Source organism: Oncorhynchus nerka, linkage group LG3, assembly GCF_034236695.1.
Source record: "Oncorhynchus nerka isolate Pitt River linkage group LG3, Oner_Uvic_2.0, whole genome shotgun sequence".
NCBI classification, from domain to species: Eukaryota; Metazoa; Chordata; class Actinopteri; order Salmoniformes; family Salmonidae; genus Oncorhynchus; species Oncorhynchus nerka.
In genome coordinates this window covers 15,637,106-15,759,001 of record NC_088398.1, presented here as the reverse complement: position 1 = coordinate 15,759,001, position 121,896 = coordinate 15,637,106, and the positions used below count along the sequence as shown (strand labels likewise).

General features: G+C 47.1%; 3 protein-coding genes across 8 annotated transcripts; 1 reads left to right on the top strand and 2 right to left on the bottom strand.

The window, feature by feature from the left end:
* Positions 1-22,818: 22,818 nt before the first annotated feature.
* On the bottom strand, positions 22,819-30,876 carry LOC115123883 (guanine nucleotide-binding protein-like 1). 3 transcript variants are annotated; one of them, XM_065008802.1, is made up of 13 exons: positions 30,804-30,876; positions 30,408-30,465; positions 29,332-29,485; positions 28,712-28,848; positions 28,281-28,432; positions 27,919-27,990; positions 27,440-27,632; positions 27,189-27,293; positions 26,676-26,858; positions 26,297-26,475; positions 25,696-25,897; positions 25,346-25,486; positions 22,819-24,936 (listed from the first exon to the last, which is right to left on the bottom strand). In XM_065008802.1, the coding sequence occupies exons 1-13, from the start codon at positions 30,843-30,845 to the stop codon at positions 24,665-24,667; spliced, it is 1,890 nt and encodes a 629-aa protein (XP_064864874.1). In that variant the 5' UTR covers positions 30,846-30,876; the 3' UTR covers positions 22,819-24,664. The 3 variants fall into 3 exon arrangements, with proteins under 3 accessions (XP_064864874.1, XP_064864877.1, XP_064864878.1); XM_065008806.1 differs by having other exon boundaries at positions 24,765-24,931; XM_065008805.1 differs by lacking the exon at positions 30,804-30,876 and having other exon boundaries at positions 30,408-30,735.
* A 211-nt stretch (positions 30,877-31,087) lies between these two features.
* LOC135559500 (zinc finger protein 384-like) lies at positions 31,088-37,427 on the bottom strand. 4 transcript variants are annotated; one of them, XM_065008807.1, is made up of 11 exons: positions 36,981-37,423; positions 36,176-36,240; positions 35,850-36,048; positions 35,628-35,741; positions 35,362-35,528; positions 35,076-35,170; positions 34,019-34,243; positions 33,371-33,538; positions 32,828-32,906; positions 32,538-32,696; positions 31,088-32,374 (listed from the first exon to the last, which is right to left on the bottom strand). In XM_065008807.1, exons 2-11 carry the CDS (start codon positions 36,233-36,235, stop codon positions 31,991-31,993), a joined length of 1,650 nt encoding a protein of 549 aa, XP_064864879.1. In that variant the 5' UTR covers positions 36,236-36,240; positions 36,981-37,423; the 3' UTR covers positions 31,088-31,990. The 4 variants fall into 4 exon arrangements, with proteins under 4 accessions (XP_064864879.1, XP_064864882.1, XP_064864885.1 ...); XM_065008816.1 differs by having other exon boundaries at positions 32,257-32,374; positions 32,828-32,962; positions 36,981-37,427; XM_065008810.1 differs by lacking the exon at positions 36,176-36,240.
* Positions 37,428-37,516: 89 nt separating this feature from the next.
* On the top strand, positions 37,517-48,993 carry dcaf13 (ddb1 and cul4 associated factor 13). Its single transcript, XM_065008819.1, has 11 exons — positions 37,517-37,682; positions 37,811-38,010; positions 38,203-38,310; positions 38,800-38,889; positions 39,145-39,300; positions 40,126-40,203; positions 41,280-41,362; positions 41,668-41,832; positions 42,003-42,138; positions 47,334-47,497; positions 48,233-48,993. Exons 1-11 carry the CDS (start codon positions 37,613-37,615, stop codon positions 48,318-48,320), a joined length of 1,338 nt encoding a protein of 445 aa, XP_064864891.1. The 5' UTR covers positions 37,517-37,612; the 3' UTR covers positions 48,321-48,993.
* The last annotated feature ends 72,903 nt before the right edge of the window (positions 48,994-121,896 follow it).

The window sequence follows — 121,896 nt, the reverse complement described above, 5'->3', positions numbered from 1 at the left end:
ACCTGATCAGCTCGGGTATTCGAACCAGCAACCTTTTGGTTACTGACCCAATGCTCTAACCGCTAGGCTACCTGCGGCCCTAGATGGGAGAGAAGTGCAGTCACGAAAATCCAGGGAGGAGTACTTCCACTGAATCTGAATTAAGAACCCGTCAAATCTCTTTAAGTCTCAAGCTATAAACATAGTCTTGGTGAGAAAATTTTAGCACTGAAAAAATAATTGTGTTTTAACGGAATTTAGCCCTAGGCATAGGAATAACAGTGCCTATCTAACTTATGATGTACTGTTTTCCATATGAGACCTATACTATAACAAGTATGTGATACAGCTCGAGTAGCATTGACATCCTAATGACATACTAGCGATAGAGTGAATATCAATCTGTGATGCAAGACTGACTCTAGCTATACTGGACCTCTGAGGGTTTGTTACAGTTCTAGTGTGACACAAGGCCTCAGACTAATTCCCTGAATTCAATTTACACTGTCTCACTACCACCTGTCTGAGGGAGAGAAAGAAAGGGGGATGAGGGGGAGGAGAGAAAGGAGACGTATGTGACAGCACCGTGCTACTCTCACAATGGGGAGAGAGAAAACGGACTGCTGCCTGGTCCACCACGGTGGCGAGAGAGTTGGAGAGAAAAGGGGGAGAGGAGAAAGAAAGGGGGATGAGGGGGAGGAGAGAAAGGAGACGTATGTGACAGCACCGTGCTACTCTCACAATGGGGACAGAGAAAACGGACTGCTGCCTGATCCACCACGGTGGCGAGAGAGTTGGAGAGAAAAGGGGGAGAGGAGAAAGAAAGGGGGATGAGGGGGAGGAGAGAAAGGAGACGTATGTGACAGCACCGTGCTACTCTCACAATGGGGACAGAGAAAACGGACTGCTGCCTGGTCCACCACGGTGGCGAGAGAGTTGGAGAGAAAAGGGGGAGAAGAGAAGAGAAAGGGGGAGGAGGGGGAGGAGAGAAAGGAGAGACGTATGTAACAGCACCGTGCTACTCTCACAATGGGGACAGAGAAAACGGACTGCTGCCTGGTCCACCACGGTGGCGAGAGAGTTGGAGAGAAAAGGGGGAGAAGAGAAGAGAAAGGGGGGAGAGGAGAAGAGAAAGGGGGAGAAGAAACAAGAAATGGGTAGAGGAGGAGAAAGCAGTAGAGAGGAGTAGAGGAGCAGAGAGAGAGAAAGAGAGAGAGAGGGCCTTTCATATTTAGAAGCCTGACTCAGAAATATAGAGTAAGCATTAGACAGCGTTAGACAAAGACGGGACCTTGGCAGCAGGAGGGTGAGAATGATTCACCCAGTGACTTAGCATTGAAATGGAAAGGAGGACAGGAGGGAAAAGGAGGGAGGAATAGTTTGGAGACAGAGAGAAAAGAGAGAGAGCAGGTCAAACCGGAATGTGTTGTGCGAGGCTCAGCATTTAGAACCGCAGTGAGAAAAACAGACTCTCTCTACTTCACTAACCTCTTCTTCTTCAAAACAAATACATGGTCATGCAGGGGAAGGCTGAAGACACCCTCAGAGCTGTTTAATGTCAGTCTGGACCATTCAAACACACGCACATACACACACACAGACACATACGCACGTACACACACACACACACCAAACAAAATCTCAACTCTAACGTGGAGTCTGGTTCTAGATGAAACTCACGCTGACACACACACGAACACACGGCAGTATCCTGGTCCTAATGCCTGGAAGGGGAAGGCTGATGTCATAGTCAGAACCTCAACATGGATGGTGTTACTCAGAACACTGAGGTGATAAAGAGACATAGGCTCAGTCCCAAATGGCACTGTATTCCCGTTATAGTGCACTACATTTAACCAGGACCTAGGAGAGCTCTGGTCAAAAGTAGTGCACTATATATAGGGAATAGGGTGCCATTTGGGATGTTGCTTGTTAAAATAAGCAATTCTTTGATGTTTAGCATGGCATCGTGCGTTTTCTTTCCTGGAACTTTTCTAAAGTTTTCTAGAGTCATCCGGAAGCCCCGAGTAATGATTGGTGGGGTACTGTACCACATGAGTCGACGGGTGTGTTAGCAACACTGGGAGAGAGAGAGAGAGAGAGAGAGAGATATGAAAGAAAAAGAGCTCATTATTTGGGACTGAAGTCGACTGAAGTTTGTAAGTTTCCTTACTTACCGTAGGCAAATATGATAGCAGTCATATAGAATGTGTCCAGTGAGTCTGACTCTGACTCATAAAACAACTAATGTAAAGAATTTATTTAGTTTGTAAACATACTTTTGGAAGACATGTTCCTATTACCAACCATACAGTACTAGATACATACATACAGTACTAGATATATACATAAATACAGTACATACAGTACAGTACATACATACAGTACTAGATACATACATACAGTACTAGATATATACATACATACAGTACAAGATATATACATTAAATACATACAGTACTAGATACATACATACATACATACATACAGTACTAGATATATACATACATACAGTACATACATACAGTACAAGATACATACATTAAATACATACAGTACTAGATACATACATACAGTACATACATACAGTACTAAATATATACATACATACAGTACTAGACACATACATACAGTACTAGATGCATACATACTTTACATACATACAGTACTAGATATATACATACAGTACTAGATACATATATACAGTACATACATACAGTACTAGATACATACATACAGTACTAGATACATACATACAGTACATACATACAGTACAAGATATATACATTAAATACATACAGTACTAGATACATACATACAGTACATACATACAGTACTAGATATATACATACAGTACATACATACAGTACTAGATACATACATACAGTACATACATACAGTACTAAATATATACATACATACAGTACTAGACACATACATACAGTACTAGATGCATACATACTTTACATACAGTACTAGATACATACACACATACAGTACATACATACAGTACTACATACATACATACAGTACATACATACAGTACATACATACAGTACTAGATACATACATACATTAAATACATACAGTACTAGATACATACATACATACATACATACAGTACTAGATACACACATACATACATACATACATACATACATACAGAAATAGATACATACATACAGTACATACATACAGTACTAGATACATACATACATACATACATACATACATACATACATACATACATACATACATACATACGTACATACGTACAGTACATACATACATACAGTACTAGATACATACATACAGTACATACATACATAGAGTACATACAGTACTAGATACATACATACAGTGCATACATACAGTACTAGATACATACATACAGTACATACATACAGTACTACATACATACATACAGTACATACATGCATACATACAGTACATACATACAGTACTAGATACATACATACAGTACATACATACAGTACTAGATACATACATACATACATTAAATACATACAGTACTAGATACACACATACAGTACATACATACAGTACTAGATACATACATTCAGTACGAGATACATACATACAGTACATACATACAGTACTAGATACATACATACAGTGTATACATACAGTACTAGATACATACAGTACTAGATACATACATACAGTACATACATACAGTAATAGATACATACATACAGTACATACATACAGTATTATATACATACATACAGTACATACATACAGTACTAGATACATACATACAGCAATAGATACATACATACAGTACATACATACAGTACATACATACAGTACTAGATACATACATACAGTACATACATACAGTACTAGATACATACATACAGTACATACATACATTACTAGATACATACATACAGTACTAAGGCATTCTATTGTGTTTTAAACAACAACAGTGAGTCAGTGCTCAGGCACGACACATTCGTAGGAATAAAATCATTACAATATAATGATCTGAAATGCCTTTTGGGTTGTTTGGGGTACACACTTCACTATTCAAATGCTCCCTGACTGTATCACTGAAATGAACAACCCTGAAGATGAGTGCTCATTATACAGCCTGCAGACAGAGGAATCCCAGTCAGCTCTTATGTTGGCATGATATGCTGAGGGTATGTTAGATCCCCAGATAAGATACACTGACAGATTCACTCATTCAAACAGTCCAGCCACAGCCAATAGACACAAACTGTTTACCCAGCCCCATACCAACACTATCTATCAGGGTTGGGAGGATGGTAACCTCACAGATGAGTGGAGGCAGAGATGGGGGGGTTGATGTTAATGATAAAGAGATGGGAGGATGAGGGAAAGGAATAGAAGGATAAATGATCTAGTGCTGCTTCAGCCGGAGGGGGACAGAGAGAGAGAGAGAGAGAGAGAGAGGTGGAAGATGAAGTGAAAGAAGAGATGTTCAGAGAGATTTGGAGAGAGACAGATTGCCAGAACGATCCATTACTGCATCAAAGGTATGTTGGATGGGGCAGAGGGAGAGACGGATGGAGATGGAGAGGAGAGAGGAGGAGATCAAATGGGTCTCAGAAATGGTTTGAAACAAACCGACACGCAGAACCCAAAACGACTTCACATCCCGCTTTTAAGTGTCGCCGCCCATTATGCAATTTAGAATTTCTCTCTCTCTTCTTCCTCTCTCTCTTCCTCGCCGCCCATTATGCAATTTAGAATTTCTCTCTCTCTTCTTCCTCTCTCTCTTCCTCTCTCTTTGACAGCTATTCAAATGCTTGCAAGAGAAAAGTATGAGAAAGAAATTGGATTGAAAAGTCTAGCAAGCTGTCTAGACCAAGGGGAAATTGGTTTTGGGACAAGAGATAAACCATTTAGCCAATGCTTTCTTTTTGGAGGTGTAAAAAGGCTACTTTGTCTGAGCGTGTAGATGGAACCTGCTCGTCCTTGGTAATTGAATTATTCCTGAACATGAGGTCTGTCAGCCTGTTGGGAGCCAATTAGTACAACAACAAAGAATTGTGATATAGACAACTGCTTCCATACAAGCTATTCCATCCATAAAAGGATGATATTACTATGCTTTAATCTAAGATTACAGATTATAAAACTAAATCCTGTACACTGTGTATGCTAGCAAAGTTTCAGCTCTTTATTATTTCAATAGCCAATGTTTAGTTCAACAGACCTCAATGATAGATGGAATCAATGGCTATTGAAATACAGTAGATTGCAATACAGGTGAGGTTTTGCAAGCAGGAAGTATGTGGTTAATTTGTTATTTTGATTCACGTTTTATATTCCTATGAACCAGTAAAATAGATTTTTTTTTACATGTTAGCGCATCACTTTTGAAGATCGAAGTCATTTAACAAACGTTACAGTATCTCTCCTAACACTACATCTAATAAATGTATCTCATAAACACAATGTCCTGAAAAAGAGGACAATGGTGTCATCAGCAGCGAGGTCAATGATTAACCTGTGTGACTGTATACTGGCGGAGACTAAACCTGAATGCTTCACAATCACCTAAACCCAGTTACATTTATTACGTTTTAACTGATAATGTGGTATGTAGTATGCATGTCTTGGTGTAATTACATGCATCTACAGTGCATTCAGAAAGTATTCACACCCCTTGACTTTTTCCACATTTTGTTATGTTACAAGGAGTGATTAAAATGTATACATTTTTTGTCAATGATCTACACAAAATACTCTGCAATTTCAAGGTGAAAAAAGAATATAACAACTAAAAAAATACAGGAAAAATAAAACACTAATATTACTTGATTAGATAAGTATTCAACCCCCTGACTCAATACATGTTAGAATCACCTTTGGCAGTGATTACAGCTGCGAGTATTTCTGGGTAAGTCTCTAAGAGCCTTGCACGCCTGGATTGTACAATATTTGTGCTTCCAACAGATACCTCTTACTGATAGACTGAACAGACAACTTGCATAGAGCACTTACAAAGAAAATTATTCTGACTCTGTAAATGCATATTTTCCTGTACAAAACTCCAAAGAATGCACAATAATCCAATTAGTATGCAGCGGTATACTCACATTGTTGAAGTGTGATCTAAATACTGTAGGCTATAATATGTCAATCTCTTCTTGTCTCTTCTCTAAAGCTGATAGAACCAGACTATGAAATGACAACCATCCTCTTGGGACGACATAAGGTTTGGCATCCAAATGCCCATTAGACACGGACAGAACAAATATATGATCCCTTCAGGGTCTATCTAGCAACACAATGCTCCTCCTCTCTGTCCTCACTCTTCATCGGTATTACCAGCACAGCAGAGGGGAGAGCGAGCGAGTAGGGGACAGAGAGGAGGCATAGAGAGAGAGAGAGAGAGAGAGAGAGAGAGAGAGAGAGAGAGAGAGAGAGAGAGAGAGAGAGAGAAAGCCATCACCTACAGAGAGATGAACCTGGAGAAGAGTCCCCTAAGCAAGCTGGTCCTGTGGCTCTGTTCACAAACACAAACAGTCTATTAATGTTCTGTATTATGTAATGTTTCATGTTTTGTGTGGACCACAGGAAGAGTAGCTGCTGCTTTTGCAACAGCCAATGGGGATCCTAATTAAATACCCAAAAATACCAAATACCCCACAGAGCCCCAGGACAGAAACACAATTAGACACAACTAAAACATGATAAAACAAAAAAGATAATTACTTGACACATTGGAAAGAATTAACTAAAAAAAATAGAGCAAACTAGAATGCTAATTGACCCATTAACAGAGAGCACACCGTGGCAGAATACCTGACCACTGTGACTGACCCAAAATTAAGGAAATCTTTGACTATGTACAGACTAAGTGAGCATAGCCTTGCAATTGAGAAAGGTTGCCGTAGGCAGACATGGCTCTCAAGAGAAGACAGGCTATGTGCTCACTGCCTACAAAATGAGGTGGAAACTGTGTTGCACTTCCTAACCTCCTGCCAAATGCATGACCATATTAGAGACACATATTTCCTTCAGATTACACAGATCCACAAAGAATGATTTATTTTTTAAAACTTTGATAAACTCCCATATCTATTGGGTGAAATACCACAAAGTGCCATCACAACAGCAAGATTTGTGACCTGTTGCCACAAGAAAAGGGCAACCAGTGAAGAACAAACACCATTGCAAATACAACCCATTTTTATGTTTATTTATTTCCCCTTTTTTACTTTACCTATTTGCACATTGTTACAACACTGTATATTGACATAATGACATTTGTAATGACTTTATTCTTTGGAACTTGTGAGTGTAATATTTACTGTTTATTAATTTCACTTGCTTTGGCAATGTAAACATATTTTTCCCATGCCAATAAAGCCCCTTGAATTGAATTGAGAGAAAGAGAGAGAAAGAGAGAATGGGGGAAAGAGAGTAGGGGTAGAAAGGGTTTTATTGTCTCTTTATCTATTAACAAAACCAGAGGCACCTAAACCAACCCGAGCCAGGCAGCATTTCCCCCCACCCCAACAACACCATCCTCCTGACAGAGCAGCAGGACCAGCCCCCTGGCCAGGACAACCAATAAAGACATATCTACAGGGAAGAGAAACCAGACCCCTGCTCTCTCTGCACAATTACCCCTAACCCTATTGTTTACTTTGTGTCCAAAAAACACACACACAAACTTGGTTCTATGAGAAATCATATTCTCTCTCACTGTAATTCATCCCATGTCTCTGTCAGAGGATAATCGATCCATTCATTCTCCATGATGGATTCATTAACACTATGGGTGATGATGCTTGGGACATAATGGACATGTTTCTCCTTCTTCCTTCTCTTGTCTTCCACATGTGTTTCTTCTAAAAACCCTTCAGTCCTTGGTGGTGTCCGATTGTGTTCCATAGGTTGAGACTGGATTCTCTAAAAACATGTTTATTTTCTCTGGCAGTACTTTAGGCTAGTTTGGGGGCTTGTTCCAGTGACTGATTGCTTCCCAGAGGAGAACTCCCCATTCACTACACTGGTGTATCCCACAGGAACGAAATTCAAGCGGCTCTGCCTTGTTTGGGGTCACCTGCTTGCCACGCGAGGTCACAAGGTTAATAACCGCACCATGTTCCATCAAGGTGTGAAATGGCCACCTGGACGCTATGAGGTCATCATGGTAAACGTTCAACTTTTTATTGACCCCATCCTTCTCACGTTAAGGACCCTTTGCCTTTTTACAGTTGCAGTACTCTGCATCCGTAGAATGTATTGTGTTTAACACCGACTGGGTTTGAGGAGCACCATATCAATAGAATCGGCCCATTACCTCTCGAGTTTTACAGACTCTGGGTAATTCAAAGCGAACAATGTTGCTGAAGGGTTATTTATTATGGAATGTGGCAGGGGGAATGACTTGAAACAACTCAAGCCCATTTGCAATTTAGGGGGGGGTCAATTGTGGGCAGTAAATCGGATAAGCACCTAAGAGATCTAATGGAATGCAAAGCCTAAATAAGAAAATACATGAAAAAGCTACATTTGCGCATAGGCTTTGGCCTAATGCAGGCCAGCTAATTCATATACGTAGCCTACTAAGAACAATAAACGATTGAACAACTGACCGTGTGTTTTTTAGGTAATACACTGTTTATACACTGGTATTACAGTGGTCAGCCTATCAAATAATAGAATAGCGTGAAGAGCAGTTAGGCCTATGTGGTTATCAGTTCTGTTGTCACTTAGAGAGGTACAATGTACTGTAACTACGCGATATAAGACCTAATGTTATACATTAGGATATTTTGTATACTGCAGGGAAAAATGTAGCCTAATTACAATAGTCCTAACTAGCTACTTTGTACATCTGATGTACTACATCACCAATGAAGATGTGAATAATGCAATGTAATAACTAAGTAGTTAACGTTAGTTCGTTGACTCTTGGAAAATAGAATTGATCTAATCACCAGGCCAGACAAACAAGCAATGTGGGTGCAACGTTACACCTCACTATGCGCTTCCCGAGTTCTGTGGCCCCAGTCCAAACCAGCCTTCCCCGCCTGACACCGAGACTGTTTGACGCCAATCGACACAGTGGGGCAGACAGACAAAACTGACATAAACCCACAAACACCCATTCACAGACAAACTGACATAAATACCTCATGTAACCGTGAAGATAGTCTACCCACAGCAGCTCCTTAACTGGCATGAGCGATTTAGCAATTTGCGTTTATTGACCGTGCGTACTCTTTATCAATGCATGAACGTGGTGTAGTTTTTACCACTTACCTAAAAGTCACGGAGAAATGTGACACCACTCGCAACTTCTAAATGTTTTGAATATTCCGTATGCAATGTGTAGGACGGTGACTGTCCAAAAATATTCCACCACGGGAATAATCCAACGCTGCCTGCAGTTGTTGCGCGGCGCGTTCGACCTTTCTTCGACTGTGAAAACAACAAAGCACTCCAAAGTAGGCAACACGTTACGTCCAGAAACGTAGAAAATGTAAAGTTGTCTAGCTCACATTTGTCAAGATTAAAGTTTTGAACTGACAAGAGAACGGGAAGAGAAAACCGTTAATATCTCCGTCGCTCTCTATTCGTCTACTTCACCGAGGAAACCTAGTTTCAGCTGCGCACACAGAGCCCTGCTCAAACCTCAGCTCACCGCCAGGCCAGCGCCAGGGGCTCATTTACATAACTGCACTGGCTGTGTCCAATCACAACAGCTAGCCAGGTGCTTGTTGAATATTCTACCAGCAAACAGCCAATCAGTAGTCGCCCTGGGTGGGACCCATGGCCCGACAACAGCACTGTAAATGTGAGTAAGCCCCTGGGTATAGAGATATTTTTTATTTGTTACAGAAATTGAGAGATTTGGGGAATATGAAATATAATATAGGGGAAGGAAACAGAGGTATTTTACCTTGTTAACCCCTTGCTTGTACGCCTGTCTGGATAACTGTACCCTGGTTTTCAGCATCAACATCCTTACTTTATGTGAGATATCAAAAGCAACACTTATTCTTTTCCCAAATGACACCCAGTTCCCCATACAGTGCACTCATTTTGACTATGGGCCCTGGTCAAAGTAGTGCACTATAGGGAAAAGGGTGCCATTTGGGATGCAAACTTTCATCTGTTTTCACTTCTTTCATCCACTCATCATAGCTGTTGCCAATAGCCTACATCTATCTAGGGTTCTTTCTTTGGATTTACCCCAAAAGTAAACATTATTATAGAGTTTGCCACTTTAACTGTATAATATTACACCCCTGGGCTATAATTAGTGTGATTGAAGGTTTTGCACTAAACCATAAGAGTTGTGAAAATGGGGCTTGGAGAAGAGAACAAAGCGCACACAGAAAATACTGAATCTAAAGAAGTGAAATAAAAGTGTTGTTCAGTATAAACGTGAAAGAGTAGAGTGTGTAAACTGAATGAAACAAGCAAACACAAACAGTATCACACTACGCAAACTCTAATGAAAATAATTGGTTATTTTAAAATCAAGCCAATGAGAGTCAGACAGTGTAGTAGCCTAGGAGTTGGGTATGCTGAAGGAAAATTAGTAGAAGGAAAATGAGTAGAAGGCAAGAAGAGCGAGACAGAGAGGAAGAGTATTAGGCAGTACTTGCCCGTCTCTCACGGTATGGTGCGACCATGGTCTCTCTCTCCCTCTCTCCCTCTCTCTCTCTCTCTCCCTCTCTCCCTCTCTCTCCCTCTCTCCCTCTCTCTATCTCTCTCTCATTCAGTCTACCCCCCTTTTCTCTCTCTCCTGTCTATCTCTCTTTGTCCATTTGAATAGCAGAGCTGCCGTTTCCTTTGGTCTGCTTGCCTTGCCCTGCATATCATTAACATTCTATCACCAGCTTCCAATTCATGCTAAACCCAAGCCTGAGTCCAAAAAGCCTACTCTTTTGTTTGACTGGAAACCCTAGACCAAAATCCGATTCTCTCTTTAAACCTCTTAATGGTTATATTTTAAGCTTCTCCTCCTCAAAGTCCAAGTGTTTCATATAAGCCACTTTGTAACTGCTGAACTTATGAACAGAGTTTTCCACCATGTTCTTTGAATCTATTTAGTCACTTCACTAACTTGATTTCTACATGTTGTCTGAATGTTTGACAGTCATCAGATATTAAATACGGTCCTTTCCTCGAGCGTATTCATACAAAAAGTTCACCATGGGGATAATAAAGTAAAAAAATATAAAAAATAATATTCTCCCATTTCTATCAGAAGCTCTTTTTCATCCTTACTGAGAAATACTTCAGCTGCTATCCTTTGTGTAGGCCATTACCTCTCCCTCTCGCTTTCACTCTCTTTCTGGGTTCTTCCCCTGACTGGCAAGGCTTTGTTGGTTGCCCGAGCAACTGCAAATACCCCTCCAAATGTTATGACCTTTTTTACCATGATTCTTCTGGCCTTCTTTCCCTCTGTCTCTCTTTACTTCCTCCCTACTTTCTGACATTATTTCTCTCATTTTTTGTCCATTTGCTGTTGTTTAAAACCTACAAATGCTGCCTCTTAACCAGCCATTTTGGTGTGGTGTCACTCTCCACCCCTCTTCTTCTCTCTCCTCACTTTCTCCCCCCTCTCTCGCTACTTTGAGTGAAACCTAGTGAAGCATAAAAAGCAGGTCTGATCCTGTGAGGAATTCACTAAAGGAGGGAGGGAGGGAGGGAGGGAGGGAGGGAGGGAGGGAGAGAGAGAGAGAGAGAGAGAGAGAGCATGAAAGACAGAAAGAAAGAAAGAAATAGGGAGAGAGAGAGAAAGGGAGAAGAAAAGTTGAAGTTGTAGAATGGATGAGGAGTCAGTTAGAAGGAGAGGAAAACAGGTAAGAAGATTGAGTAGAGAAAGAAGTGCAGAGAGACAGAGACAGAGACAGAGAGAGCATAGAAAAAGGGTTTTAAAGGGGAGATTTTCTCTACGCTTTAAAAAAATGTTTAACCTTTATTTTACCAGGCAAGTCAGTTAAGAACAAATTCTTATTCTCAATGACGGCCTAGGAACATCGGGTTAACTGCATGTACAGGGGCAGAACGACAGATTTGTACCTTGTCAGCTCAGGGATTTGAACTTACAACCATCCGGTTACTAGTCCAACGCTCTAACCACTAGGCTACCCTGCCGCCCCTAATGTGCCTAACTCTTTGTTAGTTGAAAGATAGCCTGTAATTTAACCTTTCATCCCAAGTTTCTTTAAGTATTCAGTCTAGTTCTTCTGTGTTGACAGTGATGCATCACCTGTTATTCGACTCATTCCAAATTTATGTCATCAATTTATCGCCTCTTTGACTTCAGCTGAAAAATGTTAATTAAAAATGAAAGTGGCTCTCTCAAAGGAATTCAAGAGGCAAGACACACACACACATCCTCCGAACCAGCCCCTGTTCTGATATGACAGCTGTGGACTGGTGCAGGATTCTGACAACACAGATCAGTTCCAGAATGCCGAGCATTCTACCCTCTAAAATATTGTAATCTAGGTGTCTCTCTTTCTCAATGTCTCTCAGAATCCCTAGAATTTCTTAAAATCTCAATGGCTGTTGAAAGCACAGACTGTACAGTGACACTACCCCCCCCCCCTTCTCTCTCTCTCTCTCTCTCTCTCTCTCCCTCCCTCCCTCCATCCCCCCTTCCCTCTCTTTCTCCTTTCATGGGCTTTCCACTCTCAGTTCTTCAATGTCACCTTTGGAATGGACGGAGAACACTTAGCACTTATTTCAATATGTAGCGTGTTTAATGACTGTGTGTTTGTGTGTGTGTCTGTGTGTGTGTGCATACATGTGTGTGGGTATACATTATGCACATGTGTCTGTTTAGTGTGAGTTGTCTGTGTTTGTCAGTATCAATATCCTAGGCCTCGGGGTGGGTTGTTTAAGATTGGTCCCTGGAGAGGCTGTGGGAGTTGTGGAGGTGTCAGGGGTCATTGGGTCAATGTCTGCCCCAGGGGAAGGTTCCTGAGTGGGGGTCAGGGTGTGAGGCACAGCCACTGAGGACCTCTCCTCTGGATGTTCAGTGTAAAAAATCTGCGGTGGTCAGCTCCTCTCACTCTCCTCACAGTTCTTTCTGTGACCTGGCACATTCCCCTACCCAAGTGAGTTTTACATTCATTCATTCATTCATTCAGTGTGTGTGTGTGTGTGTGTGTGTGTGCGTGTGTGTGTGTGTGTGTGTGTCTCAGTGTCTCAGTGTGTGTTGGGTTTGTTATACAAGCTTTGTTATACAAGCAAACAAATGAGCCAGAAAACTCAGTGGCTTTAGAAGATAGAGTATTCAGGGTAGACATTTAGAGTCCTAGTGGTTAAAATGGTGATTGATAGCTCGTGTCCTGTAATAAAATACCATTTTAGCAGCATACTGTTTAACTGCGAGCAAATCAATGTTTCTGTCTCCGAAGAGGTGCGACAGCCATTATGTGAAATACTCTACTCAATAATGGATACATGGATTGATCAGCGTGTATTTTACAACTATCTCAGTTATTTCATCTGTGTTTGTAGTCATTGAAAGTGATCCCACTCAAAGGTTTGTGCTGTGGAGGCCAGAGAGTTGTGTGGTGGGTTGTTACACTGTTGTGTGCTAGAGGGTGGACGTGATGTTTGTTGGTGGGGCATAGTGGTGGTGGGATCAGAGGAGAGTGTTCCAGATGACCCCTCACACAGTCATGAGGTCTCTGGGCACCCTCTCAGCTGTACCCTGCCATGGCCTGCACTTGTGTCTCCTCTTCCACCTGGGGACTGGGTTGGGGTGGTGGATGGGGGGGAAGACTTATTTTTGGTGTCAGGTTCCTTTACTCCTCTCAGAAATCCCCCGCTATCCTTCATCCACCACACACACCGACTAGTAGTACACACAAACACACACGACACATACACACCCTGCAGCAGAGGGGGACTGCTGCAGTCGCTATGGCATTTGGGCGGGCGGCTCTCCCACAACTGTCGCCCCCTGTTCAAACGGTCACTCCAACTCCTCTAGGGTTACGCTTAGTTTTTTCTTCCCCCCCTCTAATCTCTCCCTCCCTCCCCTCTCCACTCCTGTCCTGCTCAGCCTGTGAATGAAAATGTTCCCCCTTTCTTCTCCTCTCTCTCAAGTGTCTAACTATAGTGCTTAGGGACTTCCTCTTATAGCCCCCATTGGATGTGCCCTAATTCACTTTGTCTAGTCACGGAACCATTGTCTTGTCCAATTACACCTTCTTTCATTCACTCTGTCAGTCGGGGCATACCATCTTACTACCACTCCTCTCTCCAACACTAACACTAGCTCAGGGAAATCTCTCAACCACATACAGTGCCTTCGGAAAGTATTCAGACCCCTTGACCTTTTCCACATTTTGTTACGTTACAGCCTTATTCTGAATTTGATTTTTTTTAAACATCCACAGCAATCTACACACAATACCCCATAATGGCAAAAGCGAAAACCGTTTTTTAGACATTTTTGCAGATGTATTAAAAATAAAAAACAGAAATATCTTATTTACATAAGTATTCAGACCCTTGCTAAGAGTCTCAAAATTGAGCTCAGGTGCATCCTGTTTCCATTGATAATCCTTGAAATGTTTCTACAACTTGATTGGAGTTCACCTGTGGTAAATTCAATTGATTGGACATTATTTGGAAAGGCACACATCTGTCTATATAAGGTCCCACAGTTGACAGTGCATGTCAGAGCAAAAAAACAATCCATGAGATCGAAGGAATTGTCCGTAGAGCTTTAAAACAGGATTGTGTCGAGGCACAGATCTGGGGAAGGGTACCTCAACAGCATTGAAGGTCCCCAAGAATACAGTGGCCTCCATCATTCTCAAATGGAAGAAGTTTGGAACCACCAAGACTTCTCCTTCCAACCGGACAATGACCCTAATCTCACAGCCAAGACACCGCAGGAGTGGCTTTGGGACAAGTCTCTGAATGTCCTTGAGTGGCCCAGCCAGAGCCCGGAATTCAACATTTACATTTACATTTAAGTAATTTAGCAGACGCTCTTATCAACACAATCAAACATCTCTGGAGAGACCTGAAAATAGCTGTGCAGCGACGCTCCTCATCCAACCTGACAGAGCTTGACAGGATCTGCGTAGACCAATGGGAGAAACTGTCACGTCTGCTCCCGCTCTTTCCCCCCTCTGGCGCTTGAGGGCGCCAGGATGCCCTGCATCACTCCTAACATCCATTACGCACACCTGCCTCCCTCGTCATGCGCATCAGCGATATTGGACTCACCTGGACTCACTCATCATCTGTTTATTACCTCCCCTATATTTGTCAGTTCCCCGCTCTGTTTTTGTCTTTGTTTTCTTGTATGCTGACGCTGTTCCTGTCTCGTTCCATGTCCGTTCCTTATTAAATGTTTGACTCCCCATACCTGCTTCGTCTCTCCAACCTCAATTCATGTGACAGAAACTCCCCAAATACAGGGGTGCCAAGCTTGTAGTGTCATACCCAAGAAGACTCCAGGATGTAATCGCTGCCAAAAGTGCATCAACAAAGTACTGAGTAATGGGTCTGAATATTTATGTAAATGTAATATTTAAGGTTTTTATTTTTTATAAATTAGCAACATTTTCAAAAAAACTGTTTTTGCTTTGTCATTAAGGGGTAGTGTGTGTAGTTTGAGGGGGAAATAACAATTTAATCCATTTAGAATAAGGCTGTAAAGTAACAAAATGTGGAAAAAGTTAAGGGGTGTGAATACTTTCAGAATGGACTGTAGTCTCTCAAACACAGACACATACAGTCTTGTCTCTCTGTGTGCAAACATGGTTAGACTCAACAATCTAGAAGCACATATTTATGAATGAATCAGCTGTGTAGTGCTAGGGCAAAAACCTAAACATGCGCACTCTTGCCTGCGGGTTCTACTATCACCATGGTTACTGGAGTCCTCCAATCCCCTACCATCTGTCTCTGCTCCTCTCATTTCTAAACTATCACTCTCCTTTTTAAAGTTACACCCTGACTGTTGCTGGCTAGCTCTATAGTCTCTCCCAGTGAGAGGGAATGTTATGGCGGAGGGATTGGAGGGATGGAGGTGGAGGGTAGACAGGGTGGGTGGGGGAGGTCCAAAGGGGTGCGAAGGAGTGCCATTGCAATGCAGTGAGAGGCAGCACTAAAAATACCTATTGACACATGGGCTCCAACTCACAAACAGGGGCACAGACAAACACACACGCCGCCTGCGGTCGATGACTGAAGGGGACCCATTCAAGCATGGACACACACTCAGAGACACATACAGTATACAGAACCTCAGACTGAAAACACACACAAATAACAGGATTACACACACAAATAACAGGAGGCTTCATGCAGCCAGACAAACATGACTATGTATGATTAGTTCAGCATCATCTACATCTCAGCCACTTTAATGACAATGAGTTTGTATTCCTAGAGTGATGCTCCTCACCCAAGCTAAAAGCCCTCTGTCAAACAGTGCCAACAGTTTTCACACGCAAGCGCAGGTCCTTAAGGCAAACAGCTCAGCTGATATATTGTGAAAAAATATGAAGGGAAAGTGCTATTTCTGTGTAACTTCATAAAACAGGACAGTTGGGACATGTATGGACTAGTTTACCTAATGTTGTCATAATGATACTAGATCAGTCCGCCAACTGTTGATAGTCTGATATATAGTAATGTAGTCCCAGCAGTGTAGTAAATAGTTGCTACTTCATCATGACTTGTTTTTTCCTCACATAGGAACTGGGGCTGGGTGTGTTTACCTGGTTAAGAGACCCTCCAGGACAATAGAGACTGAATGTTACTGAGCAGCCCAGTTTGTGACACGATATGCTTTCTCTCTCACAGAAGCTGTATGTCAATAGTAGAGCATAGTAACAGGCTTCATTGCCATGGCCTCTCCTTCATCAAAGAACTGGACACTCCCAGTAGACCACCACCATTTTGCTTCCCCTTACTTTGTGTTTTCAGATTAGTAAAAGCGAAGGAGAGAAGATGAGTAGAGGACACCCATGAGATTCAGCATTACATTATAGCACAGTCTAGTCTAGGCTTTCTTTCCTCGTCTCCTCCCCTTCATCTCAAGTCCTCTTCGTTATTTTCTGGGAGTGCTCTGTCCCTTAGCAAACCACATCCAGAGACCATAAGACATGTTTTGCACCAGCCTGGTGGGTATGATCGATTGCTATTTTTACTCACAGATCGAGCTTTTGCAGAATGTTTCAGGGGACAAACAAACACAAGACAGGAATACCATCATTAAGATGACAATGAGGATAAATAATATCATGATGCACAGCGAGAGACCGACCTGAGCACCAGGTCAACCAGAACAGCAGTGACGATGGGCCCAACCCAGTAGACCCAATGGAAAGGTGGCTTCCTAGTCATCTCCCCGGGTGCTCTGTTTGGGCCTAGTGTGTTGCTCTAGTGAAACAAGCCTAAGACAGGGAGATCAGGACACCCAATCTGCCGGCTGAGGCTGCCCTGACCCCCACAACGACGCACCACTCGGAAGTAGGCTAGAGACAACTGCCTGGTAGTAAATCATATACGGTCTGTCTGTCTTTGTCTGTGTGTGTGTGTGTGTGAGAGAGAGAGAGAGAGAGAGAGAGAGAGAGAGAGAGAGAGAGAGAGAGAGAGAGAGAGAGAGAGAGAGAGAGAGAGAGAGAGAGAGAGAGAGAGAGAGAGAGAGAGAGAGAGAGAGAGAGAGAGAGAGAGAGAGAGAGAGAGAGAGAGAGAGAGAGAGAGAGAGAGAGAGAGAGAGAGAGAGAGAGAGAGAGAGAGAGAGAGAGAGAGAGAGAGAGAGAGAGAGAGAGAGAGAGAGAGAGAGAGAGAGAGAGAGAGAGAGAGAGAGAGAGAGAGAGAGTGTCTGTGAGTAAATACAGCATTACAGTCTGTGAACAAGTAGAGAGTGAGTGGTTGAGTGTGCGCTTCTGTGTGTGTACAATTGTATGTGTATGTGTGTGAGAGGGAGAGAGAGCGAGATACTCAATAGTCCATGACACACCTATGTATAGGTGATAAAAACCAGCCATGTGTGTGATATCATGTAGCACATACTGCACATACATACTATTAACACCACCAATGAAAACCCTGTGCACAATAGGCCAGCAGAACCTGACCAGTAACAACTCCAGACATCAATGGTGTTGCAAGGCTTGAAAGCTCTCTAGTGACCATACAGGTGTACATGCCAGCTGGGTATTTTGGTCCCACAGTTGGTGTTGTAGAAATCTTGTTCACAAGATGCTTACTTCCAATGCTAGCCTGGGGAACAAGTAAGTGCTGTAGTAATACGGTTAACTTTGAGTGTTGGGTTTGGGCTTATGGGGTCCTCTATATTCTGTTTCCCCAGTAAGTAGCCAGAATAAGGGCCCATTATAACACCTGTACTCTCAGCTTCACACGTGTGTGTGTGTCCACTCAGGGGACAGTGTCTACCAGGCTTAACACCATTTCTGTGGTTTGTTAATTTTCCGCCTCTCATTCGAAACCTATTCATTACCATCTGGTCTCACACACATTAGGCATTAGGCTAGTTGAGGGGGCACATGGAGAGGGAGTTTGTGCCAGGGTAGGAAGTGTGAATGTGTATGTCGATGTCTGTAATTGTCAGTGTGTGTGTGTCAGGATAGGAAGGGGAAGGGGGTTAAGGCACTGATTACATCATGCGAAAAGAGTTCCACAGTGAGCCTCCCTGAAAAGCTGAACTGTAACTCAAACCACATGGGCATTACTGGCGCGACCAACACATACTGCTGGCAGTAAATTCTTTTGACACACCAGAATTTAATTAACAGTTTTTATATTTATGGTGTCATGCAATAGTAAATCTCAAGGCTGCTTTTCTATGTGACGGTATAATTGCTACCATACAGGTTGATCCCTGGAAATCAGGCGGTGAATAGTTTGGGAAACCATTCCAGATCATCTGTGGTATTAACCCACTGGAGGGAAGGAAATGAACAGTGATGAAATAGATAACTAATGCACTCAGATACACACACTGTATAGTGCACTACTATATAGGGAATAGGGTACCATTTGGAGAGAGACGGTATGGGCGTCTATGATGAGAGTGTGGAGGATGATTCAGAAGATGACTGTCTGCTTCAACATGAGAGCCTACATAGGGTCCCACAGCTGGTGGCCGGATTTGGCCCGGGGGTGGCTTATTTGCCCCCCCAAGTTTTCTCAGAATTATTTTTGTTTTATTTTTTTATCGTTGAACCTAAAGGATTGTAAAAACACCAGGAAATCAGCTCCAAGTGATTTACATGTTTGGAAGTCTGTTTCCCAGTATTCCCATGCAAAATAGAGAGATACTGTACATGTGTGATCGTATACAACTGTAAGCAAGGTTTGAAATGATGTTTTAGTGAAATATATGTTTGGGCTTCTTAGGGTCAATTTGTCGTCTACAAATGATTTGTAATTATTTGAAAATCATCCTGCGGCTGAATTAAATTGGTAATCCTTGCAATAACGTTGAGTAATGACAATTTCTAATCTATTTCCTCTGAGATTAATATAAATATACATCCTAAAGACGATCTGACCATTGACAATTTGGACAATTAGAGAGTGCATGAGTCAGGACGTGTTACCACACATTCTATACCGAATCCCGATGGTGTAATATCATGGTACAATAATACACTATGTAAAGTATGTGGACTATGAAAACACACACACACACACACACACACACAAAGGCAGTTTCAAGGACAGCTTTTTTCCATCTACGTAACATTGCAAAAATCAGAAACTTTCTGTCCAAAAATGCAGAAAAATTAATTCATGCTTTTGTCACTTCTAGGTTAGACTACTGCAATGCTCTACTTTCCGGCTACCCGGATAAAGCACTAAATAAACTTCAGTTAGTGCTAAATACGGCTGCTAGAATCCTGACTAGAACCAAAAAATGTGATCATATTACTCCAGTGGTAGCCTCCCTACACTGGCTTCCTGTTAAGGCAAGGGCTGATTTCAAGGTTTTACTGCTAACCTACAAAGCATTACATGGGCTTGCTCCTACCTATCGCTCTGATTTGGTCCTGCCGTACATACCTACACGTACGCTACGGTCACAAGACGCAGGCCTCCTATTTTCTAAGCAAACAGCTGGAGGCAGGGCTTTCTCCTATAGAGCTCCATTTTTATGGAATGGTCTGCCTACCCATGTGAGAGACGCAAACTCGGTCTCAACCTTTAAGTCTTTACTGAAGACTCATCTCTTCAGTGGGTCATATGATTGAGTGTAGTCTGGCCCAGGAGTGTGAAGGTGAACGGAAAGGCTCTGGAGCAACGAACCGCCCTTGCTGTCTCTGCCTGGCCGGTTCCCCTCTTTCCACTGGGTTTCTCTGCCTCTAACCCTATTACAGGGGCTGAGTCACTGGCTTACTATGGCTCTTTCATACCGTCCCTAGGAGGGGTGCGTCACTTGAGTGGGTTGAGTCACTGATGTGATCCTGTCTGGGTTGATGCCCCCCCTTGGGTTGTGCCGTGGCGGAGATCTTTGTGGGCTATACTTGGCCTTGTCTCAGGATGGTTGAAGATATCCCTCTAGTGGTGTGGGGGCTGTGCTTTGGCAAAGTGGGTGGGGTTATATCCTGCCTGTTTGGCCTTGTCCGGGGGTGTCATCGGATGGGGCCACAGTGTCTCCTGACCCCTCCTGTCTCAGCCTCCAGTATTTATGCTGCAGTAGTTTGTGTGTCGGGGGGCTAGGGTCAGTTTGTTATATCTGGAGTACTTCTCCTGTCCTATCCGGTGTCCTTTGTGAATTTAAGTATGCTCTCTCTAATTCTCTATTTCTCTCTCTCTCGGAGGACCCTGAGCCCTAGGACCATGCCTCAGGACTACCTGACATGATGACTCCTTGCTGTCCCCAGTTCACCTGGCCGTGCTGCTGCTCCAGTTTCAACTGTTCTGCCTGTGATTATTATTATTTGACCATGCTGGTCATTTATGAACATTTGAACATCTTGGCCATGTTCTGTTATAATCTCCACCCGGCACAGCCAGAAGAGGACTGGCAACCCCACATAGCCTGGTTCCTCTCTAGGTTTCTTCCTAGGTTTTGGCCTTTCTAGGGAGTTTTTCCTAGCCACCGTGCTTCTACACCTGCATTGCTTGCTGTTTGGGGTTTTAGGCTGGGTTTCTGTACAGCACTTTGAGATATCAGCTGATGTACGAAGGGCTATATAAATAAATTTGATTTGATATGAAAAGTATGTGGACCCTTGCTTGTCGAACATCTTATTCCAATATAATGGGCATTAAAATGGAGTTAGTCTCCCCTTTGCTGCCACAGCAGCCTCCACTCTTCTGGGAAGGCTTTCCACTAGATGTGGGAACATTGCTGCGGGGACATGCTTCCATTCAGTCACAAGAGCATTAGTGAAGTTGGGCACTGATGTTGGGCGAATAGGCCTGGCTCGCAGTCGGCGTTCCAATTCATCCCAAAAGTGTTCAATGGAGTTGAGGTCAGGGCTCTGTGCAGGCCAGTCAAGTTCTTCCACGCCGATCTCGGCAAACCATTTCTGTATGGACCTCGCTTTGTGCACAGGTGCATTGTCATGCTGAAACAGGAAAGGGCCTTCCCCAAATTGTTGCCACAAAGTTGGAAGCATAGAATCGTCTACAATGTCATTGTAAGCTGTAGCTTTAAGATTTTCCATTAAAATCAACCCCAGACCATTATTCATCCTCCACCAAACTTTAGTTGGCACTATGCATTGGGGCAGGTAGCATTCTCCTGGCATCTGCCAAATCCAGATTTGTCCGTCAAACTGCCAGATGGTGAACCGGGATTACTCACTCCAGAGAACATGTTTCCACTGCTCCAGAGTCCAATGGGAGCAAGCTTTACACCACTCCAGCCGACGCATGATAATCTTAGGCTTGTGTGCAGCTGCTTGCCATGGAAACCTATTTCATGAAGCTTCCGACCACCAGTTATTGTGCTAATGTTGCTCCCAGAGGCAGTTTGGAACTCGGTAGTGAGTGTTGCCACCGAGGACAGACCATTTTTACCCAATACACGCTTCAGCACTCTGCGGTCCTGTTCTGTGAGCTTGTGTGGCCTATCACTTCGCTGCTGAGCCGTTGTTGCTCCTAGATGTTTCCACTTCATAATAACAGCACATACAGTTGACCGGGGCAGTTCTAGCAGGGCAGACATTTGACAAACTGACTTGTTGAAAAGGTAGTATCCTAGTGTACTTATTTTATGTGCCAGTATCTTAAATGGGCAATCTGAGATTCAAACAACAAAGCATCCCACCACTTTTTTGATTAACAGTTGAGGGATGGGGTAAAACAGCTGAAATAATCTCATTAGGCATTTATACATTATATTCATCAAGAATCAATGACTATTAATAATTTACCTAAATGTCCAAAAATTCGAGCCCAGGCTCTGTCGTAACCGGCCGCGACCGGGAGGTCCGTGGGGCGACGCACAATTGGCATAGCGTCGTCCGGGTTAGGGAGGGTTTGGCCTTGTCTCATCGCGCACCAGCGACTCCTGTGGCGGGCCGGGCGCAGTGCACGCTAACCAAGGTTGCCAGGTGCACAGTGTTTCCTCCGACACATTGGTGCGTCTGGCTTCCGGGTTGGATGCGCGCTGTGTTAAGAAGCAGTGCGGCTTGGTTGGGTTGTGTATCAGAGGACGCATGACTTTCAACCTTTGTCTCTCCCGAGCCCGTACGGGAGTTGTAGCGATGAAACAAGATAGTAGCTTCTAACAATTGGATACCACAAAAATTGGGAGAAAAGGGGGGTAAAAATTCAAAACATAAAAAGTAAAAAAATGTATATACACCAATCCCAGATTGCTAAAGTAAATCCTATATGAAGAAAGAGCATATGGATTATCTTTATTGCAGAGAGCAGTCCAGTTCATTGTTATTGTCATACCAGGAATGAAATAAAAGAATGCAGCAAATACACAATCCAAACACTCACGTACAAGTCTGTTTAAATCATTCAAACAAAGAGCATTAACACATCTATCTCTATATCGGAAACCAGAGTGGTGTGTATTAGGGACAGGAGTTTTTCCTGGTCACGTGGGTAGGAAAAACTCTGCTGGGTCCCTAGTTGTTGCTTAGACACACTACGGCCCAGAGTTTTTCCTGAACAGTCACATTAGGAAAAACTAATGGCCCTAGTGTGTATATTTCTAAGTGTGCCATTGGTATAGACCATAACAGTGCATGTTGTTACACGGTAACACAGCACTGTGCTGTAGTGTTCCCTCAGAGTGACATGTAATACAGTAGAACAGGAACAATGAGGAACAACAGTAGGCAACAGCACACTAGAATCCAGCCCTGACAAATTGTAACATTAGAACAGAGCCATAGAGATGGAAGTTTAACCAACATTAATGTCGTTCCATTCTTCCAGTATTTAGACTCTCGTCCTAAATTCTTGCTACTCAGCTGGTTTGCATAGCTGGCATAATTTAGGATCATTAACAGGACCGTTACTGTATTGTTCAATATTGGCTGCTATGGAACCATGTGATACTATCTCAGAACATCAGAGTGCTTTTTGGTGGGCAAACTCTCTCTCAAGTGAGTCAGTCACTCAGCGTTGCATGATACAGTGCTGCACGTGAGTGGCTCTCTGTAACAGCAAATTCTGACAGTTTTCTTCTGTAGTAGTTCAAACACTACATGTATAGTCCACAACAACAGGTCTTTAAACTCAATCAGATGTTTTCAAGCCTGGTCCTTGGGACCCACAAGGTGCGTAGGCTTTTGTTTCAGTCCAATACTGAGTCTCCTGCACCAGGATTGAAGAACCCTGCCACTAGTAGACTCTAAAATATAACACTGAATTGGGTAGAACCATATAAAATGGGGTCAACAATGATTATTACCACTGAAAGCAGCATGGAATGCTGAATTCCACACATCACCACCCTACCGAAGTACTATCATACCGTGGTATACAGTGAAATCAACCAGGATTAGACAGTGATGTCATAAATCTGCACTGGCAGCCAAATAGTAGTCCCATGTAGATGACGTCATCATCACTGTCTAATCCCCATTTAGACTGTGTGACTGTCAACATCAGGTGGAATCCATAACCTTGTCACAGTTCAAGCCATTCCATTTCTAGGGTTTAATGAGCTTATCTGAACTTTGGCATCTCAGCTGTGAGGCCACTTATCAATAAACAGATAGAAAACCAATCAATGATTAATACACCACAATACCCCTACCAGCTTTAAGGGAAATAATAATAGTAAAATCCTACATGCAGGAAAATAATAAAAACCAAACCAAATGTAATCCTACAATAGTTTAGACAGGCAGGCCAATTCTGATCTTTCCTTCACCAATTGGCCTTTTAACCAATCAGCTGTGATAAAGATAGGATGTGATTAGGCAAAAGAACAATTAGTAGAAAAAAGATCATAATTGGGCTGCCTGTCTAAATGCAGTCTAAGTACAGCTGCATGGGTGAACAAGCAGAGCAGAGGCACAGCATGGAGAAATGAACATGTTTTATACAATATCAGAGTGCTTTTAGTAACCTCTGGGAGAGGGAGGGGTTGGGGAGAGAGAGTAGAGGAAAGAAGAGTTGAGTCAGAATGTTAAAGGAATGCAAGTCAAGGAAAGGAAAATGGAATGAAGGTGCAGTGAGTGTAGAGGGAGAGATCAAGCACTTTGTTTTTTAATTCATTCTTTCTCCCTCACTCGCACTCGTTTTCCCGGAGGACATCGAACATATTGACTGTGAGGCTGGTTGGCCCCTTCCTCTCCTTCACTACCGGGTGTCCAAACCCTTCATCTTCATCATCATCACCATCACCATCATCATCAGCATCCCTATCCCTCTCCTCCTCCGGCTCAGAGCTGGACTCTCCCTCCTCCTCCTCCTCATCCCTCTCTCCTGCCCCCTCCTCTTCCCTCCGTCCCTGTAGAGCGATGATCTCTGCCAGGTCTGGGTGGGACTCCCACTGCTCTGTGTAGCGCAAATCCATTAGTTGAATAATTAATCAATCAATCAAAAACACTTTTCTTCATGTTTTTTTTGTACAAAGCCAGATGAACATGAACATAGATCCCCTGCTGGGATTTGACCTTCCCCTGCATGTCTGTCTGCCCTTTTAAATATGAGTCTCTGGTTGTCTGTACAGTAGTGATATAGTGATATGCCTGATGCCTCACTGTTTGCCATGGCCTCTCTGATCATTGTATGACCTGTATACTGACCTCTCTGATCGTTGTATGACCTGTATACTGACCTCTCTGATCATTGTATGACCTGTATACTGACCTCTCTGATCGTTGTATGACATGTATACTGACCTCTCTGATCGTTGTATGACCTGTATACTGACCTCTGATCGTTGTCTGACCTGTGTACTGACCTCTCTGATTGTTGTATGCTGGTGGTCTGAGGCACAGACACAGCCTGCCGTCGACGGCCAGCCGCAGCAGACTGTTAGCCGCCCGATACACGTCGTTACGAGCTGCCTTCGCTGTCTTATAACCCCTCCTCTCTGCCCAGGCTGTGAGACAGACAGAGAAGAGGGAAGAGAGAGAACAAGAAAGAGGCGTAGGGAGAGAAAACAAAAATCGATAAATTGTTATTGTATTATAATTTCAACTGTTCCTGAGAATTTTCCAAATGTCTCCCTGACATCCAGACAAGAGGGCGTGTTTCAACAGTTTAGAACCGGACCAGAGGTTCTAGAACCAGACTGGAGGTGGTCCTTACCCTCACACACGTCCCAGGCTGTCCAGCTGTGCTCGGGTCCCTGCTCCCTCTCCTTCTCCCCCCCCTTGGGTGCATGCTGTGGGCCCTCCACGCTGGGGTGCCGGAGCTTGAGCACCGACAGGAAGGGGGTCCGCTCACACAGATAACCCACAGAACTGTAGGGCTCCTGCAGCTGAGACACTGGGTAGATACCAGCTAGGATCTAGGGAGCAAGGGGCAGATAAGAGGAGGGAGAGAGGGGGAAATGGAGGAAGAGGCGTAGATACAAAAGAATGGAGGAAATGTGTTTAGAAAGAGTAAAGCATGATGAGAAAGAGAAGTAGGAAAAAAAAGTAGATAAAATGTTTGAAAAGGGTTGACGGGTAATGATTGCTTTTATACACAAAGCTCTCCTCAGTAGTTGAGACTTAAACGTGGTACGGATTGGTACAGTGGTACAGCCTTCAAATGGTCAGAGGGAATATCATTTATTCTCCAAGACATTTCCTTCACAGGCTGTCACCAAAAAGTGATTTGACCTGGGATTCTAAGGGAATGGGAGGACATAGTACCCACACAAACATACACACTTACACCCTACCCACTCCCTCCTCTCAGTTACCTGTAGTTGTTTGTTGACTAGTGAAGGGAAGACCAGTCCAGGGCAGTCGCACAGTTTGACAGTGGGTGTGAGGTAGTAGGTCTGGAAGTATTTGGTGTGGCCGGGGGTTCGAGACACACTCACCACCTTCCTACCTACCAGACTGTTCAATACTGATGACTTCCCCACATTAGGGAAGCCTAGGGAGGGAGGGAGAGAGGGACATTATACATATATTCATATTCCCTTTGTAGTAGACATTTCAGAATGCCAGAGGGGGCTGGTGGGGGAACAAAGCTTTGAGGTACACAAGCATAACTTCATTTATCAAGTTACTAATCAGTGACAACAGATTAATGATTGGGAGGTAGGAAAGCAAGCTTCCAACATGGCTGCTCACCTATACAGCCCAGCGTGAGTACGCCATCTTTATACAGCTCCTGGGAGGGGCTGCTCATCTCCATGGCAACATCACTCTGGTGCTCCACTAGCACAGAGTCCGCCCCCTCCTCTGACTGCTCTCCCTCTGGTCCCATAGCAACCGCATCTCTCTGGATCTTCTTCTCCCAGCTGGACAAGTCCACTACAAGGGGGTGGGGGGTAACAATGGTGAACACTCCCTACAGCCACTCATTCTGCACACTTCTGGAAAAAAGTGGATAATCAGGAAGCAGCCTTACTTGTCTTCAGCCTATTTTAAGACTACTTCCATTCAGTGTTGGTTCTTCTATGATATACCCTTACAACCCTGCACCCACAGATCTTTGTACGAAGACATCAATCCTTCATTCAACAGTAATTAGCTATGCTATGGAAAGTACCTGGCCAAAGCATTAAGTAATTACAGACTTGCATGGTTAGCAATACATGTGTGAAATAGGCACTAAGCCACCCAGGTGGGTGTCCCTTTCACCTTTTCCTGCTGTGATTTCCTGACACGCCTTCAGGATGTGGGTGGGGCCTCCAGCATGTCCCCACCCACATGTACCCTTTTTTCTCATCCTCTTCTTCTGAAGCACTAGAGTCACAGAGACAGATACAGACAGTGAAAAGGTTAATCTGGTGATCAAGTACACAGTTCAACATCACCAATCAGCTCTCATTATTCTCCCTCGTCTTGTGTGGCACTTTCGCTCCAGTACAACCACCCTCACTCCCACCCACCTGTGCTGTATGGCTGGCCGGGGTGTGATGTGAAACAGACACAGTGGAGGTGGGGGAACTGTGTCTGGAGGTAGTGTGTCCAGGCCAGCACCAGGGGAGGGGGACACAGGTCAGCTTTGTTCAGCACCACCACCACCTGCTTCTGCAGCTCCCCAGTGATGTAGTGGTACAGCGCTGGGGGAAACTGCAGCACCTGCATGGGAGGGACACACCAGGAACACATTCATTAAGACATGCATGCTCGGTCTGGCAAACGACTTATAGACTGGTACTGACCATGTATAACTTACTCTGTCTGTGGCTCCACCTGGTGGATACTCTATGTATGCAATTCACCATATGGTTCAACGCATAATGACACCATAATAGTGACTATTAATGACATTATCATGGTGACAGTAGTAAGTTGATATTGATACTATGGTACATGACTAGCAGCAGATAATGACAGTAGGAGGAGTTTAAAAGAGATGGTCCACCGGGTGCCTGATGTCCACGATGAGCAGGATCACATCGGACATCTCCAACACTCTCCACAACTGTCTCCATGTCTGAGAGAAAGAGGGGGAGTATAAAGTGTTAAGTTATATGAAGAGTATATAGGTTTTACCTACCCTAGGTTTTGCTCAGTGTCAGAGAAAGAGGTGGTTTTTAAATTATTCATTCAAGTTTATGGAATATTGTAGAATGAATAGCTCTTTATTTATCCATCAAAATGGACCTTTCTGCTGGCACAATACGTCCCCCCGTAACTAACCGGTCACTAACCTCAAGGCTACCACCTCCCTGAAGAGCATTTATAAAGGGTGTATAAAGGGTTCTGAATATATTGTTTCCTCACCTCCAGGTTGTGCTCAAAGTGGCTGAGGGATCCAGGTGGGTTTCTGGAGTGCAGGTCATTCAGATATTCCCGGTATGACTTCTCTTCTTTCCTCAGCAGCTCCTCACGATTCATCCCATAGTTCCACGGAGGTCGCCGCGGAAACTCAAGACCTGAGATTGGAGGTCAGTGGCACAGATACGTCAAGCATTGACACAAAGTGAAAAGACCATGTCAAAATTCCCACTAGAGTGGGTCTTTATTTAACAGCATTGAGAGGCTCAGGGTACAGGTCACATACCAAATCACACCCTATAGTGTACTACTTCGACCAGAGCACATATAGCTTAGGTCAAAATGAGTGTACTAAATAAGGAATAGGGTGCCATTTGAGACCTTTATTTAACAGCATTAAGAGGTTGTTGTGAGGCTCAGGGTCAAGGAGCGCTGACCTTTCTCTGTGGGGTAGATGTCGCTGATGTCAACCTCCAGGTCTTTGTCTAACATCTGGTCCAGAACCTTCTCTCTGGCAAGCTTCTTCCTCCTCTCCACCTCCTCTCTGCTCTCCTTCTCAAAGTGCAGACGGAACCTGAATGGACAGAGAGATGAGTATAGCTGTGTGTAGAAGGGGGAAATTGGGCAGGGCGAGTGTGTGAAGGACACAAAAGCATCTGTGTGCAGAGTCATGAATATCAGGTGTGTGTGACGTGGGTGTTTGTTCTGACAACAGCAGTTTTTGTAATTTACCATTGACCTCTGTCAAAGTTGTTTGCTCATGGTTCCGGATTCCTACAGTAACATGTTCTCATTTAATTATTTTGTCTCTTTCGGCCTCTTACTTTTAATATCTATAGACATAGCTCTAATTAATCTTTCCATTAACCCTTTTGTTCAAGCCCAGCAATAACACACCCGTCTTTGTGTTTGGTTTCATAGCAGGTGAAGTACAGTATTACATTAGTGCTGGTCCCGGGTGTTACGTGTGGCTTGCTCTGCGTCTACATCAGTAAGCCACGTGTGATCCCCTGGACCAGAGCTAAGTATTACCTATGCTAATGTATTGGTAACTCACCTATTGGGGTCGTATCTGCCCTCCCTGATGCCGGGCTGCTGGTTTATCCTCCTGACATCTGTGGTTTCACTATCTGAGGTGTCCGACTGTCTCTCCCTGTCCATCCCCCGCTCCACACTGGCATTACGGCTGCTGGGCCCTGAGCCTGGCTCACCTGAGGCGGAGAGGTCATCATAATCAGAGAGTTACATTGAACCCTTCCCAAATGGCACCATATTCCCTATATAGGGCACAACTTTTTGTTGTGCACTATATATAGGGGATAGGGCACTATTTGGGACACAAACACACAGAGGACAGAATGAAAACTAGCCTCTATGTCAGCACTTGGTACCAAACAAAGACCACATTCCACAACGTTCTACTTTAGAATCGAGGGCATATACTTTTACATATATGCTATCTACATTGCATAACACATAGCTATCTATACATTTAGTAATCGTCTCAATACTAACCTTATCTAATAAATCGACAGTGGATGTTTTCATAATAAATATATTTTCATTACTAGCTGTAGAGTGTAGGTATGTGATCTCCAACACCGTTTGTTATACCCTCAATTTGGGATAGCTTAGCTATCCTATTACTTAATTTGATAGCGAGTCTGCGCAGTAGAGCTTACACAAAGTGAAAACAATACCAGTGTAGTACAGTGATGCTGATTTCTGTGCATCAATACTTTCCCACTTCAGCCCCATCAATGACAATGACTGACGCCAGCAATACAATTGAGCGATAAGGTCACACACATTGCTAGCTCTGTAACGTCGTCACCTCCAAGGTACTAGCTAGCAAGCAAGCAATGTAGCTAACGTTTGCTAGAAAGACCCAAATACATAAGATATGCATGTTATGGCAAAAAAATAACGACGTCCCTATTATTTAATTGTAGCTAATTCGTACAAATATATCGGGCAACTTGACATAGCTGTCTGCTTTCAGGAACAACAGCACTAACTAGCCAAGTTACTCAACTCCCCGCGTAACGTTACAAGTTAGTAAAATGAAAAGCTATGCTAGCTAACGTTAGAAAGTGTGCGTGCCGAAAATGCTGTCATTGCAGCTCACGTTACCTCTCTTTCTTTCCCGTTTCACTTGCATCTGTTTCTTCTTCTGTTTGGTGCTGAATGGCTTTTTCCGAGGCATGTTTGAATGAAAAATTACAGTTTCGTAGTTTGTGTTAGCTAAGGCAGAAATACAGTAACGTCGTTATTTACTATCATGAAGTTTCTCGACTCCTACACTTTTCACCCACCCGACGCTATCCGGCACTGCAGAAAAAATGTTGACTAAGTTGAAAAACCATTCAATGGTAAAACATATACAGTTTATATTTACTTATTTTTTAAACAATCTAAATGTTATGCTTTTGAATCCTTGTCTGACAAGACATGGCAAGTTAATATTGATAGGAAAAAAACATTTAAAGAATGGTATAGTAAACCTCCGATTCAACTATTATTACTCACGCTAATGTTGTTCACGACACACGCGTTATTTGCGTGACACATCACACTACAGCAGATCAATGAATCAAGCGTTTACTTGACACAGGCAATCAACACTGCCAAGTCCTTACATGCATTAGGGCAAATTTACGTCTACAGCTGTCATATTCAAATGTGACATTCAAACTAAAGCTCTGTGGTTACAATACATTAAACAGCAGCATCTCACCCTTTCAAACATAGGCGATCTTCAAAGTGCATCTTTATCATTACTGCAAGTGCATAATGTGTTACATGAAGGCAAATTGTTGGATTTCAGTGAGGTTTTTATTGTTTGATAAGGGGAAAACACTTTTCATACGTATCAGTCTGTTTGTAAAGGCTCATACACTTTAGTATAACAGTAGTGGAAGTATAGTCAGAATATATTTGGATAACAATGATATTCTTAGGACACAAAATAAATATGACAAGAAATACATAGAACAAGTACCAGCTGATCACATTCACTTCCCAGTTCTTACAGGGTCAGGTGAGGTAAACAGGGCTCTATGATTGGCTTCTGGACTGAGGCCAAATATCAAAGTGTTATATAGTATAGATTATACATTTATTTTTAACACGCACATATACACTGGTATGTATATCAATATATACTTTTGCAGGCCTTTTTTTACAGAGCCTACTTCCCTTTTTTTTCAGTGAAAAAGATTTGAGCACATTTTACAAGGTAGATTACAGTAACCATGACAATGATGATGTAATCAATACCTGATAGTATCTGTGGGAAAGTAGAAAAATTTACCTTAACAATTCTGTTAGTTTCAGTTATACACTTCACGGACGTGACCACAATCAAAGTTGTGTTCGTATGGAGTAGAAGGATAAAAAAAAAAGAGAAAACATCTCTTCACTCATTGTTCTCTTTCAGTCATTTTTTGTCTCTCTTCCACACCATTGCAGTGAAGGACAGAGAAACACTCCTTTACAAACAGTATACACTAGCCATTCATTATAAAAGAGTACAAAAACACACAAACTCAACATTGGCTAAATGAAATAAAAGTGAGTAACCAGTATTCTTATTCCTCTTCCATTACCCACCTTTCAGGCACATCTTCCTATATCCCCTCTGTATTGCTTTTATCCAGTCTGTCCATAGGGCTCCTCCAGTTTCTCTCAGTCTCTACCACTCCTCCCTCCCACCCCTATGAGTTTAGGTGCTCCACCTGAATGGTGGAGGTAGCCACGGTGAGACAGAGGTCCTTGTGGGTCGCTAGGTCTGCCACACTGACTGATTTGAACTGGATGTCCCCTGCAGCAACTGTTTTATACTGGTGCAGGTCAAAAGGGCAGGATGCCGTCTCTGCCTGAGAGTAGCTACCCTGGTTTTGTCCTTGTCCATGATCTCCACCTTGTCCTCCGGCTCGGACTGCCCCACTATCAGTGCCCTCTCCTCGGCCTTGGCCATGAGAACCTCCCTGGTTCTGGGTATGGCTTTGGTTCTGCTGAGAGTGCTGTGCAGCAGCCACCGCCGCTGCAGTGAGCGGGTCTGAGTTGTGTTTCTGCATGTGTTTCACCAGGTACGTCTCCTGAGAATAGAATAAAGAGGGTTAAGAGCGAGAGTTGGCAAGTGTGCACCAACACACACTATGCACAGACATGCACTGTCTGAAGCCTGTGAAAATGTCTGTTGAAAGTTAAAGGTCTGCGACTACTACATGCTGGGTGCCTTAACAGTGGTGTTTCTCTTACAGAGGTGTATGTGCGGTTGCAGAGGCCACAGGAGTAGAGCTTGGCATGTTTGACCGTGTGAGTGGACAGATGGACTTCCAGACTGGCTGCGTCCGTGTAACCACGGTTACAGTTGGTGCACTTGAAGGGTTTGTCCTTGTTGTGCTGCCGTCTGTGAGACTGGAACAAAACAGGACCGTTCAGGACTCATCTTCAAATGGGTATTTGTAAGACTGTAACTACTAAGGGTTAGTATTACTAAGCTTTCACCACTGGGAATAAAAACCAAAGAAAAAAGGGACAGTAGTCACCTGTAGGTTGGAGAGTTGTGTGAAGGATTTCTCACAGCCCGTATGAACACACTTATAAGGCCTGTCTCCTGTGTGGATCCTACAGAAGCATGGGAGAAATGTAAACGGGCCCTCCATATTCTCCTTTCAGCTATCCTGTGATCCACACCATTACAGATGAGGGAGATGAAGAGAGGAAAACACTGTAGAGATGGAAACTATTGAGAGTCTCCCCCCCACCCACAGAGAAAAAGTCTATTGATAGTTCCCCCCCACAGAGAAAAAGTCTGAGAGTCTCCCCCCCCACCCACAGAGAAAAAGAGAGAAAAAGTCTATTGAGAGCCCCCCACCCACAGAGAAAAAGTTGAGAGCCCCCCCCCCACAGAGAAAAAGTCTATTGAGAGCCCCCCCCACAGAGAAAAAGTCTGAGAGTTCCCCCACAGAGAAAAAGAGAGAGTTCCCCCAGAGAAAAACAGAGAAAAAAATGTATATTGCAATGCCCCCATAGAAAAAATACTAATGAAAGGCAGAGAAAGGGGCAGATAACTAGTACATCGCCCTCACCTGTTGTGCTGCTGTAGATGACTGAGCTGTCTGAAGGACTTCTGACAGAAAGAGCAGGTGTACGGTTTCACCCCTGTGTGGATGCGGATGTGCTGGGCCAGATAGCTGGAGTTGGCAAATGACTTGGAGCAGTGGGGACACTTGTGAGGCTTGGACTCAGTGTGGTTTCTGGAAGAAAGAAGAGAAGATGGAGAGAGAGAGAGAGGAGGGGAGAACAGTGTTGCTTTTCTTTAAACCTTGATTGATAGGCAAATCACACTTAAACTCCCTCTATTACTCAGTGACTGACTTCTAAAAATTACATTTCTCTAAAACGTAACAGTATTCCACTCTGACTCAAATTATTTTCAAACTGATCATGTATACATGTATGTATGTGTGTGTGTGTGTGTGTACACGCAATAGAGAAGCAGCAGTGTAGAGGTAAGGATACCAGACAGACAGACAAGAGACAGAGGGACTCGAAGTAGAGACGACATACAATCGTGCGCACGCACACACACGGCGTGCGTCTTTCCTTTTCACAGACATCCACACACACCCACCCACCCACACAGTGCTAGCAGCCAATAGAGGGGAGGGGAGAGGGGCAGGCTAGGTAAAGCCTGTAGGGTAGAGCTGGTCAGGTGGAGCTGCTGTGAGCAGTACCGTGTGTGCTGCTGTAAGTGACTGAGCTGTCTAAAGGACTTCTGGCAGTAGGAGCAGGTGTAGGGCTTGGCCCCGCTGTGGATGCGGATGTGCTGGGCCAGGTAGCTGGAGTTGGCGAATGACTTGGAGCAGTGGGGACACTTGTGGGGCTTGGCCTCTGTGTGAGACTTGGAGTGGATCTGCATGTCTGACTTACTGAAGAAGGTCACAGCACACATCCGGCACCTACGGGACAGAGAGACAGACCAGGGAGGGAGGACGAGTGGGAGAATGGGAAGACATGAAGGAAATGAGGGCATGAGCAGGTGAGAAACAGAGAGATGAAAATACAAAAAGCAAGGACAAAGAGACATGGACATGAGAGATGGGCAAGGGGGAGGAAGAGAGTGGAAGAAGGGAGAAGCATGAGACAGCAAGTGGGGAAAACAAAGAGAGCAAAATAAAAAATACAATGGGATAGAAAGCAAAAAAAGGAGCAAATGAAACAAATGAGGGATATGAACAAAGCAGACGGAAGGGGGAAGAGAGAAAGAGGGTGAAATCAGTGTAAACAGCAGGAAAAAGAGCAGATTCTGCTGAAGCAAGAAATAGAAAGACAAACAGATTGCTTGAAAAGTAGGGAAACATTTATGAAGGAGAAAAAAAAAAAGGAGGACAGAAGTAGGCAAAGGAGTGTGTGTCCAATGTGTGCAGGGATGTGTGTGTGGGGCGGATGCATGAGGGAGGCAGAGAACGTGTGTCCATGCTGCAGAGTAAACACACAGTGTGTTCCAGAGAGCAGGTACATACACATAGTGAAATACTTAAGCAGGTGTGTGTGCTGCCACGGCATGCAGTGGAGTCGTTCTGTGGTTTGTGTGTGAGAGAGAAAGAGAAATGCCCGTGCCCAGCAGCACCTAGTGTTCATCCACAGCCTGTGTCTAACCTCTCTGTCCTGACTATCATCTACAACATACAGACATATGGGTGTGCAAGCATTCCACAGCTTCACATTCCTATGGGGATGCACAGCACAGCAGGTGTTTTTTGGCCCTTCTGTGATGCCATAGGTCCGTACCTGTAGGTCTTGTTGCAGTCTTTCCCGCCATGGTTCTCGTCTTCGTTGGCGAGGTCGTACGGGTCAGTTGTATAATGCTGCGAAGACATAACCACCTATCAAATGTCACACAAACATTAGAATCACGTCCATCATATTAAAAAGGCACACTGTTGTAAAAGACTACATTAGCTTTTTTTTTTTTTGCTTAGTCTGAAAATCAATAGCATGAGCTCAGTCTGGAATTGTTTTAGAGGGAATAGGTTTGATTTTGGTTACTATGGAGTTACTATGTTAACTGTCTCACCTGCCCCCCTGACGCCAAGTGAGCCAGAATCAACGCCTCATTTCCAGCAGAGAGGGTGTGGCCACCGGAAAGCACACCCCTCCCTAGTGTTGACTTCTTCTTCCTTCCTCGCTTCAAAGGTGTCGGCATGACGATCACCTGGGGGGTTCCACCTTCCTGTTTCTTCTCTAAGTGAAAAATGTGTGTCAGAGCTTGACAGTACGTGAGTGAAGTGTGTATTTTTCAGTGTTAGGATAAAGGAGGGTGGAGACAATCGTGTGTGTTACCTGGAGTGTGCAGTGTAGAGACGATCATGGTGGGATGTCCAGAGACAAAGGACTGAGAGGAGGAGGCAGGAGAGACCAGCTGTGTACCTTGAGGGGTAGTGATGACCAGACCCGCTGCAGAGAGGGGAACATTTAAATAAGATACAAAACAGACATTGATGGAAAGACAATGCAAAAGTGTGATAAATAGTACACTAACAATAACAATTGACACACACACACCTGCTGTCATGATACCAGTGGAAGCTACGGGCACCACAGTGATGTTCTGGGTGTGAGGGGGGTGTAGGTGACCCCCTTGGCCCTGCCCCCCTCCCTCCTGCTTGGGGACAGTGAGCATGGTTGTCTGGTAATGAGAGGAGGGGAACGAAGTGTTCTTCTCCTGGTCCTTCAGTTGCTTCAGGAACATGGCATTCTCAATCTGACAGAGAAAGTGAGAAATCCTTGTTACAAAATTCCAAACTACAAAAAAAGTATTTGCTACAATCCAAAGGTGTCACTTGCAATATACTTTAACATTTTAAACGGAAATGTCTCACTAAACATACCTGTCCTTGTACAGGCACAGGGGACCAGAAGTACTGAGAGTTAAAATGGGAATCCTCCATAATTTCTGCAATGGAAGAGTAACACCGCCATATCACCACTAGGCCAAACAGCTAATCACTCATCAATTGAAATAAAATTGGCTACATTGTTGTACGTCCGACTGGCACCTTTGGGCGACAATCTTAAATCATTTAAATGTCACTTCACATACATTAGCTAGCTAATGAAACAATAAATGGTAACTATGTTGGTACTTTATTTGGTTAGATAGCTGAAATATTTGGACACATATTACAATAATTATGCCCCCGGGTTACACAATGATATGACTTGTTAAAGGCTAGCTAGGTAATTTAGCTTCCTACTATAAATGTGCATTGTTGTGGTTGCATAGGAAGGAGGACCGTGCTAGCTCGCTATTACATGGGTTTTCCCCTTCAAAGTAATTAATTTGGTGATTGGTGGTGATACAATGTAGCTAAGCAATCATTCGAACACAAATACGATGTCTAGGTTGCTAACGTTACTTGTTAGCATTTTTCTGAGCTGCAAGTGCTAACTGTAAACGCTAGGCGTTCTAATAAAACCACGAGAGGAATGTTATCGGACTCTCGCGTCTTCGACGCATGTAAAAATAGAAAAGCAAAGCACCAAAAAAATCGACGATTAAAAAAAACTGAAGGTGAGAGAGAAAAAAACTATCTCGCACAGACTTCCGGCTGTCCAGACAGAGACTCGTCGGGTACAAGTCGCTCAAATTGAAAGAGAAGTACTATGATTATGAAGACAAATAACACAATTTACCCGCGCTGACAGCGCTTTCTCCCTTCCCGGAATTCCCGTAGCCCGGTACAGTTCAGAAACTATGTTCAAATCTTTCAGATTTTACAAATTCAACGAGTTTGTTTTCTCTCCTTTTTTTTCTATTTTTTTCTTCCTTATGGAGTCGCTTGTCTGCGCTGCACTTCCTTCGAAGAAGGTCGAGTTAAACTCTGTGAAGAAACAAAGCTCTCTGAGTGTGTGGTGATGTCATTTCCGTCGAATGAGGTCTAATTTTTGAAGCTTCAAATTGGTACTATCGCTTTGCTATTAAATATATAAAACGCAAATCAATGCAATTTCTCCTTCTGCGTATTTTACTGCAATGTAATAAACATAAAAAAGTTGTAATGTCCCTCAAGAAGTCTAATTTAGTAAGATCTCTGAAGCCCAAAGTACAGTGACAATCAGTCCACATGGTGTCACCAAAGATCTTTGGTAATGTTCTGTCTGGTCGCTGTAAGCGCAATCAACAAACACACTTCCGTTAAATAAGGGCGGATATTGCCCTCAACATCCGGTAGGTGAGGTCACACGTAAACACATGGCCGTACGAAACATTTTACCGTGTTACATTTTTGGTGGAAGAAGTATAGAGCTTTATACACATTCACGCAATGAAAGTTAAAGTCCTCTCCAGGAATCCGGACGACTACGTCCGTGAGACGAAGTTGGATATCCAGCGTGGTAAGTACAGATAGTTAGCCAGCTAGTGCATATTAGCTAACACACAGTTCAATCCATGGTATAGAGATATAGCTAGCTCAATCGGCACTGTCAAAAAAACTTCTTCTAACAGTGTATGTAACCTACAGTACCAAGAAATTACGACCCGTCCCTCCATCCGTTCGAGGTGCCAAGAGAATACACCCGTGCCCTGAATGCCACCAAGCTGGAGCGCGTGTTCGCCAAGCCGTTCCTGGCTTCTCTGGACGGCCACAGGGATGGGGTGAACTGCATGGCCAAGCACCCTAAGAGCCTCTCCACAATGCTGTCCGGCTCCTGCGATGGAGAGGTAGTTAACTAACTAACTGTACTTTGAGTTAGCAATGGCCTGGTTAAATATGAGTTGATTGCAAATCCAAGAATTATAGGCTACATGTCTAACTTTGGAATGGTCAAACATATATAATGATAAGTCTGTGCATTGAGATGATGCATCTAAATGACCTGTTTATACTGTAAGACTAACTGATTTGTTTCTCAGCTGAAGGTGTGGAATCTAACCAAACGTGAGTGTGTTCGTACACTCCAGGCCCATGAAGGCTTTGTCAGGGGGATGGTCGTCCGCTTCTGTGGCACCTCCTTCTTTACGGTACAGTATCTGTTCCACTATCCAAGGTTGTATTCACTAGGGCACACTAACTTAATGTTGTGCAATGGATAAGTTCACATAGAACCTCCCCATTCTGGCCCATTTGCTTCCGTTTCCTGTCTAGTGTATACTAACCAGACCAGGGGTATATTAATTACTTGGATTCCGTTGCAAAATGTTTGGTCTGTTGCAACGGAAACTGTTTACCGTTTACTCGAGGTACCAAACGGAAGTAAACAGGTCCCTCCCAGTTTCATTCTATCTAAATTGCTCTAATAGAAACTATTGTTTTTGTTGCAAAATGTTTTCCATGTGGAGTAAATGGGTTTCCATTGCAAAATGTTTTCCAACAGACTAAATGAATTCACCCCTGGGTTTATCTCACAGAATGGTTGCCCTCTGCTGAATTGCAGTCTTGTGACACAACTTCATTATGAATCAACCTCAAACTTCTGTGAAAGTAAACATGCTTGTGTTTCTGAATAACAGGTTGGTGATGACAAGACTATAAAACAGTGGAAGATGGAGACTCCTGACTACGGAGAGGAAGAGGAACCTCTCAATACTATTCTTGGAAAGGTATGGAGGAGGAGTTGTCTGTCATTATTCTGCTCAGTTAATATCCCTGAGAGTGTATCTCTGACCAAACCTATCTGACACTGTAACATGTGCATACCATTGAGTGGACCAATCATTAAAGATTGTGGCTTTAAGCCCATGATGATAAGAATGATGGGTTTGGAGATATTCCCTACAGTCAGGGTGATTATGATGGTTGTTGTAATGTATTCCCCCAAGTCTGTGATGATGATTGAGGATGTTTGTTCCTTCCAGTCTGTGTTCACTAGCATCGACCACCACCAGAAGGAGGGGGTGTTTGTGACGTGTGGCCAGCAGGTGGACATCTGGGATGAGCAACGCAGCAGCCCCATCCGCTCCTTCTCCTGGGGTGTGGACAGTTTCAGCTGTGTCCGCTTCAACCCTGTAGAGGTAATCAACTCTTTCCCTGTGTGGATTGTAGCAGAAAGTGTCTCAGAGTATGATTGCTGATCTAGGATCAGGTCATCCATGTCCATATAGTCTTGTTAATTATAATCTGAAAGGCAAAGCTGGTCCTAGATTAGCACTTCTGCTCTGAGACTCTTGGTGAATACGGACCCTGACATTGCTATAGCACAGACAGAAGGTGTAACCCAGACACGTCACAGAGGCTATAAAGCTGAAGTATCCGTTTAGAATGTTTTCTGACCACCAAAATGTATAGTAGTGAGAGGAAGTCCAGTCGTGGGTGGTGGGAGAGGATGGGACTAGGGGAAACTGGGCTGACATTCTGCAAATTCTCATTGTTGAAACAATACATTTTTTCTGTTCCCAAAACTAGAATCTGTTACGAACACAGTGTACTAATATTTATAGACATGACGCTTTGCCAAACTGGGGGAAAAAAATGCGTTGTTTAGAAGGAGTGCAAGGTCGAATTGAGTTTGTGCACACACACACCTCACAGAGGAGGCGTTCTCTAACGGAAATATGCAAATACATTCTACAACGCGCCAATAGGATCTTGCTAGCTCGTGCTTGGCTTTGCCTACCTCCTTGCTTGTTTTGCCCACTATGCTTTGTCTGTTCAAACTGTAAATGACACAGATGAACTGTCTTGTGTTAGTTATAGATATCTTTGGCTATAGCCTCCATACACCAGAATAATGGAGGCTATACCCATATCAGGACTATGTTGGTCAAAGGTTGTATAAAACACAGAATTGTATGACTTTTAGAAAAATGTTTTGTTGACCTTCCTGCTTTTCTCCTCAGACTGAACTTCTAGCAAGTTGTGCCTCTGACAGAAGTATTGTCCTGTATGACATGAGGGAAGCGACACCTCTTAAAAAGGTACATTTCTACGTTTACATCCCAAATGACACCCTATTTAGTACACTACCATTTGACGAGGGCTCGTAGTGTGCTGTTTGGGATGCTACCCATTAGAACTGCACAAGTAATCCAATTTTAATCTAAATTGACATGCGCAATATCCATATCGCAAGAGGCTGCAATATTTTGAAATGCCACTTAGCCATCTGTCTAACGCCTGTTTTTTAAAAACTTTTGATATATTATTCTAGTTGACAAGAGTTCGCCTTCTCTCCTCTTTTGGCCGCTTCCCAATCCCACACACAAAGCCCCGGCCCCTGTCACTCAAGCAGGCAGTTCCTCGTGCTCCAGATTCACTGCATGCATTGACCAAACAGCATGCAGTCAACAGATTTCTTTCTAACAAGAACGACACAGCTTTCCACTTTGCTTCTTAATATAAATTCACATTTTCTTTATTTTTCTATTCGTTTGTGTAACTTGCTCTCATCTATTTAAATCTAATTAGGGTTCCATTTAATTTATTTAACCAGGTAAGTTGACTGAACACATTCTCATTTACAGCAATGACCTGGGGAATAGTTACAGGGGAGAGGAAGGAGCCATTTAGGTAGCCAGATTAGGAATTCAGGACACCGGGGTTAACACCCCTACTCTTACGATATGTGCCATGGAATCTTTAGTGGCCACATGGAGTCGGGTCAGAGGCAAGGCATGGTAGGCTGCTGGCCATGGGAAACGCTGACCAACACTTTGGTTCTTACTCTGTCACAACCATCTCCTCCCTTTCCTCATTGTCATGCCAAACAAAACTGCATTCCAAGTAGCCACTGTATTCCAACCATAACATTTGAATGATCATTCTATTTCTATGATTCTAACAGGAAAACCAAGTGTTTTGATGTAAAATTGCAATCTCAATATTTGGTAGAAAAATTGCCATTAGATTTTTTTGCCCATATCGTCCATATCAGCCCTACTGCCCATGACTTTGCCCTTTACTAAACTCATTTCCCATTCCATACTGTCCTCTCATTACTGAATGTGTCTAGTGGTTAGTGTATTGAAGTATGAATGTGTGATTTCCTATATAGGTAATCATGAATATGAGGAGCAACACTTTGTGCTGGAATCCCATGGAAGCTTATAATTTCACCTGCTCTAATGAAGATTACAAGTGAGTGATGCAATTCAACATGTGTTGAGTTTACAACATGTTCCCTACATCACATAGGCCTCATTCATTCCCGGAGAGAAGTTTGTATTTCCAATGCTAATAATGATTTTGTTCATGCAATTGTTTGGGGAGTCATATAATTATTATTTCTAATGTACATTTACACTTATTTTACAATAACAGCATGTCTCACGAGTGTTTGTATTTACTGTCCTTGCACCACAAATTAGAGAAGCACGGTGGTGTGTGTTAACATCTGATCTTTGTGTTTATTAACCAACCGCATGCGTCTCCTCCCCCTTCAGTCTGTATACATATGATATGAGGTACCTGGACAAGCCTTTCACCGTCCACATGGACCATGTCTCAGCTGTGCTGGATGTAGACTACTCTCCAACTGGTAAGGAGTTTGTCTCGGCCAGCTTTGACAAGACCATCCGCATCTTCCCCAAAGACAGTGGCCACAGCAGGTTAGTGGTGCCAGTGGTTCAGACACTGGGTTCCAGCAGATTGCTGGCTACTCCAGGGTTGTTGTTCTGAATCCTACGTCTCCGTGTGTGTTTATCATCAGCTTTGATGTATTTATTTTTGTACAGCAACATTGTGTTCAGTGTGTGTGGTTGTGTGTGTGACCTCACAGGGAGGTGTACCACACCAAGCGCATGCAGCACGTCATCTCCATAAAGTGGTCGTCAGACAACAAGTACATCCTGAGTGCTTCAGATGAGATGAACATCAGACTGTGGAAGGCCAATGCTGCTGAGAAGTTGGGATTGGTGAGACACACAGTCCTCTTCCTCTCCTTTAGAAGTAGTGTACGCACGTCCTGTAACTTGCAGGTGTCGGGTATCAAAAGTCATGTCATGAAAGAAAGATGGATCCCAGATACATTTTTAGTTCTTACCAATAACTGATAGGCCCATATGCTAATATTCTGATGCATTTGTTGGAGCTCTGATTTTGGCCTTCCGTTTTGCGAGTTTGCTGGATTCCTCAACCTGCCATGGCCTGATGCCCACCGTGGTACGCTCTGCATGGTAAGAGAGAGAGAGGCCAGGGTGCCAACAGCAGTGGCACTGCCAAGGGCTCTGATGGATGCTGACTGACTTGGAACAGAATCACTTTCAATAAGTACAATGGATCAATAGGGACAGCAGAGCAGGGTTAGTGACAGACTGGAGCTATTTGGAACTCTTGATTACCAATAGACAAAGTCTGACCAGTCAGTCAGTGTGGGCAATGTGGCACTATAGAGTGGATTTAAAGGGATAGTTTACTAAAATGTATTTTTGGGGAAATAGTGACTTGAATTACTTAGAGGTGTTACAGCAGGCTAACGTTAGCATCGCCCAGCCCAAATATTGGATGTAATTTTTGCCCACTTTGGCATTACTGTTATGTTTTCCTCAACCTCTTAACTCTCTGTATGTTCAAGACATTATTTACACATTACCTGAAATATAAGGTTCTGTTTTGCGTATCTTAAACATTCTTTCACCATCTAGCCTTACTCCTTTCATCTGATGCCAAAACCAGCATTTAGCCTACAAGGATGAATTGCAAGGTAGATGAATGGACGTTTTTCGGTGCCATCTCCAATATCCATCCCCCTTCTACTTCACTCTTCCTTATTCCCTTAATGCAGCTTAACACTGGAGAATTGGGAACATATTGGCACTTGTTTTACTGTCAGTGTATAAGAGGTGATTTATTCTGTAGCTTTGCACTTAAACAGATCAGACGAGCCCAGCTGCTATCAGCAGTTTGAATAGGCCCAATCACTTAAAGAGAGCGGCCACTCTGGAAATAATGAAGCATTAACAATCAAGTTGGACTGGAAGGGTCTTTAATTAAAAAGAAATGCTGAATCAAGGCTGTCTGTCAGATCTCAGGAAGATTGGAAGTCTTCAGCCTGTTTGTTGCAACTGCAGTGTCTCTCTGGTTTTGGATTTTGATGCCATTCTATGAGATTACCTTTGACCTCACTGTGACTGTGTCATTCTTTTTTGTCCCGTGATCCTATTTTTCATGTTACTTGGAGTAACATTGACCTTTGACATATTGTAAATTCACCTTTTGAAATCACACCAATTATTGTATGCATCATACATTCTCATGACAGTCATGAGAAGTATTGCTATATATAGCCTATACATACAGCAAGCTCAAAGTATTGGGCAGTGACACATTCTTTGTTTTGGCTTTGTACGACAGCACTTTACACTCCATATCAGGGGAACCGTTTAGAGGTGACAGCACTTTTCACTCCATATCAGGTGAACCGTTTAGAGGTGACAGCACTTTTCACTCCATATCAGGTGAACCGTTTAGAAATGACAGCACTTTTCACTCCATATCAGGTGAACCGTTTAGAAATGACAGCACTTTTCACTCCATATCAGGTGAACCGTTTAGAAATGACAGCACTTTTCACTCCATATCAGGTGAACCGTTTAGAAATGACAGCACTTTTCACTCCATATCAGGTGAACCGTTTAGAAATGACAGCACTTTTCACTCCATATCAGGTGAACCGTTTAGAAATGACAGCACTTTTCACTCCATATCAGGTGAACCGTTTAGAAATGACAGCACTTTTCACTCCATATCAGGTGAACCGTTTAGAAATGACAGCACTTTTCACTCCATATCAGGTGAACCGTTTAGAAATGACAGCACTTTTCACTCCATATCAGGTGAACCGTTTAGAAATGACAGCACTTTTCACTCCATATCAGGTGAACCGTTTAGAAATGACAGCACTTTTCACTCCATATCAGGTGAACCGTTTAGAAATGACAGCACTTTTCACTCCATATCAGGTGAACCGTTTAGAAATGACAGCACTTTTCACTCCATATCAGGTGAACCGTTTAGAAATGACAGCACTTTTCACTCCATATCAGGTGAACATATCAGGTTTAGAAATGACAGCACTTTTCACTCCATATCAGGTGAACCGTTTAGAAATGACAGCACTTTTCACTCCATATCAGGTGAACCGTTTAGAAATGACAGCACTTTTCACTCCATATCAGGTGAACCGTTTAGAAATGACAGCACTTTTCACTCCATATCAGGTGAACCGTTTAGAAATGACAGCACTTTTCACTCCATATCAGGTGAACCGTTTAGAAATGACAGCACTTTTCACTCCATATCAGGTGAACCGTTTAGAAATGACAGCACTTTTCACTCCATATCAGGTGAACCGTTTAGAAATGACAGCACTTTTCACTCCATATCAGGTGAACCGTTTAGAAATGACAGCACTTTTCACTCCAAATGACAGCACTTTTCACTCCATATCAGGTGAACCGTTTAGAAATGACAGCACTTTTCACTCCATATCAGGTGAACCGTTTAGAAATGACAGCACTTTTCACTCCATATCAGGTGAACCGTTTAGAAATGACAGCACTTTTCACTCCATATCAGGTGAACCGTTTAGAAATGACAGCACTTTTCACTCCATATCAGGTGAACCGTTTAGAGATGACAGCACTTTTTGTACAGTCCCCCCATTTTACGAAGACAAAGTATTGGTACAAATTCACTTATGTTTATTTAAGTAGTGAAGTGTTGAGTATTTGGTCCCATATTCCTAGCACACAATGTTTACATCAAGCCTGTGAATATACACATTTGTTGAATGCTTTTGCTGTTTGTTTTGGTGGTTTCAGATCATTTTGTGCCCCATAGAAATGAATGGTAAATATGGTATTATATCATATTGGAGTCACTTTTTTATTGTAAATAAGAATAAAATGTTTCTAAATACTTCTACGTTAATGTGGATGATACCATGACCAAAACACACAGCTACCATGACCAAAACTCACAGTAAATGCATCCAAAAATGTTGTAGTCACAGGTTTAATGTAATCATTGCGTGCTAGGAATATGGGACCAAATACTAAACTTGACCTCTTTAATACACATATAAGTGAATTTGCCCCAATACTTTTGGTCCCCTAAATGGGTGTTGGAATTTCTAAACGGTTCACCCGATATGAATGAAAATACCCTCAAATTAAAGCTGACAGTCTGCACTTTAACCTCAGTCATTGTATAATTTCAAAACCAAAGTTGCTGGAGTACAGAGCCAAAACAACACATTTGTCACTGTCAATACAATACATTTGGAGCTCACTATCTCTGGAAACACGGCTCATACCGCTACATAACACCTTAAGCCTACTACTCATTTTCTATTGAAAGAGCGTTGAGGCCATAGAAAACTCTGCAGAGTCAGTGTTGCTCTGCTCCTTTTTCACTGGAAATGTTAAGGTTTTCATAAATAACATTTAACAGGTTGTTGGCCTGGTCTAAGGGAAGCAGTGTACCTCAACATCAGCAGCAGCTATTAGCTAATCTCCCTTCAAATTGAATGAATTAGAATTGGAATAAAAGCCTTGGAAGAGTGGCCAATTAGAGAGCCTCGGAAACTACGTCCGGAGAGAATGAGAGACGCTCAAGATTTTTTATGAGGGAGAGGAAGGGAGATGGAGAGTGAAGGGTGTGTTGGACGGCTGTCTATAGCCTGCTCTCGAACCATTCATTCAGATTGGAATGTGAATGTTGTTTATGTACTACTTACGGTGCTAGGACTGGTCGATAGGTTGGTCGTTAGGCTTTTAGTCGACCAGTATTGTTTTTAGTTGAGCAGTAGTAAATATACCGTACCAGTCTCAGGTTTTGACACCTACTTATTTACGAGTTTTTCTTTGTTTTACTTTTCTCTACATTGTAGAATATTAGTGAAGACATCAACACTATGAAATGGCACACAGGGAATCATGTATTTTAACCAAAAAGTGTTAAACAAATCAAAATATATTTTATATTTGAGATTCTTCAAAGTAGCCCCCACTTGCCTTGTGGCAGCTTTCCACACTCATTCTCTCAAACAGGTAGTCACGTGGAATGCATTTAAATCCCTTTTTAACAAGGTAAACCTGTTATTTGTGGAATTTACCTCTGCCACAGAGGATAAGGTCATCAGATTTCAGCCCAAATAAATGTTTCACAGAGTTCAGGTAACAAACACATCTCCACATCAATCAACTGTTGAGATGCAGAATGCTGTGGTAGCCATGCTGGTTAAGTGTGCCTTGAATTCTAAATAAATCACTGACCGTGTCACTAACAAAGCACCATCACACCTCCTCCTTGCTTCACGGGGGGAACCACACATGCGGAGATCATCCGTTCACATAGTCTGCATCTCAAAGACACGGCGGTTGGAAACAAAAATCTCACATTTGTACTCATCAGACCAAAGGACAGATTTCCACCGTTCTAATGTCCATTGCTTGTGTTTCTTGGCCCAAGCAAGTCTCTCTTCTTCTTATTGGTGTCCTTTAGTAGTGGTTTCTTTGCAACAAATCAACCATGAAGTCCTGATTCACACAGTCTCCTCTGAACAGTTCATGTATTATTATTCCAGTCTTTTACCGTTCTCATTGTCGGAGTGGACACATTGTTTGCGGCGCGCACAACCTATGCTACACTTGTGAGAAACAAGTTTTGGTTTATTTCATTCCGTTATTTGTTTTGTCAATTTAGTCATTGTCTTGTTTGGAGTGCTCCTGTCAATATTGAGTAAGGACACACAACTGATTTTACGCATTGAAGTTGGCCTATAGGCTACCTGGCCTGCTCGCAAATGTAGGCATATAAATGTGCCCATTTGGGGATCTAATAGTATTTCTGATTGGCTTAATGCACCACCGCAAGCTGTGGAGCTTCTCTGTAGTCTTTTCTTCACCTCAAACAGCAAGCAAACTAAGTCTGTTTTTACATCCATTGAGAATGACAATAATTCCTAAATGTATTTGAAAAATCTTTCGAGCTCTCTCCCTTTCCATAGCCAAAAAATGTCATACCCTGATCTAGTGGAAACGTCATAAAATAGTATACTATACTATAATACTATTTATTTTTCTCTGTTGTCCCCCCCGTGGTCTAGCTGGCTCCTAGGGAGAAGGCAGCTGTGAACTACAGCCAGAAGCTGAAGGAGAAGTTCCAGCACCACCCTCAGATCCGCCGCATCTCGCGCCACCGCCACCTGCCCAAGTCCATCTACAGCCAGAGCAAGGAGCTGCGTGTCATGAAGGAGGCTCGCCGCAGGAAGTATGGGCTCCTCCTTTACCCACGCCTCTGTCTACCCTCCAGTGGCTTTCTGTTCTCTACCTGCACATATCCTCAATACTCTTGTTTGTAACAGTCTAACCACAGAAGTCTATATATTACAGTATGTATATCAGTAGAATTGAGTTCTTGGGAAGGTTAGTGTTGTTTTGGATGTTATTTGTCTGTGTTGATGGGAGGAGGTTTTCGGGTGGTTGACCTGGTCTGTGGCCTCGCCACAAAGGAAACTGTCAATCTCTGTTAACACAGTAGGTTCAGAACTACCCTGGCCTCTGTCCAACTATGGCAGAAGGTCCATGTAGTGGTTGAGGCTGTAGCTGGCTGCCAGAATAGGTCTGACTGCCCTACCAAGGCACACTTACCCTAATGGGCGACAGGATGGTCCCTCATGGCTTGGTCATCATGGGCTTTTTGCTCATTTACACTAAAGTCTCTAAGGGGATGTGATGGTGTCGTCATGACCAGTTGATGATTCATCAAATATTAGTCTGTTGATGTTTGGTCCTGAAACGTAGTAACACATGATTGTAATATATCATCCATGTGTACCTAGGAGCTACATGCTCTGTGTATTTTTCACATGTCATTATTAGTGTATTCTACAGAGTACACTAACTCCTTTGTGTACTCTGCTAACGGTTCTCTCTCTGTGTCTGAATATTCTCATGAATTGGTTCCTGATGTTTGAGTTCATTTCTGCCTCATTGTGTGTCCCAGGGAGAGGAACGTACGCAAGCACAGCAAGCCTGGCTCCATGCCCGTGGTGACGGAGAAAGAGAAACATGTGGTCACCGTTGTGAAATAGGACGCCAGTGACCGTGTGGCGTTGGAGGACTGAAGGACTACTCTGCCTCTACAAACACTTGGGCCACGTTCAGACATACACAGCTAGTTTGCAAAATGTCGGTATGTTTCCCAAACTGGATTTCTGACAAACCTGGCCAGTTGGGAAAGATACCAGAATTTTGCAACCCTGCACACAATGTTGTGGATCGTTTCAGTTATATTCATGACATTCTAATCTGCAATGTTCAAAAGACTGCACCCTCCTGAACACACACCCCCTGAACACAACCCTATCTAAAACTTTGAAAGAATTCATTCCACCTCTCCAAGGCTTGATTACAAAAGAGAAATATGGGTCAATATTTTGAAGTTTGCTGACATAAGTGTCTCAACTGTCATGGTAAAACTTTGTACCCCCAGATGAAGATTTCATGAATGCTATTGTTGGAACATTAATTTGGGGATGATATTGTATAAGAATACACTAGAAATCAAGAACAACATGCGTCAAATATCACCAGAAAGTTTCTAAAATAAACTATCTTGAAAATGTTTGTCCTCCCTACACCACCACATACATTCAGCTATTGTTTACTGATTCAGTAACCTTAGATTGCATGATGCTGATTGGTTGACTATATTGACAGTGATTTTTGTATTTGATACACTGCTAATAAAGATGTGGTATGATATTTTTGGGTCTGAAATGAGTACTGTTTTTTGGTTTTTGATTCTCATATCGATGCGACAATACTTTTCAACGCTTGTTTATTACATTTTTTAAAAGTATACAATTAATATCCAAGGTGCTCAGATTAGCATAATTTGTGTTTTGTTTGGTATATTTTAGTCATATATTTCTGAATGGTTATTTTAATGTGCCTGAGTTCTAGTAACCAAGGAGGTCTGTATTGTAATTGATATACCTACAGTTGAAGTCGGCAGTCTACATACACTTGGGTTGGAGTCATTTAAAACTCGTTTTTCAACCACTCCACAAATTTCTTGTTCTCAAACTATAGTTTTTTCAAGTTGGTTAGGACATCTACTTTGTGCTTGTAATTTTTCCAACCAATTGTTTACAGTCAGATTATTTCATTTATAATTCACTGTATCACAATTCTAGTGGGTCAGAAGTTTACATACACTAAGTTGACTGTACCTATAAACAGCTTGGAAAATTCCAGAAAATGTTTGACATCTAGGGAAAATCAAAAGCCAAGACCTCAGAAAATGAATTGTAGACCAAGTCTGGTTCATCATTGGGAGCAATTTCCAAATGCCTGAAGGTACCACGTTCATCTGTACAAACTAGTGCGCAAGTATAAACACCAGGGGGATGCTTGCAAGCCGAAGAACACCATACCAACTGTGAAGCACGGGGGTGGCATCATGTTGTGGGGGTGCTTTGCTGCAGGAGGGGTTGGTGTGTTTCACAAAATGGATAGGTAGGAAAATTGTGTGGATATATTGAATACAACCTCTCAAGTCATCAGTCAGGAAGTTTAAGCTTGGTCGCAAATGGGTCTACCAAATGGACAATGACCCCAAGCATACTTCCAAAGTTGTGGAAAATGGCTTAAGGACAACAAAGTCAAGGTATAGGAGTGGCCATCACAAAGCCCTGACCTCAATCCTATAGTTAATTTGTGGGCAGAACTGAAAAAGACTGTGCGAGCAAGGAGTCCTACAAACCCGACTCAGTTACACCAGCTCTGTCAGGAGCAATGGGCCAAAATTCACCCAACTTATTGTGGGAAGCTTGTGGAAGGCTACCTGAAACGTTTGACCCAAGTTAAACAATTTAAAGGCAATGTGATGAAAGAAATAAAAGCTCAAATAAATAATTCTCTACTATTATTCTGACATTTCACATTCTTAAAATAAAGTGGTGATCCTAACAGACCTAAAACAGGACATTTTTTACTAGGATTAAATGTCAGGAATTGTGAAAAACTGAGTTTAAATGAGTTTGGCTAAAGTGTATGTACACTTCCGACTTCAACTGTATGTTGCAGGGCCGTCAAACAGAAAATTAGACAGATTCTTTTTACCAATGATTTTTTTTACCATTGTGACTCAAGGTGCATGATCTTGTATAGTGTTTACTATAGATGAAGGTTTCGTTGGCTGTGACAAGTGTTAAGTATGCCACCAGAAAGGATCCCCAAAGTTGCCTTCAGGTGGACAACAACTGGAAAGAGCAAGCGAGGCAGGCCAAAAACTACCTAGCGACGGAGAGTAGTGGCTGAGCTTGAAGTGATGGGTCTCATGGGATAGCACAAGCTGTGGCCAAAGATGGAGACTGATGGCAGAAGATTGTTGCAGCCTTATGTACCGCCCGAGATACAAAGAGGATTAAGTAAAGCAGTAGCTACAAGTTCAACACACTTTTATCAGTGTTTTGGTGTTTAATGATTTCTTGGCATTCTGACTCAAAGTGGATTAGCTTGTGTTGGGCTCAGTGTATTGATGCTAATGGATTTATTCTTTATGAGGCATAGTGTTCAATCCACTTTATCACAGAAGGATTTAGCTATGATGCTTATGCCTTATTTCATAATCCTATCAAACCTGGATCATGGGCACGGTTTGGGAAGGGGGGGATGTTAGGACTGGGCCTTCAGATGAGGGGTTATGATTGGGCCTTGAGATGAGGGGTTGGGGCTGGGCCTTCGGTCGAGGGGTTAGGACTGTGCCTTCAGATGAAGGGTTAGGGCTGGGCCTTGAGATGAGGGGTTAGGGTTGGGCCTTGATGAGGGATTAGGACTGAGCCTTCGGGTAAGTGGTTAGGTCTGGACCTTGGGATGAGGGGGCTGGGCCTTGGGATGGGGTGAGAGTGGATAAGAGAGGTGTTTGACATGATGGGACTAAAATGTTAAGAAGCAGTGGCACAAGAAGCAGCTGATAAATCAATGATAGACATGGACTGTGTTGGTGCTAGCTTTTTTCTAGGACAAATGTTTTTTATTTGTTATTATTGTACCTGGATGGTTAAAAGTAGTATAAAGTGTTACCAAATTAGGAATAGGAATGCTGTATAACACAACTTTATTCATTCCTCCAGTTGGAGAGGCAATCCTATCAGATGAGAATGTTTGCTGCTCAACAATATGCTGCACCACACAGCAAACTGGACAGCGACATGGTGTTGAAATGCCCATTTCTAATGTGCCAGTTTAATTGTGTGCTGATGAAGATTTGAACTTTCGCTGTACATTTCAGAACACCTTTCTTCCGAAACTGCTCTTTAGCAGGCAAATGTTTTTTATAATCTGGTCCAGCAGCAAATGACTTCCAGTCCGTGTTTTGCAAATGCCTGATGTCAACGAAAATACGTCGACAATCGCCCCTCTCCCCTTCCTTTTTCATGAGCCACTCGCGCTCAGCTTTGTTCTACGCGTCTCTATCGCTCCGCCTACTCTTCCTATCAGGATTTTTTCATTGCATCCATTTTTGTGCATTTAAGAAATCTCCAAGAATTATAAACCTGGAGGAAAGCGAGAAAGAGAGTGTGGGGCAAGGACTCGAAAGAAGTACTAACAAACAAGGAAAGAGGCGACGTCTTTATTTCAAAATGCGAGCAAACCCATTCTAAAGGATGACCGCGATGGGTTAGACAGGATTTAACATGATTGCAAAATAAAAGGCAAGAGCTCTATTCTATGTTTCTCTACAATTCATCCGTGAATGGAATAGGATACTTGTGTTTGGAATGCTTGTTTCCAGAAGACCGTACATTTTGGTTATAAAACCAAAGGGCCTCTGTCCAGCATCTCCAGTGTATGTCTCATAGGCTACTGGAATTGGGGAGTTTGTGTGAGAATTAGGCGATGATTCTGTTGGATATGTGTCTTGTGTTCCTCACCGATTCATTTCTCTGTATTTATTATGAGCTGTAGCAGCCTGCTATACCAGAACCGCTGAATCCCATTCAGATAAGGTTCGTGTATTGGGTGGAAATTGAGGCTATATAGAAAGCATGTCTGCATTCCTTGTAAAAATGAACATTTTGACATATTGTGTCTTATTATTAAAGCCCAAATATACCGGCATGCGTCAGAATATATGTGAACAATCCAACCGAAATGTCTTGCATTAGGGTAGCCTATGCTAGTGGTTATGATTATGAACACAAGAACCACACCAATTGAATATTTCAGACTAATATTAGAGAGAAGCCATATGATTTTGAAATTAGGCAATTTTCTATTAAAATTAAGTATATTCATTCTATCACTCAATGTTGGTCTTTAAAAAAAAAATGTTATTATTATTATTTTTTAGCAATTGTGTGTAGCGATGTCAGCTCCACTCGGGCCCCGGGGCCCAGGCGCCCCCCCGCCGGCTGGAGCCCTACCCGACCTGCCGGACCTCAGCCACCTCACCGAGGATGAGAGGAAGATCATCCTGGACGTCATGGACCGACAGAAAAAGGAAGATGAGAAGGAACAGTCAATGCTAAAGTAAGCCATTATGATTCGCTATCATTCAAACGTGTGAGAGAGAGAGTGGAGAAAGAGACAGAGTCATTGTGGGGACATCGCGCGCTAACTGTCACGTCAGCCGTGCTCGTGCAGTGAGTGCTGGGTTGGGGTAACCCTGTTGTAACTGGTTGTCGCGAGCTGGAGCTGATCACATTTCAGGGTTACGTAGCCTACGTCCTGCACATGTTGCCTGTTCTAATGGGCTGATCGTTCTGAGTGTAGATAAGATATATTTATGAACATCATTGCCTGTAGAAATAGCTTTTACAATAAGGCAGCATGTTGGCTATGCATTTAGTCTGTTCTCCAAATGAATTTTCGGATAATATGAGCAGGGAGAAGAATCTTTGAGTCGCATGAATATGCTTCAGTAGCCTATGCCTTTCAACAGTTAGCAGTGTATTTGAATCCTAGGCTATTAAGCGGCCTTCTCACTCTGTTGGCTTTGGGTTGGGTTAGCAACGGGCGCCATCTTCGCGTCAAATCATACTACTTCCTTTTCAATCACGTACATATTACACAACAATGATGAAACAATGGCGTTTGAATAAATAATTAGATATGTCCTGTATAATGATTTTCAACGTTAGCCTATCTGTCAGTGTTATAAAAACGGGAACGTTCCTTCTCCTGTGTGTGCAGAATCAGATGTCGCTGAGCATTTCAGCACCACGGCGCTGTCCAGTTCTATGCATAGAGCAGCAGCACAGTCCCTATGCTGTTGAAGTTTGCGCGTGTAGATGGATCATTCATCGCTATTCATAGTCTAAGCTTTGTGTGCCAAATTATTGACATGCATTTGACAACGCTTTTAGTGTGATACTAAATATTGAACACAGTTATCTCTATCTAGTCACTTCCTGCATATATTGTATTATCCTCATGAAACAACCGGTTGTGTTTCCATAAACTGTAACTTCATTTTTTGTGGAAAAGTCTCAAACATCCTCTATTTTACTGTGGTTTTGGGATTATATTAAGACTGCTGTATTTTTTTCATCTACTTTCCTCTCCTTAAGTCTTTGGAATTTGAATAGATATGCGGAGATATTGTACCACAGGTTGGTTCTGAGTAGTTCCCTCGTGGATCTACACAGTGGTTCAAGGGCCAACATGCAGGTTTTTCCAAAGAGCCTTTTGGATTCCAGATGTCCGTCCTTTTCTTAGTCCCAAATGGCACACTATTTCCTTTATAATGCATTACCTATGGGCCTTGCTCAAAAGTAGTGCACTCTATAGAGAATAGAGTACCATTTGTGATGCACACCTTGTCTGAAGTACCTCCAGAGACTGATGATTTCCGTCATCGGGTAAATATTAACAGTTGGGTTTGTTCTGATGGGGACTGGGGAGGAAGTCGCCTAGTGGAGCAATACTGTGGTAAATATGACTCACAGACTCCATAATGGAAGGCAGGCCACCTCAGTTTGTGGTGCTGCCTGCGTGTGAATCATCCCTGGCTGTTTTTCCCATCGCTGAGTGCTTTTTGTATTTCTCTTCTCTCTCTCTCTCTCTCTCTCTCTCTCTCTCTCTCTTTCCCTTTCTTTCTCTTCTCTCTCTCACGCTCTCTCGCCCTCTCTCTGCCATCTCTCTCTCTCTCTCGGAGGTAAAGCGATTGTCAGCTTTAGTCACTCACAGCCATGCAGGCTGCCTGTGATGTCAGAGCCTAGCGTAGCATAACTAACTGAGTGTGTGCAGCAAGGATGCTAGTCTACCTTACAGGCGACATGGTCACTCAGTCACTTTTTCTAAAGTTCATTATTTTCAGACACACAGAGACTGGGGTGTTTTTACATTTTTTAAATGAACCTTTATTTAACTAGGCAAGTCAGTTAAGAACATATTCTTATTTACAATGACGACCTACCAAAAAACAAAAGGATTCCTGCTGGGATGGGGGCTGGGATTAAAAATGTAATATAGGACAAAACACACATCACAACAAGAGAGACACCACAACACCACATAAAGAGAGACCTAAGACAACAACATAGCATAGCAGCAACACATGACAACACAGCATGGTAGCAACACCACACGACAACAACATGGTAGCAACACAACATGGCTGCAGCACAACATGGTACTAACATTATCGGGCACAAAGGGGCAAGAAAGGTAGAGACAACAATACATCACACGAAGCAGCCAAAACTGTCAGTAAGAGTGTCCATGATTGAGTCTTTGAATCACGAGATGGAGATAAAACGGTTCAGTTTGAGTGTTTTTTGCAGCTCATTCCAGTCTCTAGTTGCAGCGAACTGAAAAGAGGAGCGACCCAGGGATGTGTGTGCTTTGGGGACCTTTAACAGAATGTGAATGAGGATGATGGCTGCAGTAGGTATCTCAGATAGGGGGAATGAGGTCTGAGTTGTTTTTTTATTTTTATAAATAAGCATCAACCAGTGGGTCTTGCGACGGGTAGAGATGTTGGGCTGGGATGTGGCTAATGCAGAAATATGTATCATTCCATAGTCTTACTAGCACTGATTTTGCAGAGAGTAGTTTTACTTCAAATTATCATGATGTGTGGTTGTTTTACCTACAATAGGTGAATGCACTTATTGTAAGTAAGTCCCTCTGGATAAGAGTGTAGCTAAGGGACTAAATGCAGATGTATGATCACCCTGTCATGTTCCCTGTGTGGCCTCCCCCCTTCCTCCCTCCCTTCTCTCCACCTCTCCCTCTCCTTCCTCCACCTCTTTCTCTCTAAATGCCTCAGTTGCCCTGTCTTCTCTCATTAGCAGAGGTGAACAAAGAGGGTTGTGTGCCAAATATCACACTATTATTCCCCTCATAGTACACAGGGCTCTGATCAAAAGTAGTGCACTATATAGGGAAGGGTGACAACTGGGATGCACACAGGGTATGTCACCCTCACAGCAGTTACTCATGTTAGTATTATAGTCTGGGCTGTTTGTCAACAAGTGATGTCAGCAGAGTGAACACACTGTATCAGACTACAGCAGTTCAGTTTGAAAAACATGTCACATGTTAAATACAATGTAGGTTTTAGGGGCTATTTGACATGGTGTGTTTTTATCCTGTATCACCTAACATGAGACAGGAACCTACGCTTTGCTATGGACACAAGTAGTGCACTATATAGGGAATAGGGAATAGAATAAGGCTCTAGCCAAAACTAGTGCACTATATAAGGAATAGGGTGCCATTTGATAGTCAACCTGTAATGTACTAGAAGGAATCCTGAGATACAGAAAGAGACAGAGAGAGAGACAGAGAGTGACAGAAAGAGACAGAGAGAGAGACAGGGAGAGACAGGGAAAGAAAGAGAGAGAGAGACACAGGGAGAGACAGGGAGAAAGAGAGAGACAGAGAGAGAGAGAGACAGAGAGAGACAGGAAGAGAAAGAGAGAGAAAGAGATAGAGAGACACACAGAGAGACAGTGGGAGACAGGGAGAGACAGGGAGAAAGAGAAAGAAGAGAGAGACACAGGGAGAGAGAGAGACACACAGAGAGAGACAGGGGGAGACAGGGAGAGACAGGGAGAGACGGAGAAAGAGAAAGAAGAGAGAGAGACAGGGAGAGAGAGACACACACAGAGAGACAGGGGGAGACAGGGAGAGACAGAGAGAGAAAGAAGAGAGAGAGACAGGGGAGACAGGGAGAAAGAAAGAGACAGAGAGAGAGAGACAGAGAGAGACACAGAGAGAGACAGGGAGAGAAAGAGAGAGAAAGAGAGACACACAGAGAGACAGGGGGAGACAGGGAGAGACAGGGAGAAAGAGAAAGAAGAGAGAGAGACAGGGAGAGAGAGAGACACACACAGAGAGAGACAGGGGGAGACATGGAGAGACAGGGAGAGACAGGGAGAAAGAGAAAGAAGAGAGAGAGACAGGGAGAGAGAGAGACACACACAGAGAGAGACAGGGGGAGACAGGGAGAAAGAGAAAGAATAGAGAGAGACAGGGAGAGAAAGAGAAAGAGAAAGAGAGAGAAGCCTCCAGATGTGTAGGGTTTGCCAAGTCCCTGACCCTGGTACCAAGACAATGTCAGACAATTCAGAGGAATGCAGGGAGAGTACTGCTGCTGCTACTGCTGACTCCCATGCCATTATTCAGTCTTTCCCAATTCTACATACTAGCATGTGTGTTGTTCCTCATCTGTCTATATATTACTACATATCACAACTGCTATAAATCCCAACAGTGTTCAAATGAATTTAGAGAAACATCCACTTACATAATTTGATATTATTAGACAATGTACCAGTTACACTAAATAGCCAATCAAATGTTCAAGTTAAAGTGACAGGGTATTCACCTCTGACCCCACGAGGTCCAGAGCCTGCTGGTTTTCTGTTCTACCTGATTATTAATTGTACTCACCTGTTGTCTCAGTTGTAAATCATTTTTGGAGTGGAACTGGCTTTGAGGTCCAGATTTGAGTTTGAGGGCTCTAGTGCTTGGTCAATTTTATGTCCCTCTGATACCGATTGGTTGTTTCCCCATACTAACCTCCTATCCTTACAATATACAGTAGCTCAACTTATTCCACTTTTTGTTTCCAATCAGATATAGTCTCTATAGGAGCCATAAGGTGTTCTAGAGCTCTGATTTGTTCAGAGAAACATCCATACATGTACTATGAGTTTAGTTAACGAACAGCACCAATACTAGGTGATGTGATGCAATATGGAATGATTAAAGGCAGTGCACACTAATCCAATTAACCAGCATCCATCACTCCAGGTCCACTGGCACTTCAAACAGACTGTAGCCAGCTAGCTGTATGCCTGCTGCAGCAGCCGGTCAGCTCCTCATGCTTCACTGAACCTCTGACTGTTACAGTAATGACAGATCCGGGACCCCTCCTCACCCAAACACCCTGGGATGCAGAGACCCAGGGCCACAGGGAGGATCCACAGATCTGCAGCCCAGGATCAGCAGTCCTAGTTGGGTTAACCCACAAGGCCCAGACGAGACCCGGGGGTCCACTTCTTCCAGAGAGTGACCTGGTGCCCCATGGTGCCCCACGGCGGAGGAGACCCTGTCTCTGCAGCCACTCTCCACTCCTGCGGTCCTTGTCTTGTAGGCTGACTCATTATCTGTGTCCCAGTGCTCACCAGGGGCCTCCACTGACAGCCCTAATTACAGCAGCTGCCTCGTGTGAGGGACTCCCACCGAGATAGTGCTATTCTGGGTCTAAGACGTCTGCCACCGTGGCCCTGTCCGGGTCCTGCACCCCCGTCTAAAGAGCAGGGCAATAGACGATGCCCCGGTCCCCACCCACTGCTCCATCTCGTCTAAACAGCAGGGCAATTTTTATTTTATTTTTTATTTTACCTTTATTTAAATAGGCAAGTCAGTTAAGAACAAATTCTTATTTTCAAAGACGGCCTAGGAACAGTGGGTTAACTGCCTGTTCAGGGGCAGAACGACAGATTTGTACCTTGTCAGCTTGGGGATTTGAACTTGCAACTTTCCGGTTACTAGTCCAACCACTAGGCTACCCTGCCCCCTATTCCCCACCCCTGTATGTACTGTATTTTACTCCAGAGGGACTTGTATGGCAGGGACCATGTACCCTGTCTGTCCAGAGTTGTTAATGATTAATGAATGCCAGTATGTTGACCATAATGATAGTCTTGTAAGAGTTGCCTAGACATCCTTCATGACTCAACCTTTTACCTCTCTTGCTCTTGATTCTCTACATACTCCTCATGTTACTAGGAAGATGTCTTATCAACACACAGGACCTGAGAATTCTATGGGTCGGTAATGTCAGAGTTACAACTCAATGTGAAGAAAAAGCATGCTGGCAAAACCCTGTGCTTCCTCACAAAGTGTGTGTGTGTGAGTGTGCGTGTGTACATGTGTGTGGGTGTGTTTGTGTGGTAGGTAAAGAGGGTGGGGGGTGGAGGGCTTATGAAGAGGTTTGACCAAGAATTGACTTTCTTATCATTCACCATTTTAGCATAGTAATGTAATTGATTTCCCCAGCCCAGTTCATTCATCTCATAGAGGCAGATAGCAGCATTAGCTGCATTGTGGGCAATGGAGTCCTCAGAGGGCATGACCTCACAGCTCCAGGAACCAGAGGAGGCTCTTCCCCTTGCTGTACAGCAGAAGCCTGTGGTTGTAGTGGTTGTGTAGTGGTTGTGTAGTGGTTGTGTAGTGGTTGTGTAGTGGTTGTATAGTGATTTAGGACAGCAGAAACCTATGGTTGCGTAGTGGTTGTGTAGTGGTTGTGTAGTGGTTATGTAGTGGTTGTATAGTGGTTGTGTAGTGGTTATGTAGTGGTTGTATAGTGACTTAGGACAGCAGAAACCTGTGGTTGTGTACAGCAGAGACCATTATGGTTGTGTGGTTGTGTGGTGAGGTGAAGAGGCATGTGCATTTCTCCAAAGCATCCCACTGGACAATGTAGACACGCACTCTCCCTCTTTACCATGTGAAGAGCAGTCTCCCATCAGCACAGTCTCACATCCCCCACCACCCCCAGGGGAGGGAGAGAGAGAGAAAGGGGGGTGGAAATAGAGAGGGGGGATAGATAGAGAGAGAGCAGGAGAGGGGGGTTTGGGGGGGTTCTTGACACTGTAAAGCAGAATGTATGCTAAAGGAATATAGAATGTTGTCGTCTTAGTCATTTAACAGATGCTCTAATCCAGAGAGATTTACAGGAGCTATTAGTGTTTTCTGCCTTGCTCAAGGGCACATCAAAAGCCCGGGGATTCAAACCAGCCCAACACCCTTAACCACTAGGCTACCTGCTAGCTTGCTTAGTGTCAGTAGCACACTGAGGGAGTGAAGCATTGACGTAAGAGATGGTATCAGCTGAAACCATCGGTTGAATAGTGGGTGTGTATTGGTTATGTAGTGGTTGTGTACAGAAGAGATCTATGGTTGGGAGGTTGTGTTGTGGTTTGGAAGTGGTTTCTGTTGTATGAGAGGTGAAACGGCCTGCGTTCTGTGAGCTAGCTGGCTGAATGTCAGTAACTGGCTGAGGGAGAGAGAGAGCAGCTCTGTACTGACGTATGAGATGGTATCTGGAGCCTGTTCTGCTGCTGATTTGACAGGAACAGGACATCAGGCCCATTCACAGAGAAATAATTATCGTCATCTCAAACAGCACACGGCTTCTCTGGGACAGGGACAGGAGGAGCCCATTGTCTCCCAAAGCTTTGTTCTTTATTAAACACATAGATCTGCGTTAGTCACCACTGCCCATATGCACATATTCACTTCCGTTCCATTCTATCCCATGAAGTTTCAACTTATTCTCCCCTCTCTCCTGATTGTCAATTGAGTTTCCCTTGTTGATTAAGTACGAAAACACGCGATGGAAATGTACGTTTCTCACCGAGACGCTTCAATCACATTTGCAGAGCACAGTGTTACAGTGTACAGTAACGTAGAGTATTTCTGGTAGGGACTGTAGTAGCAGTATAGTGTATTGTAGTTTAGGAATGTATGTAGTGTGCTGCCCAGGCCGAGCACAGTATATACAGTGTACAGTAACGGAGAGTATTTCTGGTAGGGACTGTAGTAGCAGTATAGTGTATTGTAGTTTAGGAATGTAGTGTGCTGCCCAGGCCGAGCACAGTATATACAGTGTACAGTAACGGAGAGTATTCCTAGTAGGGACAGTAGTAGCAGTATCGTGTATTGTAGTGTAGTGTAGTGTGCTGCCTAGCCAGAACACATAGCTCCTGGCGTAACACTGTTACATAAGCCTCTGACAGAGAGCATGCTGGGAAAAGGCAGCCTGGGCGGCCGGAAAGCGGGCAGTCAGCATTACTGAGGAGGGGCTGGTGAAACCAGAGAGAGAGAGGCGGGAGACCAGAGAGAGGGGGGGGGGGGAAGGGAGAGGGGGGGAGAGAGAGAAAGATGGAAAGTTTGCGAAAGAGGGAGAGCTACAGAGAGGGAGACAAGACAGAGAAAATAGAGAAAAGGAGAAAGTGAAAGAGAAAGAAAGAGGGAGTGAAAGAGAAAGGGAGGTACTGTTCATCACTTTTTTGACCCATGGAAGCAGCTGAGGAGAGAATACAGTATATGAATAGCATCTACAAGCATGGATATGAACCTATATCCTATTAATCTGGTGTCGTGTCTTTACTATCATTAACTGAAGACTTATAGTTTTTATCAAAGATTCTCTGTAATTAGTATTACGCGATCAACGGATTAATCATGTAACTAATTAACTAGGAAGTCGGGGCACCAAGGAAAAATATTCAGATTACAAGGTTATAATTTCCTAATATAACCTTTCAGATATTTTAATATCTGATTCATAGTCTTCTGATTAATGAATGATTTACTTTACCTCACGTTAGTCTCATTCCAAACGTCGTAAATTGTTGGTTATCTGCACGAACCCAGTCTTCACTATGAGGGGATAGTTCAGAGTGACATTCATTCATTCGTTATAGAATGGCGGTTGTCGTTCTTCGCGTTCAACGATACCGAATTCCTAGCTGCAGACTAGTAATTAATATCAAAGACTTGTTCTTATTCTGTCGGTACCGATAGTCTAAGAGTTTAACCACGTGGTATGGTTAAAATATTCAGCAATGGTCTACAACCTTTGTCTCCTCCTAATGGAGAAAAGCATGGTCTGCAACCTTTAGCCATCTCGTAATTGAGATAAGCTCGGTCTGCTGATCGAAAACCTGAGTGTGTTTTTTATTCAGAATTGCAGACAAGTGCTGTCCCAGGATGTCTGACCCTAACTGGGCTCAGGGGCGGTCCTCTGATTTAGTTCAAATCAAAAGGGAATTGTATTTTTCTTCATTAAACAGTCCAACATCATATTACACAATTATATAAACAGTATCACACTCACTCATTCATCTTATACAACAATTAGATGTAAACCTCATATCTGAGGCTATTATATAAACAGCGTTATGGTAATGTGGCCACACCGTCTCCCATGAGCTTCCCCAAGTTGTGACAAAAGGACCAGTTCGTAGCTGGATTCTTCACTGATCTTTTATACTTTCTCCGGAACATGAAATTTGTTCGTACCTCAAGTTCTGTGAGGTGGAAGGATTTCCTTTGTTCTCTATGAAATTTTACTCTCTCTATACTGTGTGGCCATGTGGCAGGGTCTTCTCAGGAATGTATGACCACTCTGACCACAGCAACCTAGTTGAAGGAGGCAAGGGGGAGGCAGGGAGAGGGGGATGGACTTTCTATACCCAAAGAGGCCAACGTCATGACACTGGGCTTGTAGTTTTCAGTCAAAGATGACTTCTAGTTCCTGGGACAGCACTGTTCTGCAATTCTGAATAAAAACCCCACTCGGATTTTCGATCAGCAGACCTGGCCACTCAGGAGGTGCAATTGTCATTCAAATGGATCCAGAAAGATCAAAACCCTTTCCTCAATAATTTACATCAAAAAGTGCAAAGTTATGGGCAAACACACAAAACATTATTGTATTGTACATACAGTGGCAAGAAAAAGTATGTAAACTCAGTACAGACAATAGATTAAATCAGTGTGCTTAAACTAATAACACAAATGATTTTTTTGTGTCTATATTGAATAGATCATTTAAACATTCACAGTGTAGGTTGAGGAAAGTATGTGAACCCCTATATTTTGTTTAGATCTACCTACCCTGCCCAATAAAAAACATTCACAAAATGAGTTTGCTATTCACAAGAGGCATTGCCTGATGTGAAACATGCCTCTAATAAAACATATCTCAGAAGACCTAAGGTTAAGAATGGTTGCCTTGCATACAACTGGAAAGGGTTACAAAAGTATCTGTAATAGAAGATCCATGGTAAGACAAATTCTCTATACATTGAGAAATTTCAGCACTGTTGCTATTCTCCAAGAGCACAGCGCAGAATGCTCAATGAGGTTAAGAAGAATCCTGGAGTGTCAGCTAAAGACTTCCAGAAATCTCTGGAAGATGCTAACATCTCTGTTGATGAGACTACAATACGTAAAACACTAAAGATGTAATGGATGCGTGTTGGTAGCAGGGAAGTCAGGCGCAGGAGAATCGAACTTGGTATAAACGGAGTTGTTTAATCAGTGCTTCACAAAACTCCAAAACCAAAATGACAAAATAAATAAAAGTGGGTACAAAACCCGTTGCGCACCAACACATAATACACAAACATACAATCAAACAATCTACGACAAGGACATGAGGGGAAACAGAGGGTTAAATACACAACATGTAGTTGATGGGATTGGAACCAGGTGTGAAGGAAAACAAGACAAAACCAATGGAAAATGAAAAATGGATCAGTGATGGCAAGAAGGTCGGTGACGTCGACCGCCGAACACCGCCCAAACAAGGAGGGACCGACTTCGGTGGAAGTCGTGACAAAAGAAGAATGGTGTTCATGGGAGGACACCATGGAAGAAGACACTGCTGTCCCCCAAAAAATTGCTGCACGTCTGAAGTTTGAAAAAGAGCACCTGGATGTTCCACAGCTCTACTGGCAAAATATTCTGCGGACCAATGAAGCTAATGTTGAGTTGTTTGGAAGGAAAACACAACACTATGTGTTCTAAAAAAGGCACAGCACACCAACATCAAAACCTCATTCCAACTGTAAACTATGATGGAGGGAGCATCATGGTTTGGGGGTGCTTTGCTGCCTCAGGGCCTGTACAGCTTGCTATCATCGATGGAAAAATGAATTCCCAAGTTTCTCAAGATATTTTGCAGGAGAATGTAAGGCTATCTGTCTGCCAATTGAAGCTCAACAGAAGTTAGGTGATACAACAGGACAACAACCCAAAAGACAGAAGTAAATCAACAACAGAATGGCTTGAACAGAAGAAAATACGCCTCCCGGAGTGGCCCAGTCAGTTCTGACCTCAACCCGAATTGAGATGCTGTGGCATGACCTCAAGAGAGCAGTTCACACCAGACATCCCAAGAATATTGTGGAACTGAAACAGTTTAGTAAAGAGGAATGGTCCAAAATTACTCCTGACCGTTGTGCAGGTCTGATCCGCAACTACAGAAAACATTTGGTTGAGGTTATTGCTGCCAAAGGAGGATCAACCTGTTATTAAATCCAAGGGTTCACATACTTTTTCCACCCTGCACTGTGAATGTTTACACAGTGTGTTCAATAAAGACAATTATAATTGTTTGTGTGTTATTAGTTTAAGCAGACTGTTTGTCTATTGTTGTAACTTAGATGAAGATCAGATCATATTTTATGACCAATTTATGCAGAAATCCAGGTAATTCTAAAGGGTTCACATATGTTCCCTTCCCACTGTTTGCTGGTCACCTAAGTTTGTACCTGTAGACTTTCCATCACCATGAATGAAAACAATGACCAATACAGTAAATTAGTACATTAAGACGTCAGGTGGTTTGTGGTGATGTGATGATGAGGCCAGGCTAGGGTCTCCATGTTAACATGACCCATCAGACCAGGCTAGGGTCTCCATGTTAACATGACCCGTCAGACCAGGCTAGGGTCTCCATGTTAACATGACCCATCAGACCAGGCTAGGGTCTCCATGTTAACATGACCCATCAGGCCAGGCTAGGGTCTCCATGTTAACATGACCCATCAGGCCAGGCTAGGATCTCCATGTTAACATGACCCATCAGGCCAGGCTAGGATCTCCATGTTAACATGACCCATCAGGCCAGGCTAGGGTCTCCATGTTAACATGACCCATCAGACCAGGCTAGGGTCTCCATGTTAACATGACCCATCAGGCCAGGCTAGGGTCTCCATGTTAACATGACCCATCAGGCCAGGCTAGGGTCTCCATGTTAACATGACACAGACAAATGGCCCTTTCTACTGGGCTCTCTTTCTACTGTCTTATCACATTTCAATACAATGGAACTGGAAGGGATTGACCCCATGGGACCTATTTGAAAATGGTTTGACCAGACTGAAGAGAGTTAAGGGTGTATGATAGAACTGTGATATAGCTATGATAGAACTGTGAAAGAACTGTGATAGAACTGTGGTAGAACTGTGAAAGAACTGTGATAGAACTGTGATAGAACTGTGAAAGAACTGTGATAGAACTGTGATAAAGCTGGGATAGAACTGTGATAAAGCTGGGATAGAACTGTGATAGAACTGTGATAGAGCTGTGATAGAGCTGTTATAGAGCTGTGATAGAGCTGTGATAGAACTGTGATAGAGCTGTGATATAACTGTGATAGAACTGTGATAGAGCTGTGATAGAACTGTGATAGAGCTGTGATATAACTGTGAAAGAACTGTGATAGAACTGTGATAGAACTGTGAAAGAACTGTGATAGAACTGTGATAAAGCTGGGATAGAACTGTGATAAAGATGGGATAGAACTGTGATAGAACTGTGATAGAGCTGTGATAGAGCTGTTATAGAGCTGTGATAGAGCTGTGATAGAACTGTGATAGAGCTGTGATATAACTGTGATAGAGCTGTGATAGAACTGTGATAGAGCTGTGATATAACTGTGATAGAGCTGTGATAGAGCTGTGATATAACTGTTATAGAGCTGTGATACTGTGATAGAGCTGTGATAGAGCTGTGATACTGTGATAGAACTGTGATAGAGCTGTGTTAGAACTGTGATAGAACTGTGATAGAGCTGTGATACTGTGATAGAACTGTGATAGAGCTGTGTTAGAACTGTGATAGAACTGTGATAGAGCTGTGATAGAGCTGTGATAGAACTGTGATCGAGCTGTGATATAACTGTTATAGAGCTGTGATACTGTGATAGAGCTGTGATAGAACTGTGATAGAGCTGTGATAGAGCTGTGATAGAACTGTGATAGAGCTGTGATACTGTGATAGAACTGTGATAGAGCTGTGTTAGAACTGTGATAGAACTGTGATAGAGCTGTGATAGAGCTGTGATAGAACTGTGATCGAGCTGTGATATAACTGTTATAGTACTGTTATAGAACTGTGATAGAACTGTGATATTACTGGATCATTATTTCCATGGATGTTGAGGTCTGAAGCAGAATGACAACTGAGAACAGTCAAATAATAAAAACAAACCTTCTCTTTCTGTCACACTTGTGCTGTGTGTGTGTGTGTGTGTGTGTGTGTGTGTGTGTGTGTGTGTGTGTGTGTGTGTGTGTGTGCGGACGCGGCTGATTCAGGACTCAGCTAGTTGGAGCTGGTGCTAGCTGGTGACTCAAAAAGCTGTGTGCTGTTTCTGTCTCTGTCTCTGTCTGTCTCCATCTCTTTCTCCCACAACACACAAACACACACACTATGTATATATTGGTAAATAATGCCTATTATCAACGCGTGCAGAGGAGGCCTGACCAAAGAGAGACATTATGTAATAGCCATGGGTAGTGTGTGTGTGGTTGCTAGCTAGCGTTGGAAAACCTTACATGTGCTTATACAACCCCTAATCACACCCTTTAGAAACAAAATTAGCCTTGTTAGTGGGGTCTGCAGCCTCTCTGTACTTTTACCATCACAAAGAACAGGCCAAAGATTAACAGGACATGGTTACAGAGATGCGTACAGTAACCACAACGTGAGTAGCTTTATGACCTGCTGTACATACTGTAGATGATTCATATCAGATAAATCCTCTGTTAGCTGAGCCAGGTGGGCTAGCTGCCCAGTGCAGAGTGGTGGGACTCTGACAGTTCAACACAGGTGGGCTAGCTGTCCAGTGCAGAGTGGTGGGACTCTGACAGTTCAACACAGGTGGGCTAGCTGCCCAGTGCAGAGTGGTGGGACTCTGACAGTTCAACACAGGTGGGCTAGCTGCCCAGTGCAGAGTGGTGGGACTCTGACAGTTCAACACAGGTGGGCTAGCTGCCCAGTGCAGAGTGGTGGGACTCTGACAGTTCAACACAGGTGGGCTAGCTGCCCAGTGCAGAGTGGTGGGACTCTGACAGTTCAACACAGGTGGGCTAGCTGCCCAGTGCAGAGTGGTGGGACTCTGACAGTTCAACACAGGTGGGCTAGCTGCCCAGTGCAGAGTGGTGGGACTCTGACAGTTCAACACAGGTGGGCTAGCTGCCCAGTGCAGAGTGGTGGGACTCTGACAGTTCAACACAGGTGGGCTAGCTGCCCAGTGCAGAGTGGTGGGACTCTGACAGTTCAACACAGGTGGGCTAGCTGCCCAGTGCAGAGTGGTGGGACTCTGACAGTTCAACACAGGTGGGCTGACAGTTCAACACAGGTGGGCTGCCCAGTGCAGAGTGGTGGGACTCTGACAGTTCAACACAGGTGGGCTAGCTGCCCAGTGCAGAGTGGTGGGACTCTGACAGTTCAACACAGGTGGGCTAGCTGCCCAGTGCAGAGTGGTGGGACTCTGACAGTTCAACACAGGTGGGCTAGCTGCCCAGTGCAGAGTGGTGGGACTCTGACAGTTCAACACAGGTGGGCTAGCTGCCCAGTGCAGAGTGGTGGGACTCTGACAGTTCAACACAGGTGGGCTAGCTGCCCAGTGCAGAGTGGTGGGACTCTGACAGTTCAACACAGGTGGGCCAGTAGCTGCCCAGTGCAGAGTGGTGGGACTCTGACAGTTCAACACAGGTGGGCTAGCTGCCCAGTGCAGAGTGGTGGGACTCTGACAGTTCAACACAGGTGGGCTAGCTGCCCAGTGCAGAGTGGTGGGACTCTGACAGTTCAACACAGGTGGGCTAGCTGCCCAGTGCAGAGTGGTGGGACTCTGACAGTTCAACACAGGTGGGCTAGCTGCCCAGTGCAGAGTGGTGGGACTCTGACAGTTCAACTCAGGTGGGCTAGCTGTCTAGTGCAGAGTGGTGGGGTGGGACAGAGTGGTGGGACTGACAGTTCAACTGCAGGTGGACAGTTCAACACAGCTGTCCAGTGCAGAGTGGTGGGACTCTGACAGTTCAACACAGGTGGGCTAGCTGCCCAGTGCAGAGTGGTGGGACTCTGACAGTTCAACACAGGTGGGCTAGCTGCCCAGTGCAGAGTGGTGGGACTCTGACAGTTCAACACAGGTGGGCTAGCTGCCCAGTGCAGAGTGGTGGGACTCTGACAGTTCAACACAGGTGGGCTAGCTGCCCAGTGCAGAGTGGTGGGACTCTGACAGTTCAACACAGGTGGGCTAGCTGCCCAGTGCAGAGTGGTGGGACTCTGACAGTTCAACTCAGGTGGGCTAGCTGTCTAGTGCAGAGTGGTGGGACTCTGACAGTTCAACTCAGGTGGGCTAGCTGCCCAGTGCAGAGTGGTGGGACTCTGACAGTTCAACACAGGTGGGCTAGCTGCCCAGTGCAGAGTGGTGGGACTCTGACAGTTCAACACAGGTGGGCTAGCTGCCCAGTGCAGAGTGGTGGGACTCTGACAGTTCAACACAGGTGGGCTAGCTGTCTAGTGCAGAGTGGTGGGACTCTGACAGTTCAACTCAGGTGGACTAGCTGTCTAGTGCAGAGTGGTGGGACTCTGACAGTTCAACACAGGTGGGCTAGCTGCCCAGTGCAGAGTGGTGGGACTCTGACAGTTCAACACAGGTGTGCTAGCTGCCCAGTGCAGAGTGGTGGGACTCTGACAGTTCAACACAGGTGGGCTAGCTGCCCAGTGCAGAGTGGTGGGACTCTGACAGTTCAGTGCACAGGTGGGCTCTGCTGCCCAGTGCAGAGTGCAGGTGGGGACTCTGACAGTTCAACACAGGTGGGCTAGCTGCCCAGTGCAGAGTGGTGGGACTCTGACAGTTCAACACAGGTGGGCTAGCTGCCCAGTGCAGAGTGGTGGGACTCTGACAGTTCAACACAGGTGGGCTAGCTGCCCAGTGCAGAGTGGTGGTGACAGTGCTGGTGCAGAGTGGTGGGACTCTGACAGACAGGTGGGCTAGCTGCCCAACACAGGTGGGCTGACAGTGCCCAGTGCAGAGTGGTGGGACTCTGACAGTTCAACAACACAGGTGGGCTCTGCAGTTCCCAGTGCAGAGTGGTGGTGGGACTCTGACAGTTCAACACAGGTGGGCTAGCTGTCCAGTGCAGAGTGGTGGGACTCTGACAGTTCAACTCAGGTGGGCTAGCTGTCCAGTGCAGAGTGGTGGGACTCTGACAGTTCAACTCAGGTGGACTAGCTGTCCCAGTGCAGAGTGGTGGGACTCTGACAGTTCAACACAGGTGGGCTAGCTGCCCAGTGCAGAGTGGTGGGACTCTGACAGTTCAACACAGGTGGGCTAGCTGCCCAGTGCAGAGTGGTGGGACTCTGACAGTTCAACACAGGTGGGCAGTGCAGAGCTGCCCAGTGCAGAGTGGTGGGACTCTGACAGTTCAACACAGGTGGGCTAGCTGCCCAGTGCAGAGTGGTGGGACTCTGACAGTTCAACACAGGTGGGCTAGCTGCCCAGTGCAGAGTGGTGGGACTCTGACAGTTCAACACAGGTGGGCTAGCTGCCCAGTGCAGAGTGGTGGGACTCAGTTCAACACAGGTGGGCTAGCTGCCCAGTGCAGAGTGGTGGGACTCTGACAGTTCAACTCAGGTGCTAGCTGCCCAGTGCAGAGTGGTTCTGACAGTTCAACAGGTGGGCTAGCTGCCCAGTGCAGAGTGGTGGGACTCTGACAGTTCAAGCTGCCCACAGAGTGGTGGGACTCTGACAGTTGGGCTAGCTGCCCAGTGCAGAGTGGTGGGACTCTGACAGTTCAACACAGGTGGGCTAGCTGCCCAGTGCAGAGTGGTGGGACTCTGACAGTTCAACACAGGTGGGCTAGCTGCCCAGTGCAGAGTGGTGGGACTCTGACAGTTCAACTAGCTGCCCAGGTGGACTCTGACAGTTCAACACAGGTGGGCTGCTGCCCAGTGCAGAGTGGTGGGACTCTGACAGTTCAACTCAGGTGGGCTAGCTGTCCAGTGCAGAGTGGTGGGACTCTGACAGTTCAACACAGGTGGGCTAGCTGCCCAGTGCAGAGTGGTGGGACTCTGACAGTTCAACACAGGTGGGCTAGCTGCCCAGTGCAGAGTGGTGGGACTCTGACAGTTCAACACAGGTGGGCTAGCTGCCCAGTGCAGAGTGGTGGGACTCTGACAGTTCAACACAGGTGGGCTAGCTGCCCAGTGCAGAGTGGTGGGACTCTGACAGTTCAACAGGTGGGCTAGCTGCCCAGTGCAGAGTGGTGGGACTCTGACAGCTGGGCTAGCTGCCCAGTGCAGAGTGGTGGGACTCTGACAGTTCAACACAGGTGGGCTAGCTGCCCAGTGCAGAGTGGTGGGACTCTGACAGTTCAACACAGGTGGGCTAGCTGCCCAGTGCAGAGTGGTGGGACTCTGACAGTTCAACACAGGTGGGCTAGCTGCCCAGTGCAGAGTGGTGGGACTCTGACAGTTCAACACAGGTGGGCTAGCTGCCCAGTGCAGAGTGGTGGGACTCTGACAGTTCAACACAGGTGGGCTAGCTGCCCAGTGCAGAGTGGTGGGACTCTGACAGTTCAACAGTGCAGGTGGGACTCTGACAGCTGCCCAGTGCAGAGTGGTGGGACTCTGACAGTTCAACACAGGTGGGCTAGCTGCCCAGTGCAGAGTGGTGGGACTCTGACAGTTCAACACAGGTGGGCTAGCTGCCCAGTGCAGAGTGGTGGGACTCTGACAGTTCAACACAGGTGGGCTAGCTGCCCAGTGCAGAGTGGTGGGACTCTGACAGTTCAACACAGGTGGGCTAGCTGCCCAGTGCAGAGTGGTGGGACTCTGACAGTTCAACTCAGGTGGGCTAGCTGTCCAGTGCAGAGTGGTGGGACTCTGACAGTTCAACACAGGTGGGCTAGCTGCCCAGTGCAGAGTGGTGGGACTCTGACAGTTCAACACAGGTGGGCTAGCTGCCCAGTGCAGAGTGGTGGGACTCTGACAGTTCAACACAGGTGGGCTAGCTGCCCAGTGCAGAGTGGTGGGACTCTGACAGTTCAACACAGGTGGGCTAGCTGTCTAGTGCAGAGTGGTGGGACTCTGACAGTTCAACACAGGTGGGCTAGCTGCCCAGTGCAGAGTGGTGGGACTCTGACAGTTCAACACAGGTGGGCTAGCTGCCCAGTGCAGAGTGGTGGGACTCTGACAGTTCAACACAGGTGGGCTAGCTGCCCAGTGCAGAGTGGTGGGACTCTGACAGTTCAACACAGGTGGGCTAGCTGCCCAGTGCAGAGTGGTGGGACTCTGACAGTTCAACACAGGTGGGCTAGCTGCCCAGTGCAGAGTGGTGGGACTCTGACAGTTCAACCAGTCAGGTGGGCTAGTTCAACACAGGTGGGCTAGCTGCCCAGTGCAGAGTGGTGGGACTCTGACAGTTCAACTCAGGTGGGCTAGCTGCCCAGTGCAGAGTGGTGGGACTCTGACAGTTCAACACAGGTGGGCTAGCTGCCCAGTGCAGAGTGGTGGGACTCTGACAGTTCAACTCAGGTGGGCTAGCTGCCCAGTGCAGAGTGGTGGGACTCTGACAGTTCAACACAGGTGGGCTAGCTGCCCAGTGCAGAGTGGTGGGACTCTGACAGTTCAACTCAGGTGGGATAGCTGTCTAGTGCAGAGTGGTGGGACTCTGACAGTTCAACTCAGGTGGACTAGCTGTCTGCCCAGTGCAGAGTGGTGGGACTCTGACAGTTCAACACAGGTGGGCTAGCTGCCCAGTGCAGAGTGGTGGGACTCTGACAGTTCAACACAGGTGGGCTAGCTGTCCAGTGCAGAGTGGTGGGACTCTGACAGTTCAACACAGGTGGGCTAGCTGCCCAGTGCAGAGTGGTGGGACTCTGACAGTTCAACACAGGTGGGCTAGCTGCCCAGTGCAGAGTGGTGGGACTCTGACAGTTCAACACAGGTGGGCTAGCTGCCCAGTGCAGAGTGGTGGGACTCTGACAGTTCAACACAGGTGGGCTAGCTGCCCAGTGCAGAGTGGTGGGACTCTGACAGTTCAACACAGGTGGGCTAGCTGCCCAGTGCAGAGTGGTGGGACTCTGACAGTTCAACACAGGTGGGCTAGCTGCCCAGTGCAGAGTGGTGGGACTCTGACAGTTCAACTCAGGTGGGCTAGCTGCCCAGTGCAGAGTGCAGTTCAACTCAGGTGGGCTAGCTGTCTAGTGCAGTGGTGGGACTCTGACAGTTCAACTCAGGTGGGCTAGCTGCCCAGTGCAGAGTGGTGGGACTCTGACAGTTCAACACAGGTGGGCTAGCTGCCCAGTGCAGAGTGGTGGGACTCTGACAGTTCAACACAGGTGGGCTAGCTGCCCAGTGCAGAGTGGTGGGACTCTGACAGTTCAACTCAGGTGGGATAGCTGTCTAGTGCAGAGTGGTGGGACTCTGACAGTTCAACTCAGTGGTGGGACTGACAGGTAGCTGCCCAGTGCAGAGTGGTGGGACTCTGACAGTTCAACACAGGTGGGCTAGCTGCCCAGTGCAGAGTGGTGGGACTCTGACAGTTCAACACAGGTGGGCTAGCTGCCCAGTGCAGAGTGGTGGGACTCTGACAGTTCAACACAGGTGGGCTAGCTGCCCAGTGCAGAGTGGTGGGACTCTGACAGTTCAACACAGGTGGGCTAGCTGCCCAGTGCAGAGTGGTGGGACTCTGACAGTTCAACACAGGTGGGCTAGCTGCCCAGTGCAGAGTGGTGGGACTCTGACAGTTTCAACAGTGCAGAGTGGTGGGCTCTGACAGCTGCCCAGTGCAGAGTGGTGGGACTCTGACAGTTCAACACAGGTGGGCTAGCTGCCCAGAGTGGTGGGTGCAGAGTGGTGGGACTCTGACAGTTCAACACAGGTGGGCTAGCTGCCCAGTGCAGAGTGGTGGGACTCTGACAGTTCAACACAGGTGGGCTAGCTGCCCAGTGCAGAGTGGTGGGACTCTGACAGTTCAACACAGGTGGGCTAGCTGCCCAGTGCAGAGTGGTGGGACTCTGACAGTTCAACACAGGTGGGCTAGCTGCCCAGTGCAGAGTGGTGGGACTCTGACAGTTCAACACAGGTGGGCTAGCTGCCCAGTGCAGAGTGGTGGGACTCTGACAGTTCAACACAGGTGGGCTAGCTGCCCAGTGCAGAGTGGTGGGACTCTGACAGTTCAACACAGGTGGGCTAGCTGCCCAGTGCAGAGTGGTGGGACTCTGACAGTTCAACTCAGGTGGGATAGCTGTCTAGTGCAGAGTGGTGGGACTCTGACAGTTCAACTCAGGTGGGCTAGCTGTCTAGTGCAGAGTGGTGGGACTCTGACAGTTCAACACAGGTGGGCTAGCTGCCCAGTGCAGAGTGGTGGGACTCTGACAGTTCAACACAGGTGTGCTAGCTGTCCAGTGCAGAGTGGTGGGACTCTGACAGTTCAACACAGGTGGGCTAGCTGCCCAGTGCAGAGTGGTGGGACTCTGACAGTTCAACACAGGTGGGCTAGCTGCCCAGTGCAGAGTGGTGGGACTCTGACAGTTCAACACAGGTGGGCTAGCTGCCCAGTGCAGAGTGGTGGGACTCTGACAGTTCAACACAGGTGGGCTAGCTGCCCAGTGCAGAGTGGTGGGACTCTGACAGTTCAACACAGGTGGGCTAGCTGCCCAGTGCAGAGTGGTGGGACTCTGACAGTTCAACACAGGTGGGCTAGCTGCCCAGTGCAGAGTGGTGGGACTCTGACAGTTCAACACAGGTGGGCTAGCTGCCCAGTGCAGAGTGGTGGGACTCTGACAGTTCAACTCAGGTGGGATAGTGCTGTCTAGTGCAGAGTGGTGGGACTCTGACAGTTCAACTCAGGTGGGCTAGCTGCCCAGTGCAGAGTGGTGGGACTCTGACAGTTCAACACAGGTGGGCTAGCTGCCCAGTGCAGAGTGGTGGGACTCTGACAGTTCAACACAGGTGGGCTAGCTGCCCAGTGCAGAGTGGTGGGACTCTGACAGTTCAACACAGGTGGGCTAGTGGTGGGCTGTCTAGTGCAGAGTGGTGGGACTCTGACAGTTCAACACAGGTGGGCTAGCTGCCTAGTGCAGAGTGGTGGGGACTCTGACAGTTCAACACAGGTGGGCTAGCTGCCCAGTGCAGAGTGGTGGGACTCTGACAGTTCAACACAGGTGGGCTAGCTGCCCAGTGCAGAGTGGTGGGACTCTGACAGTTCAACACAGGTGGGCTAGCTGCCCAGTGCAGAGTGGTGGGACTCTGACAGTTCAACACAGGTGGGCTAGCTGCCCAGTGCAGAGTGGTGGGACTCTGACAGTTCAACACAGGTGGGCTAGCTGCCCAGTGCAGAGTGGTGGGACTCTGACAGTTCAACTCAGGTGGGCTAGCTGCCCAGTGCAGAGTGGTCCAGTGCAGAGTGGTGGGACTCTGACAGTTCAACTCAGGTGGGCTAGCTGTCTAGTGCAGAGTGGTGGGACTCTGACAGTTCAACACAGGTGGGCTAGCTGCCCAGTGCAGAGTGGTGGGACTCTGACAGTTCAACTCAGGTGGGCTAGCTGCCCAGTGCAGAGTGGTGGGACTCTGACAGTTCAACACAGGTGGGCTAGCTGCCCAGTGCAGAGTGGTGGGACTCTGACAGTTCAACTCAGGTGGGATAGCTGTCTGCCCAGTGCAGAGTGGTGGGACTCTGACAGTTCAACTCAGGTGGACTAGCTGTCTAGTGCAGAGTGGTGGGACTCTGACAGTTCAACACAGGTGGGCTAGCTGCCCAGTGCAGAGTGGTGGGACTCTGACAGTTCAACACAGGTGGGCTAGCTGTCCAGTGCAGAGTGGTGGGACTCTGACAGTTCAACACAGGTGGGCTAGCTGCCCAGTGCAGAGTGGTGGGACTCTGACAGTTCAACACAGGTGGGCAGTAGCTGTTCCCAGGTGCAGAGTGCAGAGTGGTGGGACTCTGACAGTTCAACACAGGTGGGCTAGCTGCCCAGTGCAGAGTGGTGGGACTCTGACAGTTCAACACAGGTGGGCTAGCTGCCCAGTGCAGAGTGGTGGGACTCTGACAGTTCAACACAGGTGGGCTAGCTGCCCAGTGCAGAGTGGTGGGACTCTGACAGTTCAACACAGGTGGGCTAGCTGCCCAGTGCAGAGTGGTGGGACTCTGACAGTTCAACACAGGTGGGCTAGCTGCCCAGTGCAGAGTGGTGGGACTCTGACAGTTCAACACAGGTGGGCTAGCTGCCCAGTGCAGAGTGGTGGGACTCTGACAGTTCAACTGCCCAGGTGGGCTGACAGCAGGTGCTAGCTGTCCAGTGCAGAGTGGTGGGACTCTGACAGTTCAACTCAGGTGGGCTAGCTGCCCAGTGCAGAGTGGTGGGACTCTGACAGTTCAACACAGGTGGGCTAGCTGCCCCAGTGGTGGGTGCAGAGTGGTGGGACTCTGACAGTTCAACACAGGTGGGCTAGCTGCCCAGTGCAGAGTGGTGGGACTCTGACAGTTCAACACAGGTGGGCTAGCTGCCTAGTGCAGAGTGGTGGGACTCTGACAGTTCAACACAGGTGGGCTAGCTGCCCAGTGCAGAGTGGTGGGACTCTGACAGTTCAACACAGGTGGGCTAGCTGCCCAGTGCAGAGTGGTGGGACTCTGACAGTTCAACACAGGTGGGCTAGCTGCCCAGTGCAGAGTGGTGGGACTCTGACAGTTCAACTCAGGTGGGATAGCTGTCTAGTGCAGAGTGGTGGGACTCTGACAGTTCAACTCAGGTGGACTAGCTGTCTAGTGCAGAGTGGTGGGACTCTGACAGTTCAACACAGGTGGGCTAGCTGCCCAGTGCAGAGTGGTGGGACTCTGACAGTTCAACACAGGTGTGCTAGCTGTCCAGTGCAGAGTGGTGGGACTCTGACAGTTCAACACAGGTGGGCTAGCTGCCCAGTGCAGAGTGGTGGGACTCTGACAGTTCAACACAGGTGGGCTAGCTGCCCAGTGCAGAGTGGTGGGACTCTGACAGTTCAACACAGGTGGGCTAGCTGCCCAGTGCAGAGTGGTGGGACTCTGACAGTTCAACACAGGTGGGCTAGCTGCCCAGTGCAGAGTGGTGGGACTCTGACAGTTCAACTCAGGTGCGCTAGCTGCCCAGTGCAGAGTGGTGGGACTCTGACAGTTCAACACAACTCAGGTGGGCTAGCTGCCCAGTGCAGAGTGGTGGGACTCTGACAGTTCAACAGCTGCCCAGTGCAGAGTGGTGGGACTCTGACAGCAGGTAGCTGCCCAGTGCAGAGTGGTGGGACTCTGACAGTTCAACACAGGTGGGCTAGCTGCCCAGTGCAGAGTGGTGGGACTCTGACAGTTCAACTCGAGGTGGGCTAGCTGCCCAGTGCAGAGTGGTGGGACTCTGACAGTTCAACACAGGTGGGCTAGCTGCCCAGTGCAGAGTGGTGGGACTCTGACAGTTCAACACAGGTGGGCTAGCTGCCCAGTGCAGAGTGGTGGGACTCTGACAGTTCAACACAGGTGGGCTAGCTGCCCAGTGCAGAGTGGTGGGACTCTGACAGTTCAACACAGGTGGGCTAGCTGCCCAGTGCAGAGTGGTGGGACTCTGACAGTTCAACACAGGTGGGCTAGCTGCCCAGTGCAGAGTGGTGGGACTCTGACAGTTCAACACAGGTGGGCTAGCTGCCCAGTGCAGAGTGGTGGGACTCTGACAGTTCAACACAGGTGGGCTAGCTGCCCAGTGCAGAGTGGTGGGACTCTGACAGTTCAACACAGGTGGGCTAGCTGCCCAGTGCAGAGTGGTGGGACTCTGACAGTTCAACACAGGTGGGCTAGCTGCCCAGTGCAGAGTGGTGGGACTCTGACAGTTCAACACAGGTGGGCTAGCTGTCCAGTGCAGAGTGGTGGGACTCTGACAGTTCAACTCAGGTGGGCTAGCTGTCCAGTGCAGAGTGGTGGGACTCTGACAGTTCAACACAGGTGGGCTAGCTGCCCAGTGCAGAGTGGTGGGACTCTGACAGTTCAACACAGGTGGGCTAGCTGCCCAGTGCAGAGTGGTGGGACTCTGACAGTTCAACACAGGTGGGCTAGCTGCCCAGTGCAGAGTGGTGGGACTCTGACAGTTCAACACAGGTGGGCTAGTGGTGGGACTCTGACAGTTCAACACCAGTGCCCAGTGCAGAGTGGTGGGACTCTGACAGTTCAACACAGGTGGGCTAGCTGCCCAGTGCAGAGTGGTGGGACTCTGACAGTTCAACACAGGTGGGCTAGCTGCCCAGTGCAGAGTGGTGGGACTCTGACAGTTCAACACAGGTGGGCTAGCTGCCCAGTGCAGAGTGGTGGGACTCTGACAGTTCAACACAGGTGGGCTAGCTGCCCAGTGCAGAGTGGTGCCCAGTGCAGAGTGGTGGGACTCTGACAGTTCAACACAGGTGGGCTAGCTGCCCAGTGCAGAGTGGTGGGACTCTGACAGTTCAACACAGGTGGGCTAGCTGTCCAGTGCAGAGTGGTGGGACTCTGACAGTTCAACTCAGGTGGGCTAGCTGCCCAGTGCAGAGTGGTGGGACTCTGACAGTTCAACACAGGTGGGCTAGCTGCCCAGTGCAGAGTGGTGGGACTCTGACAGTTCAACACAGGTGGGCTAGCTGCCCAGTGCAGAGTGGTGGGACTCTGACAGTTCAACACAGGTGGGCTAGCTGCCCAGTGCAGAGTGGTGGGACTCTGACAGTTCAACACAGGTGGGCTAGCTGCCCAGTGCAGAGTGGTGGGACTCTGACAGTTCAACACAGGTGGGCCCAGTAGTGGTGGGCTGTTCAACACCCAGTGCAGAGTGGTGGGACTCTGACAGTTCAACACAGGTGGGCTAGCTGCCCAGTGCAGAGTGGTGGGACTCTGACAGTTCAACACAGGTGGGCTAGCTGCCCAGTGCAGAGTGGTGGGACTCTGACAGTTCAACACAGGTGGGCTAGCTGCCCAGTGCAGAGTGGTGGGACTCTGACAGTTCAACACAGGTGGGCTAGCTGCCCAGTGCAGAGTGGTGGGACTCTGACAGTTCAACACAGGTGGGCTAGCTGCCCAGTGCAGAGTGGTGGGACTCTGACAGTTCAACACAGGTGGGCTAGCTGCCCAGTGCAGAGTGGTGGGACTCTGACAGTTCAACACAGGTGGGCTAGCTGCCCAGTGCAGAGTGGTGGGACTCTGACAGTTCAACACAGGTGGGCTAGCTGCCCAGTGCAGAGTGGTGGGACTCTGACAGTTCAACACAGGTGGGCTAGCTGCCCAGTGCAGAGTGGTGGGACTCTGACAGTTCAACTCAGGTGGGCTAGCTGTCCAGTGCAGAGTGGTGGGACTCTGACAGTTCAACTCAGTGGGCTAGCTGGGCTACTCTGCTGCCCAGTGCAGAGTGGTGGGACTCTGACAGTTCAACACAGGTGGGCTAGCTGCCCAGTGCAGAGTGGTGGGACTCTGACAGTTCAACACAGGTGGGCTAGCTGTTCAACCAGTGCAGAGTGGTGGGACTCTGACAGTTCAACACAGGTGGGCTAGCTGCCCAGTGCAGAGTGGTGGGACTCTGACAGTTCAACACAGGTGGGCTAGCTGCCCAGTGCAGAGTGGTGGGACTCTGACAGTTCAACACAGGTGGGCTAGCTGCCCAGTGCAGAGTGGTGGGACTCTGACAGTTCAACACAGGTGGGCTAGCTGCCCAGTGCAGAGTGGTGGGACTCTGACAGTTCAACACAGGTGGGCTAGCTGCCCAGTGCAGAGTGGTGGGACTCTGACAGTTCAACACAGGTGGGCTAGCTGCCCAGTGCAGAGTGGTGGGACTCTGACAGTTCAACTCAGGTGGGCTAGCTGTCCAGTGCAGAGTGGTGGGACTCTGACAGTTCAACTCAGGTGGGCTAGCTGCCCAGTGCAGAGTGGTGGGACTCTGACAGTTCAACACAGGTGGGCTAGCTGCCCAGTGCAGAGTGGTGGGACTCTGACAGTTCAACACAGGTGGGCTAGCTGTCCAGTGCAGAGTGGTGGGACTCTGACAGTTCAACACAGGTGGGCTAGCTGCCCAGTGCAGAGTGGTGGGACTCTGACAGTTCAACACAGGTGGGCTAGCTGCCCAGTGCAGAGTGGTGGGACTCTGACAGTTCAACACAGGTGGGCTAGCTGCCCAGTGCAGAGTGGTGGGACTCTGACAGTTCAACACAGGTGGGCTAGCTGCCCAGTGCAGAGTGGTGGGACTCTGACAGTTCAACACAGGTGGGCTAGCTGCCCAGTGCAGAGTGGTGGGACTCTGACAGTTCAACACAGGTGGGCTAGCTGCCCAGTGCAGAGTGGTGGGACTCTGACAGTTCAACACAGGTGGGCTAGCTGCCCAGTGCAGAGTGGTGGGACTCTGACAGTTCAACACAGGTGGGCTAGCTGCCCAGTGCAGAGTGGTGGGACTCTGACAGTTCAACTCAGGTGGGCTAGCTGTCCAGTGCAGAGTGGTGGGACTCTGACAGTTCAACTCAGGTGGGCTAGCTGCCCAGTGCAGAGTGGTGGGACTCTGACAGTTCAACACAGGTGGGCTAGCTGCCCAGTGCAGAGTGGTGGGACTCTGACAGTTCAACACAGGTGGGCTAGCTGCCCAGTGCAGAGTGGTGGGACTCTGACAGTTCAACTCAGGTGGGATAGCTGTCTAGTGCAGAGTGGTGGGACTCTGACAGTTCAACTCAGGTGGACTAGCTGTCTAGTGCAGAGTGGTGGGACTCTGACAGTTCAACTCAGGTGGGCTAGCTGCCCAGTGCAGAGTGGTGGGACTCTGACAGTTCAACAGTGCAGGTGGGGACAGTTCAACTCAGGTGGGCTAGCTGCCCAGTGCAGAGTGGTGGGACTCTGACAGTTCAACACAGGTGGGCTAGCTGCCCAGTGCAGAGTGGTGGGACTCTGACAGTTCAACACAGGTGGGCTAGCTGTCTAGTGCAGAGTGGTGGGACTCTGACAGTTCAACTCAGGTGGACTAGCTGTCTAGTGCAGAGTGGTGGGACTCTGACAGTTCAACACAGGTGGGCTAGCTGCCCAGTGCAGAGTGGTGGGACTCTGACAGTTCAACACAGGTGTGCTAGCTGTCCAGTGCAGAGTGGTGGGACTCTGACAGTTCAACACAGGTGGGCTAGCTGCCCAGTGCAGAGTGGTGGGACTCTGACAGTTCAACACAGGTGGGCTAGCTGCCCAGTGCAGAGTGGTGGGACTCTGACAGTTCAACACAGGTGGGCTAGCTGCCCAGTGCAGAGTGGTGGGACTCTGACAGTTCAACACAGGTGGGCTAGCTGCCCAGTGCAGAGTGGTGGGACTCTGACAGTTCAACACAGGTGGGCTAGCTGCCCAGTGCAGAGTGGTGGGACTCTGACAGTTCAACACAGGTGGGCTAGCTGCCCAGTGCAGAGTGGTGGGACTCTGACAGTTCAACACAGGTGGGCTAGCTGCCCAGTGCAGCTGTCTAGAGTGGTGGGACTCTGACAGTTCAACACAGGTGGGCTAGCTGCCCAGTGCAGAGTGGTGGGACTCTGACAGTTCAACACAGGTGGGCTAGCTGCCCAGTGCAGAGTGGTGGGACTCTGACAGTTCAACACAGGTGGGCTAGCTGCCCAGTGCAGAGTGGTGGGACTCTGACAGTTCAACACAGGTGGGCTAGCTGCCCAGTGCAGAGTGGTGGGACTCTGACAGTTCAACACAGGTGGGCTAGCTGCCCAGTGCAGAGTGGTGGGACTCTGACAGTTCAACACAGGTGGGCTAGCTGCCCAGTGCAGAGTGGTGGGACTCTGACAGTTCAACACAGGTGGGCTAGCTGCCCAGTGCAGAGTGGTGGGACTCTGACAGTTCAACACAGGTGGGATGCAGAGCTGTCTAGGTGCAGAGTGGTGGGACTCTGACAGTTCAACTCAGGTGGGCTAGCTGTCTAGTGCAGAGTGGTGGGACTCTGACAGTTCAACTCAGCTGGGCTAGCTGCCCAGTGCAGAGTGGTGGGACTCTGACAGTTCAACACAGGTGGGCTAGCTGTCCAGTGCAGAGTGGTGGGACTCTGACAGTTCAACTCAGGTGGGATAGCTGTCTAGTGCAGAGTGGTGGGACTCTGACAGTTCAACTCAGGTGGGCTAGCTGTCCAGTGCAGAGTGGTGGGACTCTGACAGTTCAACACAGGTGGGCTAGCTGCCCAGTGCAGAGTGGTGGGACTCTGACAGTTCAACACAGGTGGGCTAGCTGCCCAGTGCAGAGTGGTGGGACTCTGACAGTTCAACACAGGTGGGCTAGCTGTCTAGTGCAGAGTGGTGGGACTCTGACAGTTCAACACAGGTGGACTAGCTGCCTAGTGCAGAGTGGTGGGACTCTGACAGTTCAACACAGGTGGGCTAGCTGCCCAGTGCAGAGTGGTGGGACTCTGACAGTTCAACACAGGTGGGCTAGCTGCCCAGTGCAGAGTGGTGGGACTCTGACAGTTCAACACAGGTGGGCTAGCTGCCCAGTGCAGAGTGGTGGGACTCTGACAGTTCAACACAGGTGGGCTAGCTGCCCAGTGCAGAGTGGTGGGACTCTGACAGTTCAACACAGGTGGGCTAGCTGCCCAGTGCAGAGTGGTGGGACTCTGACAGTTCAACTCAGGTGGGATAGCTGTCTAGTGCAGAGTGGTGGGACTCTGACAGTTCAACTCAGGTGGGCTAGCTGTCTAGTGCAGAGTGGTGGGACTCTGACAGTTCAACACAGGTGGGCTAGCTGCCCAGTGCAGAGTGGTGGGACTCTGACAGTTCAACACAGGTGGGCTAGCTGCCCAGTGCAGAGTGGTGGGACTCTGACAGTTCAACACAGGTGGGCTAGCTGTCTAGTGCAGAGTGGTGGGACTCTGACAGTTCAACACAGGTGGACTAGCTGCCTAGTGCAGAGTGGTGGGACTCTGACAGTTCAACACAGGTGGGCTAGCTGCCCAGTGCAGAGTGGTGGGACTCTGACAGTTCAACACAGGTGGGCTAGCTGCCCAGTGCAGAGTGGTGGGACTCTGACAGTTCAACACAGGTGGGCTAGCTGCCCAGTGCAGAGTGGTGGGACTCTGACAGTTCAACACAGGTGGGCTAGCTGCCCAGTGCAGAGTGGTGGGACTCTGACAGTTCAACACAGGTGGGCTAGTGCCCAGTGCAGAGTGGTGGGACTCTGACAGTTCAACACAGGTGGGCTAGCTGCCCAGTGCAGAGTGGTGGGACTCTGACAGTTCAACTCAGGTGGGATAGCTGTCTAGTGCAGAGTGGTGGGACTCTGACAGTTCAACTCAGGTGGGCTAGCTGTCCAGTGCAGAGTGGTGGGACTCTGACAGTTCAACTCAGGTGGGCTAGCTGCCCAGTGCAGAGTGGTGGGACTCTGACAGTTCAACACAGGTGGGCTAGCTGTCCAGTGCAGAGTGGTGGGACTCTGACAGTTCAACTCAGGTGGGATAGCTGTCTAGTGCAGAGTTGTGGGACTCTGACAGTTCAACTCAGGTGGGCTAGCTGTCTAGTGCAGAGTGGTGGGACTCTGACAGTTCAACACAGGTGGGCTAGCTGCCCAGTGCAGAGTGGTGGGACTCTGACAGTTCAACACAGGTGGGCTAGCTGCCCAGTGCAGAGTGGTGGGACTCTGACAGTTCAACACAGGTGGGCTAGCTGTCTAGTGCAGAGTGGTGGGACTCTGACAGTTCAACACAGGTGGACTAGCTGCCTAGTGCAGAGTGGTGGGACTCTGACAGTTCAACACAGGTGGGCTAGCTGCCCAGTGCAGAGTGGTGGGACTCTGACAGTTCAACACAGGTGGGCTAGCTGTCCAGTGCAGAGTGGTGGGACTCTGACAGTTCAACTCAGGTGGGCTAGCTGTCTAGTGCAGAGTGGTGGGACTCTGACAGTTCAACTCAGGTGGGCTAGCTGTCTAGTGCAGAGTGGTGGGACTCTGACAGTTCAACACAGGTGGGCTAGCTGCCCAGTGCAGAGTGGTGGGACTCTGACAGTTCAACACAGGTGGTTTAGCTGCCCAGTGCAGAGTGGTGGGACTCTGACAGTTCAACACAGGTGGGCCCAGTGCAGAGTGGTGGGACTCTGACAGTTCAACACAGGTGGGCTAGCTGCCCAGTGCAGAGTGGTGGGACTCTGACAGTTCAACACAGGTGGGCTAGCTGCCCAGTGCAGAGTGGTGGGACTCTGACAGTTCAACACAGGTGGGCTAGCTGCCCAGTGCAGAGTGGTGGGACTCTGACAGTTCAACACAGGTGGGCTAGCTGCCCAGTGCAGAGTGGTGGGACTCTGACAGTTCAACACAGGTGGGCTAGCTGCCCAGTGCAGAGTGGTGGGACTCTGACAGTTCAACACAGGTGGGCTAGCTGCCCAGTGCAGAGTGGTGGGACTCTGACAGTTCAACTCAGGTGGGCTAGCTGCCCAGTGCAGAGTGGTGGGCTGACAGTTCAACACAGTGCAGAGTGGTGGGACTCTGACAGTTCAACTCAGGTGGGCTAGCTGTCCAGTGCAGAGTGGTGGGACTCTGACAGTTCAACACAGGTGGGCTAGCTGCCCAGTGCAGAGTGGTGGGACTCTGACAGTTCAACTCAGGTGGGCTAGCTGCCCAGTGCAGTGCAGAGTTCAACACAGGTGGTGGTGGGACTCTGACAGTTCAACACAGGTGGGCTAGCTGCCCAGTGCAGAGTGGTGGGACTCTGACAGTTCAACACAGGTGGGCTAGCTGCCCAGTGCAGAGTGGTGGGACTCTGACAGTTCAACACAGGTGGGCTAGCTGCCCAGTGCAGAGTGGTGGGACTCTGACAGTTCAACACAGGTGGGCTAGCTGCCCAGTGCAGAGTGGTGGGACTCTGACAGTTCAACACAGGTGGGCTAGCTGCCCAGTGCAGAGTGGTGGGACTCTGACAGTTCAACACAGGTGGGCTAGCTGCCCAGTGCAGAGTGGTGGGACTCTGACAGTTCAACAGTGCAGAGTGGTGGGACTCTGACAGTTCAACTCAGGTGGGCTAGCTGCCCAGTGCAGAGTGGTGGGACTCTGACAGTTCAACTCAGGTGGGCTAGCTGCCCAGTGCAGAGTGGTGGGACTCTGACAGTTCAACCCAGTGCAGAGTGGTGGGGACTCTGACAGTTCACACACAGGTGACAGTTCAACACAGGTGGGCTAGCTGCCCAGTGCAGAGTGGTGGGACTCTGACAGTTCAACACAGGTGCTAGGCCCAGTGCAGAGTGGTGGGACTCTGACAGTTCAACACAGGTGGGCTAGCTGCCCAGTGCAGAGTGGTGGGACTCTGACAGTTCAACACAGGTGGGCTAGCTGCCCAGTGCAGAGTGGTGGGACTCTGACAGTTCAACACAGGTGGGCTAGCTGCCCAGTGCAGAGTGGTGGGACTCTGACAGTTCAACACAGGTGGGCTAGCTGCCCAGTGCAGAGTGGTGGGACTCTGACAGTTCAACACAGGTGGGCTAGCTGCCCAGTGCAGAGTGGTGGGACTCTGACAGTTCAACACAGGTGGGCTAGCTGCCCAGTGCAGAGTGGTGGGACTCTGACAGTTCAACACAGGTGGGCTAGCTGCCCAGTGCAGAGTGGTGGGACTCTGACAGTTCAACACAGGTGGGCTAGCTGCCCAGTGCAGAGTGGTGGGACTCTGACAGTTCAACACAGGTGGGCTAGCTGCCCAGTGCAGAGTGGTGGGACTCTGACAGTTCAACACAGGTGGGCTAGCTGCCCAGTGCAGAGTGGTGGGACTCTGACAGTTCAACACAGGTGGGCTAGCTGCCCAGTGCAGAGTGGTGGGACTCTGACAGTTCAACACAGGTGGGCTAGCTGCCCAGTGCAGAGTGGTGGGACTCTGACAGTTCAACACAGGTGGGCTAGCTGCCCAGTGCAGAGTGGTGGGACTCTGACAGTTCAACACAGGTGGGCTAGCTGCCCAGTGCAGAGTGGTGGGACTCTGACAGTTCAACACAGGTGGGCTAGCTGCCCAGTGCAGAGTGGTGGGACTCTGACAGTTCAACACAGGTGGGCTAGCTGCCCAGTGCAGAGTGGTGGGACTCTGACAGTTCAACACAGGTGGGCTAGCTGCCCAGTGCAGAGTGGTGGGACTCTGACAGTTCAACACAGGTGGGATAGCTGTCTAGTGCAGAGTGGTGGGACTCTGACAGTTCAACTCAGGTGGGCTAGCTGTCCAGTGCAGAGTGGTGGGACTCTGACAGTTCAACACAGGTGGGCTAGCTGCCCAGTGCAGAGTGGTGGGACTCTGACAGTTCAACACAGGTGGGCAGAGTGGTAGCTGCCCAGTGCAGAGTGGTGGGACTCTGACAGTTCAACACAGGTGGGCTAGCTGCCCAGTGCAGAGTGGTGGGACTCTGACAGTTCAACACAGGTGGACTAGCTGCCCAGTGCAGAGTGGTGGGACTCTGACAGTTCAACACAGGTGGGCTAGCTGCCCAGTGCAGAGTGGTGGGACTCTGACAGTTCAACACAGGTGGGCTAGCTGCCCAGTGCAGAGTGGTGGGACTCTGACAGTTCAACACAGGTGGGCTAGCTGCCCAGTGCAGAGTGGTGGGACTCTGACAGTTCAACACAGGTGGGCTAGCTGCCCAGTGCAGAGTGGTGGGACTCTGACAGTTCAACACAGGTGGGCTAGCTGCCCAGTGCAGAGTGGTGGGACTCTGACAGTTCAACTCAGGTGGGATAGCTGTCAGTGCAGAGTGGTGGGACTCTGACAGTTCAACTCAGGTGGGCTAGCTGTCTAGTGCAGAGTGGTGGGACTCTGACAGTTCAACACAGGTGGGCTAGCTGCCCAGTGCAGAGTGGTGGGACTCTGACAGTTCAACACAGGTGGGCTAGCTGCCCAGTGCAGAGTGGTGGGACTCTGACAGTTCAACACAGGTGGCTGCCCTAGCTGTCAGGTAGTGCAGAGTGGTGGGACTCTGACAGTTCAACACAGGTGGACTAGCTGCCTAGTGCAGAGTGGTGGGACTCTGACAGTTCAACACAGGTGGGCTAGCTGCCCAGTGCAGAGTGGTGGGACTCTGACAGTTCAACACAGGTGGGCTAGCTGCCCAGTGCAGAGTGGTGGGACTCTGACAGTTCAACACAGGTGGGCTAGCTGCCCAGTGCAGAGTGGTGGGACTCTGACAGTTCAACACAGGTGGGCTAGCTGCCCAGTGCAGAGTGGTGGGACTCTGACAGTTCAACACAGGTGGGCTAGCTGCCCAGTGCAGAGTGGTGGGACTCTGACAGTTCAACACAGGTGGGCTAGCTGTCCAGTGCAGAGTGGTGGGACTCTGACAGTTCAACTCAGGTGGGATAGCTGTCTAGTGCAGAGTGGTGGGACTCTGACAGTTCAACTCAGGTGGGCTAGCTGTCTAGTGCAGAGTGGTGGGACTCTGACAGTTCAACTCAGCTGGGCTAGCTGCCCAGTGCAGAGTGGTGGGACTCTGACAGTTCAACACAGGTGGGCTAGCTGTCCAGTGCAGAGTGGTGGGACTCTGACAGTTCAACTCAGGTGGGATAGCTGTCTAGTGCAGAGTTGTGGGACTCTGACAGTTCAACTCAGGTGGGCTAGCTGTCTAGTGCAGAGTGGTGGGACTCTGACAGTTCAACACAGGTGGGCTAGCTGCCCAGTGCAGAGTGGTGGGACTCTGACAGTTCAACACAGGTGGGCTAGCTGCCCAGTGCAGAGTGGTGGGACTCTGACAGTTCAACACAGGTGGGCTAGCTGTCTAGTGCAGAGTGGTGGGACTCTGACAGTTCAACACAGGTGGACTAGCTGCCTAGTGCAGAGTGGTGGGACTCTGACAGTTCAACACAGGTGGGCTAGCTGCCCAGTGCAGAGTGGTGGGACTCTGACAGTTCAACACAGGTGGGCTAGCTGTCCAGTGCAGAGTGGTGGGACTCTGACAGTTCAACTCAGGTGGGATAGCTGTCTAGTGCAGAGTGGTGGGACTCTGACAGTTCAACTCAGGTGGGCTAGCTGTCTAGTGCAGAGTGGTGGGACTCTGACAGTTCAACACAGGTGGGCTAGCTGCCCAGTGCAGAGTGGTGGGACTCTGACAGTTCAACACAGGTGGTTTAGCTGCCCAGTGCAGAGTGGTGGGACTCTGACAGTTCAACACAGGTGGGCTAGCTGTCTAGTGCAGAGTGGTGGGACTCTGACAGTTCAACACAGGTGGGCTAGCTGCCCAGTGCAGAGTGGTGGGACTCTGACAGTTCAACACAGGTGGGCTAGCTGCCCAGTGCAGAGTGGTGGGACTCTGACAGTTCAACACAGGTGGGCTAGCTGCCCAGTGCAGAGTGGTGGGACTCTGACAGTTCAACACAGGTGGGCTAGCTGCCCAGTGCAGAGTGGTGGGACTCTGACAGTTCAACACAGGTGGGCTAGCTGCCCAGTGCAGAGTGGTGGGACTCTGACAGTTCAACTCAGGTGCGCTAGCTGCCCAGTGCAGAGTGGTGGGACTCTGACAGTTCAACTCAGGTGGGCTAGCTGTCTAGTGCAGAGTGGTGGGACTCTGACAGTTCAACTCAGCTGGGCTAGCTGCCCAGTGCAGAGTGGTGGGACTCTGACAGTTCAACTCAGGTGGGCTAGCTGCCCAGTGCAGAGTGGTGGGACTCTGACAGTTCAACTCAGGTGGGATAGCTGTCTAGTGCAGAGTGGTGGGACTCTGACAGTTCAACTCAGGTGGGATAGCTGTCTAGTGCAGAGTGGTGGGACTCTGACAGTTCAACTCAGGTGGGACTCTAGCTGCCTAGTGCAGAGTGGTGGGACTCTGACAGTTCAACACAGGTGGGCTAGCTGCCCAGTGCAGAGTGGTGGGAGAGTGGTGGGACAGTGCAGAGTGGTGGGACAGTTCAACACAGGTGGGCTAGCTGCCCAGTGCAGAGTGGTGGGACTCTGACAGTTCAACACAGGTGGGCTAGCTGCCCAGTGCAGAGTGGTGGGACTCTGACAGTTCAACACAGGTGGGCTAGCTGCCCAGTGCAGAGTGGTGGGACTCTGACAGTTCAACACAGGTGGGCTAGCTGCCCAGTGCAGAGTGGTGGGACTCTGACAGTTCAACACAGGTGGGCTAGCTGCCCAGTGCAGAGTGGTGGGACTCTGACAGTTCAACACAGGTGGGCTAGCTGCCCAGTGCAGAGTGGTGGGACTCTGACAGTTCAACACAGGTGCGCTAGCTGCCCAGTGCAGAGTGGTGGGACTCTGACAGTTCAACACAGGTGGGCTAGCTGCCCAGTGCAGAGTGGTGGGACTCTGACAGTTCAACACAGGTGGGCTAGCTGCCCAGTGCAGAGTGGTGGGACTCTGACAGTTCAACTCAGGTGGGCTAGCTGTCCAGTGCAGAGTGGTGGGACTCTGACAGTTCAACACAGGTGCGCTAGCTGCCCAGTGCAGAGTGGTGGGACTCTGACAGTTCAACACAGGTGGGCTAGCTGCCCAGTGCAGAGTGGTGGGACTCTGACAGTTCAACACAGGTGGGCTAGCTGCCTAGTGCAGAGTGGTGGGACTCTGACAGTTCAACACAGGTGGGCTAGCTGCCCAGTGCAGAGTGGTGGGACTCTGACAGTTCAACACAGGTGGGCTAGCTGCCCAGTGCAGAGTGGTGGGACTCTGACAGTTCAACACAGGTGGGCTAGCTGCCCAGTGCAGAGTGGTGGGACTGACAGTTCTGCCCACAGTTCAGTTCAACACAGGTGGGCTAGCTGCCCAGTGCAGAGTGGTGGGACTCTGACAGTTCAACTCAGGTGGGTTAGCTGCCCAGTGCAGAGTGGTGGGACTCTGACAGTTCAACTCAGGTGCGCTAGCTGCCCAGTGCAGAGTGGTGGGACTCTGACAGTTCAACTCAGGTGGGTTAGCTGTCTAGTGCAGAGTGGTGGGACTCTGACAGTTCAACTCAGCTGGGCTAGCTGCCCAGTGCAGAGTGGTGGGACTCTGACAGTTCAACTCAGGTGGGCTAGCTGCCCAGTGCAGAGTGGTGGGACTCTGACAGTTCAACACAGGTGGGCTAGCTGCCCAGTGCAGAGTGGTGGGACTCTGACAGTTCAACTCAGGTGGGATAGCTGTCTAGTGCAGAGTGGTGGGACTCTGACAGTTCAACTCAGGTGGACTAGCTGTCTAGTGCAGAGTGGTGGGACTCTGACAGTTCAACACAGGTGGGCTAGCTGCCCAGTGCAGAGTGGTGGGACTCTGACAGTTCAACACAGGTGTGCTAGCTGTCCAGTGCAGAGTGGTGGGACTCTGACAGTTCAACACAGGTGGGCTAGCTGCCCAGTGCAGAGTGGTGGGACTCTGACAGTTCAACACAGGTGGGCTAGCTGCCCAGTGCAGAGTGGTGGGACTCTGACAGTTCAACACAGGTGGGCTAGCTGCCCAGTGCAGAGTGGTGGGACTCTGACAGTTCAACACAGGTGGGCTAGCTGCCCAGTGCAGAGTGGTGGGACTCTGACAGTTCAACACAGGTGGGCTAGCTGCCCAGTGCAGAGTGGTGGGACTCTGACAGTTCAACACAGGTGGGCTAGCTGCCCAGTGCAGAGTGGTGGGACTCTGACAGTTCAACACAGGTGCGCTAGCTGCCCAGTGCAGAGTGGTGGGACTCTGACAGTTCAACACAGGTGGGCTAGCTGCCCAGTGCAGAGTGGTGGGACTCTGACAGTTCAACACAGGTGGGCTAGCTGCCCAGTGCAGTGCAGAGCTGCCCAGTGCAGAGTGGGGACTCTGACAGTTCAACACAGGTGGGCTAGCTGTCCAGTGCAGAGTGGTGGGACTCTGACAGTTCAACACAGGTGGGCTAGCTGCCCAGTGCAGAGTGGTGGGACTCTGACAGTTCAACACAGGTGGGCTAGCTGCCCAGTGCAGAGTGGTGGGACTCTGACAGTTCAACACAGGTGGGCTAGCTGCCCAGTGCAGAGTGGTGGGACTCTGACAGTTCAACACAGGTGGGCTAGCTGCCCAGTGCAGAGTGGTGGGACTCTGACAGTTCAACACAGGTGGGCTAGCTGCCCAGTGCAGAGTGGTGGGACTCTGACAGTTCAACACAGGTGGGCTAGCTGCCCAGTGCAGAGTGGTGGGACTCTGACAGTTCAACACAGGTGGGCTAGCTGCCCAGTGCAGAGTGGTGGGACTCTGACAGTTCAACACAGGTGGGCTAGCTGTCCAGTGCAGAGTGGTGGGACTCTGACAGTTCAACTCAGGTGGGCTAGCTGTCAGTGCAGAGTGGTGGGACTCTGACAGTTCAACACAGGTGGGCTAGTGCAGAGTGGTGGGACTCTGACAGTTCAACCAGTGCAGAGTGGTGGGACTCTGACAGTTCAACACAGGTGGGCTAGCTGCCCAGTGCAGAGTGGTGGGACTCTGACAGTTCAACACAGGTGGGCTAGCTGTCCAGTGCAGAGTGGTGGGACTCTGACAGTTCAACACAGGTGGGCTAGCTGCCCAGTGCAGAGTGGTGGGACTCTGACAGTTCAACACAGGTGGGCTAGCTGCCCAGTGCAGAGTGGTGGGACTCTGACAGTTCAACACAGGTGGGCTAGCTGCCCAGTGCAGAGTGGTGGGACTCTGACAGTTCAACACAGGTGGGCTAGCTGCCCAGTGCAGAGTGGTGGGACTCTGACAGTTCAACACAGGTGGGCAGAGTGGTGGGACTCTGACAGTTCAACCAGTGCAGAGTGGTGGGGACTCTGACAGTTCAACACAGGTGGGCTAGCTGCCCAGTGCAGAGTGGTGGGACTCTGACAGTTCAACACAGGTGCGCTAGCTGCCCAGTGCAGAGTGGTGGGACTCTGACAGTTCAACTCAGGTGGGCTAGCTGTCCAGTGCAGAGTGGTGGGACTCTGACAGTTCAACTCAGGTGGGCTAGCTGCCCAGTGCAGAGTGGTGGGACTCTGACAGTTCAACACAGGTGGGCTAGCTGCAGTGCCCAGTGCAGAGCTGTGGTGGGACTCTGACAGTTCAACACAGGTGGGCTAGCTGCCCAGTGCAGAGTGGTGGGACTCTGACAGTTCAACACAGGTGGGCTAGCTGCCCAGTGCAGAGTGGTGGGACTCTGACAGTTCAACACAGGTGGGCTAGCTGCCCAGTGCAGAGTGGTGGGACTCTGACAGTTCAACACAGGTGGGCTAGCTGCCCCAGTGGTGGGCAGAGTTCAACACAGGTGGGACTCTGACAGTTCAACACAGGTGGGCTAGCTGCCCAGTGCAGAGTGGTGGGACTCTGACAGTTCAACACAGGTGGGCTAGCTGCCCAGTGCAGAGTGGTGGGACTCTGACAGTTCAACACAGGTGGGCTAGCTGCCCAGTGCAGAGTGGTGGGACTCTGACAGTTCAACTCAGGTGCGCTAGCTGCCCAGTGCAGAGTGGTGGGACTCTGACAGTTCAACTCAGGTGGGCTAGCTGTCTAGTGCAGAGTGGTGGGACTCTGACAGTTCAACTCAGGTGGGCTAGCTGCCCAGTGCAGAGTGGTGGGACTCTGACAGTTCAACTCAGGTGGGCTGCCCAGCTGCCCAGTGCAGAGTGGTGGGACTCTGACAGTTCAACACAGGTGGGCTAGCTGCCCAGTGCAGAGTGGTGGGACTCTGACAGTTCAACACAGGTGGGCTAGCTGCCCAGTGCAGAGTGGTGGGACTCTGACAGTTCAACACAGGTGGGCTAGCTGCCCAGTGCAGAGTGGTGGGACTCTGACAGTTCAACACAGGTGGGCTAGCTGCCCAGTGCAGAGTGGTGGGACTCTGACAGTTCAACACAGGTGGGCTAGCTGCCCAGTGCAGAGTGGTGGGACTCTGACAGTTCAACACAGGTGGGCAACAGCTGCCCAGTGCAGAGTGGTGGGACTCTGACAGTTCAACACACACAGGTGGGCAGAGTGGTGGGAGCTGCAGTTCCAGTGCAGAGTGGTGGGACTCTGACAGTTCAACACAGGTGGGCTAGCTGCCCAGTGCAGAGTGGTGGGACTCTGACAGTTCAACACAGGTGGGCTAGCTGCCCAGTGCAGAGTGGTGGGACTCTGACAGTTCACACACACAGGTGGGGACAGTTCAACACAGGTGGGCTGCCCAGTGCAGAGTGGTGGGACTCTGACAGTTCAACACAGGTGGGCTAGCTGCCCAGTGCAGAGTGGTGGGACTCTGACAGTTCAACACAGGTGGGCTAGCTGCCCAGTGCAGAGTGGTGGGACTCTGACAGTTCAACACAGGTGGGCTAGCTGCCCAGTGCAGAGTGGTGGGACTCTGACAGTTCAACTCAGGTGGGTTAGCTGTCTAGTGCAGAGTGGTGGGACTCTGACAGTTCAACTCAGGTGGGCTAGCTGCCCAGTGCAGAGTGGTGGGACTCTGACAGTTCAACTCAGGTGGGCTAGCTGCCCAGTGCAGAGTGGTGGGACTCTGACAGTTCAACACAGGTGGGCTAGCTGCCCAGTGCAGAGTGGTGGGACTCTGACAGTTCAACTCAGGTGGGCTAGCTGCCCAGTGCAGAGTGGTGGGACTCTGACAGTTCAACACAGGTGGGCTAGCTGCCCAGTGCAGAGTGGTGGGACTCTGACAGTTCAACACAGGTGGGCTAGCTGCCCAGTGCAGAGTGGTGGGACTCTGACAGTTCAACACAGGTGGGCTAGCTGCCCAGTGCAGAGTGGTGGGACTCTGACAGTTCAACACAGGTGGGCTAGCTGCCCAGTGCAGAGTGGTGGGACTCTGACAGTTCAACACAGGTGGGCTAGCTGCCCAGTGCAGAGTGGTGGGACTCTGACAGTTCAACACAGGTGGGTAGCTAGTGCAGAGTGGTGGGACTCTGACAGTTCAACACAGGTGGGCTAGCTGCCCAGTGCAGAGTGGTGGGACTGACAGTTCAACACAGGTGGGCTAGCTGCCCAGTGCAGAGTGGTGGGACTCTGACAGTTCAACACAGGTGGGCTAGCTGCCCAGTGCAGAGTGGTGGGACTCTGACAGTTCAACACAGGTGGGCTAGCTGCCCAGTGCAGAGTGGTGGGACTCTGACAGTTCAACACAGGTGGGCTAGCTGCCCAGTGCAGAGTGGTGGGACTCTGACAGTTCAACTCAGGTGCGCTAGCTGCCCAGTGCAGAGTGGTGGGACTCTGACAGTTCAACTCAGGTGGGCTAGCTGTCTAGTGCAGAGTGGTGGGACTCTGACAGTTCAACTCAGCTGGGCTAGCTGCCCAGTGCAGAGTGGTGGGACTCTGACAGTTCAACTCAGGTGGGCTAGCTGCCCAGTGCAGAGTGGTGGGACTCTGACAGTTCAACACAGGTGGGCTAGCTGCCCAGTGCAGAGTGGTGGGACTCTGACAGTTCAACTCAGGTGGGCTAGCTGCCCAGTGCAGAGTGGTGGGACTCTGACAGTTCAACACAGGTGGGCTAGCTGCCCAGTGCAGAGTGGTGGGACTCTGACAGTTCAACTCAGGTGGGCTAGCTGCCCAGTGCAGAGTGGTGGGACTCTGACAGTTCAACACAGGTGGGTGTTTTTGTTTTGGTATGCAGGCTGGGCCGCTTCATATTCCTATGGTATGGCCCATATATCTGTCATTGGATACACCATGGAGAAGATGAAGGCTCACTGTGTATTGTGTGTGTGTGTGTGTGTGTGTGTGTGTGTGTGTGTGTGTGTGTGTGGTCGGACAGTGTTTAGCTAGATTATAATGGAATGGTGATTGACACATATACGGAGGATGAATAGTCATTATGACATCACCACTAATTCATTTATGACCTTATGTAAGCTACAGTAGGACATGCTGCATGCTGTTTGTACATGAATGCACACACACACACAAACACAACAACACACACACACACACCACAACATACACACACACACACACACACACACACACACACACACACACCAACAACACACACACAATGTACAGCCTTAGAGGACTGGAGCAATACAGAGACGTTGTTGTTGTCTACAGTTTCTACTACAACACATGATTAGATATTGTGTATGTTTGTGTCCGTGCGTGTGTGCGTGCGTGTGTGTGCGTGTGTGTGTGTAAAAAGCGTTTATCCTGGGCCTGTCCTCTTGGACTGATGTGCGATGGTGAAGGGATCTAGTACTAGTCCCTTAATATCACCACACCCCACTGAGATACTGCCACCGTTACCATGACTACACTAAGATGGGATGTGTTGTATGGCAGAGGGTGTTGCATATAGAGCATTCCCCAGTGAAACCTAGACTACTCCTATTTGAGTTCCGTCCTGTGAGGCGAGAGATGTTTGCAGGAAGGTATTTTAGGCTGTCGATGCTAATTTAACGTTTGTCCATTTCTATGTGCTAATGTAAGGTTAACTGCTGACTCAGTGTTGTTGGACATATTCCCATTTATTGGCTCTGAGATCCTTTTAAGGTTATTACCAGATTGATTCAGGCAGTGGGTATTACAGGGCTGTCTTAGTTCAGCTTGGTTACAGTGAGGCCGCAGGGTTACATTTAATATTGTTAGCTTCGACGGACATTATCCCTGTGTGGGTGGTTTTAAACCCTGTGTACTAATGCAGTGTGTGTGTGTGTGTGTGTGTGTATTATGCCTGTGCAGCAGTATTTCTGTCCACTGATGGGTGTGTATCTGTCTAAGTGCTGTCACAGTGATATCATGGTATCATGTAGCCCTGCCTGGCTGGCTGTTTTCCCATGTGTGTACTCCTGTACATGTTTGCAATTTAGTTAAGCAAGCCAATAGTGACGTACTTGCCAGAGATGAATTGAGACAGGTAATTGTGGCTAAGTATCAAATGGCTCCCACAGGGCTCTAGTCAACAGTAGTGCACTAAATAATGAATAGGGTGCCATTTGGGATGCAGCCTGCACAGCACAATATTAGCCTGGGTATCCATTACCCCTCTATTGTTAGCCATGCAGGCTATTATTATAAGCTACTTTGAAAGAGAGAGAGAGAGTGAGAGAGAGAGAGTGAGAGAGAGAGAGTGAGAGAGAGAGAGAGAGAGAGAGAGAGAGACTCCCTTAGACACAACAACAAGGGTTGTAAAGCAACAAAGGGTATAAAACATATATGAGCATTACGGTTATAATCATGTATGCAGGTAGCCTAGCGGTTGGGCCAGTAACCAAAAGGTCACTGGTTCGAATCCCGAGCTGACTAGGTGCAAAATCTGTCGATGTGGCCTTGAGCCAGCCACTTAACCCTAATTGCTCTTGTAAGTCTCTCTGTATAAGAGCGTCTGTTAAATGACTAAACTGTAAAGGTAATGGAATCCTTATTTGTGAAAACACATAATATATATAGATATATAGATATAGATATTACAACAACAAAGAAGATACTGTAAACAACAAACACTGTTTTCCCTCAGACATCGTTGTACCACAATATGTACTGTAATAGTTTTTACCCTGCTGTGCAACGTCCTCAGCTCGGCAACAAAACCAATAACAACCAATAACAACGGAGGTGGGGCGGTCATGTGGTAATGTCTCTCTGCTGGACTCAGAACATTTCAGCTGACTCAAAATGGCTGTTATTTAGTCATTATTAGACATTATAAGGTGGTCCTACATGGTTATGATAAGTCATTATTCCTAATATCTACAGACTTTAAGTTACCCAAATCTGTTTTCCCGGGTTGTAGTTGAGTTGGTTCAGGGCCTGTTATTCCCACTGGAGCTGTTTGTGTGTGTGTTTTTGGTTTTTATTATCCTTGTGGGGACCAGAAGTCCTCACAAGGATAGTAAACAAGGAAAATTGGGGACATTTCTCACATCCCCACAAGGAAAAAGGCTTAGGGGTTAGGTAAATTTTGTAACTTAAAAGAAAATGGGAATCAATTGTTTGGTCCCCACAAGGATAGTAAAACAAACGTGTGTGTGTGTGTGTGCGTACATACACGTGTGGAGATGTAACATCAACATGGGACAACGTCAGCTGCCTAGAAATTGCTGATCCAAGCCAAAATGAAATGTATCCGTGTCAGGTTATATAATGTAGGCAGGCAGGCGAGTACACACACAAGTATGCACACCCCCACAGAAACACATGCGCACGCGCACACACACACACACACACACACACACACACACACACACACACACACACACACACACACACACACACACACACACACACACACACACACACACACACACACACACTTATACACAGACATACTGTAGCAGATATAGACTAACAGTACAGAGTTCACACAACACTGACTACCAAACACTCACATACACCAATGTAGAAATGAGTGTCCCTTTAATTTGAACTCATTATTAAATGTCATATTGGTCCTACAGTATGTACTGCTCTAGTAGAGCGGTAACACAGAGCATGAGCACAACAGTGTGTAGATACAGATGAATATGATGAAGTTGTGAATGTGTAGGATGCTGCTGGGTAGTTAGCTGTCTCCGTGCCGCTAGGAAACATCTTAGGAGCGGAGCTACGATTTGAGGAGGCTCAATTGAATCCTGGCAGGTAATCTGTTCAAACAGATGAGTTTGAAGTTATATTTGGCTACAGATTAGTGAGTTTCCCACTGCTCAGACAAATCCCACTGCCAACTCTTTTTGACAATCACATGTGAATATTAGTGCAGTACTCTGGTCAGGAAGCCCAGGGTTGCAGTAAATACAGTACTGCACATACAATCCTATCACTATAACTGTGGTGCACAGCTTGTCCCTCAATGCATAGAAATATATAGACCTGATGTAGCTACTCAAACAAACTCTCTCCTCCTCGCAACGACCAGATTCCTGCTCTGCTCCCTATCACAATGTGGCAGAATGAGCCAGGTTGTGCCCCAAATAGTACCCTAGCCTGGGCCTTGATCAAAAGTATTGCACTATATAGGTAATAGGGTGCCATTTGGAATTCACCCCTAGAGTGCAAAAGGAAGTTATCAGCTCACTCTCTCTCTCTCTTTCTCTCTCTCTCTCATCCCCTACCCATAATCCTCTTGGAGCGAGAAAAGTGTTAAGTAGCAGCACACACACACACACACACACACACACACACACACACACACACACACACACACACACACACACACAAACTACCCTCACAAGAAGAAAGGTGTAATGAACAGGTGTCTCTGGACTTAATCTGCTGCATGTCTTTAAATGAGCTGCCATTTTTAGAACAGCTCTTCTTCTTCCTGTTCCTGTCAGACTCATGCAGGTAGAGAGAGGTGGTTCTGCCCTGGTCACAGTACTCACTGTAGCCCCAGTGCCAGTCTGTTTCTATCAGGCTTGACAATGACAAATGGCAAGAGCACAAACAGATCTGTTACCAGATCTGCATCGGATTAAAAACTGCAACTGCTAAAAATGATTTGATTACTGTACTGTACACACTACTACAAGCTTATAGTTGTGTATTGCTGAGTGGTTTAATATACTGTATATATACATTGACTTGTGCTCCTGGCAGTCATAAGCATTAAGTGTTAATTGTCTGTATGTGGTATCTTCCTACTAAGCCTCAGGATGATCCCTTCATCCAATTATTTGGAAGACATGGGAAGACTTAGACGGACTGAGTGGTTAAGGCTGGTCATGACACTACTATACAGAAACAGCATCTCAAATGGCACCCTATACCCTAGTATAGGCACTAATTTTGACCAGGACCCATATGGAATAGGGTGCTCTTTGGGACGTAGCATGAGACTGTTGTGAACATGTCCAGTTGGAAGCCATGTTGAGCGTGTTCCAGTTACTACTACATTGTTGATGAAGGGAAAAGTCATGCTGGCCCTTAGGACCACTGTATCTGACCGTATCCCACAGTCCTCTCTGCTATGCCACCCTCTGCTCCACTCCGCACCGACTTCTGAAAGGAAGAGTGGGCTTCTTAGAATGAACACATGCTAGATTGACTGGTTTTGGACCGCCCAGACATATTTAGGCAGGGGAACGAAGGGAGGCACTGGAGGGGCATACGAGGGAGGTGTAGGGAGGCAAGGGAGGGAGGGAGGGAAGGAGGCAGGCAGAGTAATTGGGAAGCATTTATTCCCTGGGTGGAGTCAGTGTGGAGAAGCTCAGTGCAATGTAACAGAGAAAGCTGTGTCTGCTCAGTATAATGTAATGTATGAAGTAAAGGGTTTTCTCCTCTCAACGTGTCTTCTCTGAAATCCCACAGGGAAACGTAAGAGTTGGAGTGTGGATTAGTTGTTTAGGTTTCTCTTAACAGTGTAACTATCTCTGTTACATTTGATTCATTTCGCAGACCGTCTTATCCAGAACCACTTACAGGAGCAATTAGGATTAAGTGCCTTGCTCAAGGGCACATCGACAGATGTTTCAATTGGTTAGCTCAGGTATTCAAACAGGGAAACCTTTCGGTTACACTCTTAACAGCTAGGCTACCTGACGCCCCTGTTACATGATGCCATCAAGGCTTCCATCCGTGGGACTGGTGTGTATGTGTTGTCATGCTGTCTGTTGTGTGAAATGTAGGTAGGGATGGATGCAACAGACAGATGGACAACATGTACTCTGCGTCATGTATCCATGCCAACCATAACACAACAATCATCTCAAAGGAAGTTATTACTGTCACATGTGACGTCAGTGTAAAATATGTCAAATAGGTATTTACTCCTGAAACCTTGCATCAACAGTGTGTTTGTTTTCTCAGTTATAACCCAAATTGGGGCGGCAGCGTAGCCTAGTGGTTAGAGTGTTGGACTAATAACCGAAATGTTGCAAGTTCAACTCCCCTGAACAAAGCAGTTAACCCACTGTTCCTAGGCCACCATTGAAAATAAGAATTTGTTCATAACTGACTTGCCAAGTTAAATAAAAAAATAAAAAAATGTGTTCAGACCAAAATGTTACAAATAGTCTCTGTTTGTATAGACTACTAGATATTTTTGTTGTGTCCTTAACGCTTGGATGTCAACAAGTGATCACACACTCCTTCACTCTACTGCACACTGTGTAATGTATCTCTTCTAGCTACGCCACGTCAGCCTGTGACTGACAGAGAGGATAGGTAGACTATGGTTCTATGACTCATGACTGTGTAATGTATCTCTTCTAGCTACGTCACGTCAGCCTGTGACTGACAGAGAGGATAGGCAGACTGTGGTTCCATGTCTCATGACTGTGTAATGTATCTCTTCTAGCTACGTCACGTCAGCCTGTGACTGACAGAGGGGATAGGTAGACTATGGTTCTATGACTCATGACTGTGTAATGTATCTCTTCTAGCTACGTCACGTCAGCCTGTGACTGACAGAGAGGATAGGTAGACTGTGGTTCTATGACTCATGACTGTGTAATGTATCTCTTCTAGCTACGTCACGTTAGCCTGTGACTGACAGAGAGGATAGGCAGACTGTGGTTCCATGTCTCATGACTGTGTAATGTATCTCTTCTAGCTACGTCACGTCAGCCTGTGACTGACAGAGAGGATAGGTAGACTATGGTTCTATGACTCATGACTGTGTAATGTATCTCTTCTAGCTACGTCACGTCAGCCTGTGACTGACAGAGAGGATAGGCAGACTGTGGTTCCATGTCTCATGACTGTGTAATGTATCTCTTCTAGCTACGTCACGTCAGCCTGTGACTGACAGAGAGGATAGGTAGACTATGGTTCTATGACTCATGACTGTGTAATGTATCTCTTCTAGCTACGTCACGTCAGCCTGTGACTGACAGAGAGGATAGGCAGACTGTGGTTCCATGTCTCATGACTGTGTAATGTATCTCTTCTAGCTACGCCACGTCAGCCTGTGACTGACAGAGAGGATAGGTAGACTATGGTTCTATGACTCATGACTGTGTAATGTATCTCTTCTAGCTACGTCACGTCAGCCTGTGACTGACAGAGAGGATAGGCAGACTGTGGTTCCATGTCTCATGACTGTGTAATGTATCTCTTCTAGCTACGTCACGTCAGCCTGTGACTGACAGAGAGGATAGGTAGACTGTGGTTCTATGACTCATGACTGTGTAATGTATCTCTTCTAGCTACGTCACGTCAGCCTGTGACTGACAGAGAGGATAGGTAGACTGTGGTTCCATGTCTCATGACTGTGTAATGTATCTCTTCTAGCTACGTCACGTCAGCCTGTGACTGACAGAGAGGATAGGTAGACTGTGGTTCTATGACTCATGACTGTGTAATGTATCTTTTCTAGCTACGCCACGTCAGCCTGTGACTGACAGAGAGGATAGGCAGACTGTGGTTCTATGACTCATGACTGTGTAATGAATCTCTTCTAGCTACGCCACGTCAGCCTGTGACTGACAGAGAGGATAGGTAGACTATGGTTCTATGTCTCATGACTGTAATGTATCTCTTCTAGCTACGTCACGTCAGCCTGTGACTGACAAAGAGGATAGGCAGACTGTGGTTCCATATCTCATGACTGTGTAATGTATCTCTTCTAGCTACGTCACGTCAGCCTGTGACTGACAGAGAGGATAGGCAGACTGTGGTTCTATGTCTCATGACTGTAATGTATCTCTTCTAGTACGTCACGTCAGCCTGTGACTGACAGAGAGGATAGGCAGACTGTGGTTCTATGTCTCATGACTGTGTAATGTATCTCTTCTAGCTACGTCACGTCAGCCTGTGACTGACAGAGAGGATAGGCAGACTGTGGTTCCATGTCTCATGACTGTGTAATGTATCTCTTCTAGCTACGTCACGTCAGCCTGTGACTGACAGAGAGGATAGACTGTGGTTCTAGACTGTAATGTATCTCTTCTAGGTTCAGCCTGTGATGACAGAGAGGATAGGCAGACTGTGGTTCATGACTGTGTAATGTATCTCTTCTAGCTACGTCACGTCAGCCTGTGACTGACAGAGAGGATAGGCAGACTGTGGTTCCATGTCTCATGACTGTGTAATGTATCTCTTCTAGCTACGCCACGTCAGCCTGTGACTGACAGAGAGGATAGGTAGACTGTGGTTCTATGACTCATGACTGTGTAATGTATATCTTCTAGCTACGTCACGTCAGCCTGTGACTGACAGAGAGGATAGGCAGACTGTGGTTCCATGTCTCATGACTGTGTAATGTATCTCTTCTAGCTACGCCACGTCAGCCTGTGACTGACAGAGAGGATAGGTAGACTATGGTTCTATGTCTCATGACTGTAATGTATCTCTTCTAGCTACGTCACGTCAGCCTGTGACTGACAGAGAGGATAGGTAGACTGTGGTTCTATGACTCATGACTGTGTAATGTATCTCTTCTAGCTACGTCACGTCAGCCTGTGACTGACAGAGAGGATAGGTAGACTGTGGTTCTATGTCTCATGACTGTAATGTATCTCTTCTAGCTACGTCACGTCAGCCTGTGACTGACAAAGAGGATAGGCAGACTGTGGTTCCATATCTCATGACTGTGTAATGTATCTCTTCTAGCTACGTCACGTCAGCCTGTGACTGACAGAGAGGATAGGCAGACTGTGGTTCTATGTCTCATGACTGTGTAATGTATCTCTTCTAGCTACGTCACGTCAGCCTGTGACTGACAGAGAGGATAGGCAGACTGTGGTTCTATGTCTCATGACTGTGTAATGTATCTCTTCTAGCTACGTCACGTCAGCCTGTGACTGACAGAGAGGATAGGCAGACTGTGGTTCCATGTCTCATGACTGTGTAATGTATCTCTTCTAGCTATGTCACGTCAGCCTGTGACTGACAGAGAAGATAGGTAGACTGTGGTTCTATGTCTCATGACTGTAATGTATCTCTTCTAGCTACGTCACGTCAGCCTGTGACTGACAGAGAGGATAGGCAGACTGTGGTTCCATATCTCATGACTGTGTAATGTATCTCTTCTAGCTACGTCACGTCAGCCTGTGACTGACAGAGAGGATAGGCAGACTGTGGTTCTATGTCTCATGACTGTGTAATGTATCTCTTCTAGCTACGCCACGTTAGCCTGTGACTGACAGAGAGGATAGGCAGACTGTGGTTCCATGTCTCATGACTGTGTAATGTATCTCTTCTAGCTACGCCACGTCAGCCTGTGACTGACAGAGAGGATAGGCAGACTCTGGTTCCATATCTCATGACTGTGTAATGTATCTCTTCTAGCTACGCCACGTCAGCCTGTGACTGACAGAGAGAGGATGGTTCTATGTCTCATGACTGTAATGGTTCACGTCAGCCTGTGACTGACAGAGAGGATAGGTAGACTGTGGTTCTATGACTCATGACTGTGTAATGTATATCTTCTAGCTACGTCACGTCAGCCTGTGACTGACAGAGAGGATAGGCAGACTGTGGTTCCATGTCTCATGACTGTGTAATGTATCTCTTCTAGCTACGCCACGTCAGCCTGTCACTGACAGAGAGGATAGGCAGACTGTGGTTCTATGACTCAGGACTGTGTAATGTATCTCTTCTAGCTACGCCACGTCAGCCTGTGACTGACAGAGAGGATAGGTAGACTATGGTTCTATGTCTCATGACTGTAATGTATCTCTTCTAGCTATGTCACGTCAGCCTGTGACTGACAGAGAGGATAGGTAGACTATGGTTCTATGTCTCATGACTGTAATGTATCTCTTCTAGCTACGTCACGTCAGCCTGTGACTGACAGAGAGGATAGGCAGACTATGGTTCTATGTCTCATGACTGTGTAATGTATCTCTTCTAGCTACGCCACGTCAGCCTGTGACTGACAGAGAGGATAGGCAGACTGTGGTTCTATGACTCATGACTGTGTAATGTATCTCTTCTAGCTACGCCACGTCAGCCTGTGACTGACAGAGAGGATAGGCAGACTGTGGTTCCATGTCTCATGACTGTAATGTATCTCTTCTAGCTACGTCACGTCAGCCTGTGACTGACAGAGAGGATAGGTAGACTATGGTTCCATGTCTCATGACTGTAATGTATCTCTTCTAGCTACGCCACGTCAGCCTGTGACTGACAGAGAGGATAGGTAGACTGTGGTTCCATGTCTCATGATTGTGTAATGTATCTCTTCTAGCTACGTCACGTCAGCCTGTGACTGACAGAGAGGATAGGTAGACTGTGGTTCTATGTCTCATGACTGTAATGTATCTCTTCTAGCTACGTCATGTCAGCCTGTGACTGACAGAGAGGATAGGTAGACTATGGTTCTATGTCTCATGACTGTGTAATGTATCTCTTCTAGCTACGTCACGTCAGCCTGTGACTGACAGAGAGGATAGGTAGACTATGGTTCTATGACTCATGACTGTGTAATGTATCTCTTCTAGCTACGTCACGTCAGCCTGTGACTGACAGAGAGGATAGGTAGACTATGGTTCTATGACTCATGACTGTGTAATGTATCTCTTCTAGCTACGTCACGTCAGCCTGTGACTGACAGAGAGGATAGGCAGACTGTGGTTCTATGTCTCATGACTGTGTAATGTATCTCTTCTAGCTACGTCACGTCAGCCTGTGACTGACAGAGAGGATAGGTAGACTATGGTTCTATGTCTCATGACTGTAATGTATCTCTTCTAGCTACGTCACGTCAGCCTGTGACTGACAGAGAGGATAGGCAGACTGTGGTTCTATGTCTCATGACTGTGTAATGTATCTCTTCTAGCTACGCCACGTCAGCCTGTGACTGACAGAGAGGATAGGCAGACTATGGTTCTATGTCTCATGACTGTGTAATGTATCTCTTCTAGCTACGTCACGTCAGCCTGTGACTGACAGAGAGGATAGGTAGACTATGGTTCTATGTCTCATGACTGTAATGTATCTCTTCTAGCTACGTCACGTCAGCCTGTGACTGACAGAGAGGATAGGTAGACTATGGTTCTATGACTAATGACTGTGTAATGTATCTCTTCTAGCTACGTCACGTCAGCCTGTGACTGACAGAGAGGATAGGTAGACTATGGTTCCATGTCTCATGACTGTAATGTATCTCTTCTAGCTACGCCACGTCAGCCTGTGACTGACAGAGAGGATAGGCAGACTGTGGTTCCATATCTCATGACTGTGTAATGTATCTCTTCTAGCTACGTCACATCAGCCTGTGACTGACAGAGAGGATAGGCAGACTGTGGTTCCATGTCTCATGACTGTGTAATGTATCTCTTCTAGCTACGTCACGTCAGCCTGTGACTGACAGAGAGGATAGGTAGACTATGGTTCCATGTCTATGACTAATGACTGTGTAATGTATCTCTCACGTCAGCCTGTGACTGACAGAGAGGATAGGTAGACTATGGTTCCATGTCTCATGACTGTAATGTATCTCTTCTAGCTACGCCACGTCAGCCTGTGACTGACAGAGAGGATAGGTAGACTGTGGTTCCATGTCTCATGATTGTGTAATGTATCTCTTCTAGCTACGTCACATCAGCCTGTGACTGACAGAGAGGATAGGCAGACTATGGTTCTATGTCTCATGACTGTGTAATGTATCTCTTCTAGCTACGTCACGTCAGCCTGTGACTGACAGAGAGGATAGGCAGACTGTGGTTCCATATCTCATGACTGTGTAATGTATCTCTTCTAGCGACGTCACGTCAGCCTGTGACTGACAGAGAGGATAGGCAGACTGTGGTTCTATGTCTCATGACTGTGTAATGTATCTCTTCTAGCTACGCCACGTTAGCCTGTGACTGACAGAGAGGATAGGCAGACTGTGGTTCTATGTCTCATGACTGTGTAATGTATCTCTTCTAGCTACGTCACGTCAGCCTGTGACTGACAGAGAGGATAGGCAGACTGTGGTTCCATGTCTCATGACTGTGTAATGTATCTCTTCTAGCTACGTCACGTCAGCCTGTGACTGACAGAGAGGATAGGTAGACTATGGTTCTATGACTAATGACTGTGTAATGTATCTCTTCTAGCTACGCCACGTCAGCCTGTGACTGACAGAGAGGATAGGTAGACTGTGGTTCCATGTCTCATGACTGTGTAATGTATCTCTTCTAGCTACGTCACGTCAGCCTGTGACTGACAGAGAGGATAGGTAGACTATGGTTCCATGTCTCATGACTGTAATGTATCTCTTCTAGCTACGCCACGTCAGCCTGTGACTGACAGAGAGGATAGGTAGACTGTGGTTCCATGTCTCATGACTGTGTAATGTATCTCTTCTAGCTACGCCACGTCAGCCTGTGACTGACAGAGAGGATAGGTAGACTGTGGTTCTATGTCTCATGACTGTAATGTATCTCTTCTAGCTACGTCACGTCAGCCTGTGACTGACAGAGAGGATAGGTAGACTATGGTTCTATGTCTCATGACTGTAATGTATCTCTTCTAGCTACGTCACGTCAGCCTGTGACTGACAGAGAGGATAGGTAGACTATGGTTCCATGTCTCATGACTGTAATGTATCTCTTCTAGCTACGCCACGTCAGCCTGTGACTGACAGAGAGGATAGGTAGACTGTGGTTCTATGTCTCATGACTGTAATGTATCTCTTCTAGCTACGCCACGTCAGCCTGTGACTGACAGAGAGGATAGGTAGACTGTGGTTCCATGTCTCATGACTGTGTAATGTATCTCTTCTAGCTACGTCACGTCAGCCTGTGACTGACAGAGAGGATAGGTAGACTATGGTTCCATGTCTCATGACTGTAATGTATCTCTTCTAGCTACGCCACGTCAGCCTGTGACTGACAGAGAGGATAGGTAGACTGTGGTTCCATGTCTCATGACTGTGTAATGTATCTCTTCTAGCTACGCCACGTCAGCCTGTGACTGACAGAGAGGATAGGTAGATTGTGGTTCCATGTCTCATGATTGTGTAATGTATCTGTTCTACTACGTCACGTCAGCCTGTGACTGACAGAGAGGATAGGGAGACTGTGGTTCTATGTCTCATGACTGTAATGTATCTCTTCTAGCTACGTCACGTCAGCCTGTGACTGACAGAGAGGATAGGTAGACTGTGGTTCCATGTCTCATGACTGTAATGTATCTCTTCTAGCTACGTCATGTCAGCCTGTGACTGACAGAGAGGATAGGCAGACTGTGGTTCCATGTCTCATGACTGTGTAATGTATCTCTTCTATACGTCACGTCAGCCTGTGACTGACAGAGAGGATAGGTAGACTATGGTTCTATGTCTCATGACTGTAATGTATCTCTTCTAGCTACGTCACGTCAGCCTGTGACTGACAGAGATAGGTAGATATGACTCATGACTGTAATGTATCTCTTCTATGTCACGTCAGCCTGTGACTGACAGAGAGGATAGGTAGATGGTTCCATGTCTCATGACTGTAATGTATCTCTTCTAGCTACGCCACGTCAGCCTGTGACTGACAGAGAGGATAGGTAGACTGTGGTTCCATGTCTCATGATTGTGTAATGTATCTCTTCTAGCTACGTCACGTCAGCCTGTGACTGACAGAGAGGATAGGCAGACTATGGTTCTATGTCTCATGACTGTGTAATGTATCTCTTCTAGCTACGTCACGTCAGCCTGTGACTGACAGAGAGGATAGGTAGACTGTGGTTCTATGACTCATGACTGTGTAATGTATCTCTTCTAGCTACGCCACGTCAGCCTGTGACTGACAGAGAGGATAGGCAGACTGTGGTTCTATGTCTCATGACTGTGTAATGTATCTCTTCTAGCTACGTCACGTCAGCCTGTGACTGACAGAGAGGATAGGTAGACTGTGGTTCCATGTCTCATGACTGTAATGTATCTCTTCTAGCTACGCCACGTCAGCCTGTGACTGACAGAGAGGATAGGTAGACTATGGTTCTATGTCTCATGACTGTGTAATGTATCTCTTCTAGCTACGCCACGTCAGCCTGTGACTGACAGAGAGGATAGGTAGACTGTGGTTCCATGTCTCATGACTGTGTAATGTATCTCTTCTAGCTACGTCACGTCAGCCTGTGACTGACAGAGAGGATAGGTAGACTATGGTTCCATGTCTCATGACTGTAATGTATCTCTTCTAGCTACGCCACGTCAGCCTGTGACTGACAGAGAGGATAGGTAGACTGTGGTTCCATGTCTCATGACTGTGTAATGTATCTCTTCTAGCTACGTCACGTCAGCCTGTGACTGACAGAGAGGATAGGTAGACTGTGGTTCTATGTCTCATGACTGTAATGTATCTCTTCTAACGTCACGTCAGCCTGTGACTGACAGAGAGGATAGGTAGACTATGGTTCTATGTCTCATGACTGTAATGTATCTCTTCTAGCTACGTCACGTCAGCCTGTGACTGACAGAGAGGATAGGTAGACTATGGTTCCATGTCTCATGACTGTAATGTATCTCTTCTAGCTACGCCACGTCAGCCTGTGACTGACAGAGAGGATAGGTAGACTGTGGTTCTATGTCTCATGACTGTAATGTATCTCTTCTAGCTACGCCACGTCAGCCTGTGACTGACAGAGAGGATAGGTAGACTGTGGTTCCATGTCTCATGACTGTGTAATGTATCTCTTCTAGCTACGTCACGTCAGCCTGTGACTGACAGAGAGGATAGGTAGACTATGGTTCCATGTCTCATGACTGTAATGTATCTCTTCTAGCTACGCCACGTCAGCCTGTGACTGACAGAGAGGATAGGTAGACTGTGGTTCCATGTCTCATGACTGTGTAATGTATCTCTTCTAGCTACGCCACGTCAGCCTGTGACTGACAGAGAGGATAGGTAGATTGTGGTTCCATGTCTCATGATTGTGTAATGTATCTGTTCTAGCTACGTCACGTCAGCCTGTGACTGACAGAGAGGATAGGGAGACTGTGGTTCTATGTCTCATGACTGTAATGTATCTCTTCTAGCTACGTCACGTCAGCCTGTGACTGACAGAGAGGATAGGTAGACTGTGGTTCCATGTCTCATGACTGTAATGTATCTCTTCTAGCTACGTCATGTCAGCCTGTGACTGACAGAGAGGATAGGCAGACTGTGGTTCCATGTCTCATGACTGTGTAATGTATCTCTTCTAGCTACGTCACGTCAGCCTGTGACTGACAGAGAGGATAGGTAGACTATGGTTCTATGTCTCATGACTGTAATGTATCTCTTCTAGCTACGTCACGTCAGCCTGTGACTGACAGAGAGGATAGGTAGACTATGGTTCCATGTCTCATGACTGTAATGTATCTCTTCTAGCTACGCCACGTCAGCCTGTGACTGACAGAGAGGATAGGCAGACTGTGGTTCTATGTCTCATGACTGTAATGTATCTCTTCTAGCTACGTCACGTCAGCCTGTGACTGACAGAGAGGATAGGTAGACTATGGTTCCATGTCTCATGACTGTAATGTATCTCTTCTAGCTACGCCACGTCAGCCTGTGACTGACAGAGAGGATAGGTAGACTGTGGTTCCATGTCTCATGACTGTGTAATGTATCTCTTCTAGCTACGCCACGTCAGCCTGTGACTGACAGAGAGGATAGGTAGACTGTGGTTCCATGTCTCATGATTGTGTAATGTATCTGTTCTAGCTACGTCACGTCAGCCTGTGACTGACAGAGAGGATAGGCAGACTGTGGTTCTATGTCTCATGACTGTAATGTATCTCTTCTAGCTACGTCACGTCAGCCTGTGACTGACAGAGAGGATAGGTAGACTATGGTTCTATGTCTCATGACTGTAATGTATCTCTTCTAGCTACGTCACGTCAGCCTGTGACTGACAGAGAGGATAGGTAGACTGTGGTTCCATGTCTCATGACTGTGTAATGTATCTCTTCTAGCTACGCCACGTCAGCCTGTGACTGACAGAGAGGATAGGCAGACTGTGGTTCTATGACTCATGACTGTGTAATGTATCTCTTCTAGCTACGCCACGTCAGCCTTTGACTGACAGAGAGGATAGGCAGACTATGGTTCTATGTCTCATGACTGTGTAATGTATCTCTTCTAGCTACGTCACGTCAGCCTGTGACTGACAGAGAGGATAGGCAGACTGTGGTTCCATGTCTCATGACTGTAATGTATCTCTTCTAGCTACGTCACGTCAGCCTGTGACTGACAGAGAGGATAGGTAGACTGTGGTTCCATGTCTCATGACTGTAATGTATCTCTTCTAGCTACGTCATGTCAGCCTGTGACTGACAGAGAGGATAGGTAGACTGTGGTTCCATGTCTCATGACTGTGTAATGTATCTCTTCTAGTTCACGTCAGCCTGTGACTGACAGAGAGGATAGGTAGACTATGGTTCTATGACTAATGACTGTGTAATGTATCTCTTCTAGCTACGTCACGTCAGCCTGTGACTGACAGAGAGGATAGGTAGACTATGGTTCCATGTCTCATGACTGTGTAATGTATCTCTTCTAGCTACGTCACGTCAGCCTGTGACTGACAGAGAGGATAGGTAGACTATGGTTCTATGTCTCATGACTGTAATGTATCTCTTCTAGCTACGTCACGTCAGCCTGTGACTGACAGAGAGGATAGGTAGACTATGGTTCTATGACTAATGACTGTGTAATGTATCTCTTCTAGCTACGTCACGTCAGCCTGTGACTGACAGAGAGGATAGGTAGACTATGGTTCCATGTCTCATGACTGTAATGTATCTCTTCTAGCTACGCCACGTCAGCCTGTGACTGACAGAGAGGATAGGCAGACTGTGGTTCCATATCTCATGACTGTGTAATGTATCTCTTCTAGCTACGTCACATCAGCCTGTGACTGACAGAGAGGATAGGCAGACTGTGGTTCCATGTCTCATGACTGTGTAATGTATCTCTTCTAGCTACGTCACGTCAGCCTGTGACTGACAGAGAGGATAGGTAGACTATGGTTCTATGACTAATGACTGTGTAATGTATCTCTTCTAGCTACGTCACGTCAGCCTGTGACTGACAGAGAGGATAGGTAGACTATGGTTCCATGTCTCATGACTGTAATGTATCTCTTCTAGCTACGCCACGTCAGCCTGTGACTGACAGAGAGGATAGGTAGACTGTGGTTCCATGTCTCATGATTGTGTAATGTATCTCTTCTAGCTACGTCACATCAGCCTGTGACTGACAGAGAGGATAGGCAGACTATGGTTCTATGTCTCATGACTGTGTAATGTATCTCTTCTAGCTACGTCACGTCAGCCTGTGACTGACAGAGAGGATAGGCAGACTGTGGTTCCATATCTCATGACTGTGTAATGTATCTCTTCGTCACGTCAGCCTGTGACTGACAGAGAGGATAGGCAGACTGTGGTTCTATGTCTCATGACTGTGTAATGTATCTCTTCTAGCTACGCCACGTTAGCCTGTGACTGACAGAGAGGATAGGCAGACTGTGGTTCTATGTCTCATGACTGTGTAATGTATCTCTTCTAGCTACGTCACGTCAGCCTGTGACTGACAGAGAGGATAGGCAGACTGTGGTTCCATGTCTCATGACTGTGTAATGTATCTCTTCTAGCTACGTCACGTCAGCCTGTGACTGACAGAGAGGATAGGTAGACTATGGTTCTATGACTAATGACTGTGTAATGTATCTCTTCTAGCTACGCCACGTCAGCCTGTGACTGACAGAGAGGATAGGTAGACTGTGGTTCCATGTCTCATGACTGTGTAATGTATCTCTTCTAGCTACGTCACGTCAGCCTGTGACTGACAGAGAGGATAGGTAGACTATGGTTCCATGTCTCATGACTGTAATGTATCTCTTCTAGCTACGCCACGTCAGCCTGTGACTGACAGAGAGGATAGGTAGACTGTGGTTCCATGTCTCATGACTGTGTAATGTATCTCTTCTAGCTACGCCACGTCAGCCTGTGACTGACAGAGAGGATAGGTAGACTGTGGTTCTATGTCTCATGACTGTAATGTATCTCTTCTAGCTACGTCACGTCAGCCTGTGACTGACAGAGAGGATAGGTAGACTATGGTTCTATGTCTCATGACTGTAATGTATCTCTTCTAGCTACGTCACGTCAGCCTGTGACTGACAGAGAGGATAGGTAGACTATGGTTCCATGTCTCATGACTGTAATGTATCTCTTCTAGCTACGCCACGTCAGCCTGTGACTGACAGAGAGGATAGGTAGACTGTGGTTCTATGTCTCATGACTGTAATGTATCTCTTCTAGCTACGCCACGTCAGCCTGTGACTGACAGAGAGGATAGGTAGACTGTGGTTCCATGTCTCATGACTGTGTAATGTATCTCTTCTAGCTACGTCACGTCAGCCTGTGACTGACAGAGAGGATAGGTAGACTATGGTTCCATGTCTCATGACTGTAATGTATCTCTTCTAGCTACGCCACGTCAGCCTGTGACTGACAGAGAGGATAGGTAGACTGTGGTTCCATGTCTCATGACTGTGTAATGTATCTCTTCTAGCTACGCCACGTCAGCCTGTGACTGACAGAGAGGATAGGTAGATTGTGGTTCCATGTCTCATGATTGTGTAATGTATCTGTTCTAGCTACGTCACGTCAGCCTGTGACTGACAGAGAGGATAGGAGACTGTGGTTCTATGTCTCATGACTGTAATGTATCTCTTCTAGCTACGTCACGTCAGCCTGTGACTGACAGAGAGGATAGGTAGACTGTGGTTCCATGTCTCATGACTGTAATGTATCTCTTCTAGCTACGTCATGTCAGCCTGTGACTGACAGAGAGGATAGGCAGACTGTGGTTCCATGTCTCATGACTGTGTAATGTATCTCTTCTAGCTACGTCACGTCAGCCTGTGACTGACAGAGAGGATAGGTAGACTATGGTTCTATGTCTCATGACTGTAATGTATCTCTTCTAGCTACGTCACGTCAGCCTGTGACTGACAGAGAGGATAGGTAGACTATGGTTCCATGTCTCATGACTGTAATGTATCTCTTCTAGCTACGCCACGTCAGCCTGTGACTGACAGAGAGGATAGGCAGACTGTGGTTCTATGTCTCATGACTGTAATGTATCTCTTCTAGCTACGTCACGTCAGCCTGTGACTGACAGAGAGGATAGGTAGACTATGGTTCCATGTCTCATGACTGTAATGTATCTCTTCTAGCTACGCCACGTCAGCCTGTGACTGACAGAGAGGATAGGTAGACTGTGGTTCCATGTCTCATGACTGTGTAATGTATCTCTTCTAGCTACGCCACGTCAGCCTGTGACTGACAGAGAGGATAGGTAGACTGTGGTTCCATGTCTCATGACTGTAATGTATCTGTTCTAGCTACGTCACGTCAGCCTGTGACTGACAGAGAGGATAGGGAGACTGTGGTTCTATGTCTCATGACTGTAATGGTTCGTCAGCCTGTGACTGACAGAGAGGATAGGTAGACTATGGTTCTATGTCTCATGACTGTAATGTATCTCTTCTAGCTACGTCACGTCAGCCTGTGACTGACAGAGAGGATAGGTAGACTGTGGTTCCATGTCTCATGACTGTGTAATGTATCTCTTCTAGCTACGCCACGTCAGCCTGTGACTGACAGAGAGGATAGGCAGACTGTGGTTCTATGACTCATGACTGTGTAATGTATCTCTTCTAGCTACGCCACGTCAGCCTCTGACTGACAGAGAGGATAGGCAGACTATGGTTCTATGTCTCATGACTGTGGTCTCTTCTATGTCTCAGCCTGTGACTGACAGAGAGGTAGACTGTGGTTCATGTCTTCTAGCTACGTCACGTCAGCCTGTGACTGACAGAGAGGATAGGTAGACTGTGGTTCCATGTCTCATGACTGTAATGTATCTCTTCTAGCTACGTCATGTCAGCCTGTGACTGACAGAGAGGATAGGTAGACTGTGGTTCCATGTCTCATGACTGTGTAATGTATCTCTTCTAGCTACGTCACGTCAGCCTGTGACTGACAGAGAGGATAGGTAGACTATGGTTCTATGACTAATGACTGTGTAATGTATCTCTTCTAGCTACGTCACGTCAGCCTGTGACTGACAGAGAGGATAGGTAGACTATGGTTCCATGTCTCATGACTGTAATGTATCTCTTCTAGCTACGCCACGTCAGCCTGTGACTGACAGAGAGGATAGGCAGACTCTGGTTCCATATCTCATGACTGTGTAATGTATCTCTTCTAGCTACGTCACGTCAGCCTGTGACTGACAGAGAGGATAGGCAGACTGTGGTTCCATGTCTCATTTCTGTGTAATGTATCTCTTCTAGCTACGTCACGTCAGCCTGTGACTGACAGAGAGGATAGGTAGACTATGGTTCTATGACTAATGACTGTGTAATGTATCTCTTCTAGCTACGTCACGTCAGCCTGTGACTGACAGAGAGGATAGGTAGACTATGGTTCCATGTCTCATGACTGTAATGTATCTCTTCTAGCTACGCCACGTCAGCCTGTGACTGACAGAGAGGATAGGCAGACTGTGGTTCCATATCTCATGACTGTGTAATGTATCTCTTCTAGCGACGTCACGTCAGCCTGTGACTGACAGAGAGGATAGGCAGACTGTGGTTCTATGTCTCATGACTGTGTAATGTATCTCTTCTAGCTACGCCACGTTAGCCTGTGACTGACAGAGAGGATAGGCAGACTGTGGTTCTATGTCTCATGACTGTGTAATGTATCTCTTCTAGCTACGTCACGTCAGCCTGTGACTGACAGAGAGGATAGGCAGACTGTGGTTCCATGTCTCATGACTGTGTAATGTATCTCTTCTAGCTACGTCACGTCAGCCTGTGACTGACAGAGAGGATAGGTAGACTATGGTTCTATGACTAATGACTGTGTAATGTATCTCTTCTACTACGCCACGTCAGCCTGTGACTGACAGAGAGGATAGGTAGACTGTGGTTCCATGTCTCATGACTGTGTAATGTATCTCTTCTAGCTACGTCACGTCAGCCTGTGACTGACAGAGAGGATAGGTAGACTATGGTTCCATGTCTCATGACTGTAATGTATCTCTTCTAGCTACGCCACGTCAGCCTGTGACTGACAGAGAGGATAGGTAGACTGTGGTTCCATGTCTCATGACTGTGTAATGTATCTCTTCTAGCTACGCCACGTCAGCCTGTGACTGACAGAGAGGATAGGTAGACTGTGGTTCTATGTCTCATGACTGTAATGTATCTCTTCTAGCTACGTCACGTCAGCCTGTGACTGACAGAGAGGATAGGTAGACTATGGTTCTATGTCTCATGACTGTAATGTATCTCTTCTAGCTACGTCACGTCAGCCTGTGACTGACAGAGAGGATAGGTAGACTATGGTTCCATGTCTCATGACTGTAATGTATCTCTTCTAGCTACGTCACGTCAGCCTGTGACTGACAGAGAGGATAGGTAGACTGTGGTTCCATGTCTCATGACTGTAATGTATCTCTTCTAGCTACGCCACGTCAGCCTGTGACTGACAGAGAGGATAGGCAGACTGTGGTTCTATGTCTCATGACTGTAATGTATCTCTTCTAGCTACGTCACGTCAGCCTGTGACTGACAGAGAGGATAGGTAGACTGTGGTTCCATGTCTCATGACTGTAATGTATCTCTTCTAGCTACGTCACGTCAGCCTGTGACTGACAGAGAGGATAGGTAGACTGTGGTTCCATGTCTCATGACTGTAATGTATCTCTTCTACTGTCAGCCTGTGACTGACAGAGAGGATAGGCAGACTGTGGTTCCATGTCTCATGACTGTGTAATGTATCTCTTCTAGCTACGTCACGTCAGCCTGTGACTGACAGAGAGGATAGGTAGACTATGGTTCTATGTCTCATGACTCATGATCTCTTCTGTACGTCAGCCTGTGACTGACAGAGAGGATAGGTAGACTATGGTTCCATGTCTCATGACTGTAATGTATCTCTTCTAGCTACGCCACGTCAGCCTGTGACTGACAGAGAGGATAGGCAGACTGTGGTTCTATGTCTCATGACTGTAATGTATCTCTTCTAGCTACGTCACGTCAGCCTGTGACTGACAGAGAGGATAGGTAGACTATGGTTCCATGTCTCATGACTGTAATGTATCTCTTCTAGCTACGCCACGTCAGCCTGTGACTGACAGAGAGGATAGGTAGACTGTGGTTCCATGTCTCATGACTGTGTAATGTATCTCTTCTAGCTACGCCACGTCAGCCTGTGACTGACAGAGAGGATAGGTAGACTATGGTTCCATGTCTCATGACTGTGTAATGTATCTCTTCTAGCTACGTCACGTCAGCCTGTGACTGACAGAGAGGATAGGGAGACTGTGGTTCTATGTCTCATGACTGTAATGTATCTCTTCTAGCTACGTCACGTCAGCCTGTGACTGACAGAGAGGATAGGTAGACTATGGTTCTATGTCTCATGACTGTAATGTATCTCTTCTAGCTACGTCACGTCAGCCTGTGACTGACAGAGAGGATAGGTAGACTGTGGTTCCATGTCTCATGACTGTGTAATGTATCTCTTCTAGCTACGCCACGTCAGCCTGTGACTGACAGAGAGGATAGGCAGACTGTGGTTCTATGACTCATGACTGTGTAATGTATCTCTTCTAGCTACGCCACGTCAGCCTGTGACTGACAGAGAGGATAGGCAGACTATGGTTCTATGTCTCATGACTGTGTAATGTATCTCTTCTAGCTACGTCACGTCAGCCTGTGACTGACAGAGAGGATAGGCAGACTGTGGTTCCATGTCTCATGACTGTAATGTATCTCTTCTAGCTACGTCACGTCAGCCTGTGACTGACAGAGAGGATAGGTAGACTGTGGTTCCATGTCTCATGACTGTGTAATGTATCTCTTCTAGCTACGTCACGTCAGCCTGTGACTGACAGAGAGGATAGGCAGACTGTGGTTCCATGTCTCATGACTGTGTAATGTATCTCTTCTAGCTACGTCACGTCAGCCTGTGACTGACAGAGAGGATAGGGAGACTGTGGTTCTATGTCTCATGACTGTAATGTATCTCTTCTAGCTACGCCACGTCAGCCTGTGACTGACAGAGAGGATAGGTAGACTGTGGTTCCATGTCTCATGACTGTGTAATGTATCTCTTCTAGCTACGTCACGTCAGCCTGTGACTGACAGAGAGGATAGGTAGACTATGGTTCCATGTCTCATGACTGTAATGTATCTCTTCTAGCTACGCCACGTCAGCCTGTGACTGACAGAGAGGATAGGTAGACTGTGGTTCCATGTCTCATGACTGTGTAATGTATCTCTTCTAGCTACGCCACGTCAGCCTGTGACTGACAGAGAGGATAGGTAGACTGTGGTTCTATGTCTCATGACTGTGTAATGTATCTCTTCTAGCTACGTCACGTCAGCCTGTGACTGACAGAGAGGATAGGTAGACTGTGGTTCCATGTCTCATGACTGTGTAATGTATCTCTTCTAGCTACGCCACGTCAGCCTGTGACTGACAGAGAGGATAGGTAGACTGTGGTTCTATGTCTCATGACTGTAATGTATCTCTTCTAGCTACGTCACGTCAGCCTGTGACTGACAGAGAGGATAGGTAGACTATGGTTCTATGTCTCATGACTGTAATGTATCTCTTCTAGCTACGTCACGTCAGCCTGTGACTGACAGAGAGGATAGGTAGACTATGGTTCCATGTCTCATGACTGTAATGTATCTCTTCTAGCTACGCCACGTCAGCCTGTGACTGACAGAGAGGATAGGGAGACTGTGGTTCTATGTCTCATGACTGTAATGTATCTCTTCTAGCTACGTCACGTCAGCCTGTGACTGACAGAGAGGATAGGTAGACTGTGGTTCCATGTCTCATGACTGTAATGTATCTCTTCTAGCTACGTCATGTCAGCCTGTGACTGACAGAGAGGATAGGCAGACTGTGGTTCCATGTCTCATGACTGTGTAATGTATCTCTTCTAGCTACGTCACGTCAGCCTGTGACTGACAGAGAGGATAGGTAGACTATGGTTCTATGTCTCATGACTGTAATGTATCTCTTCTAGCTACGTCACGTCAGCCTGTGACTGACAGAGAGGATAGGTAGACTATGGTTCCATGTCTCATGACTGTAATGTATCTCTTCTAGCTACGCCACGTCAGCCTGTGACTGACAGAGAGGATAGGCAGACTGTGGTTCTATGTCTCATGACTGTAATGTATCTCTTCTAGCTACGTCACGTCAGCCTGTGACTGACAGAGAGGATAGGTAGACTATGGTTCCATGTCTCATGACTGTAATGTATCTCTTCTAGCTACGCCACGTCAGCCTGTGACTGACAGAGAGGATAGGTAGACTGTGGTTCCATGTCTCATGACTGTGTAATGTATCTCTTCTAGCTACGCCACGTCAGCCTGTGACTGACAGAGAGGATAGGTAGACTGTGGTTCCATGTCTCATGATTGTGTAATGTATCTGTTCTAGCTACGTCACGTCAGCCTGTGACTGACAGAGAGGATAGGGAGACTGTGGTTCTATGTCTCATGACTGTAATGTATCTCTTCTAGCTACGTCACGTCAGCCTGTGACTGACAGAGAGGATAGGTAGACTATGGTTCTATGTCTCATGACTGTAATGTATCTCTTCTAGCTACGTCACGTCAGCCTGTGACTGACAGAGAGGATAGGTAGACTGTGGTTCCATGTCTCATGACTGTGTAATGTATCTCTTCTAGCTACGCCACGTCAGCCTGTGACTGACAGAGAGGATAGGCAGACTGTGGTTCTATGACTCATGACTGTGTAATGTATCTCTTCTAGCTACGCCACGTCAGCCTTTGACTGACAGAGAGGATAGGCAGACTATGGTTCTATGTCTCATGACTGTGTAATGTATCTCTTCTAGCTACGTCACGTCAGCCTGTGACTGACAGAGAGGATAGGCAGACTGTGGTTCCATGTCTCATGACTGTAATGTATCTCTTCTAGCTACGTCACGTCAGCCTGTGACTGACAGAGAGGATAGGTAGACTGTGGTTCCATGTCTCATGACTGTAATGTATCTCTTCTAGCTACGTCACGTCAGCCTGTGACTGACAGAGAGGATAGGCAGACTGTGGTTCCATGTCTCATGACTGTGTAATGTATCTCTTCTAGCTACGTCACGTCAGCCTGTGACTGACAGAGAGGATAGGTAGACTATGGTTCTATGTCTCATGACTGTAATGTATCTCTTCATACGTCACGTCAGCCTGTGACTGACAGAGAGGATAGGTAGACTATGGTTCCATGTCTCATGACTGTAATGTATCTCTTCTAGCTACGTCACGTCAGCCTGTGACTGACAGAGAGGATAGGCAGACTGTGGTTCTATGTCTCATGACTGTAATGTATCTCTTCTATACGTCGTCAGCCTGTGACTGACAGAGAGGATATAGACTATGGTTCATGTCTCATGACTGTAATGTATCTCTTCTAGCTACGCCACGTCAGCCTGTGACTGACAGAGAGGATAGGTAGACTGTGGTTCCATGTCTCATGACTGTGTAATGTATCTCTTCTACGCCACGTCAGCCTGTGACTGACAGAGAGGATAGGTAGACTGTGGTTCCATGTCTCATGATTGTGTAATGTATCTGTTCTAGCTACGTCACGTCAGCCTGTGACTGACAGAGAGGATAGGCAGACTGTGGTTCTATGTCTCATGACTGTAATGTATCTCTTCTAGCTACGTCACGTCAGCCTGTGACTGACAGAGAGGATAGGGAGACTGTGGTTCTATGTCTCATGACTGTAATGTATCTCTTCTAGCTACGTCACGTCAGCCTGTGACTGACAGAGAGGATAGGTAGACTATGGTTCTATGTCTCATGACTGTAATGTATCTCTTCTAGACGTCACGTCAGCCTGTGACTGACAGAGAGGATAGGTAGACTATGGTTCCATGTCTCATGACTGTAATGTATCTCTTCTAGCTACGCCACGTCAGCCTGTGACTGACAGAGAGGATAGGCAGACTGTGGTTCTATGTCTCATGACTGTAATGTATCTCTTCTAGCTACGTCACGTCAGCCTGTGACTGACAGAGAGGATAGGTAGACTATGGTTCCATGTCTCATGACTGTAATGTATCTCTTCTAGCTACGCCACGTCAGCCTGTGACTGACAGAGAGGATAGGTAGACTGTGGTTCCATGTCTCATGACTGTGTAATGTATCTCTTCTAGCTACGCCACGTCAGCCTGTGACTGACAGAGAGGATAGGTAGACTGTGGTTCCATGTCTCATGATTGTGTAATGTATCTGTTCTAGCTACGTCACGTCAGCCTGTGACTGACAGAGAGGATAGGCAGACTGTGGTTCTATGTCTCATGACTGTAATGTATCTCTTCTAGCTACGTCACGTCAGCCTGTGACTGACAGAGAGGATAGGGAGACTGTGGTTCTATGTCTCATGACTGTAATGTATCTCTTCTAGCTACGTCACGTCAGCCTGTGACTGACAGAGAGGATAGGTAGACTATGGTTCTATGTCTCATGACTGTAATGTATCTCTTCTAGCTACGTCACGTCAGCCTGTGACTGACAGAGAGGATAGGTAGACTGTGGTTCCATGTCTCATGACTGTGTAATGTATCTCTTCTAGCTACGCCACGTCAGCCTGTTACTGACAGAGAGGATAGGCAGACTGTGGTTCTATGTCTCATGACTGTAGTGTATCTCTTCTAGCTACGTCACGTCAGCCTGTGACTGACAGAGAGGATAGGTAGACTGTGGTTCTATGTCTCATGACTGTAATGTATCTCTTCTAGCTACGCCACGTCAGCCTGTGACTGACAGAGAGGATAGGCAGACTGTGGTTCCATATCTCATGACTGTGTAATGTATCTCTTCTAGCTACGTCACGTCAGCCTGTGACTGACAGAGAGGATAGGCAGACTGTGGTTCCATGTCTCATGACTGTAATGTATCTCTTCTAACTACGTCACGTCAGCCTGTGACTGACAGAGAGGATAGGTAGACTGTGGTTCCATGTCTCATGATTGTGTAATGTATCTCTTCTAGCTACGTCACGTCAGCCTGTGACTGACAGAGAGGATAGGCAGACTATGGTTCTATGTCTCATGACTGTGTAATGTATCTCTTCTAGCTACGTCACGTCAGCCTGTGACTGACAGAGAGGATAGGTAGACTATGGTTCTATGTCTCATGACTGTAATGTATCTCTTCTAGCTACGTCACGTCAGCCTGTGACTGACAGAGAGGATAGGTAGACTATGGTTCCATGTCTCATGACTGTAATGTATCTCTTCTAGCTACGCCACGTCAGCCTGTGACTGACAGAGAGGATAGGCAGACTATGGTTCTATGTCTCATGACTGTAATGTATCTCTTCTAGCTACGTCACGTCAGCCTGTGACTGACAGAGAGGATAGGTAGACTATGGTTCCATGTCTCATGACTGTAATGTATCTCTTCTAGCTACGCCACGTCAGCCTGTGACTGACAGAGAGGATAGGTAGACTGTGGTTCCATGTCTCATGACTGTGTAATGTATCTCTTCTAGCTACGCCACGTCAGCCTGTGACTGACAGAGAGGATAGGTAGACTGTGGTTCCATGTCTCATGATTGTGTAATGTATCTGTTCTAGCTACGTCACGTCAGCCTGTGACTGACAGAGAGGATAGGGAGACTGTGGTTCTATGTCTCATGACTGTAATGTATCTCTTCTATGAGCCTGTGACTGACAGAGAGGATAGGTAGACTATGGTTCTATGTCTCATGACTGTAATGTATCTCTTCTAGCTACGTCACGTCAGCCTGTGACTGACAGAGAGGATAGGCAGACTATGGTTCTATGTCTCATGACTGTGTAATGTATCTCTTCTAGCTACGTCACGTCAGCCTGTGACTGACAGAGAGGATAGGTAGACTGTGGTTCTATGTCTCATGACTGTAATGTATCTCTTCTAGCTACGTCACGTCAGCCTGTGACTGACAGAGAGGATAGGCAGACTGTGGTTCCATATCTCATGACTGTGTAATGTATCTCTTCTAGCTACGTCACGTCAGCCTGTGACTGACAGAGAGGATAGGCAGACTGTGGTTCCATGTCTCATGACTGTAATGTATCTCTTCTAGCTACGTCACGTCAGCCTGTGACTGACAGAGAGGATAGGTAGACTGTGGTTCCATGTCTCATGATTGTGTAATGTATCTCTTCTAGCTACGTCACGTCAGCCTGTGACTGACAGAGAGGATAGGCAGACTATGGTTCTATGTCTCATGACTGTGTAATGTATCTCTTCTAGCTACGTCACGTCAGCCTGTGACTGACAGAGAGGATAGGTAGACTGTGGTTCTATGACTCATGACTGTAATGTATCTCTTCTAGTTACGCCACGTCAGCCTGTGACTGACAGAGAGGATAGGCAGACTGTGGTTCTATGTCTCATGACTGTAATGTATCTCTTCTAGCTACGTCACGTCAGCCTGTGACTGACAGAGAGGATAGGTAGACTATGGTTCTATGTCTCATGACTGTAATGTATCTCTTCTAGCTACGTCACGTCAGCCTGTGACTGACAGAGAGGATAGGTAGACTATGGTTCCATGTCTCATGACTGTGTAATGTATCTCTTCTAGCTACGTCACGTCAGCCTGTGACTGACAGAGAGGATAGGCAGACTGTGGTTCTATGTCTCATGACTGTAATGTATCTCTTCTAGCTACGTCACGTCAGCCTGTGACTGACAGAGAGGATAGGTAGACTGTGGTTCCATGTCTCATGACTGTGTAATGTATCTCTTCTAGCTACGTCATGTCAGCCTGTGACTGACAGAGAGGATAGGCAGACTGTGGTTCCATGTCTCATGACTGTGTAATGTATCTCTTCTAGCTACGTCACGTCAGCCTGTGACTGACAGAGAGGATAGGTAGACTATGGTTCTATGACTAATGACTGTGTAATGTATCTCTTCTAGCTACGTCACGTCAGCCTGTGACTGACAGAGAGGATAGGTAGACTATGGTTCTATGACTCATGACTGTTTAATGTATCTCTTCTAGCTACGTCACGTCAGCCTGTGACTGACAGAGAGGATAGGCAGACTATGGTTCTATGTCTCATGACTGTGTAATGTATCTCTTCTAGCTACGCCACGTCAGCCTGTGACTGACAGAGAGGATAGGCAGACTGTGGTTCTATGACTCATGACTGTGTAATGTATCTCTTCTAGCTACGCCACGTCAGCCTGTGACTGACAGAGAGGATAGGCAGACTATGGCTCTATGTCTCATGACTGTAATGTATCTCTTCTAGCTACGTCACGTCAGCCTGTGACTGACAGAGAGGATAGGCAGAGTATGGTTCTATGTCTCATGACTGTAATGTATCTCTTCTAGCTACGTCACGTCAGCCTGTGACTGACAGAGAGGATAGGTAGACTATGGTTCCATGTCTCATGACTGTAATGTATCTCTTCTAGCTACGCCACGTCAGCCTGTGACTGACAGAGAGGATAGGCAGACTATGGTTCCATGTCTCATGACTGTAATGTATCTCTTCTAGCTACGCCACGTCAGCCTGTGACTGACAGAGAGGATAGGTAGACTGTGGTTCCATATCTCATGACTGTGTAATGTATCTCTTCTAGC

What these genes read in the sequence shown, in the direction of transcription:
- LOC115123883 (XM_065008802.1), bottom strand. Translation starts at nt 30,845, where the DNA reads ATGTGTCACGCAAATAACGCGTGTGTCGTGAACAACATTAGC. An exon ending in CATCTACCCCACAGAGAAAG is followed by an intron (nt 28,433 to 28,711) that starts GTCAGCGCTCCT and finishes CTCCAATCTCAG; the next exon opens with GTCTTGAGTTTCCGCGGCGA. An exon ending in AGCCTGGGACGTGTGTGAGG is followed by an intron (nt 25,487 to 25,695) that starts GTAAGGACCACC and finishes TCTGTCTCACAG; the next exon opens with CCTGGGCAGAGAGGAGGGGT.
- LOC135559500 (XM_065008807.1), bottom strand. Translation starts at nt 36,235, where the DNA reads ATGGAGGATTCCCATTTTAACTCTCAGTACTTCTGGTCCCCTGTGCCT. An exon ending in CACTGGTATCATGACAGCAG is followed by an intron (nt 35,742 to 35,849) that starts GTGTGTGTGTGT and finishes CCCTCTCTGCAG; the next exon opens with CGGGTCTGGTCATCACTACC. An exon ending in ACTTGGCGTCAGGGGGGCAG is followed by an intron (nt 35,171 to 35,361) that starts GTGAGACAGTTA and finishes GACATTTGATAG; the next exon opens with GTGGTTATGTCTTCGCAGCA.
- dcaf13 (XM_065008819.1), top strand. Translation starts at nt 37,613, where the DNA reads ATGAAAGTTAAAGTCCTCTCCAGGAATCCGGACGACTACGTCCGTGAG. An exon ending in TCAATACTATTCTTGGAAAG is followed by an intron (nt 38,890 to 39,144) that starts GTATGGAGGAGG and finishes TGTTCCTTCCAG; the next exon opens with TCTGTGTTCACTAGCATCGA. An exon ending in TCCGCTTCAACCCTGTAGAG is followed by an intron (nt 39,301 to 40,125) that starts GTAATCAACTCT and finishes TTTTCTCCTCAG; the next exon opens with ACTGAACTTCTAGCAAGTTG.